At 37.5% G+C, this 134,441-nt stretch overlaps 3 protein-coding genes, 3 long non-coding RNA genes and 1 other non-coding gene across 8 annotated transcripts; 3 read left to right on the top strand and 4 right to left on the bottom strand.

Annotated features, from left to right (window-relative positions):
* The first annotated feature begins 17,963 nt into the window (after positions 1–17,963).
* On the top strand, positions 17,964–51,130 carry LOC582726 (ATP-dependent translocase ABCB1). The gene is made up of 25 exons (XM_030987042.1): positions 17,964–18,359; positions 19,234–19,273; positions 19,842–20,117; positions 20,487–20,620; positions 23,589–23,665; positions 24,199–24,293; positions 30,009–30,133; positions 30,767–30,883; positions 32,700–32,868; positions 33,265–33,501; positions 34,881–35,084; positions 36,152–36,322; positions 37,454–37,643; positions 38,252–38,389; positions 39,381–39,535; positions 41,154–41,333; positions 42,348–42,431; positions 43,284–43,487; positions 44,488–44,588; positions 44,895–45,035; positions 45,790–45,946; positions 46,511–46,708; positions 47,225–47,428; positions 48,061–48,207; positions 49,257–51,130. Exons 1-25 carry the CDS (start codon positions 18,175–18,177, stop codon positions 49,449–49,451), a joined length of 3,924 nt encoding a protein of 1,307 aa, XP_030842902.1. The 5' UTR covers positions 17,964–18,174; the 3' UTR covers positions 49,452–51,130.
* A 1,720-nt stretch (positions 51,131–52,850) lies between these two features.
* Positions 52,851–52,922, bottom strand: TRNAG-UCC. Its single transcript has one exon. It is a non-coding gene; the product is annotated as a tRNA-Gly (tRNA).
* A 1,461-nt stretch (positions 52,923–54,383) lies between these two features.
* On the bottom strand, positions 54,384–73,867 carry LOC589576 (methylenetetrahydrofolate reductase). Its single transcript, XM_030987041.1, has 12 exons — positions 73,712–73,867; positions 72,048–72,407; positions 67,324–67,562; positions 66,141–66,257; positions 65,044–65,237; positions 64,440–64,594; positions 63,369–63,780; positions 62,492–62,674; positions 60,641–60,739; positions 59,768–59,890; positions 58,777–59,022; positions 54,384–57,775 (listed from the first exon to the last, which is right to left on the bottom strand). Exons 2-12 carry the CDS (start codon positions 72,320–72,322, stop codon positions 57,740–57,742), a joined length of 2,079 nt encoding a protein of 692 aa, XP_030842901.1. The 5' UTR covers positions 72,323–72,407; positions 73,712–73,867; the 3' UTR covers positions 54,384–57,739.
* A 3,555-nt stretch (positions 73,868–77,422) lies between these two features.
* Positions 77,423–85,347, top strand: LOC105443320. Its single transcript, XR_004064368.1, has 4 exons — positions 77,423–77,534; positions 80,166–80,392; positions 80,815–81,040; positions 82,474–85,347. It is a non-coding gene; the product is annotated as an uncharacterized LOC105443320 (long non-coding RNA).
* Positions 85,348–88,554: 3,207 nt separating this feature from the next.
* On the top strand, positions 88,555–100,467 carry LOC115924570. 2 transcript variants are annotated; one of them, XR_004064365.1, is made up of 5 exons: positions 88,555–88,610; positions 97,755–97,847; positions 98,327–98,463; positions 99,284–99,400; positions 99,893–100,467. It is a non-coding gene; the product is annotated as an uncharacterized LOC115924570 (long non-coding RNA). The 2 variants fall into 2 exon arrangements; XR_004064366.1 differs by having other exon boundaries at positions 99,871–100,467.
* On the bottom strand, positions 89,612–92,762 carry LOC115924571. Its single transcript, XR_004064367.1, has 2 exons — positions 91,574–92,762; positions 89,612–91,308 (listed from the first exon to the last, which is right to left on the bottom strand). It is a non-coding gene; the product is annotated as an uncharacterized LOC115924571 (long non-coding RNA).
* Positions 100,468–104,022: 3,555 nt separating the features above from the next.
* LOC115918708 (uncharacterized protein DDB_G0271670-like) lies at positions 104,023–111,148 on the bottom strand. Its single transcript, XM_030987607.1, has 3 exons — positions 109,515–111,148; positions 107,861–108,094; positions 104,023–104,322 (listed from the first exon to the last, which is right to left on the bottom strand). Exons 1-3 carry the CDS (start codon positions 110,660–110,662, stop codon positions 104,067–104,069), a joined length of 1,638 nt encoding a protein of 545 aa, XP_030843467.1. The 5' UTR covers positions 110,663–111,148; the 3' UTR covers positions 104,023–104,066.
* Positions 111,149–134,441: the final 23,293 nt, after the last annotated feature.

Below are 134,441 nucleotides of genomic sequence, written 5' to 3'. Positions count from 1 at the left end.
GGGGGGGGCGGGGCTCAATTCTTGAGAAAATATTTAGCAGAAGCGAATTAATAGATCACCCGTCCGGCGAATAAGCGGGGGGGGGGGGGGGGGAGGGGGGGTCGCCCCCCTCCCCCGTAGATCCGCGCCTGGCAAGTAGGCCTATATGAGGTTATCGTGAACCGTATTTAACGATGACGCATCGTTACCTGTGATCGGCCATTGTATTTTACTTCGTTATAAATCACATTTAATAGGTAGATAAAAGTTTATTCTGTTCCGGTACTCGGGAAAAAAAGCAATGCTCTCTGAAATAATGAAATGATGTAGGCCTAATACTTACGAGCTTATATTCTTGCTATGTAGATCGTTGCGCAAAAACAAGAGTTTCCTGAAGACTTGACGACTGGGCCGTTACTATTTCCCGCTCTAATTAGCTTATTTTTAGAAGAGCACATCATCAGCTGGTTACGTAATATGACGATTGACCTATGGACTTTCAACAAACTTAGTCAAATTATAATTAATATGACTTAGATAGGTCTGCGAGCAAGGTACTATATGCTGACCCGAAAAGGGAACTGGCAGAGATTATAATTAAAGTAGCACATTACATACGAGCCTTGTCCCTTCAAACAATCAGTTAAATAGAGTGAGGAAAGCTCATCTTATGGGTACTGATTCAAGATGGGAGGGGCGTCTGTTTTATTTTTTTTCTTCTCAAAATAAGGGGAAGGTTGGACTACCATCCTCAGAGAGGAAATCTTTTTAAAATAGATTAGAAAGCTCTTGACCTTTTCCTCCTTAATTATACATGAATATTTATTTTCTTTCCTTCAATAAATTGAAATATTTGATTTATCCTATCGGATTTTATCATCATAAGAATACCCCGTTTTCATTACTTCTGCATATAATGGTTTCTGTCCTGGTTACTCTTACACAACTTACCGTTAAATCACTCTTTGTTTTTTATAACCAGGACCCCGTTTGATAAACAGCTGCGATTAATTTGCGATTTATATCAATCGCACCTAATTATGTTCATAAGAGATAAGAGACTGCCAAATTGCGATAGATTAGAGTGCTTGCGATTGATTCGGATCACACCGTAACTCTTTTTAAGACAGGGCCCTGTATTGGAAAATGTGAAATATGGAACAATAACTTAAAGATGAAATTGAGTTCTGGTCATGCGATTGCATTGTGACAGAAACGGTGTGGAACCGACCAGAAAAGGTTGATCATCTAGCGTATAAGAATTTGTGTGTATTGCAAGGTTCTGGAAATATCAAAATGATAAGAAATTTGGCCAAGTCTTGGTAAAGTTACAAACACTTGCACAGAAAGATGTATATGGGACTACACGAACACGTGGCGTAAAAAGTCCCCCCCCCCCCGATTTTTACGATGTTACATGCATATTTAGAATATGAAGGCATTTGAAGAGCCATGCTTTTCAGGGAACATGTCTTAACTGATGTTCTTCCACACTTGCATACTAAGAATGAGTAATGCTCACAAATTATTTTTCGCCTCTTCCCAGAACTCAACCTTCTCTTTAAGCCTATCTGCACTAGTTTGGCCAGGAGGGATTAGACATCCCTGCGTGGTCACTGGCAGGTGATTATCTCATCGAATCAGCTTTAAATTAACATAAGAAAAAGGGACCATGAGGGATCAACGGTTACCGCTTAGGCATTGTTGGCTATATAGAGAGCGCAAGTAGCTACAAGTAGTGCAGTCCCGCCTTAATGAACTTAACAATAAATATCTCATAAGGTGGATAAGTACAACGCGTGAATTCTAAAATAATAATAATTTGTTTTACCCATGGAAGCCTCATCATCTGTGCTGTTCTTGCCAAGGCCTTCAATTATGCATAATAATTATTACACTCAGCAATTGCCAGGTACGCATTTACACATAGATGGAGACTGTCAAATGTGGATTAATTTCTTGCCAATGGAAGTTAAGTATTAGGCTGGGGTTCGGATCCCAAACTTTTACATTGGGAGTCAAGTGAATAAACCACTACACCCGACAGTTTGGGAACTGAATAAAAGAAAGGGTGTGCCTATCATTTGTTGGCCTATTTGTTGGCGATCAAAATGTCGTGTGGTAGTCTACCCAAAATGCTACCCTCCCCGATCCGCCACTCGTCCTCATCTAAGATGCTACTGACTTAGAACCTTTAGATCACAAGCATTAATGTTATTAATATAACTGACATATGAGAATTAAGCCTTTGAGAAAGACAAAAATTTTACTTTGTCACCTGTAAAGTAGTCTTTACAGCTGAAAATTAAGACAAGATTAAGAGATGCAAATTCAATTTCAATTCAATTCAATTCAAATTCAAATAAATTCAATTCTATTCAATTCAATAAGAAAAAGAAAAAGAAAGATTACATTATAGAGTTAATGTATGCATTGGCATATTCAGTTGCTGTGTCGTTGGAGAGCATCATGCCGCGAGTGCCGTCACAATAATGTTCACAGCTTGGCAAATACTGGTTAACGCCATCTACGTCTGATTTGGGACAACTGAACGTAAATGAATGGACTTGATTTACGGTAGTTAGCGACTTAAAGGTAATACAAAGTTTTGGGAAATTTTGAAAATTGGGTGGATAGTGAATCTTTACAATTTTGATATATTTGGATGCCCCTGTGGATGTATTATAAGCACTAAAAAAATTAGCCCCCATAACACTTTTTTTTTCGAGAAAAATTGAATATAAAAATTTACCGGTGCTCCCGGTAAATTTTGATAAATTTCAAATAGCGCCTACGGCCGTACAATGGTAGATGCGACCATGAAAATCTCAGAATATGTAGTTGGGATATATAATTTCCGAACGGGAATAGCTAATCTGTCGATTTTAGTCAAGAAACATTGTTTCATAGCTAAATTAATATCTTGACCTTGAGAGGGAGCTATACAACATAAAGAGTTTATTATTTGTAATTTCATAACTTTAGACTCGATTTCAACCGCGACAACGATCAATGTATATTGTAGGAACGCATATGCTTCCAATATGTTAATTTGACCCAAATTCATGACCCATACCAAAACTTTGTAATACCTTTAATCTCTACATGGTCAGCGTTCGCGAAACAAACCGAAGTTCTCCTCACGCTTCGGTTTCGCGTCGTCCGTATACCCGATTGGCCCCGAGTCAGGCCACGGGAAAGACACGTATAGTCTCGCCAGGCTACACTCCCTTTAAGCTGTTCAAGGGTATGACTATAATCAATTCAAAACAAGCTCTCACAATTCATCACTCTTAATGATGTCACATGCCCCTGCATCGAATACAAAAATGTGTCAATAAATGAGAAGAAGAAGAAGAAGAAACAGAAGAAGAAGAAGAAAATGAAAGAAAAGATGAAAGAGCATGAGAAAAGAAGAAAGGGAACATGAAATGCACATTATACGGCACTGCCTTTTTTTTGTATTACATCCACTATGATTTCCGATTCCAGCCCCCCCCCCCCCCCCCCCCCCCCCCCCCATGGAATCAGTGCCACACTACACCACTTTTTGATGTCATGAACGCCGATCGAAGACGCCGATGCTCAGTTTGCGCGCGCGTTAAAGTGGCCGCACAAGTCAGCCACAAGAGCGGATATAGCACGCCGTGCGCCACCCATGATTGAAAGGAGTTTATTCTGCATCTCATAAACCGAGGACAAAGGAAAACAAAATATCTGCTTAGCCTACTTTTGTAAGTAAATTGCTCTTTACAAGATTCAGACATATATATCTCATTTTATGTAGGTATGACTTTTTTAACGTGCCAATCAAAGCGCTATTTTTGCTTAATTGCCAATGCGTCTCATTTTCTCAGAGTCAAACGTTTCTGAGTTATTTTAATGTCGTGTGTCCAGACAGGTGGGTCATCCAAACAGTTTTGAAGATTTTTTATACGCATAGCTTCATATTTCTTTCATTAGATTAGCTGAACAATATTGTAAATTAAAAATCTGTAGGGAATTATAGTGATGTTTCTGTTATGCATATTTTTCGTTAAATCCAAATGCATAAGTCTTTAGTGTCAGCTTTTGTTTAAACTTTGTTTGATGGTTTATTTGACCTGACTGTTTTTAAAGAAAGCATAGTTATGTTATGTATGTGTAACTGTAAGCGACCAGGGGACCGACGCGACAGTTCCGAATGAGAAGGGCACCGAATCCACTAGATGTTGAACCAATACTAAACCGCTGAACCAGCTCGCATACTCACTCTCTCCCTCTCTCTCTCTAAAGACTATAATTCAATTTAGTTAAAGGTAATACAAAGTTTTAGGAAATTTTGAAAATTGGGTGGATAGTGATTCTTTACAATTTTGATATATTTAGAGGCCCATGTGGATGTGTTATAAGCACTAGAAATGTTAGCCCCTATAACACTTCTGCTTTCGAGAAAAATTAAATATAAAAATTTACCGGTGCTCCCGGTAAATTTTGATGAATTTCAAATAGCGCCTACGGCCGTACACTGGTAGCTGCGACCATGAAAATCTCAGAATATGTAGTTATGATGTATAATTTCCAAACGGGAATAGCTAATCGGTCGATTTTAGTCAAGAAACATTGTTGTATAGCTTAATTAATATCTTGACCTTGAGAGGGAGCTATACAACATAAAGAGTTTATTATTGAAAATTTCATAACTTTAGACTCGATTTCGACCTCGACAATTATCACTGAATACTTAAGAATCGCATATGCTTCCAATATATTCATTTAAACCAAATTCATGACCCCATACCAAAACTTTGTAATACCTTTAAGCGTCCGGACACAGAATGAACCTCACAAAGTGTTTCTATGCAATTTAATTATTCAAGTGTAGATAGGTTTGTGTGGCATGTGTAACCATGTTTTTGTGTATAGGTTTTTTTTTTCATATTTAATTTTGCTTTCATTTTTCATTTTTCATTTTTCATTTTTCATTTTTCATTTTTTTCATTTTTTTCATTTTTTTTTTTTTGGTGGGGAGACTATGCAGAACATGTAGACGGTTAATTGCCATTTGGTCTACAGCCAGTTCGTCTACTACACAACTGGTCTATTCTCGTAAGGTCTACACCCAGCCCTTCTACTATCCACATGGTCTAATAATCATTTAGACGAATAGCCATTTGGTCTAATTTCAATTTGGTCTAATCTCTAATAGGTCTATTACCAATTTGGTTTAATTGCCAGTCGGTCTAATGCCCAGTTTGTACAATGCCCATTTTGTTTACTATATATCCATATGATCTAATAATCATTTAATCATAAGTAATAAACATAATCAAGTGATTATTAGACCTTACGTATGGCGTTATTTTGTTAGAGTGATTTTCTCCTTATCACATTTCTAGATCTATTGATGACTTGTTCCAGTTAGAAACAAAAACAATGTCATGGAATGGAATGGAAGACTGTGCTTTCTCCCCGTCAAGCTTTAAATTTCTTTTATTTCATGTCGTCGTTTTCGTTTGGTTTAGTTATGATCCTGCCAGGTTATATCCTATATGTCATAAACTGTACCTGACTCCTCACCAGTAACCATGGTAACTGAACCCCAAACAGATGGCATGAAATGATCTACCACCCACCACGATCACCATGTCCTATATCGTTATCATCAATCAATCAATCAATCAATCAATAATTCGGCATTCAGCAGGTAGGCCTACGGGGAGGTCGCGGTGGTGGGGTTTATTAAGATTAAAACTGCAAAATTCGGGACTAATCTTCGCCATTTAACCTCAACACCATCATCATTATCATCAAAATCATCATCACTTTCATTTAAACATGACCATCACTATCACCATCATAGATCATCATTTGACCTCATCACTGATCACCATCACTATTGAATTTGAATTTATTAACAACAACACATCACAATAATGACAGTACATATGAACAATCATATAATGCAAAGAATAATACTGATACATGTATACATAACACAAGAGTAATGTCGATTGAACAGCAATGGTTTTAAAACGATATTTTTTAGACATACATCTGCATACTATTAAATGTACAAAAGATATATACGTAATTATGTATATTACTATGTTTAGGTGAAGTTGTTAATGGGAACTAGAAGTTAGCACAAGTGCTAGTCGAGCCTAGTTCCATTCTTTGACAAAAAAAAATTTCTGTTAATTTGTTTTTACATATGAATGTAAAACTTGTTTGTTTTGTATTTACATATATACAACAAAATAATACAATATCATGTAACTTTTTTTCTTTACTAAAATGAAAAAATAAAAATCAAAAAGCTTAAGCGTTAAAGCATTATAATGAAAGAAGACAAATCTTTGAAGAAATAAAATCATCAATGTGTTCATAAAAATGAAAAGGATGTATTAATAAAAATAATCATACACATGTTCGTACATGCACAAATCCTGTAAAAGCTTAAGGCCGCTATCATCGTTAACAAGGATCATCATCACAATCAGGCCTAATTAAATCTCCGGTAGGCTTTATAAAAAAAAAAAAAAAAAAAACTAAAAAAAAACTACCGTTTTTTAGAGATTAAAGCATTCATCATTAAAAATATAAGCCTGAAGAGGAAGTTAAAAAAGCAAAAAGATTTCCGAACGACCGACCCATGGTTTGGCACCTAAAGGGCAATACAAAATATTTTTTATTAGGCCTCAACCTCATCATTGATTATTTAACATTATCTTCATCATTATCCTTAACAACAACAAAATCGAGTCAAAGAATGGTTCAGGTTAGAAAGTCACAAACCCTCAGGTAAACGTGGTAAAGATATACCCGGTAAGAGTCTTCATTAAATAAAATATATATATTTATAAAAAGATGATAACATGTAGTATGTTTCTGAGATAAGTTATATATTTCTGTTTATAAAAATATATAAGTATAACCTTGCGAAAGGGGTATTAAGCTGCCAAACTCGTTTTGTTATCAGGATTATTGATAAAATATGGGATGCAGACATCTGCGCTACGGACTTTGATCAAAAACAAAGTTATTCATTTTAAAACGGCAGTAAGCCCTACATCCGTTGTCATCTTGACAAAATAGGCAGAATATGGGTTAAGAATGAAATTTAGTCTTGTTTAACAGCTTATTATTGACAGAACTTTTTAGGGTTTTTTGTTTAGGGGGTGGAGGGCTGTTCCAGTCCTGCAAAACTGCAAAGACCGATATGTAGTGCAGTGTGCAAGCACAATCCTTTGTTGGGCGGACTGCGGTTTATGGTACGTGGCATAATATTAACCACAGTGTCGAAACTAGGGTCTGCATGATCCAAGTTTAAGACTATTTGTCAGAGCTGCTCCTAGGTAGTTAATTATTAATTTGGCACTTTCGAAGCATGACACCCTTACAGCGTCATTAGACGGACATAATATGTAGTGAAAAGAGTCACTTTCATGTCCTGTTAACGATTGAACAAAAGAATTACTGCCATTTACGTACGCTTGCAGGCAGAGAAACAATAGGTTTATTTACTAGTCATTAGTTGAATTAGTTATATTGTTCCGAATTTAGGGTTAGGGTTAAAGTAATAAACCAGTTTGGGGGTTATATTTAAATGTAATAATGCTAATAATATTAATATGATAATAAATTAATAAATAATTAATAAGAATAATAAAAAAATGATTAAAATTTATTAATAAATAAAATATAATAGAATGACATTTTAAAAATATAATAGATACATAAAGGAACTAAGCAGAAAAAGTGAAAAATAAACAAACAAAAGGAAGATAAAACAAAACAATTTTACAAATTATTGAACAACATAATGACATTTCATATACAGTCTTACACCCGACCAGGCGGCCTGAATGGGATGGACCAAACCAGAGTCAACCACCGTCGGTCCATAGGCCTTTCCTACTTACAGCTGACTCCAGACCAATTCAAGGGGTTATTACACTTTGTATACAGGCGGATTCGGGGAGAGAGTACGCATGTCATTTCGTTAAGTTTCGAATTCCAGTCTGTGTTTGCAGACTACGCACTTTCGATCAATGCTGATGATTGATTGTATCGTATATCTATAATCTTGACCACTTACAATCCCCATCTAACGTAATGATTAAACCATGGACCTACTATAGTGTCCATGTCTAGTAGGTCCATGATTAAACCGCCATCGCTACAATGTAACATTAACACACCGATATAATAGTAGGTCCATGGTCGGGCACATTCGTGTGCATGAAAATCTTTATCAATGCTGTACCAGCTGCACGGCCTTGTCAAAAGAGATGTGATACTTTTTTTTATGGCAGCGACCCTGGTATTGGGCTTTATATTTCACCAGGGATATGTGAGTTTTTGATTTCACATTAATTTATGCTGGTACATTATATGCATATGAGAGGTTTGCTGAGACTGAATAACCTACCTGTACTAAAAGAGAACCGTTGGGATGCTGAGTAAATAGGCCGTCATCACATTCCTCAAAGATATCTAGCTTGATTGGACGAAAATAACGTGAGTACATTACCGATTTTTGTACTTCTCCTTGTTCTGCCTGTTTCTACCATTTTTCAAATTTAAAGGTAAAGACCAGTACTGGAAATGCCCCAATTTCAAAAAATGAAATGGAAGCTCTCATTACCAATCATGTGAAAGAATATGTTTTGACTAATACATGATGATTAAAAAAATGCCGGGAAACCGCCTACTAATCCATATATTTGGTAAATTTGTTTCTCTCATGGTCTGTGAGAGATATAGGGTAGTCCCATATACATCTTTCTGTGTATAGTGCTTGTAACTTTACGAAGAATGGGCCAAATTTCTTATCATTTTGATGATTCCAGAACCATGCAGATGCTATAGATGCTAGATGATCAACCTTTTCTGATCGATTCCACAACGTTTCTTTCACAATGCAATCGCATGCGACCATAACTGGTCTTTACCTTTAATGATATGAAATTCAAATCAGTTTAATTCAATTCAATAAAGAACCAATTACATAGAAAATATTTAGCTAACAGAGTATTTTCTGACTAGGCCTATATTAATTGATAACTTGTAATTTCGAGTTTGGGGCATATTTACGATCTATGCAGTATATTTTGCTCGACCATGCAGCTTTTAAAGTGCATTATTCATAGTTCTTCTGAATTGTACTATGTGATGGCTTATCATATAAAAATGAATTAACATCTCCCATATATCGACAGATGGTTACTGTCTCCTTTTATCATGTTTATTAATTGTTAAGACAATTAAAAAAATATATGTGTAATATAATATATGTATAAGATTAAAGGTAAAGACCAGTATTGGAAACGCCCCAATTTCAAAAATGAAATGGAAGCTCTCATTACCAATCATGTGAAAGAATATGTTTTGACTAATACATGATGATAAAAAATTTGCCGGGAAACCGCCTACTAATTCATATATTTGGTAAATTTGTTTCTCTCATGGTCTGTGAGAGATATAGGGTAGTCCCATATACATCTTTCTGTGTATAGTGCTTTAACTTTACGAAGAATGGGCCAAATTTCTTATCATTTTGATGATTCCAGAACCTTGCAGATGCTAGATGCTAGATGATCAACCTTTTCTGATCGATTCCACAACGTTTCTTTCACAATGCAATCGCATGACCATAACTGGCCTTTACCTTTAAATTTTGTTTATCCGACGACGTGCATCATGGTGAATATAGGCCTAGCCTATATTGTTTTCAGTAAGAAATTCTGCGGACCTTCTGGACAACAACCCTTGTATCGCTTATCTTCAATATAAACCCTATTTCTCTCCACATGCTAATTTTAATCAGCGTATATCGAACATATGCATTATTAGCGTTATGAATTACAGTGGAAAGTTGTAGCCAAAATAATGAAGTTATCAAATTGGAAATTTGATTGGAAATTGGAAATTTGCTGTACAACGAACCGATGGCGTAGCTTTATAACGGCACAAATGGGCGCTCACCCCACAGATCGAATAGCAAAAAAAAAGAGAAAACAAAACATAAAAGGGAAAGAAAAGGACAGAAAAAGGAAGAGAAAAGAAGAAAGGAAGATGGAGGAAAGGTAAGAAAGCGGTGAGAGAGTTAACCTTAAAATGACGAGGGGGGGGGGGGGGGGAAGGCTGATTTAGCCCCCCTCCTCTATTTTCGCGATTACTTCGTAATTTACTTCAAGACTTTTTCCTTAAAGTGTTTTTTGTTGTTTGTTGAATTTATTAATTTATTAATTAGAACAATTCTTTCATATACAGTATACAGAGTTTTTAGATGCACCTTTTATGTTGCAGTTTTATACCCATCTTTTCACATGTAATGTTAGTATATATTCCCATTTGGCATGGTGAATAAAAAGAGGACACTCTTTTTTTTTTTTTTGGTCGAAATTTGAAAATTTGAAATGTTGCTCCGTAGGGGGGGGGGGTAAGGTCACTTTTTTTAGGTCAGCCATGGCATTAATTTTTTTTTTTTTTTTTTTTTTTTTTATTATTAAAACAAAAAAAACACACACACAAAAAAAAGGCGGGGGGGGGGGGTTAAGTTACCACCCGCCCCCCCCCCCCCCCTGCGTACGCGCCTGCTATAGAATAAAGATTAGCGGTAGAGAGAGAGAGAGAGAGAGAGACTGAGAGAGAGAGAGAGAGAGAGAGAGACAGACACACAGACACGCACATAACAAGAGAGGCTGAGAGAAGTAGAGAGAGAGAGACAGTGGTATATAAAGAGAAAGGCAGCGCGGGGGAAAAAAGAGAGAAGTGCACAGAGAGAGAGAGAGAGAGAGAAAGAGATATAGAGAATATCCACTAGCTATGTTATGAGACTGAATAGCCGCATGATGTATTTGTCGTGATGACCTTACTATTGTACTCTTTACCATCACACCGAAGTTTGATATAGGCATTATGTATATTATGTAGTGGCCTGAAATTAACATGAAGTTTATCACAAAGTTTTGCTTTTTTTCAGTGAAATAACCTATATACTAATGCTTTTTCATTAATAGTTATTTGTTCATGAAAGTAATTTTCAATTTGAGTTTCCGATAATTTTCCAAAAAACTCTAACCTTGATTTTTTTTGGAAAATTATCGAAAACTTTAGACACAGTCTAGACAGTCCTCGCCTCTACCCAATGCAGATGGCGTATAATGGAAAATGACCAGTGTGATATATGTAAAGAAACAGAAACTACTTTTCATGTGTTGCTAAAATGTAACAAAACAGAAACTACTTTTCATGTGTTGCTAAAATGTAACAGATTTTAAACAACACTTGAAAAGTAGTTTCTGTTTCTTTATGCATATATCACACTGGTCATTTTCCATTATACGACATAGATCTGCATAGGGTAGAGAATTATATGTCTTCTGTGTTTAGCGTTGCGTGTTGTGTGATAAGGGTGCATGTATCTTCATGGCTTTATAGGGGTTCGCGGAAATAGTCCAGGCACCGACAATTGAATCATAAATTTTGCAAGTGCTTATAAAATATTACGTAATACTATAATCGCCTCGAAAGGAAGACATACCAGGTGAGTCCCACCTCTCTGGACAGACAGAGCTGTTTGTATGTACGAATCCTTACAGTTGCATAATAGCTATCTAGCTGCTGCATTGCTTCTTCAGACGAGAGATTGAGGTTTGATTTTATGTAAGTAATTCATTTTATATTTCAGTTTAGAATCTAGTAACCATTTTAGTTATGGGGTAATTGACACTCAGCAATTATCGACGAAAACTCGAAGTAGTGTAAGTATAGTACTCTCTGATATTATTGTAGATGTAATTAGGAATAACGAAATGACCCTTTTGCGACAATCATTCCACATGTTGTTGCTTGGTTCATTATATTCAGAGCCCTAAAAATATACTAGATGCACGAGTAGAGAGGGCACAATTTTTTGCACACAATGGCCCGAATTCACAAAGCAAGGTTTGAGCTCAGACCAAGGTTTGAGCTCAAACCTCCTTTTGTTTCGCCAAACCTCCCTTTGTTATTTACAAACCAGGTTTGTAAATAACAAAAGGAGGTTTGGCGAAACAAAAGGAGGTTTGAGGTCAAACCTTGGTCTGAGCTCAAACCTTGCTTTGTGAATTCGGGCCATTGTGTTTCCGTTTATCATTAATATAATGTGTTTAATGCCGGGGATTTTAAGAAAAGAAATAAACTTTAAAATCATTCGATTGGCAACATGTTGAGAGATTCAAAATCCTTGTCTTTCGATCAAAATTTGAGAAAAAAATCCTCGATTTTGACAACATCCTCGCCCATGTACTTTGTCAGAAAAATTTCATTTCATTGAAATATCGTAGCAATAATAGAAATAACATATTATTGCCAGTTTGAAGAACAATAAGTGACCAATAGCCATAAAAATAAATCCTGTCCTGAAAGGTATAAACATGAAAATTTATTTTAGTTTTATGAAACAGCACGTTCTTCAAAGATTGCAAATAGTTAATGGCACCCATGATAAGCTGATAATTTTGCCTCGGGATTATTGCAGGGCAAACGTTATCATTTCATTCATAAATGCTATTGAAAGGCTCATGTATTCTCCTTTTATGTATTATATCAGATCATCACTTACATGCACATAATATTTTATAGGCAGTTCTACGTTTTTAGTAATGTCAAGATTCAGAAGAAGAGCCACGAACTCGTAAAATGAGATTGAGACTGATAAGCGCACATACTTATTCTAGATTATATATGCACAAGACGCCAAATGATTATAAATTCAAATTAAGGCCTACTTAAGGCCTACTCCAGTTTTATGGGGGAATAACCGTGATTGAAAAGAAATGGGGATAGTTGCATTGGTCTTGCACCGAGGACCCCCCCCCCCCCCCAGGGGCGGATCCATCCGACGACAGGGGGGGGGGGGCCCAAATCTTGAGATTTTTTTGTTTGCGCCGACTCAGCCGGTGAATAAGCGGGGGAGGGGGGGGGGGGGGGGGGTAAGAGCACATTTTTTTTTGGGGGGGGTCCAGATTTTTCGGATTTTTTTTTTGCTCCGACTTAGCCGGTCGGTGAATAAGCGGGGGGGGGGGGGGGGGGGGGTAAGAGCACATTTTTTTTGTTGGTCCAGTTTTTGAGGAAAAATTTAGCCCCCAGTAGCGTGAGTCCACCCACTGGGGGGGGGGGGGGGGCTTGATCTATTGGGGGTGAATATGCATGTACAGGTCCTACTCAATGCGACTCTACAAGGTTATGAATGGCATGACTCGATCCAGGCGTCACTTTTTTTTTTCTTCTCTCTCTCGTAATTGTCCTCTTCTCCCGTTCCCTCTCACATTTCTCGCTATTCCTATATCTTATAATCTTTTGTTCACCACTAAATGGGGGGGGGGGGGAGGGGGTGGGACACTTGCCCTCTTGCCCCCTGTATAACTACGCCACTTATGTGTGACGAGGAGTACATGTACGCACGATGCAGCGTAGTCATGGTAATCAAGAGGGAAAATGTCTTTTACCAGCTAATGAAGATTCATTAATCTCGATCACTTGGCGTCAACCAAAGGTTTGGGCTCAAAGTTAATGAGGCCAAAGTTGCTTTGGGATGTTTTGTTGCATTTCATATATAGTGTCAACCGCTAGCGTACTTGAAAGAGGGATAAGGGGGAGGAAGCCAATTAATCTTCCCCTGCAGACAGATCATTAGTTACTACCTTTAAAAAAATGTACCCACTTAGTAGCAGCTGTGCGAATACTGAAGGGAAAACACATACATGAAATATACATCAGTTTTAAAAGCCTTACCCTATTTTATCCACAATTTATAGGGTAACAGTTAATGTGAATGTACCATAATTATGAATGACTTAAGCAATCAATTAAAGACGACGCATCGATAAAAAAAAAAATGAAAAAAAAAATGAATCAACAATAATCATTTTTTTTAAATTCAAGTCGTTGCTAAGATTATTTTTAAGATATGAATGTGTTAGCAAAGAAAATAATACTAAGCTGGAAGAATTGTTGAATGTACTTTAATCTTTAGCCTATGTTATGTTCCACTCAATCATTGAGTTATTAATGTACAAATGTATTATTATTATGGAAATAAAAACCTCGCTTGAGGATAAGAGAGAAAAAAACAATAATCATGACCGCCTCCTCTTTTACAATATGATAATTATTATGCATGGGATTAACCTTGACAAACTAACCTGACTTTGTTTATCCCAACCCATATTCTATTTTTCTAAATGTTTTCCAGTTTGTTTGCTTGGATATTTGCTTCTCTGTGTATACCTTTTTTCTTATATATAATTCAGGTTTTTAAATATCAATCTTGGCCCTATCTTTCATACTTGTTTTTTTAACTGACGTGCGAGAATGAGCAAAATGAAATGAAACTGAAATGAAATATATAATAATCATTTGGTAGGTACATAACTACTTACTACTTAGCATGATGTAATCGAAAGAAACTATTGTGATTTAATAAGCCAGCATATTTCACTTCTCAATACTAGTACATGCAACAACTGTAGTAGTTATTTATATCTGTCTAATCAGTCTGTTGTAATGTATGTACAAAGCAAATTTCTCATTTTGTATCTTTAGTATACCTTTTTGTATTTTCCTTTATTATTTTTGTTCATAAATTTCCTTGTATCTTCCCAAATATGTTCATTGCCTAATATCATGTACCTCTTATTCTATACTATGATGTAACGAGACAAATGTCTGGTTAATTGGTTAAAGATGAAGTTGAGTTCTGGTCATGCGATTGCATTGTGAAAGAAACGGTGTGGAATCGACCAGAAAAGGTTGATCATCTAGCATATAAGAATTTGTGTGTATTACAAGGTTCTGGAATCATCAAAATGATAAGAAATTTGGCCAAGTCTTGGTAAAGTTACAAACACTGTACACAGAAAGATGTATATGGGCAGGCGCGGATCCAGGATTTCTTAGGTGAGGGGGCCCAACTTTTTTTTTTTTTGCTCCCGAAAATTTTTAAATTCGCGCCGGCCAAAAATTCGCTCAGGGGGGGGGGGGGGGGGGGGGGGGGGGGGGGGGGGGGGGGGGGGTAGAGAGCACAATTTTTTTTTTGGTCGTCAATTTTTTTTCTCGATTTGCACCCCCCCCCCCCCCTTGAGCGCCAGGGGGGGGGAGGGGCCCAACCCCCAAAAAAGGTAAAAATCACGTGATTTTCTCAAGGGGGGGGGGGGAGGCCGGGCCCGGCCCCCCCCCTGGATCCGCCATTGTATATGGGACTACACGAACACTTGGCGTAAAAATCCTACCCCCGAGCTTTAAGATGTTACATGACATATTTAGAATATGAAGGCATTTGAAGAGCCATGCTTTTCAGGGAACATGTCTTATCTGATGTTCTTCCACACTTGCATAATACGAATGATAACGCTCACAAATTGTTTACCTCTTCCCAGAACTCGACCTTCTCTCTAAGTTTTATGCAATAGACATGACATAACAGACAAAGGATTACGTGAACATCTTGACTAATACCTGGGAAACAAGCAAAACATACCGAACACTGTTCATGTCATAAAACATAGTGCCAAAGTTCAATTCGAGTTAAGGGTTAGAAATTAGGTCCAGTAAACTTTGTGGGATTCACGGTGTCCGGTTAGTCTGCAAGCACAGACCCTAATTTGACACTTTATCAACAAATCATTGTGCCTTGAGAGAACTCTAGCCCAGCTACCTACTGGTTGTGTCAGGAGCAGCTACAGTACATGACCTATGGTAGTCTTATAGTGCAGACTCACTTTTACGACTGACCAGGGTTTGTGCTTGCAGACTAGTGTCCGATGGTGTATGTCCCCTCATATTGAGATGTAGCCTATAACGCATGATGGCTAGCGGATTATGGCACCTAATTTGAATACAAGAACAATTTAACAGAAATGTGATTCCTCTAATCTCTATACCTAAAACCAATTATACGAAATGGGCTCCAAATATTTAATTCAATTCAATTTATTTCCAATTTAAAAAACAATTTACAAATCAATAAAAAATACATATGAATAATAGTGGCGGGATCATGAAAAGCACCAATTGGCTTATTAAAAAACGAACCCAAATGACATAAATACCTTTACATCCTTCAACTTGCCCTTCAGTATACAACTCCGAGCCCCTTTGAGGCCGGTGCCCCCTTTTTTCTTACAATTAAGGAATAGATTGTGCCCCCATCCCCCTGCACCCCGCCCCCTCCTAGTCCGGAATCTGGCTGGTTCCGTTCATGTTGGCTCATTAAAAATGACCCCTTAACACACCGGGGGGAATTCAATGAATTATTGATAATTTTTTGCATTTTCTTTGTGTTTTTTTTATTTGTGGGAACTGCCCCCTACCTTAGCCCCCGCTGCGTACAGTCATGGTTCAGTGGCAAAGCAATGGCCTCGTAACTGTGAGGCCCCATGATCAAAACCGTGTCGATTTGCTTAATTAGTGCCCTTTTGTGGGGCATTAATTCTCATTACTGTCATTTATGGCTTAATGGCGTAGGTCCCTTAGTTGATAAGCATAGTAACATACACATGCTTTAGCAGTCACGCAAAACAAACACTGGCAAATTATTATTCAATAAAATCTGAGAATGTCTACTATTATCTAGATCTATTAGGAAGAAATCATTGTCAAAATAATTCCATAAATTGGGGTAAAAAAACATTCCAACTATATGAGCGACAGTGTACATATAAATTATGTATGTATGTTTATGTGTGTATAAATATATACAAAGTTCAAATATTTTCTTTTGACCACGTAATTTCTTACCTCTGTTATTTACATTGCTGTTTATCTTTATACATATTTGATTGTGATAGAAATCCGACAATATACGAATTTAGTAGATCATTGATTGCTTTTACCATTATTATTAATGTCGATGTAATTAATGTAAAAGTTTTGTATTGTAAAAGTCATTATTTATTCCCATGCTCACTGTTATATTAGGAATAGGGTCAAGTTGTCGGGTTACCCCCCCCTTAATTTGTTATGTGTGTATTTTGGAGGACCCCCCCCCCTTTGTTTGCTTTTTTTTCTTTTGAAAAAAATCCTGCGTGCGCTACTGATATATATGTATATTGTCTTACTATCATGTTGTATTAATATTAATATTTTATTTTCTACCTTTTATTGTATAAAGTATAAATTACGAGTAATATAATTTATTCTCATCTCTGTATTATATTTCAGGTGAGACATGCGGCAGTATGTATCACTCCTGGTTATTGTCACAGTTATCTTTACCCATCTATATGTTACACCAGGCGCGTACGCAGGATTTTTTCAAGGGGGGGGGGGGGGGGGGTTTAACATTTATAAATCGGGCCGAAAATTTCGCAACGACTCAGCCAGCCGCTGAATAAGCGGGAGGGGGGGGGGGGGGTAAGATCGTTGGGGGGGGGGGGTAGGGGGGTAAGGTCAACTTTTTTAGGTCTTTTTTTTTTTTTAAATTAAAAAAACACAAAAAAAAACAAGGGGGGTTTAGGGGGGGGGGGTTAACACACAGAAAAATACTAAAGGGGGAGGGGGGTTAACCCCCAACCCCCCCCCCCCCCCCCTGTGTACGCGCCTGTGTTACACTATAACTTTGAAATTTGTACACAAATTGAGATTGAAATCAATGAAGTTTGAATATTATATTCCCTACAATTAATTCAAGCTGCCGAAGATGGCGTTATCAACAAACTCCTAATTAGTGCTGTACTCTAATAAATGATTACCGGTACGCTATCTTCGGCTATAAAAGTCGCCGTACGCGTGGAGATTAAAATTAAATGGGCCTGATTCTGGATCTAGATTACCCCCGTCCTCGATAACAAAGCCCTGCATCCCTGTAAGTTTGCAGATTGTACTTTGTAGAAATAAAGAGTAAAAAGATCAACCGTATCCCTTTAATATTTTTATCTTGATCATGAGTTGAGAGTTGAGTCAAAGAGCGCCATCTCAAATATACCGCAACTTGTTTACCGAACAAATTCAATGAGAAGTTTTTGGTACTTTTATAAAGTTACGCGCACAATCGTGAATCGTGATTATATCATGATCATCGCATATATGCATCAGCTGATATGCGGTGATTGTGCAGTAGTATTTTGGCAGTCTTACGACAAGTTGTGATTGATAAAATTATAAAAGGCCCAGACAAATAACGGACTTTCATTCATTCTTCTCGTCTTATAAAACTCAACTTCCACCATGTCTTTCACAGACAAAGACGGCGAGAGAGCACCTCTCCTTGGGGGAGAACATCACAATATCATGGGTAAAAAAGGTGGAGCTACGGAAGGTGACAAAAATGGGGGTTACGGCGGCGTGGAAGTCGCTGGAGTAGCTAAAGAGCTTGACAGTGACAGTGGCAGTGGCACGAGTGTCGAAATCAAGTAAGTATAAGCCATCTCCTACGTACTCTCTCTCTTGATTACTTTCTCTGAGACTGAGAGTCTCCTTCACTTTATTGGTTTGTTTGTTCTGTAAAAATCTTTGACCTTTATTTATATTCAGTCAGATTCTCTACCCAAATAGCATTGACATTGTCATATACATGTACCTGTATTAACTCAGGGAAACTGCTTTGAGGGAGATCGTATGCAATTTTTTGGGGCTCAAACGGGGTGTTGAGTATTAAAAAAAAATTGAAGCGCTCGATCACTACCCCCCCCCCTCTCTCTCTCTCTCTCTCTATATATATATACCAATAACCATTGTCATAACTGGGGGCTGTCAACCTTGCCCCCCCCCCCCCCCACCCCCATACAATACGGTATGCTGGTACTCGTTTTATACGTTTGGCGGGAGGTTTTTTCATAAACTAGCTGGGAGATTTGCGTGAGGAAGAGCGTGGTTGCGGAAGTCTCCCACTCAGACTTAGCTGGTGGGACGCCGTATGAGAATGAGCGTGGTGGCGTGCGCGTGAGACTCCCTCCAAATGCGAGAGGGTTGACGGCCCTGCATAACTTGGTTAATGTTGAGATTGAGTGTAAACTATATAATATGTATTGAAACTGAAAGTAAACTAGATCTACCTAAAAACACAACAAAAAACCCAATAAATTGATGACAGGGTATAACAATTTTTGTTACTTTCTTCTATATATGTTCTATGAGTATGGTATTTTTTAATATCTCTATCTATCTTTCACTCTATCTAATCTATGTATCTATCTTTCTTTTGTTTGTCTTTATTAATTTCAAAAAAGGTTTTCCTCACAATTAGACAAACAAGTCACATTTTTGTTCTTTTTTCTAATTTGGCAGGGATGGTGAAGATAAACAGAAGGTTCCACTAAGTAAACTGGTAAGTAAAAATACAAAAAATGAAGGAAAAACTGAAACAGGGCTTCCTTTTTTTCAAAGGAGATATGTTTTCTTCTATATTCTTACTACAAGTAAATTAGTCTTAATTCCTCCTTTTTCAAAGCAAACATGTTTTTTTTTTAAATGAGGGGATCGATGCAGGATCTAAGAGAAGAAAAAGATGAAGGAGAAGAAGGAGATGAATAAGGAAGATAAGAGGAATGGGAAGAAGTAAGATATATACTAGTATACCAAGAATAATGATAACAAGAAGAACAAATGTTTAAAATGATAATGAAAATAATGATATTAAAACTACTATTAAAATCTACTACTTCTACTCATATTTTCATTATCTATCATCATCATTAAATTTGACAGATGCTAAAGACAGTGTATGTTTTCCAACAAATAAGTCATGCCTACAATAAGAAGAACTAATTATCTTATTTGCACTTTCATATCTAGCAATTTTGTCTGTATGTGACAAAGTTCAAGCATGAAACACATTTTCTTGCTCATTAAGGCTAATTGATTTATTTCTTTCATATTGTCTTCCAAATTTCCAGTTCAGGTACGCCACTGCTTTTGATTATTTCATCATGGTCATTGGGGGTCTAGCTGCCTTAGTCCATGGGGCCGGGTGGCCGGCACTCAACCTCTTCTTTGGTGACCTGATAGACGAATTCATTGACTTTGATACCAATACCACGCTACCCACCCTTCCACCCGGTGTCACATACCCACCGATTGATCCGATGGAGGAGTTTGACAAGCAGATGCGCAAATATGCCCTGATCTTCACGTATGTCGGGATAGCGGTAGTGTTTGCGTCTTATATCCAGGTAGGGATCGCTTCAAGAAATGTGGCTATTAGTATTACCATCTTCATCATCTCAAACATTGTCATCATCGTCATCATTGATTAACATCTTCATCACCATCGTTCTCTTCATCATCATCATCATTTTCATCATCATCATCAGTCTACCAACTGTACTGAGCTATCGCGCCTCCACTTTGGTAGATTGAATAAAGACTTGTAGCAACTAGCATTACATGTATACATGTATGTCATCTAATATTACAATAACATGTATAGCAAATTCAATTTAAGACCTGTGAAAATTAAATTCAATTAGTTCCAATCGGTCTACCTTTTTACACCTGAATACACTTTTGACTAGGATACTGATGTCCGATTTTTCTTGCAGGTATCTTGTTGGAGTCTGTCGTGTGAGAGGCAGAGCCATAAGCTACGGAAGGAGTTCTTCAAAGCTATTCTTCATCAAGAGATTGCTTGGTTTGATCAACACCAAAGTGGAGAACTCACTTCTAGATTGGCCGAGTAAGTAGTGTCATTTTTCACTGTTTCTTAAAAAAAGATTATACTCAAAGGATGTACTTGTACAGTCAAACCTGTCTTTAGCGACCGCCCAAGGGAAACACAAAAAGTGGTCTTTGTAGACAGGTTCCTTCAGTGCATGTTTCAATGAGAAACCATTTTCAAGGGAAACAAAATATGTGGTCTTTGTAGACAGGTGGTCACTAAAGCAGGTTTGACGTACATGTCAATGGATGATATGAGTTATTCCATGAGGTTGGGGCAAAAAATATGACAATGTCCTTGTAACGTTAGTATGAGATCTTCTACTACACATGGAAGGTGAAATCATCTGTTGAAGATTTTTATGCAATGAATATATATAATAGTGCCCTGCCAGAATCATTCCTGTTTTATTTGCTTCTCTTCAAAATCTTTGCTATTAAAATACTTTTTTTTTAAGGCAGCGTCACATTTATATAACATTACATAAACTTTGGGTCTATGATATTGATTCACCATGAAGCTAGTGTATTTATAAACATAGTTGGCTACATGTATGTATGCTTTTTATGCTAAACCCAATTTGAGCAAAAAGTGTTACAGAAGATAGGAGAAATAGTTTCTCACTTATGGTATGTCACAAAAAATGCCCAAACCTCAGGGAATGACCAAAAATAGGGTTGAATTTCATTATCAATAAGGTTTGCAGTGTATAGATCACTGTTGCAAGTTGGCAACTTTTGAAAAGTAAATGGGATGCATTTTTTTTTATCACAAATAGATGAAAGTGACCCCAGTATTGCCTCAAAACAATGTATTGGAAAAGAAACTAGAGCGACCCTTCACTTTCAATTCCATCAGATAGTGCTTGGTTTGACAAGCAGCATTTTACATTGAGATTAAGCTGAGTGAGTTGTGTTTACCGGTAAGCACTACCGGTATTCTTTAATGGCATCATTCTATTAAAACTCAATTAATATCTGGGCGGATTTCCCCTTTATTTCATTTCATGTTCTTTATTCGCTTAAAATTTAAAAGCTCATGTAAAATAGATCAAGGTGTTACAAAATTGAAGTTAACATTATATAAACAAAATAAAAAACAATCATTAAAAAAAAATTGAGTTCATTGCAGTTTAGTGTAGAGCATTACCTTCAGGAAGAGAAGCATGTAAATAATGATAGTTTCGCAAGTAAATACACAAGTGCAATCTTGTTTGAACATCACCACGTAATCAATGATTGCTCGTCACACCAAGCACTATGTTAGATTGTTGCTGAATGGTCGCATTGAGAAAACACAGCTTGGAACAGTGGAAAACCCACTTACAATTCAGATGAATACTAGTAGAGTTTACAAGTGGTGGTGTTTATATTATACATCACGAACCATTGCCACTTTAGAACAAGATGGTCTAGGCATACAGTTTGTACATGTCTTTGGTGGTGTGTACACTCTCTGTATAGTGTATACGCTATAATGCTGTTTTTAAATTTAGATGAAGTTGAGTTCTGGGGAGCGTTTCATGAAATAATTAGTTGGTGGTTTTCACCGACTAATATCATGTTCACCAACAATTTAGTCAGCGCTGACTAACTTTGACCAATCACAGTCCTGGAAAATAGTCGGTCTTAAAAGAATTGTTGGTGAACATGATATTAGTCGTTGAAAACCACTGACTAATTGTTTCATGAAACGCCCCCCAGGTCATGCGGTTGCATTGCGGAAGGAACGGTGTGGAATCGACCAGAAAAGGTTGATCATCTACATGTAGTATATGTATTCGTGTGTATTGCAAGGTTTTGAAATCATCAAAATTATAAGAAATTTGGCCAAGTGCTGGTAAATTTATAAGCACTGTACACAGAAAGATTTATATGGGACTACACAAACACATGGCGTAAAATTCCGTCCTGATTTTTACGTTGTTACATGCCATATTTAGAATATGAAGGCATTTGAAGAGCCTTGCTTTTCAGGGAACACGTTTTATCTGATGTTCTTCCACACTTGCATAATAACAATGATAACGCTCACAAATAATTTTTCACCTCCTCTCAGAATTTAACCTTCTCTTTACGGAGATTACTTACATGTAGGTGGTGTTTACACTAGCCTTTACTCATAATATGATAGGAAAATGTATCAGAGTGATTTTACTCTGCGTTCTTTGTTAATATCATTCACAATGACAATGCTTGGCTTGATCAGCACTGGAGTGTATGTAGTGCCCTGCCAGAATCGTACCTGTTTCAGTTGCTTTTCTTCAAAATCTTTGCTTAATACACATTTCTCTTTTTACCAGCGTTACATGGACACCATATAACATTTCATAAACTTTGGGTCCATAATTTTGATTCACCATGAAGCTTGAGTGCTTCTGAAGAACGTTGGCGATGCTTTTTATTCAATACTCAATTTGGGCAAACATTGCTACAGTCTCTCACTTCTGGTATGTCACAATGACCGTATAAGTAAACTTGAGATTAGCACAGTAAAGGCCCACCCCACCCCCTCCCCAATTAACCTCCAAAATGTCACCTATTTTGCTTCTAAAAGAAACTTCCTTTGAGTATTCACTGAGCATATATGGAAAATGTGGTGTGTCTTACATTTCATGTCATCACAAAAAAAGGTGTCATATCTGCACAGGGCCTAACACTGACCTGTAATTACCATGATCGGACCTGTGGTACGTCCATGCAGAAATAAAGTGTTCCAATCACTTTAATAAAAAAAATAATTTGATGTGACCCAATTAGATGGTAGGCACCGTAAAGGCCTGTTGTGTAAAGATAATTGATTATTACTTTAAATAATACAATTATAATTAAAAGCTAATCTCTCTCCACATGTGGTCCTTTTAGGTGGTCTTTCTATACAGGTGATCACTATTACAGGCAGGCTTAACTGCACATGTATTTACCAATATGTGTGATGTTATCTATGAGGTGTTTCATTAGACTTTTTGATCTGCATTGTTTGACAGTGACATGGAGAGAGTTCGAGAGGGTCTCGGTGATAAGATCGGTGTCTGCCTTCAATTTTTATCACAGTTTGCAACAGGTAAACACATCTGTATTACTTATTTTAGTAGATGTACATGTATAATACAGAATTGCATGCAAGCATGTTTGATTATAAATTAAAAATTAGAGAAAAGTGAATTTTCAAGTCATGGGTGTGAATTTTTCAGACATACCCGGTAAACTGTTATTTTTATGGAAATACCAGAATGATTTTATCCTCTCAACAGTATTATTTCTACACTGTAATACTGCTATTGTAGTTTATGTGATTTGTAATTCAATGTGGCTAGTGTTACATTATGACACCTACAATGTACAGTATCTTCAGACGTTACTTTGCCTTTGACATTGTGACAACCATTACTGCTACTACTACTACTTCTGCTACCTACATACTATGACTCCTTATCCTTCTGCTCTTTCTCCTCCTCTTCCTTCTTCTTCTTCTTCTTCTTCTTCTTCTTCTTCTTCTTCTTCTTCTTCTTCTTCTTCTTCTTCTTCTTCTTCTTCTGCTACCACTGATACTACAGCTACTACTACTACCACTACTACTAATGTTTTTTATTTCAGGTTTTGCCATTGGTTTCTGGAAGAGTTGGGAGCTAACCCTGGTCATCATGTCCCTGACTCCTCTCCTAGCAATAGCTGGTGGCTTCATGGCTTACGTGAGTATACATGCGAACCCTATCGGATCATAATTTCCTTTCATTTCCACCAGGACACAATTGTCCTACATTTATTTGTTTAATTTTTTTAAATATTTTATTAAAACACCTTTTAACATGATAACATTGATCAGCTCGCAGGCTGTTTTACATATATGGTCCTGCATAAAGAAGGAAAATACAAATTCAATAACTGACAATAAGAGTAGTTACAAACAAAATAGCAGTTTTATACAAATGGTAAAAATAGAAACAACACAAATAGGGAAGAAGAAAACAAATTAGGGAAAAATGATGAACTCCCAAGAGGCAATGTTGATAGCCCATCGCACACAATACATGTACAATCAGACTACGATCACATTTTGGAAGACTTTGCAATAGCATTTGATTTAAACATTCAGACTTATATAGAATCTCACTGACTGATGACCTGAATGGTCATATGATTCATGAAATTTCCATTTTCAATGGATTTCAAGCTCATGTCACTTGGAGGAGGAAAAGCTAAATTGGCCCTGAATTGAAGTGACGTCATACCAGTAGTACGATTGTTTACGTTCAGAAACCAATTCAGCTTCTAATCTGACTAGAAGGCTTAAATGCCCTAAAATTCTGGTTGTTAGCATTCTTATCACAATTTACAACCTACATTAAGTCAATAGGATGATGTTTGTTGAGATTTCCCTGTCTTTATATAATTGCAAAACCTTCTAAATCGTATCGCAAGAAGATTGTACTATTAGCAGTTGGTTTAAGATGTAGATTAAATTTCTTGCATCTGTGTTGAAGTAAACTGTAAACACAGTATTTGGGTATCATCTTGATATTTGGTTGTTTCTTTTTTTTTTTGAGGAAGAAAAAAAAAGAGCAATTTGCATTTTCAACTGAAACAAAATGCATCAGAGTCTACCGGTATTATAAAATTCCTGGATGGATTTGCCACTCAATGCATGGAAAGCTTAATTTATAATCCAATTAAAAAATTAGCAATTTGTAAGAATCTGCTAGGATTACATATGAGTACTAAATAATGTTGTAAACTAATGCAATACTATTTCAAAATATATATAAAACTAGTAGTATTAAACTACCCCAACAATCTGCTACAATTTTTTAGCAGATGCTTTTTTTCATACCAACAAATATAGAAGATGAACTAAGCACACTTGGACAGGTAACTTCTGTTTTCTAGATCTTTCTCTTAAAGGATACCATATTTTACTTTTAACTGAGCATGAAGGCTTGACATTGATTTTTATTTCAGGTAGTCTACTTGAAGCTTTAAACCATGTCTTCAAAATTATTTCATTTTCCAAAAAAGAAGATATTTTAAAGACTGTCATCTATAATACAAAACCGGTATGTCATCCGTGCTTTGAAACCTCAACTAAATCAAGGAAAAACAAACAAACAATCCATTGTTATACTTTATAAGATTTACAACTTCAGTAAACAAGGATTTCAATCATTTACAAGAATGAGTGCGCTGTAGTGATTAAGCAAGCAGGTCATGTGGTATAATGCATGTTGATGAAAAAAAAATTGCCACTTCCTTTTTAGTACACCTTACTTCCTGAACTGCCTGATCAGGGGTCATAAATTCAAAAACTTCATGAGAAAAATGATTCAGTTTATCAACAGTTGAATACGACAAGTGCATAAAGTCAATGATTCCATGAGTAGAATTGTTCACTGTAGCTGAAGTTGAATCTGGTTTATGGGTTATTTCATGAATAAAAGAGAACTCATATTATTAATTCATTCTCTTATATCGATATAGTTTTATGTAATTAAATTGATATCAATGATACCATTGAAAATACATGTAGCATAATAATTCAGGGGCAAAAAAGAAGCGATGTTATAGTTCTTTAAATTTTGAATGCATGAGCATGTACCTTTTGTGACTGTAAATATCAAGTTTTTGGAAGTATAAATTTTGCAAATATTGTTTTAATACAAATCATAACTTGCGCTGTGTACACAATTTCATTATACTCTTGTAATAGATCAGTTCACGGTTATATAATAATAATAATAAATTATATTTCTATAGCGCATTATACAAGGTATGTCTCTATGCGCTTTACATTGTACAGTATTACAAGCTTAATTAATTACATGTATCTACTTTTGAACTATGCTCAAATAGTACACCAGTAACTAGATACATAAACATTATAATTCATTCTTAAATAATGATACAACAATTATGGTGCAAGATTTTATTCATATATTACAAGTTGTAGAGAGTTCACGGTTAGCACATTACTGCAATGACCCCGAATATCCACAAATCTTCAAAACATGAAGAGGTCCCACTTTATACATTTTGAAATAATCTCTCCTACAGCGATGGAGGTGCTACATCCATGGTTCCACCTGTGTATCATGGAGTGCATAAATGAATAATGATTACATAACTTTCATGAGCACGTATCCAGTATTTCGCCTCCGTGTATTTCACAAGTTGTTCTGCAATGACCTTTATCTGTCTGAATGCTCAGACTGCAACCGTGAACTGGCTTATACTAATAGTCACATGAGAACAATTCCATTAAAAAAATACTTGTATAACGAGGACAAGAATATTACATCATACATTGGTGTGAACTTTACCACAGTCACAGTCTGATGTTGTGTTTATAGGGAAGTTTTCAGATATATTTTGAAGTGTCAAATAAGACAATGTATGCTGAAAGTGTGGTGACACCATTTTTTACGACTGAATATTTGCCACTTGAACCCTCCAAGACACTGTAGCGGGTCCTTGCTATCTTTGTGCCTGTTGGATAGATCAAAAGTCAACAGTCATAAAGGAGATAATGTTTTATTTCGAGATTTATCTTCTTAAAATAATGGTGCACAAAGTTCAGTGCTAATGACCAATTTTTATGTAGATTTATTGTATTATAATCGTACCTACTGTACTGTAGACATTGCTTTAATTACATGTAAGAGCATAAATTGACAAAAATTTTATCTTTGTATAACAACTTTCAACATGTACATGCATGTTGATTTTAGCTGTATTGAGATGCTATATATCATGAACATTTTTTTTCTTTTCCATAATTTGGTGAGGGATATTTGCATCAGGGACACGTATACTGAGATGGATGATATTGTGTATCATGTTGAACTCAGATGAAGAAAAAAATATACATATTCTGTTGACACCTTGTTGATTTTTTCATTCACATGATTAAACACTCAAACTTGTGCATTGTACTTTAATTGGCATGTACATTTATGTGTATGCAAGTCTGTTTCTTCTTTTTTTTCCCATATCAGTTCAAAGTTTCCTGATTTTTTAATTAATCTCTTTTCCCTCCTCAACTTTTTTGAAAGTTTGAAAAACAATAATTTATTAAATGAACCACTCTGAAAGAAGATTTCAAAATATAACTGGAAAACTTCTAATTTGTACGCATAAGTATAGATTTCATATTTTAACCATGTTGCCAATTTAGAGGATTTAATCATCATTTACAATTAAATAGTTCTTTTCAAGAATGGCGCAAATATATTCTGAATTTTCTGTGATTTTTGTTCTTTCTGCTCATGTATGATGTAATTTCTAGCATTCTGGATCAATAGATGATGCAAAAACCCTTGGGGGTACTCAAGACATGGGATATGTTGTAAAATGTTGTTTGGTATCAACATTTTCGGTAGAACCTCCCTGCACAACTGCTTAAAGTGGACTACCGTACCTTATAAGATATATGCTGCTGAAAAGAATTATCAACTATTTTTCAAAAAGAATTATGAACTATTTTTCAAAATGCATCCGGGAAGCTCCCCTGTTGATACCCAAACCTTTTGCAGGCATTCCATGTCTGGTAAGCCTGTCTTGCCTTTAAGGTAACAATGGAGGATGAAGACTTTGAAGAAGATGAAGATTGCAAACAGACTATAAATGCTAAAAATATGGTGATAAATGACCCTCAATATTGGTCAGTTTGAAGAGATAATCAAAGTAACCTTTGCCCATGGTACTAACCCATTTTGCTTAAATAACATATGAAATATTACTAGATGAAGTACAGTAGATTGATTGTTTAGCGCCTTTGATTAGGCAACTAGATATTGGCGCTTTATAACTTCCTGGGTTGGATTGGATTGTACGATTAAGAGTATTGTATTTGACTTCGTGTACGAAGTAACCTTTGCCATACAAACAGACCAATTTATGCTTAAATACCATATGCAATATTACACAAGATTACCAGATGAAGTACAGTAGATTAATTATATATGAATATTGCATTTGACTTGTAAATGGTGGCAATAAAGTCCTACAATAAAGGGCTTTTACTTCAACTTCATGAGTAACTATGAAGTTGATTTCATCATCCTTTTGAAAGCACTATTAATTACAAGGCAGATTGTTGTGGTTTTTTTTAAATAACTTTAATTTGAGGAGAAACTGACTTGTCTCAACCAAGATCGATTTGTCATTGTTGTCTTGTGAAAGGCTTTCATCTTGTAATTTGAAAGCTTATTTTACTTCTGTCATGAAAGAGCCCATTGACATGAGGATTGATGAATGTGAAAATTGTGTGTATTTTCCTGAGAGCACTTTATTCAAAGTAGAAGTGTCATGCATAGCATGTACAGTTTTGGTTAAATAGTCAAGTTCAGGCCTTCTCAACTGGCGGCATGCGTGCCACTTGTGGCGCTTGCGGTCAGTCGGAGTGGCGCGCGACTGTTGCAACAACAAAAAAAGAGAAAGAATGAAAGAAAATATGTATTTTAGAATTAAATACTCAGCTAAATCAAGAAGTTGCAGTCGAATTAGAGCCCAAAATGCCTGCTTTTAAACAAACAGGAAGAAAGGGGGCATTTATATCGTTTTTTACTTTATTTTGACATTTCCCTTGTTTATTGCACCCCCAAAACTACATATAAATTGACCTCCAGTCTAATGTACCCATGAATTGTACTAATTGTTCACATCAATATGAAATTAGAATTGCATTATATTGTGGAATGAAATGGTGTTAAAAATGCCCCATTTGGACCTTTAGAAAGCCCTAAAATCCACCAGCTTCAGAGGGCTCTGCCCTCTGCTACCCACCGTTGGGGCTTTACCCCATCGACCCCATCCGTTTTTGTCTCGGTCGCTACGCTCCCTCGCAGTACAGTCAAACATACAGGGTGGCACTTCAACTACAAATTCTTTTTGTTTTGGCACTTCTAGTGTTGAGAAGGCCTGGTCTAGATAAAGAACTTCATTTATCATATGACTTATTATGGACAAAACAGTTTTCCATAATTTCTACTTTCCATTTATTAAGTCCTATTTACTGTTGGAGTGTAACAGCAGCAACAGTATATCAACAGCAGAAAAAGAATTAACCAACAACAGCAACAACAAAAATAATAATAATAATGAATAAATATCCAATAGGGAGAAGGAGCTACATTGTAACTCCATCAAAATAGCTTTTGAGATGGTAAGAAAAAATTGTTATACAAGTTAGAGACAACTAGTATCTTCAGGAAACCTTATAAACATACACTGCGTGCAGAGGCGAACATTCTCTCTCAATTAAACTTTGCGAAATATTAGAATATTTGTTTAAAAGTCGTGAAGGGCTCAATGAAATTAAGCCCTTCTCCCTGTCTTGTTTCCTTGTACGCTGCGGGCCAGAACTTTATCAAATTATTCATTTTACATCATTTATTATTATTTTTTCTGAATAGCTGATAACATCATTCTCTAAAGCTGAGCAGGAGGCGTATGCTAAGGCTGGCAGTGTATCAGAAGAGGTTCTGGCTTGCATTAGGACCGTCATTGCATTCGGTGGAGAGCACAAAGAAATAAAGAGGTATTTGTTCATGTATAGGATTAACGTGTACCGGTAGTTTAAAGCTTTTTCCAACCTTAATTTTAAGAGGTAAGCTTTTGTCCACTCCTGTGGATTTTCTTAAGCCATTTGATTATTCTTGCAGGTTCTCAAGATCACTGGAGCAAAGATAGGTGACAATGAATAGACAGTGTCCCTATTCAGTGCAGGATAAGTAATGGGGGCTCTTTTGTGCTCTTTCAAGCTTGTCTACTAAATTTTAAGGTTGATAGAAGATTACATTTTGGTACATGTTTTTATTACCATAATCAATGAGAGTTTTCTGTATCATGTATTGTTTATGATAAATATTAGGAAATACATCTTTATGTACACGTTTGTTTGGTACCGTTTTCATAAAACATTGGTTCAAGGGAAACAAAAGCCAAAGGTGATCTTTATGGACTTGCTGTACATCTATTTCTATGCGTACAAAGCTGGCCTCTGAAGCATGTTTCACTGATGTATTCGTCAAACAAAAAACGCATAATTGTACATGTGTGTTAGAATGTGGTAGCCATAAATATACCTTTATAATCGTATGATGATTACAGAATATTAGTTCTTTAATACTCTTGGGGTTTTTTATCGAGAAAATATGTGTTTTCTTTCTAGGTATGAGAAGGAGCTGGAGGGTGCAAAGAAGATTGGAATCAAGAAAGGTGTCATCACTGCCTTCGGTCTTGGTCTAACATTCTTCATCATGTTCTCAGCTTATGCACTGGCTTTCTGGTAAGGTCAAAGGTTATGTGGCTGATCTGAGATCCCTGTTGATTCTGATGAGCCACACACATGTATACAGTGTGAAAGAATGATCCCTTTTCAGACATATAGATAGATACCGGTAGATGGTTTATTGGTTTCCACAATATCTCATTTTATAAAGAGTGTAACATCATCTTGACAATGATTATACTATACATGTACGAACAATACCGGTACACACTATTTAGGATATTGTACTTGAGTTGAACTTAAGAGATATAGTGGCAGAGCCTATGGAAAAGCAGAGCTTGTTGTCGATAGGCTCCTTAAACTACAAATGACATAATTAACTAAAGTTAAGTTTATAAAATACAAATACACGCTAAAACAGGGAAAGGGAGATTACAGGGATACATGAACCGATACTCACAATTAACTACAAAAAACAAGGAAAAGGGAAGGGAATATATCTGCATAATGCAGTAAGCCCCACTTAGACAGTATAGCTATCTACAGAAAAGACACAAAACAAAAGAGGTAAAACAATGTGAAGAAAAACAAATTGTGTGGAGATGAATGGCAAGAGGCAAAATGGATAGGGGATTAAAAAGACAAAGCTGCACCCAACAATGGCCCATCTGGTTCCCTAAAATGTCACTTTGCTTGACCCTCATTTCCTATTAGCTAACTATATCCTGGAGAAATTCAATAATGTAAATTGGAATCCTCCTTTCCCTGAAAATAGAATAGCATACATTTTGATCTTTGTCTGTTTTTAATTTATTTATTTCTGTTTAAAAAGACTTATAAATATACATCTTTGCGCATAATCAGTGTGCACAGCAGCAACATGGATTGAAGGCTTGCCTGTATTCTTGTGCCTGTGTGCAATTTGTTTTCTTTAGAATACAGGAAATAAATAAAAGATGCGGCCCTCTTTCTGACTTTCAAGAAAGCTTTCCAAAGGTTAATCTGTAGACATTGCTTTAATTCCCATTTTTAAAAGGGAAGACCCCAAAGTGTTATTCAAAACTTTACTTCCTTCAAGCTGGTTCCCTAAAATGTCACTTTGCTTGACCCTCATTTCCTGCTGACTAACTATATCCTGGAGAAATTCAATAATGTAAATTGGAATCCTTCTTTCCCTGAAAATAGAATTAATGTACGGTTAATGTTTCCTGTAAGTATAGTGAGGAAGCTTAGGTATTAAAATGAAATGACACAAAATGGCATTTCTGGAATGCAAAATGCAAAATGTTAGTGATGTTTGTTGATTACAAGTTCTTTTGTGACACATCTGAATGAAAGTTTAGCTAGCATGAAGACTCGTCAAGATAGTGTACCCGTACGCATTTTCCAGCTCCATATCCTAACGATGCGATTCTTCCTCTGTGTGATGAAATTACAATCTTCATCAATTACACCGTTGTCGATCTGGATGCGTCTTTTCATGGTAGAACATTTTGCCATTAAATTAGCTATCTATAGTTAAGTTAGTCAGAGGGATGTAATTTTTATGATTTTAAAACTTCGATTTACACAATCATTTATAGTAGAACATCAACTATTCAGAAAAACTTCAATTAAAGATTATTATATAAAAAGACCTGCTACCTGATTTTATCTGTAATGATTGTTTTCACAATTAACTTGTTTTCTTCAATTTGGGGTTCTAACTTTCCCTTTCATTTTTCCTTGAGATATGGCCCTCCAATGGTTAACTTTCATGAAACTATTCTTTCTAATAGCAAGTCTTTTAACAGTGGATGGATGGAGTCACTTTCGATCTATTTTCTCGCGATGTAGATCTAATTATTCATCATATTTACCCCTCTTCCTTCAGGTATGGCCCGAGGATGGTGAGCGAAGGTCGTCTGACCGGGGGAGAGGTCATGACAGTGTTCTTCTGCATCATGATTGGTTCGTTCTCCATCGGGAACATGATCCCGCCTCTTAGCACCGTGGCAACGGCTAGAGGAGCGGCTGCCATCCTCTTTGAAGTCATTGATGAGGTAATTTGGATATAATATCTGCCATTATGCTGGTTTTTATCGGGTGCAGTAGTTTGAAATCTCATAATCCTGTTCTGAATTAGCTTGCTGACTTTGCAAGCATCTTGCTTGCTTAATCAAGCATTTTTTATGCAACAAGCATTCAGGATGGTTCCAGTATCATGCCTATTAAAGGGAATGAGAACATTCAGTAGTCGATGGCTTCAATAAGACTAAATCCCTCTTGAAAAAAAGAATTTACTCTTTTTGTCATATTCTATTACTTCTTATAAACCTGACCAGATTTCATTTTGTAATAGTACTGTAAGATTAAGATAGGAAGAAGACTATTCGTGATAATTAGTCCATTTCATTTGGGACTTAATCCATTGTGCTGAATATCTATCTTCATCACAGGAGCCCATCATCGATATGCGCTCTACAGAGGGTCTGAAACCCGACACCATAACGGGGAACATCGACTTTGAGAAGGTCCACTTCACGTACCCCTCTCGACCCGATGTACCAGTCCTGAAGGGTATCAGTCTGAGCGTGAAGACCGGGCAGACCGTCGCCCTCGTGGGTTCCAGCGGATGCGGGAAGTCGACCACCGTCAACCTGCTGCTGAGGTTCTATGATGTTCTAGATGGAAGGGTAATTATATCTTCTCTATAAAGAGAAGGTTGAGTTCTGGGAAGAGGTGACAAATACTTTTCATCAATCCTCATGTCAATGGGCTCTTTCATTAAAGAAGTAAAATAAGCTTTCAAATTACAAGATGAAAGCCTTTCACAGAGCGTTATAATTGTTATTACATGCAAGTGTGGAAGAACATCAGATAAAAAATGTTCCCTGAAAAGCATGGCTCTTCAAATGCCTTCATATTTTAAATATGGCATGTAACAGCATACAAATCGGGACAGATTTTTACGCCACATGTTCATGTAGTCGCATATAAATCTTTCTGTGTACAGTGCTTGTAACTGTACCAAGACTGGGCAATACAATCGCTTGACCAGAACTCAACTTTCTCTTTAATGATAATAATAGTAGTAGAGTGTGGCAAATGGTGATGAATGTCCTACCTGAGAATGTTAGCGCTGTGGCCAGGATTTGAACCCTAAACCTTGTGATCCGCAGTTCAGTGATTATTCACCAGGCCACAATTATTTTGCATTAAGGAGATATGCATACCTCGTGCTTGTGCTTTGTTGATTCCCTCGTCTCCACTCTGATGACAAACAGTTATCATAAATGAAATTTCAACATTCAAATTTCCTGTCTTTTCCTTTTTGTGTTGAAGTTGGCATGAAAGATTGATTTAAAACAAGTATAACATTTAGAAGATTTCTTTTGGATTTGGAAGAAAAAAAATCTTTTTGTGTTAAAGTGGGCATGAAGGATCGATTTAAAACAAGTATAAAATTTAGAAGATTTCCTTTGGATTTGGAAAGAAAAAGGGGATGAAAAAAAATCAAGTTTGACTCATGAGGATGTGGTATGGTAGTTTAAATCAAGATGATATTAACTATCATACATCCCTTTAGGTAAAGCATTAGATTCTCTTCTCCACACAGCCTTTCTTGATGGTACATGTTCATCTCCACAAAAGTGTTTTGAATTGATGCAAAATTCATATCATTGTGAAAGGGAAGCTTTACTGATCAAATAAATATAACAACTTCCCTCTTCAAAATATGTTTGGGGCCCGCAGTAATCATCGGTCCTCCGTTGAGCTTCAAGATTTGTGACGTCACATGCGAGACACAGCTAGCCACAAAGCATTTTACGCCTTTCCATGATATCTATATGATTTTCAGCAAATTATTTGTGTTTTTCAAGTGAAATCTCCCCATCCATATATGAATTGTCCATAATTATCAGTTGTCATGAATTTTCTTTGGGTGACTACTTTAAGTAAATCCTCAACTCTTTGATTAAGCAGCATCTGGATGAACTACCCAAGGTACAAAACATCCAATGACAACCCATTCTAAACCACTATACTTTCCCACTTTGTACCTGTGCTATAGATCTTCATCGATGGCAACGAGATTCGTGACCTCAATCTTCGCTGGCTTCGTCAGCACATCGGTGTGGTGAGCCAGGAACCGGTCCTCTTCAACTGCTCCATAGAGACCAACATCTCTTACGGACGAGACGGTGTTACCAAGGAGGAGATGGTGAATGCTGCAAAGATGGCCAACGCCCATGACTTCATCATGAAATTACCCAAGGTAGGTACTATGATTGTGTGCGATGCAGCAATAATAAATCAGGGGGTTGTTTCACAAAGCCTAAGATCAACTTTAAGTTGGACTTAAATTTGGCAGGCCATTCATGCCACTGTTTGCTCTCACTGTTTACTGGCATTGGTCTTTCAAGGGACGTACACATTATGGTCACAAATCTACAGAATTTTTATATTTTTTTCCTTATTGAAGTAAAAAATGTTATCTAAAGATCATAATTGAGAGATCAATGGTGAGAGCAACCAGTGACATGAATGGCCTGCCTTAGTTAAAGGTAAAGACCAGTTATGGTCATGCAATTGCATTGTGAAAGAAACGTTGTGGAATCGATCAGAAAAGGTTGATCGTCTAGCATTTAGCATCTGCAAGGTTCTGGAATCATCAAAATGATAAGAAATTTGGCCCATTCTTCGTAAAGTTACAAGCACTATACACAGAAAGATGTATATGGGGCTACCCTATATCTCTCACAGACCATGAGAGAAACAAATTTACCAAATATATGAATTAGTAGGCGGTTTCCCGGCAAATTTTTTATCATCATGTATTAGTCAAAACATATTCTTTCACATGATTGGTAATGAGAGCTTCCATTTCATTTTTTGAAATTGGGGCGTTTCCAATACTGGTCTTTACCTTTAAGTCCAACTTAAAGTTGATCTTGTCTTTCAGTTTCAGGCATGTCAGGTTGCATTTTGTTCATGATATGGGGCTCCAATGTGCCTGGGTATTCTTTCCAGGTTCTCTGGGCAATGACACCGGGGATCCTTGATAGTAAATGCATATAGAATACTGGAGAGCAATTTAGCCCCAGCAAAAAAAGAGAGAAATAGTTGTAAATGAACATGAAGGATATCTCAGTTTAACTTTTCAAAGGTGCTACCTTGAATAGACACAGATACCTTGTGTTACCACAAAACATATCCAATTTACACAAAATTAACATCCTTTCTTCTGACTTTCATATTTATATTATAATAATTTAATTAAGTTCCATAAGTACTGTATACATCTTTTGAGTTTCATTATTTCTAATTACCCCTTATTCTCAGGGTTATGATACCATTGTCGGAGAGCGGGGTGCCCAGCTGTCCGGTGGTCAGAAACAGAGAGTAGCCATCGCCAGAGCTCTGGTCAGTAACCCTAGGATACTGCTACTGGACGAAGCTACGTCTGCTCTGGACAGCGAGAGTGAGAAGTTGGTCCAGCAGGCCTTAGACAGGGTAAGTTGCATCGGGTGGGTAGATAGATGGATGGGTGGGTGGGTGGGTGGATGGATGGATGGATGGATGGATGGATGGATGGATGGGTGGGTGGGTGGATGGATGGATGGATGGATGGATGGGTGGGTGGGTGGGTGGGTGGGTGGGTGGATGGATGGGTGGGTGGGTGGGTGGGTGGGTGGATGGATGGATGGGTGGGTTGATGGGTGGGCGATGGGTGGGTGGATTGGTTGGTAGATTGGTGGGTGGGTGGTTGGGTGGGTGGGTGGATGGATGGATAAATGGATGGATGGGTGGGTGGGTGGTAGGGTGGATGGGTGGATGGATGGGTGGGTGGGTAGGTGAGTGGATGGATTGATTGATGGATGGGTGGGTTGGTGGGTGAGTGGGTGAGTGGGTGTGTGGGTGGATGGATGGATGGATGGGTGGGTGGGTGGATGGATGGGTGGGTGGGTGGATGGATGGATTGATGGATGGGTGTGTGGGTGGGTGAGTGGGTGTGTGGGTGGATGAATGGATGGATGGGTGGATGGATGGATGGATGGATGGGTGGGTGGGTGGATCGGTGGGTGGGTGGGTGGGAGGATGGGTGGTTGGGTGGGTGGGAGGATGGATGGATAAATGGATGGATGGGTGGGTGGGTGGGTGGGTGGTAGGGTGGGTGGGTGGATGGATGGGTGGGTGGGTGGGTGGATGGATGGATGGATGGGTGGGTGGGTGGGTGGGTGGGTGGATGGATGGATACACATTTAGGTGGGTGGGTGGATGGATGGATGGATGGGTGGGTGGGTGGGTGGGTGGGTGGATGGATGGATACACATTTAGGTGGGTGGGTGGATGGATGGATGGATGGGTGGGTGGGTGGGTGGGTGGGTGGGTGGATGGATGGATACACATTTAGGTGAATAGAATGGATGGGGGGATGTATACACCTCAGATTTAATAGAACATCAGACAGCTGGATGGATAAAAATAGGTAGAAAGAAAGGATGTATAACACGGTACATGAGTGGCCGTCAATGTTATAGGTTATCACTGGATATTGCAAAAGAGGTTTGCTTGGTATCACTACATCCATCCAAAACAAATTCTTCACTAACAATGCATGTTTTTAATCCTCTACCACTCTAGGCCTCGGAAGGACGTACCACCATCGTGATCGCCCATCGCCTCTCGACCATCCAGAATGCTGACATCATCTATGCCCTGAACGACGGGAAGGTGGTGGAGTTTGGGAACCACGCCGAGCTGATGAAGGCTAATGGAACCTACAAACAGCTGGTCACTCTGCAGATCATTGCCAAGGAGGAAGGAGAAGAGGGTCAGTACAGGAAATTAGGTTGTAAATGTCTAGGCCAAGAAAAGTCTTGGATATCATTGGTTGGGGTCAGAGAATTTATGATGTTCTAGTTATACTCAAATAGCTCCTGCAGCCACTATATAACATGCTCTGTGTTGAGGCAATGAGCAGTACATCTTATACACTACAGTAAATGTTGAGCTGCAAGAAATGAATTTTGATTTCGCTACGTACAGTTTAATATAAATATGGCATGAAATTTTGTCACAGTATAAATAGGTATATGCATACAAAATCTCAAAATTGTAAGTCCAGACTTGTAATATTGATGATAGTATAACATTCTTGTACAATGCATTTCAACATTGAACAAAAACAAATGAACACGTTACAAACAGATTTAAAGCACAAAGTTTGTTGATGAGATAGTAGGACCTTTTAATGCATTGCCTAAGGAAACAGGTAAGTCAAGAATTCACTTGTCAACAAGTAAATTTGAAGGTGAAAAATCCAATGAAGCAAAACAAAATGGAAGTCAGGGAACAATGCCATAACCATCCATCCATATTTCAATGTCGGTAGTTTGATTCATCAATAATCCTGATGGAATTCTATCATTTGCTCTCCAGATAATGCGGAAGAGGTGGGAGAGCTGATGAAGCGTCAACCCAGTCATCACAAGATCTCAAGGCAGCTCTCGCATCAGAAGTCACGCCATCTCTCGTCAAGCAGTCTTGACGATGGAAAGAAAGATACAACTGATGAGGTATGTATATACAGAGTGAGTCAAAAAAAAATTTACACCTAGAAAATTGCTAATTATTTCAAAAATCATCTATTGACAGTAAATAATTATACATCTTATGAAAGAGTGTTTTTTCCCAAATCATTTGGTATCATTTATGTGTGGTATGTGTTCATGCTTGAATGAACAGGCGGCATTGTTTGCGAGAGTGCAAAAAGCGATTTTGCGCCAAAGTTGCTTGTGTGATGTTTGAATAAAAAAAATTAGGATTTGGTTATTAATTCGGTATTTGCAGATCGAAATAACATCCCTACCAAAATGAATCATGCAACACATATCAAATATCGAATATCAAATATCAACGAACATTTGACCGCGCGTGTGTGACTTTGCTTCTGCAAAAGCATATGCAATGCATTTCATTTGATACATTCAATTCATTCTCTCATTGCGCTAATCCCAACATAATACATGCTGTAGGCATCAATTTGGCGCAAAGCGATTTTTGCACTCTCGCAAACAATGCATCATGTTCATCCAAAGCATGAACACAAACAACACAAAAATGATACCAAATGATTTGGGATTAAACACTCTTTCATAAGATGTATAATAATTTACTGTTCATAGATGATTTTTAAAATAATAAGCAATTTTCTAGGTGTAAACTTTTTTTTGACTCACACGGTAGACAGCATTGTCACGGGGGAGGGAGGGAGACAGAAGGAGGGAGGTAGAGGGAGGATGACGGAAGTTTTGACATATCTCATCCAGCAGTGCAAAGGTCGAAAAGAGAGATAAAAACTGCTTAATTTTACTTTAAGCTTGTGATTATTTATGTCATTTGCATACCAATGTGAATAATGATTTCATATTCTCTCTAAAGAAGGAGGAAAGAGAGTTTCCTAAAGCTAGCTACTGTGGCGTATTGAAGCTCAATGTTTTACTTTCTGCTTGTGATTCATCTTATCACTGGGATACCAAATGAACCATAATTTTATACTACTATTTACAGGAGGAGGAAGAAGAGATTCCTAAGGCTAGCTACTGGGAGGTGCTGAAGCTCAACGCCCCTGAGTGGTATCTCATCGTCATCGGATGCTTCTTCTCAGCCATTCTAGGAGTCACTATGCCCGTCTTTGCCATCCTCTTCAGTGAAATTATCAAGGTTAGAGAACAAGTTATTCCCAAATGTCCCCCTGATAAGTATGAAATGTTCTTCTGTGTATTAAAGACACATAGAAGTCAGCTCTCATGGGGAATTCGACACTGTTCGGGTGTTTACCCAATAACAGGTGTTTTTCACCACCAGGGTTAGCCTTCAGTTTTATGCCTACCGTATTTGCCGGCGTAAAGGCCGCACCGCCGCATAGGCCGCAACCCCAACTTTGACATTTCGTAGAGAGAAAAAAAAAAAACGGACCAAAGAAAATAATCATAATTATCTCGTAGAACTCCATTTTTCCTACAAACTAATACCAAAATTATCAATCATTTTATAAATTTACATGAAGTTTACCTAAAAAATGATCGTAATTTAGCAAATGATCGTAATTTAGCAAATTTTCATAGATTTTTAGGCAGATTAGCACATTCATTGGACACTAGAGGGCGCTTCGCATGCATACAGAAACATGAATGGCCTGCCATAACCAAGCTGTGGCCATAATGTTATCCGGTCTTACCCCTATCGTCCCGCCAAATGGAGAAAATAAACAAGCTTTTGTATTGTTATTAGAGATCTACCGAGGTTAGTTTTTCGCTTTAATTAATTAGATAGTCTCAATTATAATTCAGAATTATCTTACTGAAAAGTTAAGAACACCGACGATTGCGCGAATCTCCGAAGCTGCGTTGGATTTGTTGCAACTCCCAGCCTGGTAGCTCCCCACCACAGAGTGTGTGAGCGAGGTATGATTTTGGTTACCGGGCCATGCGCTGTCTAAGCCAAGGACATTTTTACAAGTACGATTTTTAGTACGAGTTTCTGGTCAGTTTTCTTCTTATTTCTTTGGTTGCACAACGATTAAAAAGATAACTTCTTCAAAATTTGCTGCTGACGTGGTTCAGACTAGATCTTGTCCGATGTGTTTTCAAGTCAATTTTGTTAATATATTTTTTTGTATGAAGTTGCCTACAAATAATGGACGTGCTGTTTTGACTTGCGATTTTTTCTGTTTCGGCGTATACGCCGCACCCCGACTTTTTGATATTTTCTCTTCCAAAAATACTGCGGTCTTTACGCCGGCAAATACGGTATTAGACCTTATGTAATGCTTTGCTCTTCCCTCACTGAAGACTCTCAGAGAGACTAGGGGATAATTCTCGATTGGCCTACGGGTTTGCTGTGTGCAGATTTGTACTTGGTATTTCCACCAAGTCTGGTGTCAGCGAATTATGGCCTTCTGCATGTAGAAACTGACGATCCACTCCCTTTAACAGTCGATCTTTGGTGTTTAAAGCTGTACAGATCACTCAATAGACTTGTTGGGAAGAACAAAAGCCACTGCACAATATGCAATTTAGAAAATGGTTTGTTAAATTAAAGTATTTCTAAGAAATGAAGCTTAATGATAATGATAATATTCTGGGTTTATGTAGCACTTAATACATTTACGGCATCTGTAAGCCCTTTGAAATTTCTGGTATAAGTGTATCTTTAGTGTATCCAAAGCTGCTCCAAAAAGCACCGACAATTGATTTTTTGCAATAGAGTTGGTTTGGAAACAAGAAACCGAGTTTGAAGGAAAAACTGGAAATGTTTTATTTTTTTATATTTCTTGCAGCTCTTTAGTTTACCTAATGATGAAATAGAAGAGGCAGCTGTGTTCTGGTCCTGTATGTTTGTAGCTCTTGGAGGAACCATGTTTGTTGGTTACGCCGTCAGCATCAGCTGTCTTGCGATATCTGGAGAAGAACTGACTCTGAGGCTCAGAAGTAAAGCATTCTCCACCATTCTACGACAGGTTGGTCACCCCTCCTCTCCTTTCCTTTTTCATCCTTTTTTTCCCTCCCTGTATCTCTTCTCCCATCTCTTCTTACTTCCATCTCTTCTTCTGTTCTTTCTTCCTCTTCCTTTCTTTGATCTTCCTTTTCTTCTCTTCTTTCTTTCTCTCCTTTAATTGTTTCATCCTCCCTTTTTGTAGCTCCCACCTTTGCTCCATGTCTTCTTTTTCCCTCCTCTTCCTTCTCTAGATCTCCTCCCATCTCTGTTTACCTCCATCTCTTCTTCTACTCTTTCTCCCCTCTTCCTTTTCTTCTTTCATCATCCTCTTTCTTCATCTTCCTTCTTCTTCTCCTGTTCCCCATACTCCTTTTATAATTCACCTATCTGTTCTTCTTTAAGAAAAAGTACATTTTTGCCATCTTCATCACAAAATTTAAACTTTTAGTGTCAAGAGTAAATGTCACCTTGTCAATTTTTCCTATCTCCTCTGTTTTTTCTTCTTCCACTTCATTTATATTTTACCTCATTTTTCTCTCCCTCTAGTTTTGTTCTTCTCTTCTTCCGTTTTTCTTTCCCTTCCTCATCTTCATCATTGTTCTCTTCCTTATCTGCTCCTAGCTGTGCTTTGTTTTCTTTATCAAACCTGGAGAGCCAAAAAGTGAAGCCCAATCTACTATTTTAAGAAAGTTCAACACTGCCTTCTCTCCTTTCACCTCCTTATCCTCCTTCTGTCTTTCTATCCTACCTTTATCTGGTTCCTTTCCCCTCTCGATCTTCTCCTTCCATGTCTCCTCCTTCACCTTTTTCTTCCTTTTCCCCTTTTTCCCCCTTCTTCCCTTTCCCCTTTTTTCCCCTTCTTCCCTTTTCTTATTCCTCTTCTTCGTCCAATTCTTCTTCAAGGTGAGGATTATTTATAAATCTGCCAACACAAACTTTGAGGCTCAGGGTTTACACAGTGACTTATGTTTAACTCACAAGTTTTCTCTCCACGGCAATCATTGAAACTTAACCTAATTTCCTCTTTTCGCCCCAGGACGTTGCATTCTTTGACCAACCAACTCATAGCACAGGTGCCTTGGCTACTCGTCTTTCTGCTGATGCGTCAAATGTGAAAGGGGTAAGTTTTTTGGTGACCTGATATTTTGTAATCATATAATAATAATAATAAAAATGTTACTTATAAAGCGCTTACCACCGAAGTCTCTAAGCGCTATACACACAAAATAGACTGATATACAATTACATCTTATACAAAACTAAAAATGCAAATAGACATACAAATTGCAATACATATGGAATACACGTCAAAGTGAACAGAGTTAATTAATCATCAAACGCAATTTTGAATAAATGTGTCTTGAGAATCCCACTGAAAGACTTGCACTGGGCTTCATTTCATCAAAATAAAGGGTGAGGGTTAGGTTTGCAACATTGCTTTATGCTGGGTTTAAGGTTAGGGTTACGCGTAGTGATGAGCCTTGTATGTGCACAAGTTCTTTGTTGTTGTTGTGGTTAATAACCTATACCAGTGTTTAAAGGGTTGGCATTGAGCTTTAATATCAAGACAAGAAAATGGGTAATTTTAAAAAGCCATTGTGTGCTCAAAGCAATTTTTTGTCAATTGGTACATGTGCCTATAGTTTTGTGCAAGGTAGCATGTGTGGCAAACAAGCCACCATGCAGAGAGGCAAAGAAAGCAACCAAAATTGTGAAATCTTCTTTTTCTTTTTATTTCCTTTTTTCGGGGGGGGGGATGAATTTTGAGTACTATTCAAACTGAAGCTGTTCATTTAGTGACTGTGTTCTCATCATCCCTTCAGGAGATTGTGCACACAGTGTGTGCAAACAAGTATTGAATCCAATGACCGGGGTAATAGTATATCTGTAAAGTGCTTAGAGACATTTGTATTAAGCGCTTTTTAAAAGCAGAATATTATTATTATTATCTCACCTTTACTCCTGCTTTCAGGCGACAGGGGTGCGCCTCAGCACCCTCTTCCAGACGGCGGTCACATTGGCGGCAGCACTCGTGATCGGGTTCGTCTTCGGTTGGAAGCTAGCCCTGGTGGTCCTGGCCTGCGTACCCCTGCTCGTTGTGGCCGGTGGCTTGCAGCTCAAGCTCATGCAAGGCACACAGAAGAGAGACTCCGAACTCCTAGAAGAAGCTGGAAAAGTAAGAATTTGCTTGCTTTTTTAAACAAATATCAGAGAAAAATGGTCATTGTATCTCATGATTAATTTTTCATTTTCTAAAAATCTTCAAATGGATTGTATGGGCATAGTAGAATCATTAGGAAGATGAAAAGAAGTCCAGAGCAGAAAAGCAAGAATATGTCAAGAAATTAGAGATTATCTCCAAAGGACAATAATACTAATGGATTCATCATCGTACTGTGGATCACAATCTCGTGATAGCAATAATGTCTTTTGGCAAGACATTAATCTGCATTTGTCACACTCTACCCAGGTGAGGTAAATGGGTACCCAGTAGAAAGAAATTCCATAGAATGTTTGAGCACTGTTTCATGGTAGCTCAGCTAAAGCCAGGTTAATAGTATGATTGCAGATCGAGCCCTTGGGGAGAATATTATTGATACTGATGAGACTACCCTGGATACACAAGACATTTTATGATTATTATTCTTATTGTTATCATCATCATTATCATCATCATCATCATCATCATCATCATCATCATCATCATCATCATCATTAAGACAAGGCATATGATTTTAAAAGATAGTAAAACAATAAACCTATACATGTATTTCTGCTGGTCATGGGAGCATGGCAAACCTCTTTGCTATGCCCCACCGGACAAAATAAAAATAAGAATAATTGCCGTTTACCCACAGCTAAAGGTTGAGGGCCATGGCTTCCAGGGCAGCATTTCATGAAACCGTCATAAGTACAAGTTCACTGACATCCCATTGAAACGTGTGTTATAATTAATACACGCATTTCAATGGGATGTCGGTGAACTTGTACTTATGATGGTTTTGTGAGACCCTGCCCAGGCTCATCGTGCCATGGTAACCATTTGTTATTATTTACATGAATGTTTTTATCTCTTGAAAAAAATTATCGTCCATCATTATATATTTACTGACATTAAAATACTGGTACACTTCTACATAAAAATCTACATTCCTTTCATTGTTTGACACACATAGATTGCTGCTGAAGCCATAGAGAATGTACGGACGGTTGCCTCTCTCACTCTAGAAGATAAAATGTACCAGGGATATGCCGATATGCTGCAGCTGCCTTTTGTGTAAGAAGCCCTTTGTTATTCATAGCGTTGTATTTGGAAAGTGTGTCATGAATAATTTTTCTTTCCAGGGTCTTTCGTTTTTCTTTCCTTTTTGTAATTTTCCAGTGTGAGACTGAACTCGATACACATCATGTTATCACAGACTTTTTGTTATATGTGACGGTTTCTCGATGTCTTTGACGTTTTTTTTGTTATCTTTGATGTTTTTTTTGTTATCTTTGATGTTTTTTTTGTTATCTTTTACGCTTTTTCGTTATCTCTAACGTTTTTTTCCTTGTCTTTGACGTTGTACATGTACCTCTGCAGTCAGGGCCAGGTGAACACTCAATACTATGCTGTAGCCTTTGGCATCACCCAGGGCATGGTGTTCTTCTTGTACGCTGCAGCCTTCAGGTTTGGTGGTTACCTTGTATCTCAGGGAGAGATGACGACAGATGAAGTATTCAAGTGAGTTCTAACATACCTCTTGTACTTATTGTTTAAAGCCCCGATGCACTACTCATAGCTACTTGAGCCCTCTATATAGTAAACGATGCCTAATCGGTGACCATTGGTCCCCCGGTCCCCCATGATCCTCTTTTTCTTATGTCAATTGAGAGCTGATTTGATGAGATAACCACCTGTCAGTGACCATGCAGGGAGAGCTAATCCCTCCTGGCCAAACTAGTGCAGTGGGGCTTCTGTATTTCTGTTATCTCACTTACTTCATGTTAATATGTCTGTCTATTAAGTTTATGATAACAATTTTAAAGAATGAAATAAAATTTCATCAACAAAAAGAAGGAGAAAAGAGAAAAGCATTATAAAACATCCAGATTGTCAAGGGTGAAGAAGAGAGGAGACAATATTTACATCCAGGCCTACAACGAAACTTTAATTGGAGTTATATGATTCAAACATCCAATTCATAAGACTGTTTTCAGAAATTCAAGATGAAATACAGAGGAAGTTCATGATAAAGAACATTGTTGTAGCAAACATTGATAACAAGGTAATTTAGTTGGTCCAACTTCTATGTATTTAAAAAAAATTTGTTAGCCCTTTTATAACCTTTAAAAAAAAAATTTAACAAAAGTAATATCATTTTTAGTATTGCAAATATCATAATTTGAGCTGTTATATGTAGAACAGCCTATGACTCTGGAAAGATTCATATTATACTTATCCAATGACTTATGTTATATTGCTTTCTTGATTGCAGAGTTGTCTTTGGTATCGCCTTTGCCGGTATCTCACTTGGTCAAGCATCAGCTTTCCTGCCAGACTATGCCAAAGCCAGGCACTCCGCTAATGTCATCCTCAATTTATTTGCCACAAAACCTCTTATTGATAACTATTCCAAGAGCGGCCTTAAACCTGTAAGTCAAAGATATTTGTCACTTATTTGCTGATTAAAAAGTATTTTAGAAGATAAACATCTGAAATAGATACAACTGGTTTGAAATATTTCAATATGCTTATCCATGTACAAACACCAATACCGGGTACATGTTGCTCACTACGAATCCTATGCACTGAGCTACTCAGAGAACAAACCTGATTTTGGGGTGGTTATGGGTGGTAAAATGTTTTTCATTTTCATGTTGTGTCTTGTGATGTATTGTGATGTGTCATAAAATGATCAATATCAGAGTATATATCTTGATGAAATGAATAACACTGTCTCTTTAAAGTTTAGGTTATAAATGTGCACCACAGCATTTATTGTTTATTTTCTGTTTCACAAATTTTACACATATTTTGTTTATTTTTTGATGATGTTCTGAAAAATGAAACATTTCCAGATTTTAAAATATAACAGTAGCATTAGTTTTCAGTTTCAATACTATTTTAATTATCTATTGAGAATTGTAGTACCATTAGTCTAAATGGTGAGAAAAAAAAGTGTCTGATATTTGTCCTTATTCTGTGTTGTATTACAGAGTACCTTGAATGGAGAGATTTGCTACAACACCATCGACTTCAAGTATCCCACGAGACCAGACGTTGATATTCTCAAGGGACTCAATCTAACGATCAAACCAGGCCAGACTGTAGCCCTGGTAGGGGAGAGTGGGTGCGGTAAAAGTACTCTGGTATCACTTCTAGAGAGATTCTATGATCCTGAGCAAGGCTCAGTGGTAAGATATCAAAATGATTCTACTCTTAATGATGTATATGATTAGATTAGATTAGGATTAATCTAACCATCAAAGCAGGCCAAAGAACAATCCTTCTGGCAAAAATTGTGGGACTCGTTTACTGCCTGGCTTTCCAAGTTTTTAGCTGATGTCTGCTAGCTAGCTGTCTGATACTCAGTTGCATCTTATTTTACTTTGGGTAAAATCAGGTTCTACTGAACATCAATGTTGGCCCAAGGCTGAGTAAAAGTCCAATGATTCTGATTTATGTTTTGAATGAAATAGTAACCCAGAATTAAAAGCTGATGAGCATCCAACCACAAAATGTACAACTTTGTTCCTTATGAGAGTTTTTTTCTCTTGGGGATCCCAAGCATTGAAAGTTTGTTTTGTAATAATACCTGACATTCTTGTCCTCTTTATAATCTTATGCTCTTTTGTCCATGGAAATGTAACCAAGTCATATCAAGCCACATAATGCCACTTTCCCTACCCATTTTTTAAAATCATCCATAGTCTATAGACGGGAAGAGCATCACGGATCTGAACGTGCAGTGGCTCAGGGCTAACATATCAGTCGTCAGTCAAGAGCCTATTCTCTTTGCATGCTCCATCAAGGAAAATATTCAGTACAGCGTGGATGGGGAGATGGACATGGCGGACATTGAAAGGGTTGCCAAGATGGCCAACATTCATGACTTCATCTCTACTTTACCTACGGTGAGTCTGCGATTTCCTCTTTCTCTCTTTCTCCATTTTTTCTCTCCTTCTCCTCATCCTTCCCTGTCCTTCCTCCCTCGTCATCCCTTTTCCTCCCTCTTCCTCCCTTTCCTCCTTTTTGCTCCTCCTTTCTCCTTTCCTCTTCCTCCCCCTTCTTCCTCCCTTCTCCTTCTTCCTCCTTTATCCCCCTCCTTTCATAACTTCATCTCTAATTTACCTATGGTGAGTTTGGGATTCCTCTTTCTCCATTTTCTTTTCTCTTTCTCCTCCTCCATCCTACTTTCCTGTCCTTCCTCCCTCGTCATCCCTTTTCCTCTCTTTCCTCCTTTTTCAATCTTTCCCTTTCTTCTTCTTATTTCTCCTTCATTCTATTTTCTCCCCTTCTTCCTCCCTTCTTCTTCCTCCTCCTTTGTCCCCCTCCTCCTTTGTTCCCTCTTTCCTCCTCCTTTGTCCCCTCCCTCTTTCCCCCTCCTTCCTCTTCCATGCTCCTTCCTGTATGTAGTTAACAAGTTGCCATTTTCTTATTGAAAAGAGTAAAAATGAATTGCCACTGAAACTAACATGTATGAGACCATGAACAAACCACTTCATGAAAAGATTGATTACGGGAATCTTGTTTCCTATATTTCTAGGGTTATGACACATTGGTAGGAGAGAAAGGAGCTCAGCTGTCTGGAGGTCAGAAACAGAGAGTAGCCATCGCCAGAGCTCTGGCTAGGAATCCTCGTATCCTACTCCTGGATGAAGCTACCTCAGCACTTGATACAGAGAGCGAAAAGGTAAGTAAACTAGTACTCTTGTCTTACACATATACTGGCTTCTAGGAACCAATAGAGGGTCAATCCTGCAATCATACCTGCAATCAAACCTGCAATCAAATCTGCAATCAAACCTGCAATCAAATCTGCTATCACACCTGCAAATCAAACCTGCAATCAAACCTGCAATCAAACCTGCAATCAAATCTGCAAATCAAACCTGCAATCAAACCTGCAATCAAACCTTCAATCAAATCTGCAATCAAACCTGCAATCAAACCTGCAATCAAATCTGCTATCAAACCTGCAATTGATTCTGCTTTAGCGACCACCTGTAGAGATATAAAGTGAAGTATAAAACAACCTGCCTGTAAAGACCACCCTCCCATAAACAATTTGTTGTTTTCCCTGTGGCAGTCTTTCTATACAGATTTCATTGTATTTAAGGTTAGATTATACCCTGCCCTCCGGCGTGTCTCTCTGTGTTAATGTCTGTGTTGGAATTCCATACCTTTACCCATCATCCATTGACATTTTGAACGATTTAATCAACATTAAAGGTAAAGACCAGTTCTGGTCAAGCGATTGCATTGTGAAAGAAACGTTGTGGAATCGATCAGAAAAGGTTGATCATCTAGCATATAAGTATTGGTGTGTACTGCAAGGTTCTGGAATCATCAAAATTAAAAGAAATTTGGCCCAGTCTTGGGAAAATTAAAAGCACTGTACACAGAAAGATGTATATGGGACTACACAACACATAGGCCATATCTGTCCGGTCCGGGTAGATATAATACTTTGCCAAATATATCAATTGGTAGGCGGTTTCCCAGCAAAATTTGTATCATTATGGTTTAGTTAAAACACATCTTTCACATGAATGGTAATAAGAGCTTCCATTTCATTTTTTGAGATGGGGGCATTTCCAAAATTGGTTTTTTAATATGTTTTTTCAAAAGTTAAGTATTACCAACAAGTAAATAAGAACTTGTACTACATTTTACTCCTAACATGTACATCAACCAAACATTTAATTTCTTATGATGAATCACCTCTTCTTGCTCTGTTAGATTGTACAAGAGGCTTTGGACGCTGCCGTAGAAGGCCGGACATCCATCGTCATTGCCCATCGTCTCTCCACGATTCAGAACGCGGACATCATCGCAGTTATCAGAGACGGGGTCGTCGTCGAGAGCGGGAGTCATCAAGAACTCCTCAATAAGAAGGGTTATTATTATACCCTAACAGGAGGTCAGAGGTCATAGGTCATAGTGATAATTCTTGCCTCGATGAAGTACAATGTAAATAACAGATCTAGTTCAGAGATACTATCTGTATTTCGGCAGATAAAGGTCATTTAGAGGGTTCAGTGACACAAAGACGTAATTCCATTTTGGCCATTTTGAGAAAAAGTTGTTCATGTGTCACGGAGCGCTTGGGCCGGAGTTAAGTCTATGTTTCACTAGCCATTAACATCAATGGGTTTCCTGGAAAGCCCACATTTTTCTGAACATTTTGATATCAGATACTCATTTTGGCAAAATCTTGAGTTACGTCTTTCTATCGCTGAACCCTCGATTTGTACAACACTGAAACCCATTCAAGAGGAGTACTGGTTACGTGCTCACAAAAGTGATGTAATCACTGTTCATTTATGCACAGACAGCACAATCTGTGATGCATAGATGGGAAGTATGCTTTTTAAGAGGGCAAACAAAAGGTATCCATGAAGCAGCTCCACCACTTTAGGCAGTGATTATTCTTAAGTGCACAAAGTGGGAGTTCTCCATTTTTAAAAGATCTGTGGATATTTAGGGGTAATTTGTACATTTGCTCAGTCAGAAGTGTATTATGCGGCCAACGCTGTGCTCCAAGTATGATATAATGAAATACAATGTAATGATAATTTTGTTTACCCGGGGAACCCTCATCAGCATCTTCCAAAGGGCCCTGCAATCTGTATTACCCCTAGCACTTGCCAGGTACCCATTTACACCTGGATTGAGAGTGGCAAATGTGGATAAATGTCTCGCCAGAAGACGTTTCATAGTGCAGGGCTTTGATTTTAACCCTCACCCCTTGGATTGAGAATCAAGTAAATGAACCACTAAAACCACAACACCTCCACAATATCTGGGTGCTAGTAATAATAATTTTAATAATAATACTCAGTTTTTATATAACGCTTATTAGAATCACTAAGCGCTTCCAAACTTGGAGATTGTTTCCCCGGCTTTAGCTGTGCTGCCATAGTATGATTATGTACAACATAAATGCAAAGATTATAGATTCTGTAAATGTAAAAATTTTATGTCTATTATATACCTCAAAATATATCTTAATTTTTTATAAGTTTGTGCTTGAAATCAGTGAAGGATGAACGCTTGACTGGAAAAAATTGTGTTTTTCCTGATGGTTAATAATTTATTTGGCCCAAACGCTTGAAACATAAGCATTACATTGGCCATCCCCCCTTAGCCAAATATTGGGGGAATTTATCCCCCCCCCCTTTTTCTTTATACTGTATATTTGTGAGCAAAACTATGCTTAAAGTATAACGTTTAAATTGATATCCAGCCAGATCATGATGTAGAGCAGATATACACATATATATCCATGTTTTAGATTTGTAATATCTTTGACATTATATTCATATATGAAAATAAATTATTGTTGCACCAAAAAGTGAATGCAATTTCTGTATTCATGAATGATACACAAATCTACATTCTACTTTTGTTATTGTGTAATACAGGAAAAGAGATCTGTAACTTATTGTTTGAAAAGGTGTCAAACTCAAGATAACGATGTATATGTTTTTAAATCAACTGCTATTCTGTGACAATGTATCAAATATATTTCACACTATGAACTGTGCTTGAACTTTTATTTACGTGTGTACATTTGCCTTGTATATAAACTCATGAAATGATTGACACAGTGATTATTTTTCATTTTTTGTCTTTCATTATTAACTAGATTTATAATGTAGAGATAAGAAGACGGTAGGTCTAGAATAATGATGATTTTTATGATAGTTTTTATGATATATATATATGTTTCCAAGCAAATTTGTCATTCCATGGGTTTCAAAGACGGGTTTTTATCAGTGTTCAATAGACAGGCATTATGTGAAACATGTTAATACAATGAATGCAATATTATGTAACAATTTTATTTGGGGGTTGACTTGCTGGTGAAATGCCGTTGGTCTACAACCAGTTCATCTACTACTCAATTAGTCTACACCCAGCCCTTCCTTACCGGTACTATCCACATGGTCTAATAATTATTTTGTCTTCTTATCATTTGGTCTAATAATCATTTGGTCTAATTTCCATATGGTCAAACCATTTGTCTAATGCCCTTTTTGTCTACTATCTGTGAGGTCTATTTATCATTTCATGATTATCATTATTTATGATTAAATGATTATTACACCACATGGATAGAAGACAAAATGGGCATTAGACAAACTGGGAATTAGACTAAATGACAATTAGACCAAATGATCATTAGACCAATTGATTATTAGACCATGTGGATAGCATAGGCCTAAACAGACTGGGTGTAGACCATATGGGAATAGACTGATTGAGGTAGTAGACGAACTGAGTGTAGACCAAATGGCAATAAACTGTCTTGCTATATGTCCATGAAATATAGGATTGATTTTGCATCATGTATGCATGCAGCTAAAGAAATGAATCAGAAACTTGAATATCTCTTACCCCTCAGTATCAAAATAACACAATACTCATTTGTAGTGAACGGCATTATCAAGTGAGGAAGAGTTCTGAAAGCTATTAATATGTTCTTCAGTATTCATTTAGCATCACCAACTCATGATATATACTTTTTTGCCCTTGTGGCTATGCAACTTTCAAATATAATTATTATTATTTTACCAATAATATATTTCTATAGTGTTTTACTTCACATATATCAATTAGATTATTTTAATCCTTATTTTATGCCAGTATTTCAGTCATATATTATATATATATGTTTTGACCAATTAATAAATGATGATTCATTTTTTATTCAGCCAATTGCATTAAATGTGGATTCAATTGTCCAGGAAGGTGTTTTATTTAATGAGAACGCCTATTATCAATTTAGAAAGTATTTGTGTTTTCTCCATTTTAATATCGAACAGTCATTCTCAGTCAAACTGGGAGTACAATAAAAACTATTACTGATTTGTTTAGAGTTGGTGAAAATATGAAATGAAGAAGAAAAAAATCTTTGGATAAATCTTAATATGATTGGTGCATGCGGATCCTTTTTTTAGAAGGAGGCAAGGTGACCGAGAGATAAAGTATTTAGTTGTATAAAGAGTATTGAGCCAACAAGGAAAATAGGTAGGCCTATAAATACTTGTACTGTTAGCAAAATTATTGTACGGTACTACCTACTTTTGTATAATATTAAAATGGGATAAGAGCAGTGAATCGCGCAGAATAAGAAAGTGAACGTAACAATTAAAGTGATGTGTATTAAAAAAAGTATGGTACAGCCTATACTGGTACTTTAACTACTTTTAAATGATATTAAAATGGCATAAAAGCAGTGAAATGTGTGAAAACAAGAAAGTGAAAGTAATAATTAGAGTAATGTGTATTAAAAAAAAGAGGAAGGTGAAACAAAAATTATATGCCATCTGCGTTGGCCGGGAATCGAACCCGGATCAATTGCTTGGAAGGCAACTATGCTAACCATTATACCACCAACGCTTCGCACGACCATTGAGGGGCATTTACGTTAATGAAAATTAGATACGTATCGAAAATAAGTATCTTTACCCAAATAAAATTTTTGTTTACATTTCGATTCACCGAAGTAATTTCCCAAGGTTTTGATAATGTTTAGGACAATGACTCAACCCAGCTTACGAAAAATTGCCCGTAAAACGACGATTTCAGAACGTAAATTTATGTTCAGTCCCATACGCTGATTTTTGTGCTCTTAAAAAAAAAACACGTCGACGCCGACGGACCCACACATAGGTGCATTACTATCCTGGCTGTGTATTAAAAGCTGTGCTATTGATTCTCGACATTTCAAACGCCACTGTACAATACTCGGCTGATTTCACTCAAAATCGGTACTTTAGTGACAATTGATGACACCTAAATAGCAGTAAATTACAATTTTTTCAACTTTCCGGTGTTAAAAAGAATAATTAAAAAATTCAAATTGTGAGTCTACTGTCAAACTTGTCGATCAGCCGCATCGGTATTATTGTGTGCATTTATGTGTTGTGAGTATATCGACTATTCATGTAGCTAAATGCTGCCTATTAACACGTAGTGCACTGTTAAAGGTCAATACGCATTAGCATTGACTCTCTATGGTGCGACGGACCTAGTTATTATCTGAATGCACATTCGACCTAATCTGGCTCATTCGGCTCATATATTGGTCCGTTATCCCCCCCCCCCCCCAAAAAAAGAGAGCAAATTCCTTTGCTAACTTGCTCTCTCATTCCTTCGCTCACTATCTGCCAGTCCTTTGGCTTTTAATAGATTAGGTCTATATATTTGTAAAGCGCTTAGAGACATTTGTATTAAGCGCTATATAAAAATTAAATATTATTATTATTATTATTATTATTATATAATCTACATTTTTCCGCAGTCCACCAGTGCACCCAGCTCAGCTGAGGTAAATGGGCGTATCAAATGTACCTATTTGCCATCACTCTGTCCACGTCCCCCCCCCCCCCTTTTTTTTCCTCTCTCTCTCTCTCCGAATCTGACTCTGCTCCCAAATCTTTATGTCAACAAATTACTTTCCTCCTCGCATCTACTACATGATTATTTTCTGGCTTACTTTTATTGCAGCTCTTACACTGGTAAATATATGCCTACACTCACAAGATATCGTATAGGATGTCAAGTTTGTTTTAAATGTTTCAAAAGGTGCTGGGGAGGGGGGAGGGGGGCAAAAAAAGGAACCAGGAAAAAGATTTTTCAAATTAAGTTACGTACAGTCAAAATTTATGTTAAGAGATACTGTAGTCCACTAATTTGGAACAGACCATTAAATACACTGTATTTGAATTTACTTTAAGTACATATCCAATATTCTAGGCCTATTAAGCCCGGGCTGCATGGTTTCAAAATCAATTAGCTCAACTCTTATCTTTCTTTTCCTCGAGCTTTAGACAAGAAATTAACACTATACAGGCTATATGCATGGAGTTTCAGTCAATATTGACTTGTATTTATTTTCTTTAAGAAAAAGATTCAAAATACTGATAAAATGAGTTACAAGATATATCAACAAAATTAATTAGCTTTTTACCAGAAAAAGGGGTAGATTATAGCCTCGATTACGTCAGTATCCAACACCATAATTCATCTCCAGAATGAATATGTATCCATGGTGGTAAAGGCCTGAACCAAACATTATGAAATTAACATACCAGCCAATTTAATTTCAATATGATATGCATATGCAGGTGATGTATACAAATCTGAAAAATTGAAAATAATTTCAACAGCTCAATTAATAATTATTGAAAAATGAAATCTGATGATATTATTCACCTTCAAACATTTATTTTTCTCTTTTCTTCGCACTTTAATATCTTTTTAATGATATATTGATACAATGGTGCATTGTATAATCGCACAATAACATATTAACATGTCAGTGGAAATGGCACATAATCCACATTCATCAAAGAAACATGTACGAATAATACTGCTAAAACAATTATTTACAATCATCTCTAATTCTTGCACCAGTGCAGTGAGTTAATGCTTTAGTCACTGTGTAAAATACCATGTTAAAAAAATAACCCTAGCACCCCTAAAATAATGAGACATATAATGGGAGTACGATTTATAGTGGTTTAACACGACAAATCAATTCTGTACTAAAACATAAAACCATTCTGAAGTCTGATGAATAGTCAGGTGGGTAAAAACACAAAGAATAGAAAGTTCAATTTAGCCTTTGAGCAAATTGTAAGGTACTAAGAAACCATTAAAGAACATATAGGGAGAATTTCCCTGATATATGCCTGAAAAATGGTTCATGTGCTTGATGAAAAATACAAGGTAACAAATTTGCTGCTTGTGACTTGATAAAGCACATTACCCCAACATTAAAAAAAGAAGAAGTGCTTGAATAATTAAAACAAAAGTTGATATGATAAATCTTCCATCTCCATTCATTTGTACATAAGACTACACACAATAATCTTCCTTGACATAAAACAAATAAGAGAATTATTCTCATTATTGGTGGTATTTGAATACAGTGGCTATTCAATGATATTTAAGAAAAAATATAATTAACATAAGAAATTCCTCAAGAATTAAAATCAGTGAAGTATATGCAAGCTAGATTTCTCCATGTTATAAGTAAGATATTTCATTAGCAAACTCTATGTTCACAATTCACATTAGTAGAAATAAATATACAAAATAGTTCAGTACATGGCAAAAAAATACCAACAAATAAATGTAAGTCCTTTTAAAAGGTATAATGCAAAATACAGTGGACTTATTCAAATAATTTTAAGGAAAGCAAGGACATATCAAAACATTCCAGAGGGTTGGTTTATGGATGGATAGATTGAATGAGTGAGTGATTTTATTCACCAACAACAATAATAACATAAATCAAATATGTTTTTACAATACATAAAGTAATGTTACAGAAATGAAACAAATTATAGTAGGTTGAAAACAAAGATACATTGAATAATTAAAACAAAATATTCCTATTCCAAACGGTAATGTATGTACATTCATCTATATACAATGTGTGTTTCAAAGACAGTTTGGACAACATAAAACGTATAGAGCTTTTAAGCATGGCAACAGCTGAAAAGAACTATAATTAACACTGGTTTTTAGTTTCCCTGTACTATGTAGATTTCAATTCTTGTCAAAACCCTTGAAGGATACTTAAGACATGTACACAAGAACTATTTGAAAACTAAAACATAAAAATGAAAAAGCATGAAAATGTGAATTTATATTAATACATGTATTCTAATCCACTAGTTGCATCATACTAGTCCAGAATCTGGCTGATTTAATTTTAACGATGTCCTCCAGCGCTATGCAATCTCCCCCTACTAACTCGCTGCTGAACGAAGATGGTATGATCCCCGAATTAAGACGCCCAGCGAGTACGAGTTTGTTGATAACGCCATCTTCGGCGGCATTCACCTCATACGATACTTTTGATTTTCATGTATAAGACATCTGAAGTTCATTTTATGCACCACATCCACTTTTCATACCAGGGTAAACATCTTTCATTCACCTACTGCAAACATATGCATTAAAACATTTGATAAATAAATATACTGCCAAAAAGAAAACATTGTGTGAAAATTTACAAACATACATGTATGTGACTGACGACAAGGAGCACAATAAATAATCAATCAATTTATCACTCTTTATCACTCTCTATTGGCATACTAAACCAGAGTGGGTATTTTTAGTGAGAAAAAAGAAAAATCACAATTTTACTCAACAATCTTGATTATTCAATCAATGTATTGATTTAAATCACTGACTTTCTCAAATAAATAAAGATTCAAAATCAGAGATAATTTGTTTGATTTTGTTTTTTGCGAACTTAATAACCCAACTAGTCCCAATGCATTGCATTGGGACAACCTTATTTCAACATGGCAAGTGTTTGCAGCGTCACAGTCTACTTTACAGGTTCGAACCATGCATTCATCCTGATGAATAGAGATCATTCACACAATGAAATATGAGCATCCAAGCCCAGTAAAAGGGAACAAGAAGAGCAGTTAAGTAGGATAAGTCTTTTGCTTTCACATTAAGCACAGTAATTCTTTCATGCTTATATACATTTTGGTTATATTTTACATGGCAGGTTTGAGGCTCTTTGGAAACGTTAAATACCACTGGCTACCTATATCTTGGCTTCCACAAGTCATTTTTTACACCGCCCTTGGTCTTGGAACCCTAGACCAAGGCCCTGTTTCATAAAATGACAAATGCTAAATTTATATGACAAATTCGATCTAAGCCAATCAAATGCCATAATTTCAGTAACTTATAACAGTTATAGTAACCTGCTATTGATCACAAGTTTTATGAAACGGGGCCCAGGATGAAATCTACTGAGTATATTTCCTTTGCATTAGACCAAGACCAAGACCAAGACCCAGGTTTCAAACCCCTAGAGCCAGAGACTGATCTCCAGCTACAGTCAAACCTGCTTTAGTGACCACCTGTCTACAAAGGCCACATTTGGTGTTTCCCTTGAAAATGGATTCTCATTGAATCGTGTACTAAAGGAACCTTCATACAAAGGCCACTTTTTATGTTTCCCTTGGGCAGTCGCTATAGACAGGTTTGACTGTATTAGGTCAAAGTGCTCCTATTTCAGAAGTGTGAATGTGGCTCCTGCTTATTAAACACATCGGTTCAGATTCTAAACCCCCAAGCTACCGACTGTGAGAAATGCAAAGCTGCATCAATTGTATTTCAGATCCTCTGGACAGACAGTATCTGTCCTACAGCAATGGCGGTCATCAGTGCGGTCATCAGTCGTTGGACAAGCTCATCTCCTCTTCAGAGACCTGGTAAATGACATTTTCAGAAAGAAGGTATAAGAATCATGATTAATAATAATAATAATAATATTAACATATCTATATCTTTACATGTAGATTTAAAAAGCAATTGTAAATGCATAACAAACCAACAACAACAATGCACATTTAACACATAGTTTTTCCTTGAGGATACAAGAGAAACACTCTCTAAAATGATAACACATTCACATTCACACATACAGATAAATCAAGTATTTAAAAAAGAAAATCTTTTGAATATAAAACAGAGAAGGTAAAGTGAGACCTGGATATAAAGACCGCTCTAGCGAGACAAGAAAATCGGTCTCTATTGCTAGGGCGTCTTAATGTAGGGTACCTTTAGAAAGCTTATCAATGAAAATATTGTTCACTGGGGCCAAAAAGGTGATTTGATAGAGATGGTTGTTATAGCAGGTTCAACTATAATTAAGGTTACTCTACATCGCCTTTCCTTTTTCATTCCCGAAATTCCCCAAACATGCTGGCTTCTAATCATGGCAATCGTTTGATCAATGCCTATTGAACAAACTCCCTGCATTTCTACTTAATTGTATTTAACTTGACTTATTCAAAAACCATCTGAAAACATAATCATCTACAATTTTTCTTAATTTATTCATATACTAAGGGGCAGTGCACTGTATCCTTCAGAAAAGAAGCTATATAAATCCAATTATTATCATGTTCATAATCATTTAAATGAATGGGGCGTCGGTTTCAAAGTGTAGAAGGCAAGTATTTGCTGACACCAGACGTGGTGGAAATACCATTAATGGGTGTACAAGTCTGCAAAAAGCAAACCTGTAGGCCCATCAAGAAATACGTCCTAGTCTCTCTGAGAGCCTTCGGATGCGGGAAAGTCAAAGTATGGTCATAAAACTGAATGGTAATCCTGGTGATTGACAACACCTGTTATTTGATGAACACACAAACAGTGTCAAATTCTCTATTTCTTCTATGTCTCTTTAAAAGAACGAACACTCTACCTTCAGTCTCTTGGTGGCTATGCACTCATCTTCGATATCTCCTACTCGGCAGTCTCCCTTGGAGTTCCCACACCTCTCCAGCATACGCTCGATGATCTCGAACAGGACGTTGCCTTTGACGTAGTCGTTGTCGACGAGGTTCACCAGGAAGTAGGTGTCGTGGATGAACTGGATGACGTGCCAGGAGGGGGAGCCTTCCTTGTAGAGGGTCCTCCATGATTCTAACCACAAGCCGAATGCTTCGTCCTACAAGAAGTCACAAGGGAGGGGGATAATTCAGACTTTAAATAATATATAAATAATACACAGCAGTGAGGGCATTAGTAAGAATTACCCACACAAGGTAGCGAGTGTGGGTAATTTTACTAATGCCCGAACAAAATGATGTGTATTATAAGACGATCTTTTATTTGTTTTATAAAATGATCTTGCTAATGACCGGTCATTAGCAAAATTAAGTGTTAGGCAAAATAAATGCCTGGTCATGTGTATGCTCTCAACCAATCACTTGATTAGGATCCGCTTCATCATCTTATAAATAGCAAATATATTGAATTTATCAAATACATGTTATTGTAGCTGATTACTCTGCATTAGTTTCTTTCCTGTATCAATATCCAGCAGAATTGCACCGATTCAACTCATACTGTCAAGGAGGAGGGCCCTAGAAGAATTTTACCACGTATTTGCAACTGCCACATCAATTTTTCACATTTTTCCTTTCAAGTCTTGATCATCTTTTAACACTAAATGCACAAAAACTGATGTACCATTTGCCAGTTGGTACAGTATATTCTCTTGTGACCTCATGTACATGGAAGCTTGATAATTGAGAATTCTGTGATTTTGTGTATGAAATTAACAAAAACCTGTAGTAAAATAGGTATATATCTTTTGTAAATCACTTGCATTTTCTTTTTCAAGCTTTAATCTGAATATTGATGTAGATAAAAACTATGAGAAGGAACGCTTAATATGATAGTACACTGACCTTCCATGACATGAAGCTGATCGGGTCAACGACGGTGGGTTGTTTGACCTCTGCACCAGGGAATACTCCCCAGGTCACAGCGTTCGGCTTGAGACGGTCAGTATTCGTTATGGTCTCAGTGCCCTGTACAGAAAGCGAATATAACATGTAGATGTACAAAGCACATATTTGTAATCACAAAATGAATATATTAAAGTTAAATTTATGAAACAATCTACACTGAATGTAATGTTTTCCTAAAGTATACTTCAATTTACATGTAGTTTACAAGTCATTATTCCCTGGTCATAATTTCTTCCCATGTACCATTACCATGAACGTGCCTCAAAAGTCATCCTCATCGAAAATACTACTGAAATATGATTTGCACCATACAAGTTTTACTGTTTTAGACACAGGTCATTCCAAGGGCATGGGTACATATCCCACCGCTGTCACCATGCCAATGCACTTAAGAAAGCCAGTCACATAATCAAAAGACTTGATAAATAATTAATGCTTTATTGCTTGGTTCAACATACATGTATGCTAATGTGACAGTTGCTCCACAGTCAATGTTCTACACTACCGGTAATCAAATTTCTGATCTTCACCTCTGGACCCGACGCAATACCTAACACTAACCCTAAAACTGAAATTAAGAGCCAACTGCAAGCCAACTATACAAGTATCTTTGACAATAAAAAAAGCCCGGAGAAATAGTCGCTAGAGCAAATGTCGGATCACCCTTTACTTGGCTGCCACGGTTGCGTCTCAAAGAGGACGATGTACTATACTGCCCATAGAGGGCAAACTTCAATTTACATTTACATGATTTGTAAACAATGGGAGTCGTTTAGGTTTAGCCCTTGCATGAGCAATTACCATACAAACCTTAGCATTGACGACATGGTAGTTGACTAGCGGGTAGTCCTGGAGTATATGCAGCAAGGCAGCAACGTTCTCGCGTGAGCAAAAGAATTCAAGATACGCCTGTGGAAATGAAGAAGACAAAAATTAGGATTAGAGGGGGAAATGAGAAAACTAAATATGTTAGAAGCACAGGATTCTATCTATTGGGCAAATGTTAATTGAGGAATGTTAATTGTTGTGCTTCGGAGACCTAAACATTGCACATTATTTCCCTACATCAATTATCCCTAAACTATCTCATAATCACTGGGAATCTCAATGAGGATGTACCCTATTATTGCAACACTTTGTTTCTTTTGGAGGGATTAATGAAGCAGCATGCTATCCATGTCAAAAAATTGTATTTATTATTATTGCATTGCATTAATTGTTGATAACACAGAGTCAACATTGGCTAATTATCTTTAGGGAAATATGCAAGATTTTAGCACTCATTACTACAATTGTGCTGCTCGTGGGTAACTTTCACAATCTTATTTGTTTAAAAGAACAGCATGTTAAACCAAAACGTAGAGGCTATTTTATCACAGGCATTGCTGTCATCAGAAAGCTAGATGAAATCCCCCCGTGAAATTTTTGTAGGAAAGGCGCAAGTGATGGGGCATAATTGCAAACATAAAGAGGGCAACATAATTGAATAAATTCTTTGGCCTGATGTATGGGTAACACAGATGGAGAAAAAAATTATTCCATGTTCCCAAAATAAACTGATAATCCTTCGTTCATGGACACAAAAAATGAAATACCAGAGAGAACATGAAAGACAGTAATATATATGGAGAAAGAGATACCAGTAACGGCTTGGGGGGAAAATGGAGATAGAAACAGTTTGGGAAAGTAAGACTGACTAAGAAATCTGAAAGAGAAAGGATGTAGCAGTAGTAGTGGTGGTTATTTTACCTGACTGCTAAGAAAGCATAAATGCTTGTTAGTAAGCAACTAAGAACACCAGGCAATTCCAGGCAATTTAATCAATACCTACTGATTTAAGAAGGCGAAATAAAGATTCAAACTTCCTGATTAACTTTTTCCATTTCTTTCAAAAATTAGCAGCCACTCCTTTTTCCGTAAAATGAAGAAACACAGGAGGTAGAAATGGTTTGACAATATGGCAAATAAAAAGGATGATTGGACACTTTCTTTGGTGAATTTTACTCCAGGATTTATTTCTGCAATTATTTATTAGGGTTAGGGCTGTCTTTGTGTTATATGATAGGTTTAGCGTTGGGGTTAGGGTCTCCATTAGGTTTGAAGTTAATTGGGCATAACAGTTAGGGTCTTGATCATCTAAAATTTAAGTCAAGTGTTAGGTTCAGGGTCTTAATTAGGTGTATGTTATGATTAAGTGTTAGGCTCTCAATTAGGTTTAAAGTAAGGTTAAGCATTAGGGTTAGGTTTAGGTTTAGGTTCTGAATTATGTCCAAGTCAAGGTTTGAGGCTAGGTTAAGGGTCTTCCTTCGGTTAAAGGTAAGGTTTGGGGTTAGGGTTGAGTTATTAATAAGGTTTAAATTAAGGTTAAAAGTTAGGGTTTGGGTAAGGCTTGGGGTTAGGTGAACTGTTTGATCCCAGAATGAAGTGAGGACTTTAGTTAGAATAGGAAACGGCCATGGGGTAACTGTCGCAAAAGTATGTGATGGTAAAAAAAAAAGTATGGCAATATGACAAGGTTAACTGCAAGAGGCAGAGCATACAATGATGAGTAGCATATAAGTATACCGTAGTCCTACCGTACTGCTACTTTACCATACACCACCGAAACACAGTACCTGTCAGGCCAGTTAAAAAGAGCCTCAGTCAACAGGCTTATGTTACCTTTTGGTAGACATAACCGTTAGGTGCCCCCCATCCTACCACCGGGTCGGAGGACGGTTCGCCGTTGACGTTGGGCTGGGAGTTGATAGTGAGGACGCCGCGCTTGTTCATGGACACCAACTGGGAGGACACCCGCATCGTCTCAGAGGACACCTCATCATCGTTCCACGGGAAGCGTGTGACCTGCGTGGACGGTAGAATGATACACTGGCTTAAAGTACAAGTCCACTCCAAAAATAACTTACTTTCAATAGAAGCGGAAAAATCAGTCAAACCAATCAAAAATAGTTTGAGCAAAATCGGATAACTAATAAGACTTGCCCTTTAATAAACAGTTTTGATTTGTTTTGCTAAAATGGTACAAAGAGTAGTAATGATTTATTGTAAGAAGTTAGCCATCTTGTTGTCAATAAGACCCAAATGACAATTCTAAATATTTGAAATGGTGAATTCTTAGATCACCCAAGATACCAGTATAAAACCACCTTTCAGCATTCAAACTAAGCAGTATATCCTTTTGGTCCAAGACTAGGCTGTCCTTAAATTAAGCAATTTTCAAATCTAAATGTTGACATATGACATGTCAGAGGTCAATGCTCATTTTGGCTGAGGATTCCTAAATCCTGTAGAATTTCTTAGCTAAGCTTTCCTCAGTCCTAATCATCAGTCAGATATCAAGTTTAAAGGCCATCTGTACTAGTTTATAGGAGGGATTAGACCACCCTGTAAGGTCACTGGACAGGTGGTTATCTCATCAACTTAGTTCTCAATTAACATAAGAAAAAGAGGGGGACCAACGGTCACCGATTAGGCATTATTTTCTATATAGAGGGAGCAAGTAGCTAAAAGTAGTACAGTGGGGCTTTAATCTACTTACTTTGTTGCCATATCTGTTGGGTTCTCCCGACAGGTAACAGGTGAAGATCTCGCTGACGTCCTCCACGCAGGTGATCTCCTCACCCCACATGGTCTGTAACTGTTTCTGGTTGGACTTGCTAGCCAGGTAGAAGAGATGGTAGTCCTTCAGCTCACCAAAGGCAGGGGATGAGGAATCGCCCCAGCGGCCGTTGGGGAACTCGTCCCACTCCTGCGTCCTGTAGACGTAGCTCTTGGGCCTGGAGGCCCAGAAGATTGGACGGACGTCCTCCTGCTTTCGCTTGAGGTTGGCGGTGGTCTTCCAGGGGAGCGGTCTCTTGGGCTCGCCGCACCATAATCCCAGAGACGACAGGATCTCAATGGTCGCCACTTCTCGGTTGAGGGTGTAGATATGAATTCCAAACACTTCCCCACTGAAACCAAAAACAACAAGGTGTGACTTTACTTGAATCAAAGATCATGCTACAAGGTGGGTTAAGAGCACATTCAGAATGACCCTACTCAAATTAAGCTGATTTAAGGCAACAATGAATGTTGTATGCATCACATTCATATTTTGATAATCCGGACTTATTGGCTTTGTGATAGATTGTGAGAGATTTTTTTTTTAAGATAGAGAGAGAGAGAAATAGAGACAGACAGACATACATTTACAGACAGAGATAGACAGATGGTAAGAGATACACAGAGGGAAATGACGTAAAGACCTGAAAGGGGCCATGTGCAGGATACAAGTTGACAAAGAGCTACAAGACATGGAGAAATAATGCCTCTGCTACCATCTTTGCTGAGCTGAGGAATGAAAAATTCTAACCATTACCAAGCAGATATTTTGCTCGTCACTGTCTTACATGTATGTCAATACAGGGCCCCGTTGCATAAAACTTACCATTGATGGTAACTTTGCCATCAGTGGTAACTACAATGGAAACCTCGATTTGATTGGCTGTTGAGCCCTGTTACCATGGTAGTTGCCATTGAAGGCAAAGTTACCATAAATGGTAAGTTTTATGCAACAGGGCACAGATGTTCATACCTAGTGCCTGCAGACTTCACTGATCTAACCTCTCACCTTTCAAATAATTCTTTGCACATAGTGACGGCCTGGTGGACGCCGTAGTTCCTGATGGCCGCATCATTCTCTTTGATAGGTTCGATCACATCCATGATCTCCTGTGGAACGTCTAGCTTGGACAGCTTTACGAGACTCCTTAGAGAATGATAACCCTGGAAGCGGAGAAAAGTCAGACATCAAAGAATCAGATTCAATGCGACATGAATATTATTCGGCACCTTTACTTTCTAAGTTAAGGATACTTTGTCCCTTTTGCAGCCAACATCAAATTCTATACAACTTTGCAGGAATTTTAAGTCGATTTGGCAACTAATGGTCGTTATTTTCCAACAAAAAGCCATTTTAAGCCCTTTCGTTTTGAAGGAAGTTCTAAATAAGTATTGCCTTTCAAATGCTGTTGGAATTTAATCTCCTCATTTTTTTGCCTGTAAATGGGACATAGTACCTTTAAAGGGCACAAGTGGGATCATGTAATATCAATACCTCGGTAAAAGATTGAATCCCATCATTTAGAAAACTTTAAGCTTCTTTTTTCTTTCAGGTTGTTCTTTTAGGGTTAAAAGGGAAAGTTAATAGAATTCCAGAGACTGATCTATCTCACCTGTATTGGCATGACCCCAGGAATGATGGGCACGGTGATTCCGATCGCCCGACAGTCTCTGACAAATTTGAGGAATGTCTTGGCTTCAAAGAAGAGTTGTGTGATGATGAAGTCTGCTCCTGCATCCACTTTCTCTTTCAGGCACTTGAGATCATCCTCGTAGCTAACGGCATCGGGGTGACCAGATGGGTAGCCTGTCAAAGAAATATGTCAAACCTCAGTTAAAGGGATAGTTTAACAATGTTTGCAGTTTTACAAATCAGAGAAGCATGGCCCTTTGTGTCATCAGTGTCTGTGATATGGCGTAATACTGAATCCCTAACAAAATTTGCGCTTCAAAATGATCATGAAGTGCCTCAAAAAAGTAAAAATCTTTGAGTGACCAGTTTTACCATATTCATTTTCCCCAATAGACTGTAGTGTTAAAAATACCATTGGGAAAAATGGTTTTTGAAATCTTGAGTTCCAATCATAAATATCTTGATAATCAGACAGGCGATCGGCTTGTAAAAGTAATTGGATTCCTGACTGACCTAAAGGATTATAATTATAATTACAGCATGAGCAAAATCCAGGATTTTGTTTAGAATCTGAGGCAAAGATACCCATTTCCCAATCCATTTAAAGATATACAATTACTACACTCTCCTGTTCTGTGAAATTATCAATCAATGTACTCTACTGAATCCTGCAAGCAGTGAAACACATTGCCCTACCTGAAATTGCTTGGAATCATTCAGATTCAGAATTAATGATTTCTTTTTTTTTAGGTTTTTATTTAAGTGGGTCATCTTTGCAGGGCATTACTTGAGACCTGTCTGTTGTAAAATAGATGTCTACGCTCTTGTGCCTGTTATTGTTATTGGGTAAATAACTGAATGGTAGAAAATTCCCAATTAGAACCCGTGAGATTGTGCGGCCTCAAAGATCATTGGCTGCAGTAACTTCTATAACATAGATTTCAAGAAGATGAGCTGCAGAAAGTTGCTGAATGCATTTGTACAATAACACTGCTCACACAAGGTGGGGATCACATCACACGTGCACCATCCAAAATTTCACATTCATGCAGAAAAAAATTGGCATTTTCAACTCACCTGCTACCGCGATGACAAAATCATCCCCAAAGACTTTTCGTATATGTTTGACAAGATCAGTAGCATAGTTAAACCCTCCAGGAGTAGGTTCCCATTCATCTGTATGACCGGGAACATCTATCAACGTATAGAAAAGAGATGCCTCATTATAAATAAATTTTAAGAAAATGGCAATATAAACATACATAATTCGATATTATTTAATGAAAAAGGTTGTTTTCTTAAAGCACCATCGAACACCTTTTTATACTTCAGTAACAACACCAGACTAACTATAAACCTGACTGCTTCTGGGGCATTAGGGGTGATGTATCATTTTTGTCTGTATGTTGATTAGGCCATGTAAAATTGATTTCATGTTGATCGTCCCCGCCCGCTTCCTTTTTGGGGGCCGCCTCCTATTTTTTGTTATTTGTTATTTTTTTTTTTTTTATTTATTTTTTTTTTTTTTTTGATTTTTTTTTTTTTTTGAAAGAAAAAAAACATGAAAAACACTGCTAAAATGGCTCTATTTCTGATTTAAAAAAAAAAAAATTGTCGGCGGCCATCTTGAAAAAAAATAGCCTCGACTGTCGGGGAAAATGTACCGAGCGGCCATTTTGAGCGGCCATTTTGAAATATCAAATATCAAATAACATGGTACACCCTCCTCCTCTTTTTCAAAAAATCCGGACGATCAACATGTAATCAATTTTACATGGCCTTAGTCTAGTCAGTGTGACTTGGGTATTACTTATACCATAGAGCAAAACAATTATATGACCACTTTCTCAATCATACGAGAAATACATACGCAGTACTCGGCATACAACGACTGCTAAAGGAAACCAATGAGAAATATTTTTTCTAGACAGGTGTCTGAATAATGCGTTTCCATTAAATAAGGCCACCATGGGCTTTTCTTTTGTTTTCCCATTTCATTTGAACTTATTGTATAAACTGAACATTCTCTGCCTAGAATGTATATATACATGTACTTGTTTATTTCCTTTTGCTGTATTTTTCATGAAAATGAATAGAATAAACAAATTGAATAATGCATTCCAATAAGGAAACACTGGCAAATTGTCACTACTTCTATTATTTCACAGATAATGGGTCTTTCTGTTTCATTTCTCGCTGCTCCTTTATCATTATTCTCCCCCCCCCCCCCCTCTTCCCCAAAAGAAGTACACATCCCTACCTCCACGCAGGGCCAAGATATTACGGATGCCACACTCCTTGGCCCACTCTAGATGCCTCGTGATAACCTCTGCCGACTGACTGACGCAGCACATGTGAAGCATGGTGTCAAGGCCGCAGTAGTTGAGCATGGTCCGGGCTATCTCCATGGAGCTGGTCTCCTTGCGTCCTCCAGGGTTGCCTGCAGAGTGCCAGGTGATATCGCAGAAGAGCGGGCCTCCGTGGAACATACGGTCAAATCTGTGGATGTGGATAAGAGAGTGTAAGAAAGAGGCATTCAGGAAATACAGTCAGACCTGCTTTACTGGCGTGGCCACCTCTCCATAAAGGCCACCTGTCTACGGTGGCCACACATTTTGTCTCCAGAGAGAGAGAGAGAGAGAGAGAAAGAGAGATGTGTGTTGTAGAACTTGTCGATGAATAAAGGCTACGTGTCTACAGTGGTCACTTTCTCTGTTTTACTTGGGTGGCCTTTAAAGGCAGTTTGGACAGTGGGTGGGAGAGAGGAAAAGAGATGAAATGTACATGCATGAAATTTGTAGATAGATGTACTGTAGATAGCACGGGGGAGGTGGGGGTAGGAGGGTTTTAATAGAAAGGAACATGAGTAAGGCATCATGATGGAACAAAATTGTTGAAAATGAAGAAGAAAAGAGGGAGAAAAAATACACACAACATACAAAGGCACAACAAAAAAAGTGAATAAAGAATCAAACGAAAAATACACAATACAGCCCTGACCAAATACATGTGAGACAGAGAGAGCAAGGGGGGGGGGGGGGGGGGGTCACACTAAGACCCCGTTCTCACTCACTTCGTTGGAGCGCTCTGGAGCACTCTAACTAAGACCCGCTCCTCAGGAGCGGTTCTTAGGTGAGTGAGAACGCTCAAAGTGGTCCAGGAAGCGGACTTCTGGACCGCTCCAGAAGTCCACCTTCCGAGGTGGTCTTGAGGAGCGGGTCTTATTAAGAGCGCTCCAGAGCGCTCTAACGTGCAATGTGAACGGAAAGCGTACTTTGAACGGAAGTGAGCTAGTGACCTTCGGTGCGAAACATGTAGTACAGTACATACGGATTGTATTCCGCACGCGAAAAAATTGACCCGCCTACCTGAGCTGCCATAGCAACAAGACCACTTTGACTCGTGGAGCGGTTTGAGCCATAAAAACTGCTCGGAGTGTGTACGCTCGCAAACCGTTCCTCAAGACCCGTTCCTCTGGAGCGGTCTGGAGCGGTCTAACTAAGAACACTTTCAAAGTGAGTGAGAACGGGGTCTAACTCAAAGGAAAAGAGAGAAGAGAGAAACTGGATGGTTGGGAGACCACATGAAGATGTAAAAATAAATGTAGCGAAGCTGGAAAATGCATGCATATGGACCTGTTCACAAGACATGAACAAGGCAATAACATACATCACATTTTGTTTGACCTTGGTATTCTTTAGCATTCAGTACATGTCAAATTAGGGACATCCACCCGGATATTTAGTTATTTTAAACAGAAGCAGAAAAATAAGAGGTTAGTGAAAGTTTGATAACACAGTAATGAATGTTTGATAGTGCAATCAACCAAACGCTAGTTGGCAACTATATATATATGTAAGTGACGTATATTGTGAGGTCCCCTCCCATTTAAAAAAATGCATATTTTGCCATAAGAAAATTGCCATTGTCAATCATACATTCCCCCTAAATATAAACGTTGCAAATATGCTTTTATACAACCTCTGCATGAAATAAGTCTATTTGGTCATTAATAACTAAGAAAATGATAGTTTATGAAATTTGATGTACAGAGCAAGTTGGAGAGGAGCTCGCTATACTTGCTACCGTGTTGCCAATTTGTGTTTCAGTGATGACAACTTCAAAAATTCTCTCCTTTTGTATTTCCTATTTGAATTAGATAACTTTCACTAATTTGTTTCTCCCATTTTCTGCTTTTATCAAAACCAACTTCATATCAGGGTGGATTTCCCCTTCGAGAGAACAATAACCCAGATCCAAATGACCTATTAGGACCTTTATGTTTTCTTCTCTTCTATCTTTCCATTATCTATTCTTAGGCTCATCTATTCTTTATCATTTCTCTTTCTGTCGTTCCTTATGTTATTCTTTTCTCTTCTTCTTTCATCTTTTATGTTATTGTTGGTTGTTATCACTCTTTGTCTTTCTATCTTTCCTCATATTATTCTTTGTTTCTTCCTTCGATCAGCTCTTCTTATGTAATTCTTTGTTTTTATTCTTATATCATTGTCTTCCTACCATTCCTTATATTATGTTTTGTTCTTCCATCTTTCATTTTCTCTTCTATCTTTCTATTATCTATTCATTATCATTTTCTCAATCTGTCTTTCCTTATGTTATTCTTTTTTCTTCTTCTATAATCTCTTATGTTATTGTTTGTTGTACTTGTTATCATTCTATTATTTCCTCTTCCTATCTTTCCTTTGGCTATCCTAATTGTTTCTTCCTTCTATCACCTACCCTTTCTGTCTTTCTTTATGTTATTCTGTTTCTTCCTTTTATCACGTTTTAGGTAATTCTTAGTTTTTATTCTTCTATCATTTTCTTTATACCATTCCTTGTGTTATTCTTTGTTTTTTCCATCTTTCATCTTCTCTTCTATCTTTCCATTATCTATTTATATATTTTCTCTTTCTGTCTTTCCTTATGTTATTCTCAGTTCTTCCTTCTATCAACCTCTTTAATGTTATTCTTTGTTTTTATTATTCTATTATTTCCTCTTCCTATCTTTCCTTTTGCTATCCTGTTTCTTCCTTCTATTGCCTACTCTTTCTGTCTTTCCTTATGTTATTCTTTGTGTTTCCATCTTTCATCTTCTCTGTTATCTTTCCATTATCTATTCTCGATCATTTTCTCTTTTTGTCTTTCCTAATGTTATTCTTTGTTCTTCTTTTATCATCACTTATGTTGTTTGTTGTTATCATTCTTTTATGTTTCTTTCTATCTTTTTTATGTTATTCTTTGTTTCTTACTTCTATCACCTTTTCTCATGTAATAGTTCATTGTTTTTATTATCTTTCATCTTCTCTTCTCTTTCCATTATCTATTTTTGTATATCCCAATATTATTCTTTGTTACTTCTTTCTATCACCTTCTCTTTTGTTATTCTTAGTTTTTATTATTCTATTATTTCCTCTTCCTATCTATCTTTCCTTATGCTATCCTTTGTTTCTTCCTCCTATCACATTCTCTTTCTGTCTTTCCTTATGTTATTCTTTGTTTCTTCCTTCTATCACCTTCTTTTATGTTATTCTTTGTTTTTCCTCTTCCTATCTTTCCTCACGATTCGTAATTACTATTTATGACATCCCTTGTTTCTTCCTTTTATCACCTTCTCTTTCCTCACCTTCTCTTTCCTCATGTTATTCTTTGTTTTTTCCTTCTATCACCTTCTCTTTCTGACTTTCCTTATGTTATTCTCTATTTCTTCTTTCCATCACTTTCTCTTCTGTTATTCTTTGTTTTTATCATTCTATACATTTGCAATTCTCTGTCTGCCTTTCCTTATGTTATTCTTGATTTATGCTGCAATATAGATAGCAAGATGACGTCATTTTGACGACAGGTTCTAGTTTTCTGACGAACTTCAAATTGTGGATGAAAGAGTTCTTAAATTTGGCCAGACGACGTGAGATGACCCGACACACGCAAATTGCAGAAATGACGTCACATAGTCGACCTTGTCTATATGGACGTGGCAAACGGAAAGGCCCTACTTTTTGTAAGAGATAAGCATAGCACACAGTGTTTGTTTTCCTAGTTACCTCCAAGACATTGCCCTCAACTGAACTGATAATGAGGTCACCTTGACAATGATAATCGGCAATCAAGGCTAATTTATATCTACTTCTGTTTGCTCGACAGTATGATAAATGATAAAGGGTTCGGCAAGATCTATGTCTCATTATCAGGGACACAAATAAAGGACAAAGGCACTGGAACAGGAGCCCACCCATCATAAATTTCAGAATTAGTTGTGCAGTATTTGGGGCCCATGATTTGCTTGCACTCCCTTTCATCCCTTATAGTTATTACTAATAATCTTATGCAACATGTGATTACTATAAAATGTGTTGTGTATCCCCCCCCCCCCTTTCCTCCCTCCACCCATCCAGAAAATTGGTTAGTACTCACACTACATTTAATCACATATAAAAGGGGAAATAACGGCTACTTTAAAGAAATAATGAGTACCTTTGTGCCCAGCAATTTGATGTATGATATAGTATCCATGGATACCCCAAATTTGCAGATCAATTTTATAAGGGCTGCACTGCCTAGCTGTTTTCTTTCAATTCAAGGGGGTATTTTTTTGTATAGTTTCTTGGATAGAATTGATGATGCAATTGCAACATAAGTATGGTAAATAAGTAGTACATCCAGCTCTTTCCCATACCATTGTGATATACCAGTAATGAACATCTGCTCCTCTCTCCCCCCCCCCCTCCCCCCCCCCCCCAAAAAAAATTATACCTATATATAAAATTAATTTGTATACCAGTATACATTTTCATATTGTACACAAGTTTGGCTACCACGGGTAATACAATTCCTTGATATTGGTAGAACAAAGATGTTCATGAATAGCATACTTATTCTCCAATACCATAACCTTTATTTCTCCACCCACCCCGATTCTGCAATTCTAGTCAACTAAAAAAGGAATAAAACATTAAAAAATCTTTGTCGAAACACTGCACGTACCTTCCCACAAGATTAACGGCACCACTAGCCGTCCTGGGAGGAAAGAACTCCAAGGAGAACCACCGATCCTTGCTGGCGATGCGATTGGCGATCTTCTCCGAGAGTCGCATGAAGGGCATGACAGGCTCAGGGGAAGGGCTGCGGGAGAGGGACGTGGGTGTCAGGTTTCCGTTCTGATGCAGTGACTGTATGAGGTTTTGCAGGCCCAGGGCCGATTCCTCCTGCACCTGCTTCAATGGAACTCCATTTTGATCTACCCGCGTCACGACCGCCATGCTGGTCGTAAAGAGATGTTGCACTGAAGATTGTCTCCAAGATCTTTCGCTTTCGTATACTTGGAAGTACTGTCACAAATTGAGTCTGTGGGTAAAATAAAAAAGATCATGATTTTATAGAAATTGAACAGTTGATAGCTGCTAATGGGAAAATAGGTCTTTATTAGACAAAAACATCACTTTATACTCGCAAACTGACAGTGTACATACATTATTCCAGATTGGATTGGAACAAAAAATAATTAAAATTACTTTTACCCAGTGGGATTATCCCACAGCCATTTAAATTAAATAAAAAAATTAACACATCTTTTTTGTCTGAAATAACAGTATATCATTTCCTTTATTTAAAAAAAATGAAAGAAAGAAAAGGAAATGATACATGAATAAGGGTTCTTCTCAAAGACTCATGACTAGAACCTAGATGATAAATCGATACTGAAATATATTCTATAGACAGATCTAGTCATAGGAATTTACAGTCGATGTACATGTACAGAACAAGTAATAATACATAAAATAATATAGTCTAGATCTAGTAATAGTTGAGGCACACCTTTTAAAAAGGCATTTTTAAAAGAAAAAGTGAACCACCCTCCTCATCCTTCTGATGGTGATGAAGACTGTTACTTTAGTCTTTACTATTTAGACTAGACTTTAGTTTTTACATCCTTCTTAATTATTATCAACCAAAGTAGTAAATAAAAGCTCAGTTTAAAACTGTAAATATAACCAATGCTATAAAATGAAACATGCAAAGAAACTATGATATTTGCACTTGTTTCAGTAGTACTAGTAGTCGATCCTGCAGCTCATGCGCTGCGACCAACTGACCAAGGCAATTCCAGCAGCGGCCAGCGGTATGCACAAATTAAAGACGGAGAACGAGCTGGCTTTGTTAGCTACATGTAGTTCGCTGCTGTGCATGCCGCTAGCTGACCGGGGATCTCCTTGTCCATGCCCATGGCCATGACATTTTTAATGTTCAATGGATGGGAAGTGTTTTGTTTCTCTTCCCACAAGATGGTCCTTGGAATGGAATACAGTCTGATGTTGATGTCAAGGATTCTGCTGTTTATTCACATAGCATGCAGGCAAATGAATTCAAATACAAATAATACGAGCTGTCACACATTGTTGTTCCTGCTGTTGTTGACATTTCAGTAGTAATTGCAAACACACATGTAATGTGTGTGTGTCTAGTCTGTGTGTGTATGCTATGCATGCACACAGCTGATACCTTCGCATCGCGTAGTCTGCAGGATGAAGGTTTTTTTCTTAGTTCGCTCTGCGCTACGGCGCAATAATGCAAGCTCTTGGCTAATCGAGATCAGCAGAAGAAAAGAAAATCACCAGCAATATATACTCACAGCTATATTCACAACTTACCGAAGCAATAGTGTCGTATTAAATCTATTCACATACAACCAACGCCTGCACCGAGGAGTTGGGCGAGACTACGAAATCTATGTCGTGAGCGTAAGCTTGATATACGTGCGTGTTGTGCGAAGGTTTGAAAGCGAAAGAGGACTTGCCCAGGTTGCGGCGAACATTTGTATATACTTTTCCGAGGCACTTTTCGTTTAACGCCCTCTATAGTGACATTCCATGTAAGGTCACCAAAGGGATTGAAGGTTGTGTTCGGAAAAATAAAATCACGAGTTGAACACATGCATTCATCATATCATTCGTGAACCTACTGTGCAGGCGCGGATCCAGGGGCATGAAAAACAGGTGTGTTTTTTTTTTTAAAGATGGTAACATTAATTTTAGCTTTTTTTAAACAACAAATGAAAATGTGCCCCACCCCGTAATTAATTCTTTTTCTTTCTTTTCATGGGATCAGAGACATTTGGACACAACAAGTTCGTTTTAGTGCTCAGTCATACGATAGAATATCAAGTTTCAACACTTCAAAATGCACTTCCTTTCTTTCTTTTGGTCAGTATGCACTCTCGAGGTGCCCCCCCCCCCCTCCCTGGCAAAATGCTGGCTACGTCGGTAGATCTATACTTTTTTCCCTTTCATATATGAAAGGTATTCATCATGCAATATCGGTTATTATTATGAAATTCAGCATTCTCTCTGTCTCTCTCTCTCTGTCTCTCTGTCTCTCATCTCTCTCCCTCTTATAGATTGTCCCCTAATTGCGTCATCGGCGGATCCAGGGGGGGGGCCGGGGGGCCCGCCCCCCCCCCCCCCCCTTGAGAATAAAAATCATGTAAAATCACGTGATTTTTACCTTTTTTGGGGGTTGGGCCCCCTGGCGCTCAAGGGGGGGGGGGAGTGCAAATTGAATTTTTTTTGAGGATCCAAAAAAAAAAAAATGTGCTCACTCCCCCCCCCCCCCCCCCCCCCCGTTAACTCTAGACCTATACTCTCTTGTTTCAAAGACTGCCGCTTCTACACTATACTAACTTTATTTTGTATATTTGGTAAAAATCAGTATCATTTTCACATTCTCCACGTAAACAATTATGTCAAAATGCTTTTTTGTTTCTTCTTCACGTTGCTCGTGTTATAGTAATGTCATTTTTAATATAAAAATGTACACAACACTAATCATGACTGCATATAATAAAGGCACACATAATTTTTCCAGCAAATACTAATCAAACATTTAAAAATATATTTAAAAACACAGCACTAAATAAAGTTAGAGAGGAATTGGGAAACTGAAGGAGAGTAAAGCAGAAGAAAAGAATGGGGATAGAGAGAGAGAGAGAGAGGGATAGAGAGAGAGAGAGAGAGAGAGAGAGAGAAAGGGATAGAGAGAGAGAGAGAGAGGGGATAGAGAGAGAGAGAGAGAGAGAGAGAGAGAGACTGTACAATACTGTACATGATTAGAGTAAAGGGTGATTGAAAATGAATTAAAACAATATTCAGGAAGTATAAGGTAAAATAAGCAAATGAAATGTGTATGATCGGAAGTTGCTATAAAGTTGATAATCAAAAAATAAAACCAATATAATTGTGATAATTATAATACTACATCAAAATGGTGGAACAGGGATATGTGAGTTTATCCCTGCCAGTGGGTGGAATGTACTTTGGGTGGCAAATGGACGGCTTTATAATGATTATACACACTATTTTATATATAGATATATATATATATATATATATATATATATATATATATATATATTCATCATCAATGGAAGAAAACGGATCATAATTATTCGTAAATATGCAGTGGAATATATTCTGAGGACGGAATGACCTTCTCTTCTATAATACTGAATAACAATGCTAGACTGTTCCATTTTATACTTAAAACACATTTTGAGTGTAGTAGACCAACAACAATTACGGTGCGATCCGGCAATACCTGCTATCATGTCCAAGAATGGTAATTCAATAACAGCTCACTATAATACATGGCGTGCTAATCATAAGCTATGCTTTTCAAAATGAGTGTAATTATTTATAACATCCTATGATCTTTTACTAATATACGCTAAGCAAAGCATTCATTTAAATAAAATTTCGTTCTCTGTGTACATAACATACACGTCTACTACGAGTTGAACATTTTCCAAAACGTCAAACTTTTGAATAGAGGTAGAGTCAGGGCTGGACATGGGGAACCACTTCACCCCCCCCCCCTTCCTCCATTGAACAATTTCCTCTTGCATTAAAACAATGCATTTAAAGCGCAACTAAACAAATTAAACCCATCTCTAATTATTCAATCACGTCCGCGTATTTTGGACCTGCGGATCTCTTTTTTTTGTGCAAATTTTTTACTCAAGAGGGTCAGGTGTAATATATTTCTCTTAAAAGGAATGACAAAAACTCACCATCAGGATCAGTCAACACTGTCAGTAATTTTTTTTTTTTTGTGAACACTTCGTACAAACATAAAACTCCCAACAACTGAATAGTATATGTAATAAAAATAAATAATCAAGTGTCCAAAAGGAGGTCATTTAGCAGAGCACACACAAACACAAATTTATGCAAACAAATCATTATTATTGATTTGCAGGAATTTGGTAGATCTATGACACGACCCTGCATGCATGTCGTGCATAATCCGTACCTGACAGCCAATTAGGATTTTTAAATTAAATAAATATCATATTTTTTATAATCATTACAGACGATGGCTACATTTTACCATTACCATTCATTTAGAATCCTACGAATACTAGGCCTATATTTCAGATAAAAATTATGTTGATTGAAAATCTTTTTTTTAGGTAAAAAGTGCTCGACTTTATATTTGTACCACATCAAGTTGTTTGCCAAATACACGCCAAAACAGTAAAATTATTCTCTTATACAAGAAAAGCCGTGGCTTAATTCTTTAGATAATATTTTGTTTAGAATGTATCTTTCATAATAAACAACGTCGCGATCAATGAAACCAACAATTCTCACTTCCGAACATAATACTTGTTACTAATAATATTCAATCCTGGGTTAATAAAGGCACCTGATACCAATAATCGAGTCAGCAAAGTACCGTAGCGGATTACCCAATGTGGTCGGTTAATATCAGAGCAGAATATAATCTGATAACCTAGGTGATATAGTTGCAATAGTAAGGTACCGGAACTATATTGTCTCCTAGAGTATAGTGATGACCGAGTAAGATACTGAGGAAACAAGTCTTCCAGCGCGCGCGCGCTACTCAGCTACTGTAGATCGCCGCCTTTAGATTATATTCTGTAACAGTAAGTTGCTGGGAATGCTTGTGCGGAATACGCGTGCGTATTATCAGGGAGTGCAGCCTATGCGAAATACAGCATGCATGCTCGACCCGCTTTAGCGGCGGATCCAAGAGTTTTTTTTTTAAAGGAGGGGCATGAAGTGTTAAATCGGCGTGGGGTCCGGAGCCAAAGGGCCCCGGAAAAAAATTGAACAATAAGATGCTTTATGGTACATTCTGAGGCATTTCTGAATGCGTAAACTGAACATTTATTTGAAAATTCTTGGCTTTTTTTGGAAGGAAAAGGGGACATTAAAACCCCGATGCTCCCCATGGGTCCGGCCTAGCTAGCTGGCAGGGCTAGCTAGCGCGACCCGGCAAGGCTAGCTCTCTGCAGTACGCCCAGGACTGGCGTCGACCGCCGGCGTCCCCGCTAGAGCCGCAGAGCTCGTACCTGCGGTTAGCATCAGATACAGTTTCAGCTGGTCGGCGCAGCTAGCCTTGCCCTGCTGGTGGTTCCTTGTCTTCACTCCAAAAATATCTACAATGTATACCGTAAGTTTTAAATATATAGATCTAGATATTCATCTTAGTCAGAGGAATAATCGATAGAGTCTAATTATAAGGACTAATATTGTTTGAAAACCATTTGCCTTTGTATTTCATGAGACCTAGACCTATCTAGATCTAGAGTCTAGTCCCAAATATAAACTTTTCTGTGTGTGATTCTATCGTTATTTGTGTGTGTGTGTTGGCAATTTTTCTACGAAAAAGTGTTGTACAATCAAAATTCATCCAACTTGAGCATACCAAATTCCACTTCACACTCCTATAATTTCAATGCATAAGTCTAGCCATTAATTAACCGGTATCGACGTCATAAAACTCATTGGATTTCCTGATATTAGGCCTAGTACTTTTCCACACATGCAGTGTAGATTTCTAGGTCTACAAAACAAATACCGGTAGCCTAGAAGTAGATCTAGATCTAGGTGTCTAGGCCTACTAAATTATAAATAGGAGAAAATGTAAATTATTGTTCAATTGAATATTGAATATAGATCTAAATCATTATGATGCTTCAAAATCATACTGCAGTTTAAATAACCTAATAAAAATCAGTTCTCTTATTTAATTTCATCTGATTCACACTCACAGTCACAGCTCAAAATCGCGTTGAAAAACTGCAAAAAATGCCCCTTGAAAGCTTGATTTTATTCCATTGCACTTTGTTTCACTAGCGTTTGCGCATCGATAGACTTTATGATAGACTCTGTCTAGATTAACAGAAAATTCAATGAAATTTTGGGCAAACCTTGATAATACTGCGGCTATTTGTGCTGCTCACTCTCCTCATTTGGCATGTTTGGCGCTATATAGCCAATGTACTATGTAGGTATTTCATTTTAAATAATTATTTTATAGTCAAGATGACCATATTGTCTACAAATTCTTGACATGCTTGTGAAATATTCCACCACTCATTCAAGGACTCTGCACAGTATAGCCTAACGGTTCATTGTGCGCAATGCTTGCACATGTCTGTAGATTATATAGGCCTACACGATAAAAAACAACAACAATGGTTTATTCACAAAATCAGTAGGGGTGCTGGTACGTGAATAAGCATCGTCCGCATAAACGACAATACCCTCGTAAACGCAGACCATTCGCATCCAGAAAAATGAGGATCATCCACATTTTTGTTAAGGATCCGGATTCCTGATCCGCGCGTTGGTGATGCGAAAAACGAATTCCGCGATGATGCTCCATAATGCATTTTACACTTACGCAGAGACTTTCACTTTTATGAACAATAAATCCTAGGGAAGACGGACAACCCATAGAAAGTAGACGGTGAACTGGGGGTATTTTATTACACGGAATCCGTTTTTTCGCATTAATTGCCAGCACGCGGATCAGGAACCCTGTACCCGCAGAGCACCGAAGAAGAAAAAACGTCTGTGAAAATTGCAGACTATCCTTATTTTTTTAGGTCGAGACTTGTCCGCGTTTACCAGGATATTCTTGTTTATGTGGACAATCTTCATTCTCAGACCAGTGCCCCTACTGAAAATGGCAATATTCCTCACATCAATTCCACTCTTAGAGAAATAACTTGGCACAAAGTACCCTGCAGGAAGTCAAGCTAGGGCCATGCAAGGACAAGTAAAAGAGCCACATCCATAATTGTAATTTGCAATTATTATTTTTCTTTTTCATAAAGATAGAGAATGATAGGAATAACTCATTGTTAGAAATACACATCACAAGATTTGAAAAAAAAACAAAAAACTATCTATTTTTGTATTTGGGACCATTAAATGGCAAAATGGAATGATGATGCATTATGGAGCAGACAGCATGTTATTGGCCATTAACACATAATAACCAGGATTTTTCACTGAATATTTTGTAGATGGAGTATATTAATTGTTCTTTATGTTATAATTTCATTATATTTTAATCAATCAGATTTTATATGTTTTCATTGAAATGAGTTATCAATGTAATTTTTTTTTGGTAAAATTGTTTCTTAGGATCATACACTGGCCCAACTCTATTTTTGAAGAAAAAAATGTTATTGTTTTGGTAATTACTGTTGTAATCTAACAATACGAACAAGCAAAGGGCATATACAGTAGTACACAATAAGCACTGACTTGAACAATTCAGGGAAAGCTATTTATAGTGGAGGGAGGGGGGGGGGGGGGGGTAATGATCCTATGCACCTAATTCTGCATTGGTGTAGTACGTGTTGTTATAGGGTTCTATAGACTATTACCCCCCCCCCCCGGACAATCACCCCTGACAATTACCGCAAAAGGACATTTTACCCCCCCCCCCCCCCCCCTCTGAAAACTTAGCCCCCCCCCCCCCCCCCCTAAGCCTCAATTGAAGCTGTTATTCAACCCTTACACTGACAGCAGTGATCAAGGTTGACCTCTCAGTCATGAATATAAGCCATAAGGGGGAGGGGGGGGGGGTTATACTTTGCACCATACAAGTAGGGTGGTCCTATACACCCAATTCAGCATCCAGTGGTTCCTATCATTTGTGATTTTTTCCAAACATTATTTAAGTCAATTTTATAAATTTGCTTGCATCTTCAAATTGGAGTGATCGAATGCCGTTTGAGCAATTTTTTAATTTTATTTTCATATTGCATCTTTTTAATACAAACAGAAAACCTAACATGCTTGAAGATGTAGAAGATCCTCGCTATCCATCCACCTTCGCAGCTTCTTTTGCCTCACAATTACCTCTGTCACAAGCCCTATCAAACACCGTGCCTGATTATGGTGCAGCTGACAGCACTGGGGACACTTTGCCTCAATTGAAGCTGTTATTCAACCCTTAGACACAACCACTTGCCTGTTAATTACCTGCTATGAAAGAAATTACATATTGTGGTAAGTACATCGAAGCAGCAATGGATGTGGGGCTGTCTCACTAACAGCAGTGATCATGGTTGACGCACTCTCAGTCGTATAATCATCATGGGCGGGGGTCATACGTTGATGCTATACAAGTAGCATGATCCTATACACCTAATGCTACATCCAGTGTTCCCATCATTTGTGATTGTCCCAGAGATTAAGTCAATTTTATAAATTTCCTTGCATCTTCACATTTGAGTGAATTTTGTTTTAGCATGGGGCATGGGGGGGGGGGGGTGGTCATACTTTGATGTCATACAAGTAGCATGATTCTGTACACCCTATTCTGTTTTAAGTTACGTTTATAAATTTGATTACATCTTCACATTGATTTGAATGCTAGCTGTCATAAAATTAGTGTAATTTCATGTTAATATTGCATCTATTATGAACAGAAACCAAACATGCTTGAAGATGTAGGAGATCCTTGCTATCCATCCACCTTCGCAGCTTCTTTTGCCTCACAATTACCTCTGTAACAAGTCCTATTAAACACCGTGCCTGATTATGGTGCAGCTGACAGCACTGGGGACACTTTACCTCAATTGAAGCTGTTATTCAACCCTTAGACACAACCACTTGCCTGCTAATTACCTGCTATGAAAGAAATTACATATTGGGGTAAGTACATCGAAGCAGCAATGGGTGTGGGGCTGTCTCATTAACAGCAGTGATCATGGTTGACGCACTCTCAGTCGTATAATCATCATGGGCGGGGGTCATACGTTGATGCTATACAAGTAGCATGATCCTATACACCTAATGCTACATCCAGTGTTCCCATCATTTGTGATTTTCCCAGAGATTAAGTCAATTTTATAAATTTCCTTGCATCTTCACATTTTAGTGAATTTTGTTTTAGCATGGGGCATGGGGGGGGGGCATACTTTGATGTCATACAAGTAGCATGATTCTGTACACCCAATTCTGTTTTAAGTTTCGTTTATAGATCTGATTGCATTTGACATTCTTGATCATGTACGATATCCTCGCTATCCTTCCACCTTCACAGCTTCTTTTGCCTCACAATTACTTCTGTCACATACAAGTCCTAACACCATGCCTGCTTTTGGTGCAGGGAGCCTAAAGGGCATTTCCAATTTCCTTTGGTTGTTGCCACTTTTTTTTTTAATGAATGCGTTTTAAGCCTTGTAATTGCGATATCTTAGTAATCATTTGAGGTATGAACTTCAAACCTGCTAATAGTACATGTATGTATCACTTTAGGAAGACAATCTGATTATATTTTGGGGTAAGTAGGTCAAAGGTCACATAAGGATTTCTCTTTATGCCAATAGAAAAAACTCTCACATTGTTTAATACAGATAACGTTATAGAATTTACACAATGGAGGGATTTTATTTTTTATTTTTTAATCTCTGAAACCCCAAACTGTACAAAATCCAGGAATGAAAATTTTATCTAATGATACTTTGATCTCAAGATATATGTTTTGGCGGACCCGCCTCCCACTAGCATAGAGTGTTGAAATAGTCACACACTTTTTACAGCAAACGTTATTGTTGAGGCATAACATAAACTGTTTTGCGAGAACGTGCAGTTTTCTTCATGTTGGACTGTTTTCAAGATATGTAATTTTCGTTCTTTACCAATTAGTATTGCATCTGTTGGATCATTTAGAAGAAACACCTACTTATGATATTCATATTAATGTTTAAATGTGCCACATTAATCTGTACAAAGTAAAAAGGGTATTTATTCAAGATTAAAATGATAGTGTTTAAGCCTATATTATACACTATTTATTAAAAAAAAAATCAGTAATGTGAAGATAAGTTGAGGCCAGCAGTCTGCAATACTTTGAAACAGATAAAGTCCTGCAAAGGAAACAAAATAGAGCCTCAAGCACGTAAGGAAATTTGTGTCGAAGTGTTGAAATGAAAAATTATCTTACAGTAGTCTGATTGGTGTCCCTTTTTTTATCTCCTTTGCAGCTTTGCTCAAGCTCAGCATCCGTTATTACATTATTCCTTCACTTTTTATCAAAATTTAATGAATTTTTTCTTTTCTCTTTTGTTTCTTTTATTTGATAGAGCTACTAGCAAAGGAACAACTTCAACACTGCATCAAATGGCTCGACCAAAGTTATCAGTGGAGCAATATTCACCTGGTTTCCCCAAAACAAAACAGCACATCCCAAAGAATGGTGAACTCCAGTTGAAAAGACATGCGATTTTGAAATAACCATGGTCATTTCAGACATCTTGCGGGAGAATTAAAAGGGGCAAGAACAGTCAGTGATTTAGATACATTTTACCATCAGGAGCATTCACTGCATTGCACAGTATGTAACTGAATAGTTGGAGAGAAACTGGACTCTGTGTAACTATACTAGACATGACAAGTACAGAAGTACTAGCTAGTAATGGACAAGGAATTTTACTCACGTGAGCAGTTCAAAACCAAATCCAAGTAAGTTTTCCTCAAGTGTATCCAACCAGCCCTTCAAATGCTGCACCTAGACCACAAGGCCATCCAAAACTGCACCACTCCGACAATTCTGGGAGTTACAGTCAGATCTCAAATGGAATTTCCAAGTGTTTGATATGATATCAAGTGCCGGCAAGCGACTATACATTTACGACATCTCAGAGTATCATGTGAAGATCTAGCAGACATCTTCTCGACATATATCCGATCTTCGCTAGAATACGCTTCTCCAGTTTGGTCCACATCAATTTCCCGAACAGTTATCTTGCAATCTGAAGAAAGTGCAGAAACGTGTCTGCTGTATTATCCTTGGATAAGAACAGTTGTATGAAACCACTCGTTTCTCTCCAGAGTCTAACTTCTTGCCGTCTTGCCCTTCTTGAATCCTTTTCTCTCAAACTGTTTAAGTCATCACGAGATCGAATTATGTTCTATCGCCAACTCGTCGCCAAACCTCTTGCCATGAACTATGAAACTCTCTACACATAACTATACCCTATTGTAGAACTGAGAGACACCGCACTTCAATTATTCCCTATATCGTACAACTCCTTAACAACCAACTGTGATTTTAATTATCTTTGTCATGTTTGTATTTATTTATTTTTGCTTACCATATTATTGTTTTTCATTCTTCTCTTTTCCATTCTTCATTCTTTTATCCTCCCCTCTCATGTACTTTTTCTCCTTCTCTCTAAATCAGCAATTAAAGTACTTACATGCATTATGATTATTATTACAATTTTGATTAATTACAAAAGAGTCATCTCAGAATGAAGTATCTTTTTAATCAATCTTTGTATTCATTATGTTTAGCTTGTATTTAGGTTTTTCACACCAATTAACCAATGTATCGGTTATTACAGAATTTTGAAATCACAATTATAGGCATGTATTTTCTGAGGAGAGGGTGGTGTTGACTTTTTGTGACTGCTTTTATTTGTGTTTGCGATGGGATTTCATTTCTTTCATTGACCATTGTCGGTTTAATTCAAAACTGTATGAGTTTTAGAGCTCAATAAGTAATAAGTCTTATTTAGGTATCAACAAAAGCTTATACTCTGAACATAATTGTTTAAATATAAGGTTATACTATTTACAATTGCTATACAATTTCTTTTTGGAGCATTTTTGGGGTACTAAAGTTCTTGCTAGATGTTAACCCAATTAAGCCATGCGTAAACAATTTTCAATATTATTATTCTACTCAAAGAAAAGAACGGGGTGCTTTTTTTCCTATTTGTATACCTTTTTTCCTGTGTTTGGTACTAAATTTGTCATTACAGGAAATATATATTTTTGAAGTCATTGCCAATTTTCATGAGTTCGGCTCATGGTCAATTTTAGTTGAATTGCCCACATTCAAATGTATACAATTCTTTAAAATCATATTGATTTTATTTTGGCATGTATTCTTTGGTAGCAAAAATACACCCATCACATTAGGTAATTAAGCTAAGGGTAATTGCTGGTAAATTTTCGAATTCTCTGGTGTGCAAGTTTTATATAATCTCTCTATCTTTTATGAGGGAAAAGGTTAAACAAATACCTACAGTCTTCTCAGAAAATACATAGTGCATGTACAGTGTAAGTTTAACTTAAATAATTGATATTCCTGTTATAGGCAGTTTAAGACTTTTCAACTGATATCTTGTCATGATCTTGGTTTTTGATAATTAATCGGTAGTGTTAATAGTTTAGCATGGGTTGAGTTACTGAGAGGGCACTGATGTCATGGGGGGGGGCTGCTGCTCTTATTAATTGAATTAATTGTTTAGACAGATAACTGGAATCTCAAGTTGGATCATATGTGGGAGGGGTCGATCATGTTGCATTCCTTTACTTTTCTTTTCACTCCTTGATGGGATGTCACATATCATTTCAGATACCCCTCCCCCCCCCCCCCCTATAGGTATTCCTCTCAAGCAAATCAATCGATAGAGGAATGTGTAATTGGGTTAGTTCAGCAATTACATAATGATGCCTTTTGTCTCAAATTTTCAGACTTGTTGGATTGGATAGAAAAGGATCTTAAAGTAGTGTAGTTATTTTGGCTCTATGTTCTCCAGTTTCGCTCTGATGAGTGCGAGGTTATGTCTTTTGTATGTCTTTTTTGAGAGGCATGTGCATTAGTCTTTTCTTTCTTTCATAGTATCAACTTGTATTGACATCTTTATATTAATTGCAATCATGAGATGTGTAATAACGAGTACATTTGTAGGTTCTATTATAATTTGTTTTTTTCTTTGGTGATGGATCCTTTCTCTGAATGCAATTTGTACTTTATTTGCCTGTATAAACATCTATGTGTTTTTACATTTGTTGTTGTTCAGCTACCCTAAATACCCGACGTTATATTATTACCAAGAATGTGTTTCTTCTAACAATATTGACAGAAGAATTATATCTTTAATAAACGATTTTATCAGTATTGTACTACATGTACTTCAAACTGGATGAGATTTATTCTTTTGCAATTTCATGTCTTTGAATTGTTCGTTTGTGCCATTAAGTCAGTGTAGACAGACGCGGATCCACGTGGCGATTTTTCCGGCCCTGCTCCCCCCACCCTCTAGTCTAAAAAAAAATGTTTAAAAAAATAGGATAATAACGTAAATTTAACCTTTTTTTAAACAAAAACAAAAGCGGCGCCCAAATTTTTTTTTTTAAATTTCTCCCACACCAAAACAAAATATTACACCCCCCCCCCCCCCTGCGTATTCACCGACTGGATGAATAGCTGCTAAATATTTTCTCACGAAGTGGGCCCAATATATTAAAAAAATATGTATGTGCTCTTACCCCCCCCCCCCCCCCCCCCCCCCCCGCTTATTCACAGCCGGCTGAGTCGGCGCTAAATTTTTCCTCTAAAACTGTACCCCAAAAAAAAAATGTGCTTCTACACCCAGCCCCCCGCGTTTTTTCATTTTTCACCGGCCGGCTTAGTCGGCGCTAAATTGTTTTCTCAAGATTTGCCCCCCCCCCCCTCTTTTCGCCTGCTGGATCCGCCCCTGAGTGTAGACGCCACATACTTTAAGTATAATGGCTGCCAGCTGTGCCTTGGTGTGATTAAGAGAGACTTGATGTGAAATGGGTTGTTGAGATTTGGAGAGGGGAGTCCTGGTCCATCATATTACGAGAAACCGGTAGGACGCCACTAAAGTAAAGTAAAAATATTTGGACTAAGGGCTGTGAGATTCCGAGAAAAGTAAAACATCTGCTCAGAGCTAGATTATATTCTGGATCTCCACAGAAACATGATAGCTGTTCAAAACACATCGGTGTTCTCTACTCTATGTCGCAAATTGGGAACTAGAAGGGCATTGATATAACCCTGTGATTTCACTGCATGTCATGAAAACCCTCTTATGTAACAACAAAATCAAAAAACTATATTCTAGGGCCAAAATTGTCAAGCTTTTCATTACAATGCTGCCCCTCATCACTCATACAATGTACATTTTATAAACTGATGCACAATATTTTGTCAAATACTATTTTTCACATTTTCCTGCAATGCCCCGTTAAAATTAAAATTACATCTATGATTTAAGACATTCAATATATCTTACTAAGGCAATTCTACTGAATGTATGGGCATGGCTAAATTTTATTTTCAATAATCTATAATCATTTTTTGTAATTCTCCTTGATAAATTTCCTAAATTGTTACACGGTTTTAATATAGTTTGTAGATAATCCGTCTTATATTTAAAAGGGGGCAGTGGCTACAATTAGAAGCCTCCATTGACAAAACATGGCACACATATTAAGAACAATGCGCTATTTAAGCACATTTTCCGTTTAGGGACAAACATTTGAATCCAATCAGTTGTAAGACCAATTTGAAAGAAGGTTGAATGCACACGAAAGGAATCTAGCTGAAAGAAACCTCTATATTGACCAGAAAAAAAGCTGACATAAAAGTAAAGTGCAATATTATTAGGTACGTCGATACGAGGATAAAAGCGAGGGCGCTCTTCAAAATAGATTAGGTTAATTAATTTTTAAAATATGTTTTTAATGTAACCGTGTTTCAAAAATTGATTCTAAAAATATGTAATGGCATGAACTATCACTCTACAAAGTTTGAATCATCAATTTAAAGCGCAAGACAAAAAGTTGAACAAAGTACCTAAACAGGACAATAACACCATCTCGAACTGTAAACCTTCGTACATACACATTTTTCCATTCAGGATGGATCCCATTCGTGACAGATTGTGTGGAAATCGATTTACACGTCGTGTATTTTACATGCAGGAAAGGGTGTATCACGCCGTTTAATTACGTTTAATTAAAGGTAGAATTTGCGTAGCAATTAGACGAATTCAGATTTTTTTTTTCCTGCCATTTATTTATTATGCAGTTCATATGCAAAGTTGAACCTAATACGTTCTTATGTCTTTCCATAATACTTAGTGTAAAACTAACAAAATTATACACATTATGTGGTGAATATTCGAACACAAGAAATCTATAGAAGATTATAGCTGCAATATGTGACAAATAGATGTAAGAGCTGTTGTGTGTGTAGGGTTTGCCACTGCTTAGTGTGTATAATATGAAACTATTTAAGTTGTATGATTATTGGATATCACGATATTAACAATGTTTATGTACACCCATTTCATGTTAAATAAATCATTCGCATAATAGGAATTTATTTAATCGTGCAGTCGTTTTAGAACAATCAAACCTTGGTATTCAGCTATATGGTATAGATTTGGGCTTTTTTGGTTTACCTTGCATATGTTATTATTCATTATCTCCATATGTTTTCTTTTAATGCACCCCCTCAATAAACTTTATTTTCAGCACAATTAACTTTGAGGTATATATGCTATTATGTTTCTTGTAAATTGATCCTCAGCATGAGTGTTCAAGCGGTATTAAATCTGGGGCGATGAATTGTAGTTCCGCTATTCAATTTTGTTTTTAAATACATACAAAGTTTTAATTTGAAAAATATATATTCAATGTCTGGTCTGGCGAGAGCATAATTTAACCAAAACTGTCAAATGGTGCGAACTGAATTGACTCAGTGACATAAAAGCTCCAAGCCTCAAACATATGGTTTATTATCATTATTGTAAGTTTTTATTGTTGTTATTATTATCATTATTATTACTATTATTATTATTATCGTCATCATCATATATTCATTATCAGTGTTTCTATATACTGACCTTAGTTTCACAGTATAGTCTAATTGAGCTGTACCTCTGCACCATCTAACATTCTTCTGAATTCGACTTAATTGGCTTATGAAGATAATTGTTTCCCTTTGAAACAGAACTTTAACAAACAAAACTGCCTACAACTTAAATGACAACGTGATCGACACAAATTAGCAGTCATTGACAATTGCGGATCTTTTCTTTAAGAACAGCCTACCAAGGGTAGCGACTGAATAGTCTTGTTCAAGACTCAAATGCACCAGAAGTCTTAAGAGACTCGAATATATCCGCAGCATTGAACTCAGAATCGAATAAATATAACAAATTTGTTATTTATAACACATCTAATTAAGAATTCAATCTGCGATAGAAGTAAAAATCCGTTTCATAAAACAAATAACAAGTTTATATAGTCAATAATATGTATTGATAGTTCGCGAACGAGTCTAATTGCACTGTCGCGCTCGCCTATATCCAACTAAAACAACAACGACCTTATCTGTGACAACATTAACAGCTAGGCAACTTCGGTGCTGGACACGGTTTTCTGTAGAAATCCTGTAAGTACATGTCATATTTATTCCGTAATTTCGTATTCATAAGGTGATATTTATGTGTTTTTTGATATTTGAATACTTTCCGGAGGTTAAACAAAGATTGATCCTGAGAGTTAGAGCTCGTGTGCCGGGGCGAGTGCATGAGTAGGCCTAATAGTGGGGTAGCTTAGTGAAAAAATCGTGACACGGTGGACAAAAGCATGATTTTTTCACCAAATTATCTTCACGATGTACCTTCTTAAAAAAGGCTATGCTCCAAGAAAATTGATGCTGGAAAGGTGGTGAAAATGACGTCATTATGACATCATTTATTCATTACATAATCACAGGAAAACCCCAAAAATAAAGCAACCGTGGTCCTACTTCTATAGTTTTGAAGCAAAAAAGAAATGAAACTTGGTGTATGTGATGACATTGAGGGGTAGATGTGCGAGACATGTTTTTTTGTGTTTGTCGGACAAAGCGTTGCCATGGTAACCACAATTTTACCAAACCTTATAGTGCAAATTACTTCCACAGAATTTAAGCAATTAATGTCAAATTTGGTATCTATAACGATCTATGAGTGTGGTTATAAAAAACACCCTTTGTGACTGTGCGCCACCTAGCGTTGCCATGGTAACCAGATATTTTTGCAAAACTCTTGCTGAGCGAACTACTTCCACAATATTGAAGCAATTGAAATCACATTTAGTGTTCATGACGGCACTGGGGTATAGATGTGCAAGACATACTCTTTTTGTTTTTCGGACAAAGCATTTCCATGGAAACTGTACTCGGATAAAGCGTTGTCCTGGTAAACACATATTTTTGCATTAACATGAAGCATTTAAGCTATTATGATCAAATTTGGTGTGTACGATGATCTATATGTGTAGTTGTGCAAAATGCCCTTTGCGTTTGCACCGGACAAAGCATTGTCATGGTAACCACAAACTTTTTGTAAAAATCTTGTTGAGCGAATTACTTAACTCAAAAAGAACTATGGTTTTTTTTACACACACACACACACACAACACATATACACAAATAATTTTTAACCCAAGTTACATTCTTTATGATCACATGAGTTGGATATACTGGATTAGGGGTATTAATCACCTTCAGTGATATTTCTAGTTTGCTCTGTTTTTAAATCTTCTTGGCATCAGAACTGATGGGTCATTACTATTATGGTACCACTTGGACTACATGTTATATATGGTCATTTTCACGGTAAAGGGTGTAACTTTTCTCAAACAGGGTCAAAATTTCAAAATATGTTTTCATAATCATTTTTACTAAATTATGGATTTTTTTTGGTTCTGGAGCTTAAACTACATGAGAAACCTGGACAAATAATGAAAAACTGTGACAAATATGATAAATTTGAACAAAAACAACATTTTAATTCTATCAACTTAAATGACAACATTTGTTCTCCAAACATAATTCAATTGCGATTTTTCATTTGCTATTCTAATGTACTTGAAGGCTTATAAAGCTTTTTTGGTCAAACTTATTTGGTCTTTAAAAAAATTCAATGCGTTTGTCAAATTCAAGACAAAATATGAATTTGACATTTAATTTGTCAAATTTACCTATCTTCCAAGAGGGGGAGCAAAATAAAAATTATTCTACAAATACCATTCAGTGAGGGCTAACTACAATGCAAATTCCAAAGAAATCGCATTTCAAATGAGGAAGTTGAAAATTTCATATGTGTGTGTTTCGGAGGCTTCAGGTTAACAATCTTGCCTGTTTTGGAGGCTTCAATTATGTTAACATAAAATTTTGTCCATTACTTAGGTAACATATTAAGAAAAATTCAACTTAAACTGTTAATGATATGTTAAATTACTAATATAACACCTAAAACATTTGTTTACAGAGTAAAAATACTTGTTAATATACAGTACGGTACATGTATGTTACAAATTATCTTTACTTAATACAATGAGCTTTTTGTTCAGTACGCAAACATTGCAAAGTCACTTAATAGAATCCATGAGGATTTCAAATCTGTGCTGATCTGGGCTGAAATATATTGTCCAGTATGTAATTTCAAGGGAAACCACTTTTCTCATATCAAAGTTGAAACATTCAGGGAACATATACATGTATAGGATTAGTTCAAAGTAGTGTTTCGGAGACTTCACACATGTTAACACACTATATTGTCAACTACAAAGGCAATATACAAGGCAAAATTTAAACTTACTTTTGAAGTTTTGATAAAATGTTGAACTGAAAGTAAAGTACTTAAAATAATTGTTCACATAGAAACCATTTATGTTAATTCATAGCAATGTATCATTACCCTTCACTTGCGTCTTTGTCATCATTTATTCTTAGTGCAAAGAATTACATTTCTGCACAGTGGCTTCCACGAACTTGTTTGGTTTGTGTTATAACATTTACCCAGACATTCATATATTTGAAACCAATAGCATGGTAAGCATTTACAGGTTTTTGTCCTAGAACACAATTGTGTTCAACTTCTTATTTCAAAGAAATTTATCTGCCAACATGTCCAGTTCTCATTCTTAAAAATTATAAGCTAGGTAAGCTATGTCGGCTGGGGTCATGGTTAGTAGAGTCATCTTCTGTATTACATCTTTTTAGGCTGATGGGCTTCACAGTCCTCTGTAAATTCATACAGACCATTGCTGTTCCGGCGCATGAATTTGACTTTGACATTATCATCAATCACAGCTTTTACCTAGTAGCAAAATAAGAATATAGCAAATACAAACTTTCATTAAAACACAGAAAAAAAATAGCTTTCAGAATCCATTTCACTTCCTTGAAATATCTCACAGTCCGTTATTTTATTTTATTCACCCTGTTAACTTTGTTTAGTACCACAACACCTGCTCATATACATTTTAGAAAAATCTTTTTGTCTAAGTATTTCTCAAATAAAGAAAGTTGATCCTGTTAAATATTTTCTTAATAATCCGAGATCTAACATGGGTAATACTTACAAGAGCCATGAAAACCACCCCATTTGTAGTCCTGCTGCTAGATGAAGGTGCATCAAAATATATGGCCACATAATCGCTCACATTGATCCTGTAATTGGAGAAGAAAATAGGAAATTAGCGGTTTGTACTGGACAGAACAATGTTAATACATATATCTGAGCTTGGACACTAAAAACAATCATTTTTTTAAATTATTTTAGAAGTACATCTTGAATGCATATTTGCATGTGCATTACATAATATGTTATTATTTATCCATGTGTTGTTTAAGAAATAGTTCAGTAGTCTATATGGGCACCATCACTAAGGATGCTTTTATTGTACATTACACAAATCTTTAAGTACTAATTAATGACAGACTTGTTTTAATCTGTTCAAAATTGTAATATGTACAAGGATTCCATTCATTTTTACTGGTTTACCACTGTGCATAGCCATAGACCTGTACATGTATATGTACACCCATGTATATCAGGAGTCTAATTTAAACATCAGTACTGAGGCAAACCTTATGGGGTCAGGTGACATCCAAATATAAGTTGGTTTATGTTTATGTGCAGGGCTGCATACAACTCATAATTTGTTATAAATATATTTCATAGATTTTTAAATATTTTACAATAATTTGCTCAGACCTGCTAAGCTCCACCCTAAATAAATGCTCCAGATTTCATTCTTCTATCTGTTAATCATTAGTGAGCTAACAAGAGAAATTGTTATGTAACTTTCTCCAACTCAGCACATGCACACAAATACCTCCATGTTACTTTTCTTTTCCTGGTAATGCTACACCACTTCTGACATAGCAACTCATATGTTGGTATTTTATGGTATATTGTAAACAGGTGATCAGCTCTGGTTTAGCAATTATACATACAGATGTACATGTACCACTGTCTCTTGTTAGCTCACTAATGATTTACAGATGATGTCACAAGATGAATGAGATTTGGAGCATTTTTCTAGGCTGCACATCAACAGGAATCAAACTATATTTGGATGTCACCCGATCTTTAAAACCACAAACATTGATTATGATAAAGGTACATGTACAATGTACAATACAGATCGTAACTAGGCGTCACTATATTTTTAGTGACAAATCTAAACTTTAAAAACTTTCACACACCAGTTCCATTACAATAACCCATTAAAAAAAGTACAAGTTAAGTAATTTAAGGACAAAATATACAGTTCTTACCTCTATATTCTTGTGGATAACGGTAAGGAAATGAGAGAACTGTCTGCAGTGTTCATGCCTGTCTGGAAGAGATGCTATCTAGTATCAGATGTTGCTAGCACATGTTGCTGTAACCTTGTCAATATCTTAATGGTCTATTGTCGTGGACAAGATCCGCAGTTCGAGTCCTGCTGCGGCACTAATATCCTTTGGCAAGACATTTATCTACATTTGCCACACTCGACCCAGGTGAGGTAAAACTGGGTACCTGGCAGGAATTAATTCCTTGAAATGCTTAAGCGCTGTAATGGAAGCCATGCTAAAGCCGGGGTTATAATTTCCAAATTTGGAAGCGCAAAGAGACGTTCAATATGTGCTACACAAGAACCGAATGTTATTATTATTATTCCATTGTCTTAAAGGTACTATGTCCCTTTTGCAGCCAACCTCAAATTCTGTGGAACTTTGCATGAATTATGAATATGTCATGTATGTCCTATCTGTGAAATTTAAACGTTAGCAGTGTCCTCATATTCAAATTATGCAAGGAAACCCGTTCACTTGCTAGACTTCACTGTCAGACACTATTGAGTGACTGACTGGCTTTTTTTCTTCTTTGGTAATAACATACATGAAAAGAGTTGTAAAGGGTACATGAGCATTTGTCTACATCAATAACCCACTTCTTGTGATGGCCAAGATTAAACTGATTGAATCTTTGCGCAGCATAAAACGTATGACCATTCGGTACAATTGTCTGAAAATCAAGACTATTACTTTTGGGCTCTATAGCCCTAAAGTCGATTTGACAACTAATAGTCATTATTTTCTCACTTGAAGACATTTTCAAGCCCCACCTTTTTTAGGGAAGTTCTAAATAAGTATTATCTTTCAAATGATTTTGTCATGTCATGTCATGATTTTGTTCGTGATGTATCATTCTATAATGGATCTTTAATAGAGCTTAAATGAAAATATTGTAAGCAACTAAGTATGAATTACTATATCAGGAAAAAGCTTCCCACCAAACAAATGACATTTGAATAAATGAAAACCGCTTGTGTTCTCCCTAGAATGGTGTGACGTGTTTTGTTGAAAGACAGAGCAATTTCATGCTGAAGGCAAGCAAAAGCTAAGTTTGAGGACAAGCAAGGTTATTCATACAGATTTTAGGCAATTGCTTTTATGCTTGATCTTATGCTTGAAGTTGAACCAATGCTTACAAGCAGTTGCTACCTTTTATGTATACGGCCCAATGTACAGTATAAACTTCTTAGAATCAATAAAACATGAACCCGTAACTATACCAGTGTAGATAAATATGCTTGGTCCCCATTTACAGAGACATTCAGAGAGGCATCGGTCCAATTCTGATGTAAAGGCATAAACTTAAAAACCGCATTGCAGTAATGAATTTTCACCCAACTTTAAATTACCCAGGTCTGGCCTATGTGTAAAGTTATGCGGGCTTAAAGTTGATTGGTACACACTTCATCAAATTAGCTCTGATATATGACCATAACACACCCTAATACACCTATAATAATGCACACAAACACTCACTCGAATTAGATTTTGACCAACCTATGCCCCGTTCAAAGTTGTTAAGGTGTGTCTGGTGGTATAGACTAGCAGAGTATGGCACAATTCTACTTATCTTCCCCTTTGTTTTCAAAGTACAATTCATCTTGGAAGAGAAATGAATAGCACCAATTTCATGAAAGGTGATGCAAAGAAAAGAAAAATTATTTCTGACTAGTACTAAAAATCAGTTTTGTTCATCGTCTCTTGAAATTTTATTTTACTTCCTTTCCAACCCTTCATATATTTCATAACACAAATTTGCATGGGTGGGACTGACTCTTGGTTTGTTCTTAGCAAGTGTACATATCATCATTGAAATTACAATATGCCTAAATAGTTAAGAAGATGTTTATTACAGTAAAAACTGATTTACTTACGTTTGTAATGAGGGAAATGTCTGAAATAAATCAACTGGATCCGGAGAAGGATGAAAATAGCTTTCTCTGCAATCCCATTGCTTTCTAATTCTCTGAAACTACAGCTTGCAGTACAAACTCTTGACCAATCAGAAGCCAGCATTCATGGGAGTCAGGGGAATTCCCTGTTATGCTAGTCTATGAATGCAGACACATTGTCACACAGGTGGGACTTTTGAAATTATGTAAATTAAGGCTACTTACTCATGATTCGTGTCAGCAGATTTTTTGGAGCATAGCCTAATTTTGATCCTCATACATATACAAATGTCTGGTGAAAAAATTATGCTTTTGTCCGGCCTGTCATGATCAAAGGTATATTTGTCACTAAGCTACCCCACTATAAGTTAGACGGATCTAATTAAATTGCCCAATTTCAGGCGCGACCTGAGAGCGGAAGCTGCATGTAGTGCCCGCCCTAGAACTCCCGGGCATTTTCGCAACAGACCCTACGGCCTACTGTCTACTGAACACACATAGTCTAGCTGCATAATAATAATAATAAATAATTTAATTTTTATATAGGTCTAGTCTAGATCTAAGAAGGGAGATCCCGGGTTCGACCTGAACCCAGGCGGATGACTGAAGTGTGTTAACGTTCCCCTTCCCTTGTTCATAGGCGCAGGTTATGTCAAGTGGAACACAGGATAGGAATTCTAGGACGTTAAATGGAGGCCCCGTGTACAGGAGAGTCACCACCCTTGCAAAGAACCATTTCATTGCACTATTCGTAGCTATAAATTATAGCTAGAGGTCTAGTAAGTAGTGAAATCTAGACAGTAGACCCTAGTGTAATGGTCCACATGCACACCCCAATCAGGCCTAGTACTAAAGTATATGGCAATGGTATAGATTCTAGGGCAGGCATCTTGAAGAATCTTCAGTATTGAAGGAGGCCGGAGGCAGATTATCTTGAAGAAGAAGGATAGTAGATCTAATAATATTTAGGGTCTATATACTTGTTGTTAAGCGCTTAGGCCTAAAGTAAAGGCGCTGAGAGACATTTGTATTAAGCGCTATTCTAGTAGACGTGACCTAGATCTATATCTCCATGTTTGCTTCGACAGGCAGACGCTTTACTAACTGAACAAACTCGCCTCCTGCGTCCTGGCTGTGTATTAAAAGCTGTGCTATTGATTCTCAACATTTCACACAGCACTGTACAAAACTCAGCTGATTTCACTCAAAATGTGTACTTTACTTAGATCTAGTGACAATTGATGACACCTAGAGGTCTACTACTACTAGATCTAGGCTAGTACTAGTCTAGAAAAAATGAATATTCATCATCTAAAAACCAGGTGGCTGACAACGAATCATGTTGACTACAAGACTTTCTCGGATTAATCATTATCCCCTAGCAACGAAGTCGGAGGGGATATAGAAACACTGCCGTCCGCCCTTCCGTGCGTCCGTGCGTGCGTCCGTAACAATTTTGGATTCCGATCAATAACTTCGGTAATGTTTGACGGATTTTAATGAAATTTGATATGAAGGTACATGATATCAAAATACAGGCTAAGTTTAATTTCCGAGTATGTAGGTGAAAGGTGAAAGGTCATATATGTGAAAATGTGGTTAACTTCCTTGCCTAGTAATATAATAGTATAGTCCAATGGAGTTAACTTGTTCTGATGTACATGTATATAGGCCATTTGTACCCTGCGAGGGGATGCTACGCTTTGCGTTGACTTGTTAATGTAGGATCTAAATGAGCAAGCTATCGTAAGTCAAAGTAGATATTTCTTTGTTATTTTTTATTTGTTAATATAGTCAAATGTAATTTTACAGCCAAAGTGAATATATGAGGATGTAAAGAGTAAAAATCTTGTTGCATATCTCATTCATCGCGGTCCTGCCGAACCAAACCATTTGTTCCACTCAGTCACCATAGGACGTACTTCAGTCTATGTATAGAGGCGGTCAGATGAGCCAGATGCAATTTCAGCAGAACAATTGCAGCAGAGACTGAAGCTTTCGGTCTATATCAGTCTATACTTTGCTGGAGTGGTATACTGTAGTAGTAGATCTACTGTCATCCGTTGCTGTTATCCGGACTTGGCTGTCGGATTTAATAAATTTAGAATTGAAAATTCCATTTTTATTTCAAGGGCAGGCTAAGCTGTAAGCAGCCAAAACAACAACTCCTGCAATAAACTGCAAACCCCCAAACAGTGTTTAGATTTCACTAACTCCATGCTATACATGTACATGCTTCAGAGAACTCCGCCTACGGCCTCCGAAGGGCTTCGGTGACGGAGCTCCCTGGAGTAAAGATTTCACTAGACTTTAGTTAAGTTAGAATTAAAATAGAAATGTAAATAATCTAGAGTCTAGTCGGTAGACAGTAGGAGGACTAGGAGGCAAAGTGGCTCAGTCGGTAAAGCGTCTGCCTGTCGGCCCAAAGATCTTGGGTTCGAATCGCACCCAGGCGGATGACTGAAGCAAGCGTTGTGTGTTAACTTGCCCCTCCCCTTGTTGTTTCATAGACGCAGGCTATGTTACATGGAAAACAATCCGTCTCGGATAGGATGTTAAAAGGAGACCCTGTGTACAGGATAATCACTACCCTTGCACGTTAAGAACCCACGGCACTATTCGTATAAGAATAGGGGAAAAACCTGATGTAGTGGTCTACCTGCACACCCCACTCAGGCCGAATATACATATACATGAATATACGGCATCTGCAAGAATCTTCAATACCGGTATTGAAGGATAGGAGGCAGATTATCTTCAAGAAGGAGAAGAAGTATACTGCACTCTGCAGTGTAGTGTAGTCTAGTGCCTAGTCATGCTAGTGGTTTCTAAATTTACTCTAGAGTATTGATCTTTTTTTGGCGCAGTCTTGACTCTATGTCTCTTAGTTTACGTCAAGACTCTGTCTCTACTCTCAGTCTTTAGACTGCAAACATTGTAGCAGTGACTGTTGTTTTCAGTCACTGAGTCTGAATGTGAACCTAGCTATTTTTAGAATAAATTTTCCCCCTCTCTTTTACAGGAAATATACAGAGTGTATTACCATATGCTTGCTTCTTTGAGTATGTGCCTGAAACAAGAATGTCCTGGAGAAAACGGACCACAACAAGAAAAGGTAATTTTTTTTTTTTTTTTTTTTTTTAACTTGGACTTTTTAAAACTTCACCTGTTTAGTTAGTCAAGTAAAAGGAAATTTTTAAATGGGTGAGGGCATTAAATAAGGCCAAGTTGGAGGGGTATGCAAAGGGCTGGTATGAGAAGTATCGATTCAGGGGTGGCTACATGGTATGTGTGCAACAAGATGTCTACTAACAAGTTGCTGTAGTGTTTATTTATAGTGTATTTTAACTTCCAATATATATTTTTTTTATAATTAACATTTGAAGGCCTTGAAGAAGGGATGGGGGGAGGGGGGGGGGGGAGTCCTATACACGAAACAGAATGACAAGAAAAAAGAAAATAATTGACCTTCATATTTTGCTGAAAAAGAAAGTAAACATTGAAGACAATTGAAGAAAAAAAAATAATGCAATTTTTGTGTATTCTTACATATTTGGTTAATATTTATTGAATATTTTTATAATTCTGTTCCAGAGATGGAGAGGAAGGGCTTGCTGTTGAGAGATCATGGGGTGCCTTGAGGTTCCACTTCCAGTCTTGATGTTCTGCCCCTTACCTCTAAGCGATGGCCTCTTGTGCCTGGCAATATATGAGCGAAGCACAATGGACTGGTAATTCATAATGCATATTACAATGTTTTTTTAACAAATCAGGGAAAGAAACAGAGATAAATTCATAGCATATGAGTCTGTCATGGCATTTTTAGTAACTCAACATTTGCTCCTGCAACGACTACTCTAGGCTTTATTTTGTAAAAGGTGTAGGGTTAGACTGAGGGTTGGAATTGTGATTAAGGTGGTTTAGGTTTAGGGTTAGGCCTAGGGATGAAGTTTAATAGTGTAGAAAAATTATGTGAAGCAATTGTCTCAGGAGAAGGTGTTGTACAACTTGATTTTCCAGGTGCTGGTGGAGCTGCATGTATCTTTTACTCATCAATGGTAGTTTTAAAATCTTCCTCTGTATTGTGAAAGCAGAAACATGATGTAGAGTGTAAGAGAAAAAAGTATGTAACACAGTATCATTTAAAATAGATTTTATAAAGTAAAAACACACTGGCCTGCAGTTTGTGAAACATGTAGCACTGTATTACCAATTAAAAGAATTCAGCGATTTTTACAACGTGCTCTATTGGCATTTATGTACTGGTTATGTTGTAACACAAAATGAATTCTTAACTTTAATCCTGGATCCATTGCTAAACATAATGTCAACCCTAAATGTATTAAACATTGCCAGACCCAATTTCGGGCTACCCTAAATCCCTTTCTACATACCAGTATTGTTCAAAGTTTATATTTATTACACCCTTACTGCGAGTTCTAGAAATTCTGCAAGAACCCTACCCTGCTGTTCACTTTATAATTAGTACTTCACATTGCTTTCATGAACATGCCGTAAAAGTGAATTTATTTTATGTCTCTATACAAACAGGTGCCTGTACATGTAATGTATTTCATGCAAATGAAGGGTAGAATGAGAAGCTCACAATGATATGGTAGACAAGGACCTTGCTGTCTAAAGCTCGGAGGCCAGATGACAGTGTCTGAAGTAAGTCGCCCCATAGAAGAGTGAGAACTTTCTGTTGCAATTGTTAACATGCAACACATCCTTACCACATGCAACCAATCCCACTTTCACAATATATTTTGTTAACAACAGTAACCCAAGTTCAACGTTTGGATTGGTGATTTTAAACATAAAAACAATGGTCTGAATGTTTAATTAGATCTTTTACGCAAACGTAGTATATTAGTAATGAAAGGCATGTTTGGTAATACAGTAATTTCATTTCAGACCATGAAGACCATGTATTATTATAATTATCTGGGATCTGTCGTTGGGCTGATAAGCATGGAAAATAAGGAATGTACTCCTGTCGAACGAACAATATGTTTTTATAAAACGAATAACTCTTTGAAGATTACTTACTAGAAGAAGTAGAACAAGAAGAAAAAGAAGAAGAAATACACTGATGATGTCAGCTTGACTTCCTAAAGTTGTATACTATTTGAAAATAGTTTATATTTTATTCATGAACAGCCGGCTTGTCGGAATTGCGTACAAGGATGCCATTGGACTTTTCTGTACTAGTAGCTGAAGGGGGGAGCAGTCACCAGAAGGAGCATGCAACTCCAAAACAATGTGGATACTTCTACCGAGTTCATCTCAAGAATCAAGATGTGACAGTGGATGTACATGTAGAGGGGTTTGTGACCCTCCTGACTGTGGACTACATGCAATACACATCAATGGATTGTAGAGGAGTAATGGTGGGTCCGGTGAGCTCAACTCTGGAGGTTAAGTTCGCAAAATTAATAAATTTCCTTTTAATATGGGTGTATATGGTTCCAGGGATTAATTTGACGCAATGCCTCGTAGTGACACGCCCTATTAAGGGGCAACACACGTGTCAGAAGGTATAAAATGGGAAGCAGTTCCTGAATTGGCACAAGCTTTTACTTTTCGGATGACTTCCTCATTTTGTTTCATACCTCATTTCCTTTGCCGCCATGAGGTGCTAAAGTTTTAGCAGAGTTGGGGGCTTCCAGCCCATAGATGTGACTTTTCATGATTATATGTAATAAATTGTAATAAAGTTACTATCCACTTCAACACTTGACTCTTGTCGAGAATTTTATTTCTTTGTGTGGACTTTGTTCTTCTCTGGAACGCGATTTGGGCAGTGTGATAGGCGGCCACCGGCCACTCAGTTGCCGGGGCTGTTTCATATATAAAGAATGTGTGAAGACAAGCGACTGCATTATAAGCTCAGCATGATCAGTAACATTGATTCCTTTTATGAGGAAATTTAAATTTTTGTTCCTCCAAACCATGAGTTGTACATATTCTTTGATTCGGGGAGAGGTTGGTGAAGAGGGAAAGGTGCCCCATATTTTGTATTGTAACAGGTTTTGTTTTCTACATACGGAGACAAGGATAATATAGTAATATATCACCTATATCAACACGATGAGCAAGACGGCGAATGAGGCGATAGAATGAGTTTAGAGAGGGTGGGGAAGGAGGATCGAGAGAATAGAAGGGGACGAGGTGAGAAGGAGACTGAGTGTGGAAAACAGAATTGGAGGGGTAAAGGAGGGCGGGAGCAGGAGGTAGAAGAGAGAGGTATATAGAGTAGAATAGGGAAGAAGGGAGGAGATGGATTGAGTGAGGAAAAAGAGGATGAAATGGGGAAGAAAATGGAGGAAGGGCTAGAAATGAGTGGGACAATAATAATGATATATGCCCGATATATGATGTTAGGCTGAAAGAGGAGGAAGGCCAAGAAATGGGAGGTGATATAATATACAATGAGGAGACTCTGTGAAAGCAGGGGGAAAAGTGGAATTAATGGGGGGGGGGGGGTGGGGGAGGTTAAAGGGGGAACAAAAAGTAGAGGAAAGCGAGAGGAACGGTGGAGCTGAGAGAGCGAGGTAAGAGAGGGGCAGTGGCGGATCTGGGTGGGGGGGGGGCCCCCTTCGAAAATAAAAATGTAAAAACACGTTAATTTTAACCTACCCCCCCCCCCCCTGCCGCTCAAGGGGGAGGGGGGGGGGATGCAAATTTTAGAGGGCTTCCCCCCAAAAAAATGTGCTCACTACTACCCGCCACCCCCCCCCCCCCAACCCCCCACTGAGCGCATTTTCGGCTGGCGCGATTTTCAAATTTCCGGGAGCAAAAAGAAAAAAAATTGGGCCCCCACCCCTAAGAAATCCTGGATCCGCGCCTTGAGAGGGGAAGCAGGGAGAAAGGGGGATCGAGAGAGGGACCAACATTAATAAGACGCGGAGAAAAGGGAGCGGAGGTGGGGAGAAGGCGAAAGGGGGCATTCTTTTGGATTTAAGAGGGCGGCCGGCCGGGTAATAGGGAATAAGGGCGTATACTCCGTGGAGCGTTTAGGAAATGAGGGAAAATAAGAAGAGCTAGCGCAGGATAGTGAAGGGAAAGAGAGAGGGAGAAAGAGCGTGTGCGGGGTGGAGGGAAGGAAGATTGAGGAGGGGGGGGGCGGGTGGCGGAATAAGCAGGCCGACTGGAGAATGAGTTGATGAAGGTTTGGGAAAAGGGAGTGAAGGAACTAGGGGAAAGGATTGGATAAACTGGGATTAACGGATAAGAGCGAATTAAAGGTAGAAGACGAAAGTTGGAGGAGAATGAGGAAGGAGAGAATGAAAGGGGAGAGAAGAAAGAAGGAGAGAGTGGTAAACAGAGAGCTAGAGAAGGGAAGCGGTAAGGCAAGGGGAGGAGGGGAGGAGGGGAGGGATGAGCAAGCAAACCGGCGGAAGAACGAGTTTAGAGAGGATGGGGGAAAGATGATTGGGTTTACGGCGAAGAGAGGGAAATGGCTGAAGGGGTGCATGGGGGGTGGGGGGGGGGGGGCAGGGGAAAATTAAAGGAGAATGGGGATGAGGGATCGAGAGAATAGAAGGGGACGAGGAAAGAAGGAGAGACACTATAATACTCAGGTGATAAAGAGGAACAGTGCGTTACTGTGGCTACCGTAATCTGGATAACATTTAAGTAAGAGGTAATAGTCTACTCACAAGACGATTTTATGTTAATCGAGGGTCTTTAAATAGGGGTAATATCAATGTATAGCTCTTTTAAAATGTTATACAATCGGCCTATGAACAAATGAAACTCCTAACTTCACTACAACCTTTGTTTTGGTGATCAATTGGTACTCTTTACCGCTAGGTTCTTTTAAAGCTATGATCTTGCTTAATTCGTTGTTTATGCATGCATGAAGCATTGCCCCTACCCCCTAAAAATATTTAAAAAAGTGAATTAAAAAAAGTTATGTCAGTGCCAACAAAATCTAAATCAATAAGTGAACATTAAACAACATGAACAACTTACACAGAGGAGCATGCACGCGTTTTATTTTATATCATTTATATTTTCATTGCCCATGCGATTAAAAATAGGTAAAGTCTGGAGTAAAGAAAACTCATCAGACCAGTGTACTATCAGGGCGCACAAATTACTCAATCCTACAGTTCACTACTGTTCTATAAATCTAACCTAGGTGACAATAGTTCCAGTTCATTACCAGAGCAACTTTGTCACCTGGGTTTCAGATTACATATTCTGCTCTGATATTACTGAGCAACTTTGGGTAATCTGCTTCGATACTTTACTGTAACTGTATTGGTATCGGGTGATAAAGGCAGGTTATTACTCTCACCAGAGTTTTTAAAAACCCTTACTTTTTTGCGAACATAAATCTATCTTGCTTTGGCTTCTATAGCAACAAAAATCATACCACAATAATTGATGAACTCATCACGGTCCACCTATACAGTGCGACCCAGAAAAAAACGAAACCGTAGACGAAGACTTCAATCATGGCTGATTGTCAACTAAAAGGAGTTAAGTCTTTTGTCAATTCTGCTTGTTGCTACGGCAGGAGCCAGTGAAAAACGAATTCGTCTGATAAAATTATGGAAATGCAAAGTGACTTCTTTCAACAACTTGCAGAACTTTGTCATTCCTTGCTCATTTTTCCTGATTGAGGTGTCATATGAAAGGGCAGGAACCCGGTTTTCTAGAAATATGATTTTCTCTTTGAAATTCAGATACCGTCCGCCAAATTACTTTTTGGTTTCCTCTCTTCAAATTCATTTTAATCACTCATGCGTGAAATATGCATCATAATGAGTTGCATCAAATGAAAGAGGAGGATCGCAGCCTTCCAAACATGTGTCATTATTTTATTTATAACAAATGTGACTAAGTTATGATAAAACATCGATAATTCTCGGTTCCATTTTGTCTGGGTCGCACTGTGTATAACTTGTTTTCACGAAGTGACGGTAGTGAGGAAAATCGTAACGCAAAGTGAATGCAATTTTTTTTCACTACCGTCACTTCGTGAAAACAGCGACGGCGTCCTGTAATTGGGTACAGGAACAAGAAATCGCTCGATGAACGCCTTCGCCGAAAGATGGCGCAATCGAAATTACATTACAGCGCGGTGCAGTGATGCTTGGGCGTTGTGGCGTGCGCCTGTAATATAATCCAGCTAGCAATGGAAGTTACAAACTGATTCTGCCGAGGACGCAGGTTCGAAACTGAGCCACGTCTTTCGGATGGTGACGTTAAAGGTCGGTCCACAGACGTAAATAATCATATCTGATTGATACACGACTTTTTTTTTTTTTGGGGGGGGGGGGGGGGGGGAGCCCGCATTTGCTTCTAGTTTCCCCTTGACTATTCAAACCTCGGCGAAACCCAAGATACTCTTGACTTTCCTGTTGGCACTGTGCTGATTGTCATTGCTGTCCATCCACTCGTTGTGGTCGCTGTTGACTGCCTGTCTCACCAGGCGCATGGAGTCGTCCCGTCTTCGATGAACACGAAGTCGACCAGACGAGTCGAGAACCGGCGGGAGGGTGACGGTGTCCGGCAAGAGATTTGTCCTTCCCGAGCTGCCCGAGATGGACGACGATGCCGCTGCTGAAGTGATGAATCTGATTGAGAAAAAAAAAGGGGGAGGGGGGAATCGACGAAAATTGTAAAGCGTAAAATCTAGCAATCAAACAATCAAATTGAAGGTACTGAATGAAATGACTTCCGCAATCACTTTATTTCGAGAAGATTACATAAAAGGCGATTTCATTATATTCACGACATAATTTTTTTATATTTTCTTCATGGAGTCTACATAAAGAATACATTTTATGAAAGGAGAAATGCCATAAAAAAAAATAGTTTTTTTTTTTTTTTCTCCAGAAAATAGGAGGGGGGTAGCGGTGGTATATATTTTTTTCTCAAAAACTTTCAATTATGTGGAAATCTAACAAATACCGGTACATTTAAGCATACAATGGCTTTTGATCAGTTTTTTTCAAATCCTTCCCCCCGCTTATTTCGAGAAGAAGGCAATATTATGATATTCATGATTATTGTCATAAAACATTTTTTTTTACATGAAGTCTACATAATTATACAGTATCTTTTTTAAAGTTAGGCCGAGAGGGGAGAATGGATTGTCTGCACAAAAGGAGGGAGGGGAGTGGCGTTGAAGTTGAGAATTGTTTAAGACTTTGTAAACACGAGACGTCATGATGAGAAAAGCTATTATACCAATCAGAAAAGCAACGTGACGTCGCTTATTGAACATGTTGAATGCCCAGGGAGAATAATATAAAAACACAAAGGCGAATATAAAAATACATCAGATGAAATTGATTTATATTTATCATACAAACAACGACATTGTAATATAAAATGGAAACTGCAAACCACTATGACGTATATGGTCCTCTCTATACACCACGCATCGTTACTTGACGTTTCAATACGTGACAATGTAAAGTCCCTTCTCAATAGCGTGGATGAACAAAAGCGGAGCTGAAAAGGAATATCTGATTGTCCTTTTTTGGGAACCATTAGCCTATAATAGCCTAAGATATTATATAGAAATTGATTTGTGGTTCTTGTGCATTTGTTGTGCTGATATTTTTGCCCCCAGACGGAGCCGCTTCCCAAAGATGTACACATAAATTAATTACTCATAATCTGGTAATCTCTCATTTTCACTTAATGTGTTTTTATATTTTTCATAGAAATAAGGTTAGGAGGTGGTTAGGATGGAGCTCTGATGTTTTATTTTCCCCATTATATTTTTTCCGTTGAAATTTTGATATGACGTTAAATTTCAAGTATACCATATATGGTTCATAATAATAAATATGAAATGATGAATAACACGTGGCGTAGTTCGCGAGGGGTGGGAAAGGGGGCGGGTGCCTGCCCCTATACGACGGAATTTACCATGTATATATAAGAGAGAGAGAGAGAGAGAGAGAGAGAGAGAGAGAGAGAGAGAGAGGATGTTCAGCGTTTTTACCCTTCCAAGATTTTGAGAACAATATTTTGTCAGGAAAAAAAACACTTTGAATTTGGCAGCAGGAAAGATTGACTTGTATTCTGCCCACGGTGGAGATAACCAGAGGGACCCAGAGGATTTTCTTTTTATTCAGTCATTTCATAAATCTATTTCCATTTACTTATTTATATATATTTTGCTAGTTAGTAAGGCCTTACAGCATCTGTAATTCAGCCAATTTTTCACAGTCAGAAATTTAAGATAGATGTGAAAGAGATGTGAAAGTCATGAATCGGCGTATTTATTTGTTTTTGACGTGTTTCAATCCTTTATTTTTGAAGTAGGCTTATAGAACATGAACTACCAACTAGGATATAAAATACCACATGCCGTAGGTATTATGGGATTTGTCGAGGTTGACAACGGGTAGCCTAAGGCTAAGGCTAAACTAATGATGAAAATCATATCACTGGTGAGATATCATGGCGAGACATATCACCATAATGCCTCAACATGACATGCAACAGGTCTACATAACAACTGCAAAGGGTAACGCTCTGCGTGTCCTTTCCAATTTCGGAGGATTTATATGGGATACGACCTTTGACATCAAGTTCGCCATGTTAAAAGAATATCACCGTGGTTTTGCAAGATCGAGCGGTTCTACTAAAACATGATAAACATGAATATTGGGCGGGAGGGGGGGGGGGGGGGTGTTTAGGGGACTTGGGGAGAGGGCTTGGGGGTCTTGCGTTGTCATTTTTTTTTTACATGTGCCTCTTGATTTCTTTTAAGGAGGAGTCTCGAAAAATAACGCAAATGTTGATTTGAAATTAAGAATGAAAAAAAAACACACTGGAATATCCATGTTGATACAGCCAGGGGCAGACGCCTTGCGTTGGTCCAGCAATTGAGGAGGCATCGGGATCATTCTGAGATGGGGAGGGGGTGACGAGGAGGGGAGGGGGTACCGGTCTACTCCAGTGGATGATGAATCAATAAGGCCACAGATTAGGGAAGGGTTTGGGAGAGGTTCCTTGCAGCATTCACTTTTATCCCTCCCAACTCCCTTTCTATTTTCTGCCTCCCCCTTTAATTTCATTTCATTTTAAAGCCAGAAAAGGGAGGGGGTGCCCCGTACTTTCCTTTCCGAGCCGCCCATCGGTGCACTGCACTAATGACTATAATGTTAATTCTAGCGTGGGTCACTTTTACACGCATAAATCAACATAATTTTATTGAAACTGTAGCCTACTGCATAACTTGGAAAACAAAGTTGATTTCTTGAAAGCCTTTGCAATTGTGTTGTTTTGAGTAGGCCGAATAATTTGCCATTCGTAATCTTATAATGAGAACCGATTTCTGAAGACGGGCATTCATAAACAAAAAACGTGAAACTTGATGAAGTTTTAGGCTAATCCTAGCTACCTTTAAATCTATAGAGGCCGCCCCACCCCTCCCTCCTAAAAACACAGAGGTACACTCGCACCCCTAGTCCCTACATAGATATCGCTGTCAAATGACGCATTGCACATGGAGTCACAAACAGGAACATTATATGCGAACAGGTGTTCACATGGTCTAATGTTTCGAAAGGAATGGAACCAGCAAGACCCACTGTATGAGACCATTGTTATTTTATTACTATGAACTATATATAGAGAGACTTCAAAATAAGGAGACGGAAGGAATAAATGAAGAGGGAAAGTTGATGACGAACCGAAAACTAAAAAGGGTATAAGTGAGAGCATTTGCTAAAATGAAAAGGAAGATGGTGGAAGGTGGCAGATGGAAACCATAGCCGAGAGTGAGTTGATGTAGAGACGAAAGTGGAGAGCGAGGGAGAGAAAAGGAGAGAGAGAGAGAAAGAGAGAGAGAGAGAACAAACAACTCGACTTGATGCCCCGATACTAGGTGAAGCCTTTTTGCCCGAAAATCGCCTTACTATTAAAAAACTATCGGGGGATGGGAGGGGGAACGGACGGGACTTGTAGCATATTCTCTCCTCTCCATCTAGTAGCCTATTCTACTATTTTGTATTTGACTCCATATCTAACATATGTAATACCAGTGCATCTATGAGGATCTTGGGTACAGTCTTGTATCAACTACGTTCTCATCCTGTAAATTCTTAAACATTTCAACTGAACCTCTGAGCTAGTTTATAGTATACTTACTGAGTGATCTTGTTAGCCGTCTTGAGGCTGATGGGTGACAGATGATGGTGTCCTCTGCTCGTTGGTTTATTAGGTGGGTCGGTCGTCTCCAGTTTCGTACGCACTGTCGGCGTCGGAGAAGACTCAGATGTACTCGACGATGATGTCGAGGTGGAAGTGGAAAAGACATGCGCAGAAGAGGGACGTTTGGTAGAAGGAGCAGCTCTGGGAGAGAGACTGGACGTTTTCGGTGACCTATCAAAAACATGAAATCATGAAATAACGTTTTTCATTTAAAGAGAAACTATGTCCAGTCGAGCTATAATCTTCCGGGCGGCTTTGTTTGATGTTAAATGATAAAGAGGGGTCTGAGACTAAAATACAAATAATTTTAATCTATTTGCTCAGGTTTGTTGTCATAACGACATTTAAATAAGATCCACGAAGCTGAAACAAATGGAGTTGACAAAGGTAGGAATATGCAATAATATGTAATATATTAGAAACAAACTTTATCCGTCAAAATGCATATGATTAACCATTGTATTTGTATGACCTTTACGCTTCAAAATGGAAATTCAATATTGAAGACCACTTTCTCCTGTATGCTATGTAGTACTTATATAATATTGGATGGCTTTGAGTGTGATACAAGAACATATTGCTCAAGCTATGACAATATTGAACGAGTCGGAGACGAGTTCAATATTATTATAGCGAGAGCAATTTATTCTTGTATCACACGAAAACAAAGCCATATCATATTATTATTATTTACTATATCATAATCAGGCTGACTGGCGAAATAATGTAGAATACCGAATGCGCTACAAACTTCAATATCCCCTTTTACATGCTTTATGTTCTTATATTCAATAAATAAATTATTAATTAACTGAGGTATGATAATGAACAGTTGATCATTTATAATCGTGCTGTGATTGTATGTAAACAGGGCATGTTCGCTTAAGCTCTCTGCTTCGGCACGTAACCACAAGTTCAATGTTTAAATTTTAAAATCTGATTAGATTTCGATATCTCATAACACATGTCTGGAACAAGGCTCCAAAACGGGGTCAAAGTCTACTTTCGAGGGCCTAAAAAGTCATGAATGGTATTTGTTAATGATATGGGTGCTTTTTTCAACAAAGATAATCTGTGTTGGGGGGCAAACAAATTCATCAATGATGTTTGTAAATGATATCGGTTATCAAACACTTAACACTTAAAACATGGTCTGAATCTATTCTGTAATTGTTGTTAATTTATTAATATTATAGTCCCTTGTATCCAATGGCGATGACTATACAAATGTTATTCCAAATATTTTAATTGGCTGTGAAAATTATATATCCAAAGTATTTTGGAAATTCAAGATTGGAACAAAAACGAAAACCGAGTGATATATATTTATTTTACAAAATAATGCCAATTGTTGATAATTTGGATCTTCCCCAAAAATATTTACAAAATGCACAGACATTGAAAAGAGACAAGATACCTAATGTCTTTGCACATATATGATTTTTTTTGCTGATTCTTTGAACATTTGAAAGCAGTTTGACTTAAATATGCGCAACGTTGCAATAATTTATCAAATGAGAAAAAAAATAAAGAGGAGGAGGAGGAGGAGGAGAACGAGGCGGTGGAGGAGAAACACCAGAATGACTCCTACCCTTGTTGTTCGCCATCTTTAAATGATGCCTGTAGGTCTTGCAGACTCGATCGCGGTCTCACTTTCGGAGGCATCGACAACACCGCAGGGACACTCCCTTTCCTCATCATCATAGGGGACGATAGAAATGGAGAATGATTTATATGATGACGGGAAGGAGTTGCAGTGCTAAGAGCTGGGAGAGATCCCTCTGTCGATCTCCACTTCCTAAGCGGGCCACCAAGAGGAGAGACGTCCACGCTCAACATCACGCCTGGCTTCGACCTCCGAGCCGACTTCGGGACGGTCCTTTCGTTTTTCTTGATGACAGTTTTATGTGGATCTTTTGACGATGTTTGATTGAGGGCACGTTCGGATAAGCTTAGCTGTGTTTTAGCAAGTTGAAGTCGTAAAATTGTACTTTTTCTCGTTTCCTCGAGGAAAGAGTCTGGCGCGCTACTACTCAGTTTATTTTCGTCACCCTGTGATCCAAATATATCATCGTCGTCGTTTGAAACGTTGAACTCGATGTCCAGTGAGTAGCTTGCATTCTTCTCTTCGATATGACTGATCTTGATGGATGGTGGTGATCGTAGGGGATGGCTGGCTCTCGGGGACGGCGTCGCGTTCCCTTTCGACCGTGTCGATTCTTCGTCATCGATGGATGACTGTGAACTCCGACTCGGTCTTCTTTTAAGATCGAGCATTGCTTGCTGAAAGAAAGACGACGATGCCGGCAGAGGTTGTGGGTTTTCGGCTTCATGATCAGCTTCGTCGTCGATTGAGTCAATACCGAAATTGGGTTCATCGTGAAAGATAGATGCGGGAAACGTTTTATGACGAACAATCGGCACGGCAACCTTTGTCGGTTCGACCACACTCACCGTATGTCGACGAGGTCGAGTGCCATGCTCATTCGGACTGCCATACGGTGATCGAACCTGATGGAAATTTGGGGTGGACGGTCGAGGGGAACGTGGGGGATGAGGTCCGCTGTTATTCTCTGACGCATCCAAGGAAGAAATTTTCGCAAGGGGTGATGACGGCGACCTGCCTGTTGGCTTGGATGGCTCGAGAAATAGTCTGGAATCCGATGATGGTTTGGGAATGTTAACAGCTACAGTTAGCTTTCTCCCTGGTCGAGGACTTTTAGGAGTTCCCGAAGCCATGATGTCAGTGAGTATGATACTCAGACTTAATGAACACTTCAGCTCGTTACAGACTAGACAGATTTACACAGATCGAGTGATAATTGCACATCTTAGTAAACGTTTTCTTGATGATTATGGTGAAGTACGCTTGATCTGGTTTCGCGCCAGAATGAAACTTGACCCAGAAATATAACTCTCGCAGTCTCTGGTGGAGATCTAGAAGAAGTTCCTTGTACTTTGGAAGTAGTTATTACTAGTACTCCATGTTGATGTTTCCTACTGAAAGCCAAGGCATGAGATATATCCATACATCATCATCATCGACCGATCACAACCATTTACAAGGACAAGCGTTAACAGCGTAACGTTTTGGTTTTGCTCCGAACTATATAATGGTCCCATTGATTATGTACCGCGATCGATGCACCAATTGTAATGGAATGGGTTCGGTGAAGCATGAGCGTCTAATATTAGTACATGTATAAAAAATGATTTCATCGAGGAGGGCAGCTTTGTGTATGTCTACGCGTGACCTCGCTTGGTAACGGGGTCAACCACGACCCTTTTCACATTGCACCATCCATTTTTGAGAACGGTAACGATCGCTCACTGAATTCCGTTTGAGCCCTTTATAGAAAGCATGAGACAGAATAGTGATGTAGCTATTGTGAGAAATATTGTCTGTTCGTAAAAAAAAAATCGTGTTAGATCGAATATATTTGCTTTTCTCTTCGGAGGGCGGCTTTGTGTATGTCGACGAAAAATGAAAAAGAAGGGGGGGGGGGGGGGGAAAACAAGGAATATTAGGGAAATTGATGAATAAATTAAGTGATCGGATTGTAATGATGCGTGCGAAGATGCAGCCTTTAGTTTATTTCACTCAATCGGGACTCTATTAACATTGTCGCCCCCATCTTTTGAGAATGTTGATCAATGATGGTCGCACACTGAATTCTGTTTGAACCATTTATAGAAAGCATGAGACAGATTAGTGATGTAGCTATTGTGAGGAATATTGTCTGTTCGTAATGTTATTTAAAGGAAATTTTCATGACGCACTGTTTCGTTGAAGAATCATAACAATATTATAATCGATTGGTTCTCTGTACTTTTTGAATTTAGAGTTTCCTATGTAAATGCACATTAAGGCACCATGCATCCAAATATAATTCATTTTTACAAATGAAACGCTGTTTATTTGAGGTATCATAAGAATACTATTGTGTCCCGTTTGCTATAGAGTTTTCTGTGCAAAATGCAAATGAGGCTCAGTAGGCTACACATGTTACACCTAAAATTGTTATTTTCACGAAGTGACGGTAGTGAAAGAAAAATGCATTCACTTTGCGTGACGATTTTCCTCACTACCGTCACTTCGTGAAAACAAGGACGTATTGTGAAAAGAGAGGACCGTCTCTTTGGTTTGCGAACCCAGTTATCAAATTCTGCTTATGGTTATACTGATAAACTATCATAATAAACATTTTAACAAATATGAATCATAATGCATAATCATAATGCATGATAGTTGACCTCAAATATTATGGTAGTCTCCAACAATGTTGTTGTTTATTTTTGTTACTGAAATCAAAACCGTCTTCACTTTCTTCAATAAACTTGTCAGTAATTTATATATATATATATATAACTTTGTTTTGTTCTGCGCTTTTTTTGGTCCTGATCTAATGAATAAGTCAGTGGACATCTGATCAGGTGGTGGGATGATCCCTGTTACTGCGGCACTATACCGTCTTTTGCCACACTCGACCCAGGTGAACCGTGCATGGTAGGAAGAAATTTCATGGCCGCCGAGTTGAACTTGAAGTGGTACCATAGAGATATCTCTATGAGTGGTACTTAGTACTAATTCCTGGTGATGCTCGGGCCAAAGATGGCGCAATAATGTGCGCCATAGAGATCCCATATTGTGTACATAAATAATGCGTAACTGTTTTCGCGGGGAATACCCACGTAAATGCACTTGATCGGTGAATACAATTTTTGTTTTTGAAGTGGGCTGCAAGAGATCGCCATTTTTATTTGTGCTCACTTAAAAGGGCAAATCAACTAGACAATAGCGCATTTTTACTGATATCAACTGACCCACTGCATGTGTGCGAAAATAGTATTCTTTTTACAACAATTAACGCAGCAGGTTACGGAAATATCCGTAGGATCCGCATAGCATACATGATATTTAGGCAGGTGATTGACGAGGACATTGTACATATAGAACATGTACTATATTAAACTCCGGTCGTGTCATATGTTGTTTTGATTATTGTGCTCCGTTGCTTCGATCTGATACTGTCGTAGAAGAGAACGAATTGCCACTTACTGATTAAAGGTAGGGTTTTACTCCAGTAGGTGTATTCATGTTATATTCTATAGTATATACCGACAAAAAAGTATGATGCTATAATTTATGCTCAAATATAATGTTTTAAACGGGGTTTGGAGGGGGTGTTCAAAATAGAGCCAGCGCACACCCGTCGATCTGCACTGGAATAGTTCAAACACAGGCTCTTATTTTACACTTTTCCCTTATTCATTAAGCCTTGAGCAGAGCCTAACTCTGTCAGTTTCTGGAATGATTAAATTTAGCGGAAATAGATTCTACAATTTACACGTCTTCTTCTTTAAATGTCTAATTCATTTTAAGAAGTAACAGGTACGTTCCAAGAAACAAAGTTTAGCACGGTGATTAGAAATTAAGAAAGGAAATATTGACAAATGTAGTACTTTGGTGATTGATTTATTTTTTGTTCGCCAAGCTTCCAACATATACCAATATGCAAGAATAACAGATCAAAATTAAGTTAGCTTGAACAGGATAACGCACAAAAGCTCGAGAACTTATTTCCAGTGCGGTCCTCGACAGACATGTACAAAATGAATAAGTTAAACATAGTAATATTTACAGACAGATAAGACAAATTAACTTATTAAAGATAATAATGATAACGATTATTATTATTATTATGATAATGCTTTGATTGTTGTTGCTTTTTTCCAAACATGGATGTGAATTGAAAATATCAACATGCATTACACTGTACGTTTCTACATCCTCAAGACAGGAACCCATCATGACAATTAATCTGTTTAAAATTGCATTTTAGTCTCTCTTTTATGAAAATTGATCATCATGTATATTATCTGTACTGCATTACATGTTGTCATATTACTAAAGACAAAAATGGAAATTCTGTGATTATATGATTTTTCAATGAGAAATCATGAAGTGAAGGTATCATTTTAGAGCATAATTTTAAACAGTGTACTCTTTTTGATACTCACTGTAAATAGTCTATAATGTCTTGAGATTCAAATGAACTAAATACGGTACGTCTGTTGGCCAATGAACGGACTCCGCGACCGAAATTTGTTACGACTTTGTGTTTTTATGTCAGATTTTGTTTTAGGATCATTACCATACAATCAAATTTATATTCCTCGCCAATATGTTTTTTTTTTTTTGGTATTGTTCAAGGGTCCTCTCCTCGAGGAGGCCAAGATGACCCGTAAACTTAAAGACGGCCAAAAGGAAGAAAGTGAGAAGCCTGTCGAGTCAGTAGATGGTGATGAAACGGTAAATAATGATGACGACGACGAAGATGATGATGATGATGATGATGGTGAACGATAATGATGATGATGATGGTGTTGCTACAAATTTCATTCTTCTAAATTACTTCTACTACTAATACAACAACTCCTACTATTACTACTACTACCACTTCTACTACCTATACTACTGATATTACTACTACTATTATTTCTATACTACTACTACGACTTCTAATACTAATACAGCTACTCCTACTGACACTACTACTACTACTACTACTATTACTACTACTACTACTACTATTACTACTCCTACTGACACTACTACTACTACTATTACTACTACTACTACTACTACTACTACTACTCCTACTGACACTACTACTACTACTATTATTACTACTACTACTACTACTACTACTCCTACTGACACTACTACTACTACTATTACTACTACTACTACTACTACTACTACTACTACTACTACTACTACTACTCCTACTACTACTACTACTACTACTCCTACTGACACTACTACTACTACTATTACTACTACTACTACTACTCCTACTGACACTACTACTACTACTATTACTTCTACTACTACTACTACTACTCCTACTGACACTACTACTACTACTATTACTACTACTACTACTACTACTCCTACTGACACTACTACTACTACTATTACTACTACTATTACTATTACTACTACTACTACTAGTGACACTGTTACTACTACTACTACTACTACTATTTCTACTACTACTACTACTTCTACTACTACTATTATTAGTTCTAATGATGATGATAGTAATAATGATATAAGTATAATACACTAACAGTAGTGGTAATGGTGGTAGGAGAAGTACTTTGTCGTAGTAGTAGTAGTAGTAGTTGTAATCATTGTGATAATAATAACATTTAATTTATGTTGCGTATGATGATGATGTATACCATGTATACCGTGCATTTGTTAAAACTATTAATTCTATGAGCTGATCGCCATAGTATTATATACAGATGGGGGGGGGGGGATGCTCAATGGGGCTTTAAAATTGATTTCACAGTGTTTTTGGTCGTGGTTAAAGACTAGTCATATTCAATTGATTATTTTTCCTTTTTCTTATTTGTTTTTGCTTTTTGCGTGTGTGTGTGTATGTGATTGTTGTTGTTTTCTTTCTTTTTTATGCTAGGAATATGGCTTTGGTTTTACGGAAGAGTTGAGTGCCAACTTATCTGATACGAAGAAATTGACTATCAACGTGCAAGCAGCTGATAGGATGAAATATGAAGGTAATACTGACAATAATAATTCATAATAATAATTTTGTTTATCCGGGAAGCACATATTTTCTTTACACAACTGTTAAGCCACTTCAGTGGTCTAACATTGAGAAATATAACATATTATATTCAAAGAAGCTGATTATTAAGAAGGCGGATTAGATATGGTATTGCTTTGCCTCACTATTTATAAAGTCCAAAAATAGGACAGAATAAATACTGAGATTCGAATTCACAACTCCAAGATTGCATTACGCTATCCTTAACGATTGAGCAAACGATGGGTAGATGAAAGCTTGGTTTGCATGATTATTATAACACTATCACTAACCTTAACGGTTACTATGAGCGTATGCGCAGGTTTAGAATACAGTCTAGGCTCTTCACGGGTGGTTTCATTCGATTTTTGCGAAAATGGCTGAACAGTTGTGTAAAAAAAACTTTATCCGGGAGCCCCAATCATGCAGCATCGATGTTGTTCTCCTTATGGCCCCGCAATCATTATTACGCTGATTGCCATGTTCCCATTTGCACCTAGTCAGTGGAGAGTGGCAAATGTAGATACATTAGAGCCGAGCTGGGATTCGAATCCTCAATCCTTGGATTGAGAGTCAAGTGAATGAACCACTATACCACGAAACTTTCATTTCGATGATCAGTTCATGGATATCCACATTATCCAATCATATTTGGATACGGGGCGGGGAATGTCATGAACTCTCGCTCGCAAAAAAAGAACTTTTCAGAAAAGTATAGTTAATGAAATGAGTGAGTACTTTAACTTTAGATACATATTGTTCTTTGTGTGTGTGCGCGTGTATAGTATATATATATATATATGTATATATATATACACACACACACACACACGCACACATAACAACACGCTAACACGGCGCAGATCCTCGGCTTTTAATCAGCGGGGACCTGAGGTAATTCCTGTAGCATATATAACATCAGAACGACAATAAAAACATTTGATTACTTTTTTTGACCGAGACTGCATGGTGTTTTTGATGCATCACTACTCATATATAAACATTTTGTTTGACAAACCAAAACTCTCATTCCCTCATTATATAACTGATAGATGGTATGGTAAGGTTTTTTTATTTTTCAAATAAAAATATAAAAACAATATATGAAAAGTTGAAAAGTACATTTAAATCAAGAATATAATGAAAAGCTGGATAGCCCACTCAGCTTCTTTAACATGACAAAACTGTTCTTCCTTGGGGTCCAAATAAATAAAGGAAAAGTGAATGTCGTAGTCGTAAAATTAAGGACATCTATAGAAAACACATTAAAGGCAAATAAATTAAGAAACAATATCATAATTTATTTAGATCTTACAACAATTCCCGAGGAACAGGAACTCCAGTACCATCCTGAACTGGCAGAGGAGCCACAATACCACCCGCCAATAACATCATGGGCGTGGGATGCAGACCATGATACAACCATTCTTGATCTCCAACAATCGAACTTACCCTTGACAGAAGTGTTGTCATTTGTAGCTCGATCCTGTCCAAAATTACGTATTCTAAGACTACATGCAAACGTTCCAGTGTCCATTTCTGAGGAATCAGTCCTTGAGAGCGACTCCTCAACGTCCGTCGATGAGAGGGATAAGAAGTATTCGCCTGAAATTGAAATATACATTCGATGTCGTCAGACGACTGACCTCCCATTTAGAGCTCTGCTGGCGATGGTTTCCTCCATCTTTCCCAAAATATCTGATCTGACGTTGGATGGAGATGACCAAACCAAGCTTGATATCTTGGGGTACATGCAACCGCTTCCCAGTAGCTTCCTCCCAAAACTTCGTAAGTTTTGTTTAAAACAATTTATGGGATCTCTTTGCCTGCTAACCTTTTCGAAATTTATCGTAGAACAACTTTCACATCTCCCGTTTCTTCGAATATCGCAGTGCAAGGTAGATGTTCAAATGGAAAGTAAGATGGAATTCTCTGAATCTGCTCTGTCTCACCTGGAAATCATTCCAGTCAATGTAATACCTTTTGCATGTCTAAACGAACTGGTATTCAAGGCTTTTAAAAGCATAACAAATTTCATCTTCCAGCATAATATAACAGCTGAACACCAAATCTACCTAGACTGGACCAAGACAGGGCAAATGCCCACTGAAAAGCTTTATCTGAAGCAGTCAACACCCTTGAAAGCTTTCAAAGACCTCCTGGGAATCGTGAAGAAGTTTCCTAGGATAAGTAAACTCGAGACAGATGAGTGTGGTTCTTTAGAAAGAACAGAAATACTCGAAATAGTGAGATCATGTACACAACTACAATACTTCTCTTCTGTTGCAAGAGGTGTAAGCCGTATTCTCGCCATTTCTGATCAGTTCATGCGGAAACCTACCTCTAAACCTATCAGCAAATCATTTGGCAGGCTAGGAGGGGAGCTAAGACTTGAGACACACGACATTACGCTTTGTGTGCCAGAAGGGGCCATACAGGAAGAGGGGAAAATTGAAATTGGTCTCCAGGCGTTAACCAATCCTCCATCCACACACTTCCAAGAGGACGAGATGGTCTGCAGCTTCGGATTCCAGTGCACTATTCAGAATTCACCAGGTTTCAGGTTCGCAGTACCCGTCAGAGTGACCCTTCCGCATTCTGCCATCCTTGATGATCCTTCTGAAGTCGGGACGGGGATCTACAATGGTGAGCTGTGGCATGATACAGGTAAGAACATCATTTTTCTAGCTCATGTGCTACCATGCATAACTGATTGATTGATTTTTATTCGACAAGCTTCCAACATACAACAATATACAATAATAACAGATAAAAAAAAGTCAGCTTGAACAGGATAACCCACGAAAGCTCGAGAGCTTATTTCCAGTGGGGTCCCTTACAGACATGTATAAAATTAATAAGTTAAAATAGTAATATTTACAGACAGATAAGAAAATTAAAAGAACTACTTATTAAAGATAATAATAATAACAACATTAAACTGATGATAGAAATGATATTAAGTACAAGAAGAAAAAGAAGAAGGAGAAGAAGAAAAAGAGGAGAAGGAAGAAGAGGAAAATAATGATGAATTTGTAGAATTTCTATAACGTACAAAAACATAAGTATATACAACATGAAAAAGTATGAACCGACAGAAGAACAAAAATTTCAATCATATAACATGTCATTCACTTCTCTTCTCTGACTGTCAAGTATTAGGTATTCCTTTAATTTCCTCTTAAAATGATCATAGTTTCCTATTTCTTTTACACCATTGGGAAGGGAATTCCAATGTTTTATGGCATTGTAATAAAACGAATTTCCAATACTACCTACTCTTTCAGGTAAGTTAAAGTTGAATCGTCTATTTCTTGTATTATAATCATGTACGTCAGTAACAAGATCGAAGTTGGATCGAATATAATGATTCGACCTAGTATGATATATTTTATGCACATGATGCAATACGAGTTGTTTTGATCTTTGGTCGACTTCAAGAAAACCAGCTTTAGAAAGTTCGCTGTAGCCAACATGAGTTCTTGGACCAGAACAGTTGATAAATCTCACCATTTTGTTCTGTATAATCTTCAACTTCTTTTGATCTGACTTGTTTATGTTACTATACCATGCAGGGTTAGCATAGTCAAATAAACATTGAATAAGAGCAAAACAGAGTGTACGTCTTGCTTTTAAATCCATACAACTTTGATATCTGTACACAAATTTCAGACGAGAATTTGCTTTTTTTACAACTAATTCTACTAAAGATGAAAATGAAATTGCGCTAGCCAACTCAATGCCTAAATACTTCACAGACTCTTTTCTCTTGATTGCTTGATTATTGTGTGTCACTTTGAATTCAAATGACTTTTTAGAACTACTTTTAGAACAAAATAAAATGCTTTCTGTTTTTCCCAAGTGTAAAGAAAGCTTATTATCAGTCATCCAATCGACACACGTAGACAGCTGTTCACTGAGCTTTTCCTCAATATATTTAGGATCAGGATTTGAATAGAGTAGTACGCTGTCATCTGCGTACAATAATAGTTTGAAGTCTTTTATACAAATACACATATCATTTATATAACTTGAAAATAGAATTGGGCCTAAAATGCTTCCCTGAGGAACACCGCAAGTTATAGGCATTAGTTTGGAACGAATATCATGAATGGCCACTACTTGGTGCCGATTAGATAAGTAGGATCTAAACCAATCTAAACTTTGTATTTTGTATTTTGTATTTATTTTCCAATCATATTAAAAAGACAAATGACATATGACATAAAACGAAATGAAACATAACAGAATTAAAAAAAATAAATTACATGTGTATATAGATTGCTTAAAAATGATTGGCTGGATTGCCCTATCAAAACCCATTAGTTGTAACTTCTTCAATAAGACGCAATGATTAACTGTATCAAAAGCTTTTTGCAGATCAAGGAGCACCATACCAACAAAGCGCCCTTGGGAAGTTTCTCTCCTCAAATAATCAGTCAAATGAATTAGACATGTTTCAGTCGAATAATCATGTCGAAAACCAGATTGAAATTCATAAATTATATCATTTTCTTTGAAGTATCTTTCAATTTGAACACAGACCGATTTTTCTAGAATCTTTGATGCTACGCTTAAAACACTAATAGGTCTATAGTTGCTAACATCAGTTTTATCTGTCTTTTTATAAAGTGGAGTCACTTTTGCTATTTTCATATCCTCTGGAAAAGTACTCGTCAAGATAGATAGGTTCATTAAGTAACTTAGAGGCTTAAATAAAACCTTCGCACCATCTTTTAGAAATTTAGCTGGAATCAAGTCTAACCCAGTACTTTTTGATACATTCAACTTACGTAACTCTTTGAAAACAAATTGTTCACTGATTGGTAATAACTCGAAGCTGTTTTCACGTACACCTTTTCTTTCGTAAAAGTCACGAATACAATCATTGTCTGCGCTGAAAAAGTCTTTGGAAGGGGGGAGTTTGTTTACTAATTTGGCAGCCACATTTGTGAAATGAGAATTGAATTCATCAGCGATGGCCATCTTATCATGACATAATTCCCCATCAATTTTAATGACAGATTCTTGTTCTTTTCGCTTCTTATTTTTCAATCCTAAGCTTTTTAGATTCTGCCAAAGTTTTTTCGAATCTTGTTTATTTTCTTCTATCTTGTTTTGTAAGTAAACGAGTTTAGCCTTTTTCACCTCTCTTTGGACCATATTTCTTAATACTCTGTATCTTTTATAGAGCTTCTCATCTTTTGCTCTTTTCCTCCATTTTTGTATACTATATTTCTCTCTTGAATTAGGGAAAGAATATCTTTAGTCACCCAAGTTTATGATCTTTGTTTTATTCTTATCCGTTTCAGTGGCGCTATCATATTCAAATTTGAGATAAAAACATGTTGAAATATTGACCATGCCTCATTTACATCTGTACAGTCAGTTATTCGTGACCAATCAACAACAGATAGTTGAAGATTGAAAGACTCTTCTGTATATTTGTTCATGGATCTGATATCATTAGTCCTGTGATGACCTATAGCCAGTCTAACATTTTTCCGTGTACAGAAAGTAAAATAATGGTCGCTAATACCTAGATCAATGACACCACTTTGACTTATTTTATTTTCTTTGGTACAACCAACATGATCCAATAGAGAAGAAAATGTAGGTGTAACGCGTGTTGCCTCTTTAATGAGTTGACTAAACCCATGAAGACTCAACAAGTCAATATATTTTTTAGCCAGTGGCGATTTGCGAAGAAGACAAATATTCATGTCTCCTAAAAGAATTATTTCGTCATCCTTCTTTAATGTATCAAGAATATTGGACAATTTCTCGATAAACAAATTGTTTTTCGGAGGTCGATACAGAACGCCAGCAACAATTGGTTTTGATCTTGGTATAAGCAAATTTATCCACAGGGATTCCGTATCTCCAGGGGAGTGTTTCACAAAGATCCTAAGTAGAACTTAACACTAAGTTGGACTTAAAAAGTATGGACAGCCATTGGAGCCTTAAAATGAAATATATTCAAGAGCAAAAATTGGAGTATTTTAGACTTTTCAACAATTCCACATCAAGAACATGAAATCTCCCATGATAATAGAAAATATGAATGATTTGAATCAACATTTTATGCCTTCTAAAAAAAAAATTACAAAATGTTTTCAAGGATGCTAATGGCTTCCCATAAATTTTAAGTCCAACTTAGAGATAAGTTCAACTTAGGATCTTTGTGAAACACCCCCCAGTACTTATAGCATCCATAATATTAAATGCAATATCATTTTTGATATAGAAACATACACCACCTCCAGAGCCAGAGGATCGATCATGGCGTATGATTTTATATCCGTCTATTTCAATTTCTTCATCATTTATGGAATTGTTTAACCATGTTTCAGTGAAAGCAATAATAGACAGCCTTTTTCTTTTAAAAAGAATTCTAAGTTCCGATATCTTGTTTAGAATAGACCTCACATTAAGGTGTAAAAAATGAAGACCTTTAATTTTAAACTTTTCTTCAAATTCTTGAAAAAGAGAAGTGTTTTCATCTTTGAGGTTTGGCTGAATTATTCTTGCTATCGCTTGCTTTTCAGGTGTAACGCGCGTTACCTTAAAATAGTTTTCTTTTAGTCTATCCTCGTTTTGGCTTTCTTTCTCTAAACAATCGTCAGTAAATATTGATTCACAAAAAGATGGCAGACAACATGTTAAACAATTCCACTTCTCATCAGGGCATTCATAATATAACCTGTGGTACTCTGAAAAACTGATAGCTTGACAATTAGTGTGAAACCATTTTTTACAATAAGAACACAGAAGGCCGTGTTGATTACATTTGACTGGCTTATCACAGTTCCCACAAGGGAACTTATATTTTCGACCGTCAACTATAATTTTCGGATCATCACTAGATTTTGTCAAACTTTCACTTAATTCAATACCCTTCTTACAAATTGAAGATAATTCGCCCAGTCTTTCATGTCCACCTTGGATGGTCTGAAGGCTGGTTTCAGTCGTGACCTCTGTTTGACTGCACTGAAATCCAAAGATCTCCCAGAAACAGCTTCGGCGTAGGACTTTACGGGGCTGCTTTTTTCCTCATCAGAATGAAGACTCTGGTTTTCTCGGTAGATGGCTTGATGCCGCCTTGCTCCAGGTTCACTGCCTGTAACTTGATCGGACGACCGTTGAGTCCAGCCATGGCCTCGTGTTGTCGATTGGTCAGCACTGTTGATGAGGTGTTTCAGGTTGCCTGCCAAGATTCGTTGACCGGCTCTGTTGAGGTGAACGCCATCACGCCCGAGATGCTGCTCGCTGATATCATTGTTGATGATGAGGCCCCATCTGTTCTCGCTGGCTGCCAACTCCATCAGATAGTTGATCTCATCAACCCGCTTCTTGTCCGCTTCACTCTCCCCTCTACGATGGATGATCGTAGAGACTGAGACGTTAAACCCCTCGGCAGCAACAGACTTGCCGAGGTCTGTGATTTGGTGGCAAACTTCACCCGCACCCTCAGAGATGTTGTTGGTGCCAGCGTGGATGATCAGTTCTCCCCCTGGCTTGAGAAACTCGCAAGGTGAAGAGGTGAAGATGTCTCTCACTTTTGCACCGGGAAAAGAGACGCACTTCACGTTCTTGCTGCGGGAGAGATGTCTTCCGTCAATGTGTTTAATCATGGAATCACCGACCACAATTACATCTCGTTTGTTGCGGATCACACTATGTCGGTGGCGGTATCCCTCTATCTGCTCATGGTATGGTGGTGAAGTAGAAGTAATACTAGTAGGTGTTGACAAAGATCGGCCTGAGCTGTCATCAGTTGCGTCGCTGTCAACAGTTGCGTCGCTGTCATCAGTTGCGTCATCAGAGAGAACTTCAGGATGGGTGATGTTGGTTTTGGAGAACAACTTCAGGTGCTTGGCCTTGTATTCATGAACTTGATCTTTCATTGGCATTGATACACTCTTGGCACTGTTGTCTGATTTCGTGTTATCGGATAATATTTCAAACCGGTTATGCGTAGCAATTGTCGGGAAATATTTGGTGGTAGGCCTAGATACTTGTTGTTGTGCCTTCAGATTCCCTTGCTCCTTCTCCTTCTCCTTATCTGTCTCCTTCTCCTTCTCCCTTGCACTACATCCTGACTTATGGATCCTGCTGAGTATCGTCGTAGAAGTAGAAGTAGAAGTATGCTGTTCGAATAGATTGTTGAACTTCTTCTCGATAGTATCGAGCCTACTATTCAAGCCTTTCATTTCACTCAGTACATTATGCAGTAGTTGTCGGCAGTCTGCGTCATCATTGAAGACATCATCAGGCTTTTCATGTTTATCTTCATCTACATCACCAGCGGCATTCGTGTTCCTTATTTCGTCTAGGCCTACTGCATTTTCTAGTCTTTCAAGAAGGATCGCCTTTACTCCGTTTGTATGCATACCTCTTTTCTGTAACTCAGCACGTAGTTGCTTCACGCGGAGTCCACGTAACACCCAAGGCACACCAACGAGACTGACACTAAATAAAAAATAGACAAAACAAAATACAAAACAAACAAGGCTAACTACATGTCCATTACTTTGAATGGCTAAGATTAATTGGTCTAGTTGAAGTCAGTTTTATGCCGCCATATAAATCATTATTCAGTATTCATATGCAAGGACATATCAGTTGCATATGTAGATTTTCCCTTTTGTTTAACCCAAAATGCAGGAGCGGTTTTTGAAAGATTTTGGAGGGAGTGGGGGGGGGGGGGTGAGCCGTACAAACCCCATAGAAACGCTACTACCAAAATGAATGTTTGCTTTTCTGTCAAATGATCAAGGATTTCATTTGTTTTATATTATCTTGATGATGATTTTTTTAAATGCTTGACACTTCCATGTACTTACCAGGAGATGTGCAGATCAGTACCATCACTTACGTCCCGCCGTCAGAAAATAGACTTCCAAGGTGTGAGGTGGATGAAAAGGAGATAACCATCTTCATTGACCACTTTTCATTTGGATGGCCAGTCCTGAAGATTCGCAATCCCTTTGTGAAAGGCAAGCGGTTGGGATGCTTGTCCTTCGTGCCAAAAGGGATGCCCCCGACGAAGAAACCGATCCTAAGGGTGCATCTCTTTGACAACGTTAAAGGCAATGTCAAGGTATATCTTCATTTATTCCTTCAAATCATTCTTATTCCGTTCAGGACTAGAATTCTTTAAAGATAAGCTTGAGTTCTAAATACTCACAAAATCCAACAAAACTTACACTGGATGTTCAAGATTTTGGTAGAAATAGGGGCTGAGTAATGAGCATAGTGATAAGGAAATCAAGGTAAGTAGGCCCGACACCACGTGCTTGAGTGACACAGATCCAATAGATGTCAATATATCAGAGCTCAAGATTAGCTTTAAGTGCTAAATATTGATCACATCTTGATCTTTATATTGGCAACATTAATATTTATCTTTTATTGCTTCATTGTTCTAATAACAATAATGGCGCTAACATTAATAGACAAGGGTAAATTTAATTGTTAACAACTTTTCATATTTTTATCTGGTTTAGCTCGAACTTTCATTGATCTGTTTTTCTCTCATTTCTCTTTTTTTTCATCTGCTCTAATTTACACCAAACTAAATATCAAGGTGGACTTCTCCTTTAAAGATAGTATCACTATGCCCCCTAGAAACGTGTTATAAAGCAAGATACTGCATGTTTTCTTTGATGTTATTTACAAAACCGTTGACATTGTTCATTTATTTTAAAGGAGATTACTGAGGATGAATCTGATTGCGACTTCCGAAAGGCTCATCCTAAGATTGAACTCAAGGCGAGAGCCAACCTAGATGTCACTTACGGTATGGATGGAAGCAACGACCATGACAACAAGCCTGAGCAGACTCCGGTATGGGTCTAATTATATCATTTCACACCATAGCAGTTCGAAGTTTTCTTAAAGTCTAAATAAATAAAGAAAATGAATAAATTAGTATTCCTGATCAAATTGGTATCAAGTATTCTTATTTACCAATCATATACAATGTTAATAGAAAAAAGATAAATTCAACAGAAAATTGTCAAATTGTACACAAATAGATATGGTCATTATAAATCTCACACCACGTTCCCATTTTAGAGACTTAATGATTATTTACAATTAAATAGTTTTTATTCATAACAAGCCCAATATATTGCATTAAGATCGAATTAAGATCTTCTCTGATAGGTATTCTTCCTTCTCATTTAAAATGTGTGCAAATACATTCAGTATCGAAAGATATTACAAAAAAGTTTCTAAAAGAAAATTATGCTTACCAACTGTCTAAAATAATAGGCCTGTAAATTTCCAAATAAAAACATGAAACTAAACCAAACATTCCTCAGTGATTCTTTTTTGTTTGATTGCCTGCTTGTTTATTTATTCCTTTTCTTTGCTGATAAGGGTAAAACACAATAAAATAAATTCTGCACCTAGACCTACCCTCAAAGTTCAACAACAAGGCATTCCCTATGTTTTTGACTTGTCTACCTTTTTTTTGCAAGAAGAAGGTATGAGTAGGCACTAACCTAATACATCGATCCTTTCCTAATGTCCCTGCATCAGACAAGGAAAGAAATAGCCACAGTTAAGTGTATTGCAGTGTATTGTAATACATTGATAGCTTTGCTATGAACTTTTTAAAGATATAGGTGTCATAGTATAGCGGTTCAGTCACTTGACTCTTAATCCTAGGGTTGAGGATTCAAGCCCTAGCCTAGTGCTAGCGTCATTTGGAAAGACATTAATCCGCATCTGCCACTCTCCACCCAGGTGTCAATGGGTAGCTAGCAATTGCTGCATGGGGTAGTGATTACAGGCCTTCAATCTTGAATAAAGAACAGCTTCCCTGTGTAAACTACTAGTATATGATTGATATTATCAACATCATTATCTCCATCATTATTATTATCATTAACATTATTTATTATCAGTATTAATATTATTATCACCATTACTTTTACAATTATAATGAAATAATTTGCTCCTTTTGAACAGAAGACAACATTTCTGTTCAGTCGCATCAGGAAATCCATCCAAAATAAAGTTAACTTAGTGCTGGACTTCTCTGAACGCGAGAAACAGTTCGCTTTGGTTAATATATCGTTAACTGAGGGTTCTGAAGAAAGGGGCGATCTTCTTTTCAACGTTGACTTCTCAGGTAATTAATATTGTAGAAGGATTTTTTTCTTTTCTTGATTAGTTCTGGCAAATAAATTAATTACATTTTAGGTGAATGGAAATCGTCACAAAGCAATAAAATGGCTCTACATTTCATTCCAGACGTTTAAGTGTTGACAGATTTTTTATAGCCTGTTTTATGTCTTTTTTTCATGGAAAAACGGTTGGGAAAATTCAAAAATGGTTGGGAGAATTTACTGTTAATCACGGCTAGAGGGTGTCATACATTGACTCCTTAAAAGAAAACCATAGATATCTTCGTGGTTTGAGAATTTGTTCAGGATTTTTTGCATGCCAGAGGGTTAGTACAGTAGAAGGAATATAGTAAGTGACATTCTATACAAAAATTAAGCAATTTTTTCATCAACCTTCAACAATGTTACCAAATCACTTTAACCGTTTTTATTGTAATTACATTGTCCTGATCATTGTACAGAGAATCTGCATTATTTAGTATGTTAAATAATAGTCAGATGTTGACATTTCTGCTGTGCAGGAACTTTGGTATCTCAGATACCAATAGGGCCACCCTTATAAAATTAAACTTAATCAAATAAAATCAAATCAATTCATTTCTAAAAATAGGTGACACATCGGGTTCTTCTCGGGATGCCAGGGCAGATGAAAGATTGGCAAGGTCAGTGATGATGAATACAGGTTGGATGTTTTAACTGTTAACCCACAGCGTCTACAAAAATCATCTTTTCTTCCTGAAATTAGCACAGCTAATTACCTTTTTTCCCATTCCATGGTTAACAAAATAAGAATGTATATTAATTGAATCAATGTGAATAAGAATTTTATGCTCAAATTCAATTTGCCATTATGTAGTATACACGTAGTATTTTAACCCTTCACATTTTACAGACTTAAACGATAATTTACAATTAGATCGTCCTTAATCACGAACGCACACTTTAGAACTGGACTCAAAACTTGTTGTGATATTTGCTCTTTCTGCTTACGGTACATATAGAAAGTGTAATTTCTAGCAATTTAGAGTATTATTTATATTACAAAATGCTACAAACAAAAAGATGTAGGTAAAGTTATACAACTCTTTTTTTTAATTCAAGGTTGCAAAAGATCCATAAATTTACAAATACATGGTTGTAGTCAATAAATAAGGATTTTTAGATGACTCCTTGACTATTATGAATGACTTCTATTTTTTTTTTAAAATTTATTTCTTAGTTGCAGTGAAGTATGTGATGAATTTGACAAGATCTTGCAGAGAGTGGCCAGGTCTATGAGTAAGGATGAAGAAATCGACCGCCTTGCTTCGGAACTGGAACTCAGCGTACCAGATGCTGATCGCTTCATCCAGGAAAACCGTCTACATGGCGTCACTTCGAGAGGTACCCTCGGTATGCTAAGAACATGGCGCAAAGGGGTTCATAAACCGCAGGAACGTGCTCTACTTAGGGCTGCTCTACTTAGGGCGGAACAGATTAACCTTGTGAGCACCCTACTACCGGAAGAAGGGGATTAATATATAATTGAAGAGAAAGATGAGTTCTCATAAAGGTGGAAAATGATTTTTGAGCCCCTTTTTTCTATTCGTTAGTGTGAAAAAATATCATAGTTTAAAAAGTCCCCTGCAGAAGAGAGGCAATTTAAACAACAACCTTACATTCGAAATATACCAAGAAACAGATGAAGTTTTCAGAAAAAATTTAATGCCAAATATCTGCATACTCCCATATACACATTTCTGTTTATAATGAACGTAACTGTCAGCTAGACTGTATTAGGTGTTGATGATTCCGATCAGGCGCGTACGCAGGATTTTTTCAAGGGGGGGGTTTTAACATTTATAAATCGGTCCGAAAATTTCGCAACGACTCAGCCAGCCGCTGAATAAGCGGGGGGGGGGGGGGGGGGGGGGGGGGGGGGGGGGGGGGGGGGGGGGGGGGGGGGGGGTAAGAGGACACATTTTTTTTTTTTTTTGGTCCCAAAAAAATCGCAACGACTCAGCCGACCGCTGAATAAGCGGGGGGGGGGGGGGGGGGGGGGGGGGGGGGGGGGGGGGGGGGGGGGGGGGGTAAGAGGACACTTTTTTTTTTTTTTGGTCTCGAAATTTGGAAATTTGACATTTTGCTCCGTTGGGGGGGGGGGTAAGGTCACCTTTTTTAGGTCGGCCATGGGAATAATTTTTTTTTTTTTTTTTTTTTTTTTTAATAATTTAAAAAAAAAAAAAAAAAAAAAAAAAAAAAATCCAAAAGGGGGGGGTTTTAGGTTTTTTTTAGGGGGGTTTACACACAAAAAATTTCCAAAGGGGGGGGTTTAACCCCCCAAACCCCCCCCCTGCGTACGCGCCTGATTCCGATAGTATACACCAATTCCTATAGTGCTACATAATCAACCTTTTCAAATTGCTTAAGCTCCCATCCCCAATGTTTTCATATTCCCTTTTTTTTTAATCGCGACGGACGAATGCAAAGAACCCCAAGTTCCCCAAGTCTCCCTAAACCTTATTTTAGGCCCGCTACTGGGCATGACCCTAGATTCCAGCCCAAATCAACATGGAATGGAGAATGACGAAGCGGAACTACTGTAATAAAGCGTAAAATTTATACCAGGGTAAAATAGCACTTTGATACAACATTTTATTCAACAAGTCCGGATTGTTACTTAATAAACCGTATACAAAAAAAGTGTTTCTATTGTTTTAAATGTATTTTCTCGTTCAAAACGTGATTTTTGTTATTATTTTTTTTTCAACGTAAACTTGCTTTCACTGAGGCAATTCTCTCTAAATCGTTTACAGTAACACTAGTGGTGACAATAGCGTATCTAGATACTGTTATGTGGCACCATATTTTATGGTTGAATTATTACAAATTTCTCTTTTTTTATGTTTCATTTTTATTTTGTTACATTATCCCATGTTCTTTTAAACAAATAGTGGCTTCTAAGAATATATTATTGGCTGACGAATTATTCATTGTCTCATATTCAATGTGTCATATTCTATACTACAGTACTTCTACATCTCCCCGTTCTGTGTTTAAAACTCGATTAATTTTCATTAGGCAAATAGTGAAAGGGCACAGCTGTCTTTCCCTTTCTTTTTCTACGTAAGAAAGAAGTTTTATATTCATTGCATTGAAATTATATATGTACGGCTGTATATGCATAGTTTAATTGATTAAAATGCAATAGACGTATCTGTTTATATTTGTGGATGTATATGTATAATTTGTTTGAATAAAATTGTACTTAACGTAGTATATTTTTTCAAAATAAAATTAGGCTGTATTAGTTTATCTTTCATTATATACAAATAATATATAGTTGATAAACTACGTGCATATCTGCAAAATGTAGGCCTTTGATATGAAGAATAAAGTCTTTTCCAGTTCATCTTTTGCCTACCAATAAACCAAAAATAAAGGCGTATTTTACTTTATCATGTGCGATTTTTCAAATTTTCGATGGCAAAAAAATAATAATTAGTGCTCATAATTATGCCTCCGTTACGAAGAAGCCGGAGGCATTTGTCCGTCCGTCCGTACGTCCCGTTCTCGTGATCGCGATATCTCAAGAACCGTTTGATGAATTCCTGCCAAACTCAGATCATGTATGTATCTTGCAGAGCCATTAATGAAGTGATTAGATTTTAGGGTCACGAGGTCAAAGGCCACACGCTTATAAGATATGCAAACATGGCTCATGATCAGAACATTAGAACCAATGGACTTAACATAAATTTAAAAAACTCAGAAAATGCAATAAATTTTCAATAATTTATTGCATTTTACCCCGGTCCCCAACATAAAAAAATCCTCTGGACGGCCAAGCATTATGGCTCAAGGCATGGTCACACAGAGAATTTTTTTAGGTTGGGAACCGGGGTAAAATGCAATAAACTATTGAAAATTAATTGCATTTTCTGAGTTTTTGTTAATTTATGGAAAACTGCCCCCTACCCTAGCCCCCGCTGCGTACAGTCATGGTTCAGTGACAAAGCAATGGCCTCGTAACTGTGAGGCCCCAGGATCAAAACCGTGTCGATGTGCTATATTAGTGCCCTTTTGTGGGGCATAAATCCTCATTACTGTCATTTATGACTTAAGGGCGTAGGTCCCCTAGTTGATAAGCATAGTAGCATACACATGCTTTAGCAGTCACGCAAAACACACATTGTCAAATTATTATTCAATTAAATCTGAGAAAGTATACTATTATCTACTCTATTATTTTAAATTATTTTAAAAATAATTCCATAAATTGGGGTAAAACAAAAATATTCCAACTATATGAGCGACAGTGTATGTATCTTGCAGAGCCATAATGAACTAATTAGATTAGATTTCATGAGGTCAAAGATCAGAGGGTCATGCATGTTTACGAAAAATAGCTTGAATTAATTCACGATATTCTGAGAACTTGTTAGGCCTAATGGATTACAATCAAACTTGATTTTTTTAAAATTGCTTCTGTTATGGTTTGTAAATTCGCTCTATGGCAGAGGCATCATATTCGACCGCGTGCAGTCGAAGGTTCATCTAGTTACCTCAGACATTTTTTTCTCTGACACTTTTACACCGAGCCGTTCTGCTTTGCGTTCAAAAAATAATAGTCTAACCCAATCAGATTCAATAAGAAGGGGTGCATCTGTGGATCAGGGATTTTGTAACTGGAAGAAAGGAGTGAAGAAGTTTTTAAAAACACGCAGAGAGCGGACATCATGTCGAAACAATGGCAAAATTACTTCATTAGAACAGCATGCGCGACAAAAACACATCAATTTGTTTTCAAGTTCAAGGTCAAGTTTATTCAAACCAAATCAAACATAAGTTATGGTACAAGATATAACAGCAAGGAACACAAGAACGATAGGTTTGGGACCCCAGTGAAGCATGCAGCTTGTGAACGGGGCCCCGGACTATACAGTAGGTATATAATGGCAAGGAGTAACATATTTACAACGAGTATAACTCATGTGTATGTAACAATGTAACAACATAACATATTATGCAGATGAGTATACCCCCACCCCGATTACAACACATACACAAACAAACACACACACACACACACACACCACCGCACACACGCACACACACCCACACACACACATATACATTCATGTACCTGATAGCAATCTGTCGAAAAGGTGTTTTTTACAAGATATTTTAAACCGAGACAATGTAGTACTACTAATTATATTATGGGCTAACTTATTCCACTTTTAAACACAGACAGTTCTAAATGATGTTAAGGCAGTATGGGTCCTGGCGTATGACTGATGGATAAGGTTACTCTGACGAGTATGATAATGATGGATGGAAGAGTTTTGCACAAACACATTAGTCAAACATGTATATTGGAGTGATTGACATTTAAACATAAATATATGCAATTTATTAAGAGATACCAATTCATCAAAAGGCAAAATATGTAGTTGCAAAAACAAAGGAGTACTAGGTGCAGGCGCGTACGCAGGGGGGGGGGGGGGTGGGGGGGGGGTTAAACCCCCCCTTTGGTTTTTTTAGGTGTGTATTTTTCAGCAAACCCCCCCCCCCCTTTTTACGGATGTTTTTTGTTTTTGTTTTTGTTTTTTTTAATTAAAAAAAAATATGCAAATGGTTGACCTAAAAAGTGACCTTACCCCCCCCTTCGGAGCAAAATGTCAAATTGTCAAATTTCGAGACCCCCCCCCCACCCTGCTTATTCAGCGACCGGCTGATTCGTTGCGATTCCCCCCCCCCCCCCCCCCCCCGCTTATTCAGCGGCTGGCTGAGTCGTTTCAAAATTTTCAAAATGTTAAACCCCCCCCCCCTTGAAAAAATCCTGCGTACGCCACTGACTAGGTGAACTATATTCTGAATTTGTTATGTACCCAACAACTTTTTTTTGAAGTACTTGCAACTTATGTACATGGGTCCTAAATGTGTGACCCCAAGCAATATTCCAATACATCAAATGAGGCTTAACAATAGCATTATATAAAGTAACTTAAGCTACGGTCACAAAGGTTCATACGAACGATGGGTTCGTACGAATCTCCCTGTTTTTCCATTGTTTTCCCGAGTTTCCATTGTCTGAAAATCGTTCGTACGGCGTTCGTAGCAGTTCGTAATGGCATTTGTGACCGAGGCTTAAGGTGTACTGGGGAGGAAATAACGAAGTTTGGATATTACTCCGGCACTGCGAGCAGGGGCGGATCCACGTAGCGATTTTTCCGGCCCGGGCCCCACCCCCCCCCCCAGCCCCAAGAAACGATAACAAAAAATACGATAATATAACGTAAAGTTAACCTTTTTTAAAACACAAAACAAAAGCGCCCCCCCCCCCCCAAAAAAAAAAAAAAAAAAAAAAAAAAAAAAAATGATTCACCGACCGGTGTGACGGCAGATCTTGTTACCTTGGCGGATCGTGTTCTCGGAACAAAGTCTGCCTAGCAGATATCGTGATCAGCAGCGGATATCGTACCCGCTACAACCAAATCTGCCGTTAGTGAACACGGCGGATAATGTGCATTGGCGGATTTTGTTCCTATATAGCTACAGGCAGTGGCGAACCTGGCATACCGCGTCAGGGGGGGGGGGGGGGGGTTTGGGGGGAGGGTGTTTTTTTTTTTTGGGGGGGGAGGGTTTTTCCCCCTCCCACGGTATTTTGATGTTTGCGATCGCGCGATTTCATGCATACCCGTACCTTACTTATGTTTTGTTGATTTGAAAAGTCTTCATAATTCGAAAAAGATTGTTTTATTGGGAGGGGGGGGGGTTAGGGTTAGGGGTGTGACACCCAAATTTGCTGCCAACTTTTAAGGGTGCGACGTCATCCAAATTTGCCGATTAACAAATGCATAGCATCTACCACCCTCCTTCCCTATCCTAAATGTTAATTATTCCATGGTTTAATTAGGCTCTTATCAAATTAAAAAACCTTTTGAAGTAATCATTACCCCCTATAATATTGAAACATGCAACTAATTTGTTTCTACATCGTGATCGACCTGAAAACAAATACAAAAAAGTAATTAGCCCCCTTTTTGTATCTGAATCCACATATCAGTGATAAAAAATAATCATGCGAGCGCGAGGCATTACGAACTGATTTTTCCCTCAACAGTGACAGGAACTGGGCTTATGAAGCCCTTCAAAATTTCTGTCGGCAAATGCTTCACTCTTTTCCTCTTTCCTTCCCTACTTCTTTCATTTTTTTCTCTCTCTCTCTCTCTCCTTTTTCTTTCTCTTTTTCTTTCCTTTCTTTCCCTTTTTCTTCTTTTCTTTCTTTTTCTTTTTCTTTCCTTTCGTTTCCCTTTTCTCTTTTCTTCTTTTCTTTCTTTTTCTTTTTCCTTCCTTTCTTTTCCCTTTTCTCTCTTCTTCTTTTCTTTCTCTTTCTTTTTCGTCGGGGGGGGGGGCAATCCGACCCCTCCCCCCCCCGCATAGGTACGCTAGTGGCTACAGGACATGGTCTGATAATTCTATCGTGAATAACATGGCGGATTGCTAGACTTAAATTGTCTGATTTGTTCGTATTGGACATCGAATCTGTAGGCTATTCCGAAAAGCATCCCCCCTTTATTGCATTGACGCCCACAGGCGACAAAGCCTTGTTGTCTCTCTTTCTTCTTGTCCATTCTTCTTGTCCATCGTTCTAATTTTATGTTAAAACCAGCATAATTGACATTTTGGCATTTTTGTTTTATTTATGCCCGAGTGGGTCTAATGGCCTCTAGAGGCCTATACATAAAACCTCCTCCCCAACTGCTGTTTTAACAG

This window comes from Strongylocentrotus purpuratus, unplaced genomic scaffold, assembly GCF_000002235.5.
Source record: "Strongylocentrotus purpuratus isolate Spur 01 unplaced genomic scaffold, Spur_5.0 spur5_scaffold_16, whole genome shotgun sequence".
NCBI lineage: Eukaryota > Metazoa > Echinodermata > Echinoidea > Camarodonta > Strongylocentrotidae > Strongylocentrotus > Strongylocentrotus purpuratus.
Note: the sequence above shows the minus strand (reverse complement) of the source record. Positions and strands in the feature narration are given on the sequence as shown.

Excerpts from the sequence above, each read along its gene's own strand:
- LOC582726 (XM_030987042.1), top strand. The coding sequence starts at position 18,175 with ATGTCTTTCACAGACAAAGACGGCGAGAGAGCACCTCTCCTTGGGGGA. Across the intron at positions 19,274-19,841 it reads AGGTTCCACTAAGTAAACTG|TTCAGGTACGCCACTGCTTT; the intron begins GTAAGTAAAAAT and ends CCAAATTTCCAG. Across the intron at positions 48,208-49,256 it reads TTGATACAGAGAGCGAAAAG|ATTGTACAAGAGGCTTTGGA; the intron begins GTAAGTAAACTA and ends TTGCTCTGTTAG.
- LOC115918708 (XM_030987607.1), bottom strand. The coding sequence starts at position 110,662 with ATGGCTTCGGGAACTCCTAAAAGTCCTCGACCAGGGAGAAAGCTAACT. Across the intron at positions 108,095-109,514 it reads AAAGATGGCGAACAACAAGG|GTCACCGAAAACGTCCAGTC; the intron begins GTAGGAGTCATT and ends TGTTTTTGATAG. Across the intron at positions 104,323-107,860 it reads ACGGCTAACAAGATCACTCA|ATTCATCACTTCAGCAGCGG; the intron begins GTAAGTATACTA and ends TTTCTCAATCAG.
- LOC589576 (XM_030987041.1), bottom strand. The coding sequence starts at position 72,322 with ATGGCGGTCGTGACGCGGGTAGATCAAAATGGAGTTCCATTGAAGCAG. Across the intron at positions 65,238-66,140 it reads TTTTGTCATCGCGGTAGCAG|GCTACCCATCTGGTCACCCC; the intron begins GTGAGTTGAAAA and ends TTTCTTTGACAG. Across the intron at positions 64,595-65,043 it reads CTGGGGTCATGCCAATACAG|GGTTATCATTCTCTAAGGAG; the intron begins GTGAGATAGATC and ends CTCCGCTTCCAG.